Source organism: Coloeus monedula (assembly GCF_965178545.1).
Source record: "Coloeus monedula genome assembly, chromosome: 5".
NCBI lineage: Eukaryota > Metazoa > Chordata > Aves > Passeriformes > Corvidae > Coloeus > Coloeus monedula.
The window spans coordinates 34,577,010-34,721,188 of NC_138785.1; the positions used below are offsets into that span (position 1 = coordinate 34,577,010).

At 39.3% G+C, this 144,179-nt stretch overlaps 2 protein-coding genes across 10 annotated transcripts; both read right to left on the reverse strand.

Annotated features, from left to right (window-relative positions):
• Positions 1-595: 595 nt before the first annotated feature.
• Positions 596-91,350, reverse strand: RAP1GDS1 (Rap1 GTPase-GDP dissociation stimulator 1). Of its 6 annotated transcripts, XM_082282462.1 has the most exons (15): positions 91,125-91,350; positions 59,242-59,349; positions 44,541-44,663; positions 39,465-39,590; positions 26,621-26,767; positions 18,691-18,819; positions 16,208-16,333; positions 13,511-13,654; positions 13,120-13,251; positions 12,579-12,713; positions 10,894-11,019; positions 9,783-9,922; positions 6,772-6,898; positions 5,360-5,488; positions 596-1,247 (listed from the first exon to the last, which is right to left on the reverse strand). In XM_082282462.1, exons 1-15 carry the CDS (start codon positions 91,126-91,128, stop codon positions 1,120-1,122), a joined length of 1,824 nt encoding a protein of 607 aa, XP_082138588.1. In that variant the 5' UTR covers positions 91,129-91,350; the 3' UTR covers positions 596-1,119. The 6 variants fall into 6 exon arrangements, with proteins under 6 accessions (XP_082138588.1, XP_082138589.1, XP_082138590.1 ...); XM_082282463.1 differs by lacking the exon at positions 44,541-44,663; XM_082282464.1 differs by lacking the exon at positions 26,621-26,767.
• Positions 91,351-127,001: 35,651 nt separating this feature from the next.
• On the reverse strand, positions 127,002-135,103 carry LOC309573032 (COMM domain-containing protein 9-like). Of its 4 annotated transcripts, none has more exons than XM_082281662.1 (7): positions 134,988-135,103; positions 134,783-134,908; positions 134,291-134,345; positions 133,521-133,555; positions 131,210-131,313; positions 130,301-130,394; positions 127,002-127,677 (listed from the first exon to the last, which is right to left on the reverse strand). In XM_082281662.1, exons 1-7 carry the CDS (start codon positions 135,076-135,078, stop codon positions 127,613-127,615), a joined length of 570 nt encoding a protein of 189 aa, XP_082137788.1. In that variant the 5' UTR covers positions 135,079-135,103; the 3' UTR covers positions 127,002-127,612. The 4 variants fall into 4 exon arrangements, 3 of the variants coding, with proteins under 3 accessions (XP_082137788.1, XP_082137786.1, XP_082137787.1); XM_082281660.1 differs by having other exon boundaries at positions 134,291-134,430; XR_014226396.1 differs by having other exon boundaries at positions 127,603-127,677; positions 129,636-130,394; positions 134,291-134,430.
• Positions 135,104-144,179: the final 9,076 nt, after the last annotated feature.

Genomic DNA, 144,179 nt, shown 5'->3' on the forward strand with positions numbered 1-144,179 from the left:
GGCAATGGTATCACACAGTCCAAAATAACATCTGCTGGCTTGTTGGAAACTGCTATCCCAACTGGCTCCTTGTTTTGCCAAAGCTGCTGGTTTGCTCACTGGCATGTTACAGACCTACAAAAGAGCAGCTGTGAGATAAGATGCTCAGACCTGCAGTTTTCCATCTCCCTTACCTAGGAAAGGAGAAAAAAGGAAGACTCTTGCATCTTCTGTTTCTCACTCGATGGGCTTCTGTTGAACAGCTGCTGCAAGATATGCCTTTAAAAATCCATCTATAAAACCCCCCCAGTAAACAAAGAAGCAATCCCAAGCAAGCCCAGGAGCACTCATACATACATGGCTTTATAGGATAAGGATTGTATCATGCATTGCTGCTAAAATGCATGATTATTACGCCACACAGTGCCTCTGTGTGAGCACACACAGTGAAAGTGGTTGGAATAGTTCCTTTGTATCCACTCAGCCGAAAGGCAGTGATTGCATTGGGCCAGAGCCAGGAACAAAAACAACTCCTCACCAGTGCATGATGGTGCAGTCGCGGCTTCTGCGTGGGATTAGAAAAAAGGACAAACCACAGGGTAAAGTGAGAGCACTGAAATTTTTATTTATTACCTCTAGGTACCACGAGTTTGACATTAATAGGCAAGACCAGTGAATGAGCAGCAGTACATTGCATTCAAACCTGAATCTCCAAAGCACCAAAAACTGAGCTAGATTTACTTCTTAATCCTATAGTCAGCACACTAGTCTGGACTTGCTGCATCTCATATCGTCCCTAATTTAGTAGTACATTATTATGCAGTTAGGGGGCATGAGGAAAGAGTCAGTTGTGTAGTACCACTTCTACGTCATCATAGGACTACAACATGCACATTCTACTATGTGGCCCAAGCAACAAGAATACAAGTAGAACAGTTACGGGTGGAGACAGGTTCATGTTAACACCACCTATGAATTTGTAGAAACCTTTTTGGACGGGTACCTACAGCAGTTCATCAATTTGTGTGGGAACGTTACACGCATGCACAAGTGATACAGTGGAAAACATAGCAGGAGCGGCAGCAGGACGGAGGACAAAGGTGAAATCTGTGATGGGATGCACTGGAAACAAGACCTTCCTCAGCTTTCTACAGCAAGTCTCTGCTCTGTTAGCGAGGCCTGCTGGGCAACAGTTTTGTTCTCATGGCTGCGGAGTTTTGATATGACTTCTAGAAATGCCATGCTCTGCACTTCCTTTTGAAGAGGTTCTGGAAAAGGAAATATTAAAAGAAACAGTGCTTTGTATGAGACAGGCAGAAGAACAGAAAACTGGGAGAAACTTTTCTAGTAAACCCTGTACACACAAGCACGTAGCTGTGTGTCCACATAATCTGGTTATTTTTGAATTGCTTTTTGAGGATGGAGAGAAAGCTTTTCAGGGCCTCCAGCGCACACAAGACTCCATGGATTTCAGGTAATGATGAAGCTGCTGCATAGCAGTTAAGAATATCCACCTGGATTACCTTCCAAAACAGATGCTTAGGAAGTATTTTTAGTGAAAACATTTTTTTGGTTTATTCTTTAAACTAGCCTGCCCAAGTGAGCTGGCTGTGACAGGCTCACTGCATCATTTGTGTCAACTTTTACTGGTTGTATGGGAGTGTGAGATGGGTCCTTAATGGATGTGTCACCACCTGGTCACTGTCTGCTATCCCTTTACAGCTCAGCTCTGAAGTTAATACAAACACAACACGCAGAGCATTGCCCAGTGCTGTGCATGTAGATGCAGTGTTTATGTACTACGCAAAACTAGGAGACACTGTCTGATGGTTCGGATCCTGGACTGCCTGCTACTTTTTGTATTAATTAAGAGAGGTTGGCAGCAACTCATGAAATTGAGCAATTTTGTAAGAAATTTGACGGGTTTTCTCAAAGCCCTGTACTCTGAACATCTCTCAGTTTTGATCTAAAACAGTTGGTTTTGGTTTATGCCACTCTAGTGAAATCTCACTCGGCAACAAATACTTGCATATAATTTTGCTTTCCATGTGCTGCTGGGGGCTTAATCTCTTGAACTTCTCAGGAGAAAACCCAACCACCTGTTTCAGATAGCTACGTTTTATGCTGTGCCATTTACTTTTTTTTTAATAGCAAACTTGGCATTCGTTCCCATCCCTACCTACTTTCTGGTTCACATGTTTTCAGTTTCATGCAGTTTAACCCCTACCATGTAAGAGCTGGAACCTCTCATGCTGCTCTGCACCTGGGAATGTGTATGTACAGACTGATGTCAGTGAAGTTGTTGGGGTGGTCATGCTATGTAAGCACTTCCTGCTTTCTCCTGAGATACCAACATCTTTAAGCAGGCATTTCACTGTGCTTTACAGTGGCTGATAATATCCAGTTTCATGGAGACTTTTGCCTACAGAAGACTGTGCTAGCTATGAATGCTGTGCTTGGGTAATTCTTCCATTTTCCATTGTCCTCATTTTTCTTTCCCTACCCATTCACTCAGTTGCAAGAGGAACTTCCAGATGCAAAGAATCACATAAAAATAGGCATCTATTAACTGTTTAACACCATCTGAAGTTGAGCAAAGGCAAATGTGGAGTTCGGCACCTGGGGAAGAATAACCCCAGGCACCAGCACAGGCTGGGGGCTGATCTGGGGAAAGCAGCTTTGTGGAGAAGGACATGGTGGACAACAAGCTGTCCATGAGCTAATAGTGCCCTTGTAGCCAAGAAGGCCATCAGTATTCTGGGGTGCAGTAGGACGAACACGGACAGCAGGTCAAGGGATCCTCTGCTCAGTCCTGATAAAGCGACATCTGGAGTGCTTTGTCCAGTTCTGGGCTCCTCAGTACAAGAGAGACGTGGAGCTCCTGGAGTGGGTCCAGTGGAGGGCAGCAAAGATGATTAGATTAAGGGACTGAAACATCTCTCACAAGGAAAGGCTGAGGGAACTGAGCCTGTTCAGCCTTGAGAAGAGATGTCAGGGAAGGAAACTTATCAATGTCTATGAGTATCTGAAGGGAGGGTGCAAAGAGGACAGAACCAGGCTCTGCTCAGCGATGCCAAGCACTGGGACAAGAAGCAATGGGCAGAAACTGATGCACAGGAAGTTCCACCTGAACATGAGGAAGAACTGTACTGTGCAGGTGACTGAACACTGGAACAGATTGCCAGAGAGTTTCTGGAGTCTTCCCCACTGGAACTTTCTGGATCCAATCCTGTGCCATGTGCTCTAGAGTGGCTCTGCTTTAGCAGGGAGGTTGGACCACTGTGGTCCCTTCCAGCCTGACCCGTTCTGTAAACCTGTGAACACACAGGTGTTGGCAACATCAAGTTAAATGTGATGCCAGATACCCCATAACAAAGCATAGTAACAACAGCAGTCATGGGAAAATTAAACTAAACCAATAGGTAAACTACTGGAACTGGTTCTAGGCCTTATCAAACTATACTGGGGTCAGCTACTTTAAAAAGAACTGCACAGGTCTGTTCACAGTAGAATAAGGAAACATGCAAATGCTCACAGCATGGAGATGGTAAAGAAAAGAGTTTAGAGGCAACAGAGCTAGGAGAGTGTACTTTAGTATTTCCCCATGTAAAGAACAACCGGCTCCTTGATCCTCTTCTCCTTGGTTAAAGTAAAAATAATCTCCCCCAACTAAAAAGTCCTCCCTAAACTTAGAAGTTAATACCAGGGTTGCTTAGTTGTTAATCTCATGTCCTTACTGATTTTACACAGGTCTGTTCATAAGGAAGCAGGACAGAACACTGGGTCAGTCAAATGCTGGGCCTTACCTTCCCAGCTGCATAATGCAGTAACACGCTGCTGTCCGTTCTCTGAGAGCAGGGTAAGGAGCCTTATGCCTAGGCAAAGCTTACAGTGTGGTGGCAGACTAAACTCTGCCATTTGGATAGCCATAAAATACCCCCCTAAGATAAGACTGGTCTGTACCCTGGTGGACTAGAGAGACAGGTATTTGACTTTAAATAACTCTGTCAGTCTTGCAGGTGACAAGATTCAGGAAGGGAAGATGCAACTGTCAGGCAGATTTTCTGAAGATGATTATTTTAGCTGGAAACAGCGGAAATAAACATCAAGACAGTGAGGCTGACTGTGAAGCTTTGGCAAAAGGCTTCTGCTCTAAAATGAATGGATAATCCCAAGCATGAAATGGCTCAAGAAGGTTGTGAGTAACAACTAAGTTTACATGTCTTAACATTAAAGTGAGTGCTTACTGGGAGCTGAGGCTTGTTAGCACATTTTGAGCACAATCTTTGCACACTGAGATGCATATACTCTCTAAAACCGAGTATTTGTTCCTATAAAATGGCAGGAATACAATATTCACTTGCATGGATGTACAGGTCTTCAAAATTACGCTTGCAGTAGGCATGGTGAACTCTGTTTAAGGAAAAAAACATCTCTGTTTACAGAGATGGCACATGTTTAACTGTGGTAACTTTTAATCTATTAATTTAATTGCTGTAAACTCATCTGTGGAGTACCTTCATGTATTTCAAACTTGACAAGTTGTGCAGGTAGGCTCTGAGTTTCCACCTTTCTGTAATAATTCCAGTTCTTTGTCATCTTAGTTGTCTGTAACTACCTAAATCCTTTATGGAATGAAATTTGTTCTCCCTCCACAGATTCAATCTTTTTTAAAGAACTGAAGAAATGTAGCAACTTCTTGAAACCTTGAATGTAATTTCCCTGTGACACCTAGCTCTTTTTTGTTTTGTGGTTTGTTTCTGTTTGTTTGCCCACATGCATGTGGGAAGTTGGAATATCAAACCACAGCCTGCTCCAACAGCCTGTAAACAGCCTGACCTATAGCAGAGGGTGAGCTCAGAGAGATGAGAGTTTACAGTGTCCAGCACTGATGTGTGTTAGTGCATTAGTGCACACTGTGCCTGGTGGGCTGAGCATGTGAGGGCTGTTGAGGGAAGGAGTCTTTTCTAGCGACATAAATGTAAGGATCCTTCCTAAAGCACCATCACACATCAATTACAGGGAACTTGCAGCTAGAAATGAAAAGAAAGTTCTTGTTATCTGCATATTTGCAAAGACAACTTGATACTGTACAGTTTTAAATGCTTCTCCTTTCTTTCCTGTCAAAGTTTGAGCTAGCTACATCCTACAGAAGCCAGGGTCAAGTTTCTGCAGTTAATATCCAAAACTGAGTTAACAGCCTCATCCTTGACACTACAGATAGACACTATAGAGTCATAGTGAACAGAACCTTTCTGTCTACATCCATTGGTGACAGAGAACCAGTCGCACTGTGTTTGCACATGCTCTGTGTTCAGCTGTAGGAGAGAGCTATATTGCATACATAAATCTTGGGAAGCAGCCTCTCCTGAATACTCACCAGATCCTATAAGAGCACAGATCAGCACCATGGAGTTATATTTTATTTCTGGAGCGCTTCTGTCATCTGAGAGCAGTCTGTGTAGAATCTGAACAAGCTGAGCATTTTCAAGATCCTTTTCAGCAGTGACTGAAATACAAGTGAAAATGTTTAAGTCTGGAAGTGCCACTTGCTTTGACGCTACCATGTGTTATCCCTTTACTGAAACGTGATCTCTCACCACAGTGAGAGTGAGTCTGTGGTACATAACTCATGGGTCTAAAACTCGAGCACATATTTGATGGTATGAGGACAGGAATCACAGCTCTTGCTATAAAAATGTGAAGTCATCTAACTGCTTGAAAGGACAGTCACAGAGTTTAATGATGAAATCCAGTCTTAATGTGCAGTAAGCTGATGATGGACAAGCCATGAGGCTTTCTAGCCATTTAGGCCAACACCTGGAATACTTCAGCTTTCAAGACTTCCATTGCCTGAATTTGCTTTTGGAAATTCTGAGTAAATATAGATTGTGTAGTTCTTGATTCCATGGTAGAGGGAGCTCTGGGTCCACTATAAAGGCTGTGGAAAACTTTTCAAGATCTCCAATTGAGTTACTACATCTGTAGCTTTCCAAGATACATGTATTGAATTTGGGCTCAACCTTTAAAATCCTGAAGACAAGACAAAGAGATGATTCATGTGAATAGGAACATCTTTCCTTTTATTTAAAACAATTCCTTGATGTATTGGCAGTGATTCAAAAGTTGAGCAGAGCATTCCTGGAGTACACAGTGGCAAGAGAAGTCAAGAACAAAAATATGTAAGGTAGTTTGTTTAGTTCCTTAGTTAATAAGCAAGCAAATAGGATAAACAAAACCTCTGTTGAGCATTTACTCTCCTGTTTGAAAAGCTGAAGTGCTACAAATGCAGGTCAAGACACGTAATCATGTCTGCCTTCATGTGGCAGTTCTTGCACTTACTTTTGTGAAATTTAATGAAGACATGTTGAGGGCATTAACGACCTCTGTGTATTCTCTAGTTCTTCCTTACTAGGTAAGTGGATGCTTTACTTTGATAAGCGCTCTCAAAAGGCGATTAACATTCCAGTCTGGGAATGGGGTCAGGTCATATAATCTAAGGTACATTTGCCTTCTGGGTTTTACTCCAAATCTGAAAGTGAAGTTGGAGGGCCTTTCTAGATCATACCATCACCTACCAGAATGATGGAGCAGATCCCATATAACCAGCACTCTCCAGTTTCCTGCATAACATGATGGCCTGCCTGTACTGCATGAACCACCACATATTTCCGTGCTACTGAAAGGCAGGTGGAAGGAGGAGGCTATCCTCCATTGCATTCTCCCTCCTCTGGCTTCTCTTGGGCACGGACTAGAAAGGAAACAGATGGAGTGAGCTGCTGGGATACTCACCTAACTCTAGAGCCGCTATCAATGCCAGTGCAACAAGAGCTTCGTTTTGCATTATTACGTGTTCGCTGGTCGCCATGGTTACTAAATGCTTGATGCCACCACTCTGTACAATGGTCCTAATTACATCCTAAAATAAATAATGCAAAGATGAAAAAATTCTGCATTGCATACAAACTGTATTAAATAAGGGAACTGTCAGGGATGCTGTTATCTTTGGGTAAGGGTACTCGTTGGCTTTATGCACATAGAATCACTTTATACATCAGTGTACACACATGTAGGCCTACACATTACCTGTTACTGCTCTGCAGTTGTAAGGTACAGTGTGTTAAACCAAGGCAGGTAACCCCATGACTAAGTTAAGACACACACAATGAACTCTTTTCGAGGTTATACAGTGTAACTCAAGTTCTCATGCTGTGCCATCAATCACCAAATAATTAGGAGTTCAAAGTGTCCAACAAACTATATACTTAGGGTAAGGAAACTCAGTTGTAACAGTTATTAAATCCTTCATCTCTCTCCATGAATTTTCAGAGTTTCTTCAAAATGTTCAGAGAGGTGAGATCACAAATATTACACCTTACTATGCAGCAGAAATGGTGTACATGAAAAGCTGTTTAGACATGGACGAGAAAATGAGCAGTGGTCTCTTATTATGGAATTTTTCTTCAAATACAAAACAGGTAAGGAAAGGGTAGGTATGGGATACCAATGTCTTGTTTTCTGTTTTAAATCCAGTTGTTAAAATGAACTGTTGTGCAGTACTGCTGCCCAGTATCTAGGAACTTAAAATGTCATTTAACTGGGTTAAATGTGTCCAAAGCAGATAAAAAATACACAGCGGGGATTCTGTTTTCAAGTCTAAAATTTGATCTGACTTACGTGACAAGGGATAAATAAAGATTTCTGGTCTCTACAGGTATTTGTTAGTTATAATTTCAAAAGTGGTTGTGCACGTCATGTTTTCACCATCTTATGTCCCAAAAATACTTGCAAAATGTTTGCCTGAAAAATCATGTAACTTGGCAAGCTGAAAGGAAACTGTTCAAGGAAATGTGGATTGGGTTTTATTATTTTTTATTTGTCCTGTGAGTGCACAAAGGTTTGAAATAGCATTTATTTCTTGAAACAAGAATCTAATTTTTTTATCTGTATGTTAAAAAGAACCACCATTTGTTTAATACCATTTAAAACACATCCCCCTTTCTAACACCAGCCACAAGCCAAAATTGATAAACTGAAGTGTGTTGAGAATGAACTATTTTCTCAGTTCTTGCGCAGGCTTTGCAGTGGTGCTGTTTATGCAAGGAAACAGACACAATATAATCATAATCCTTGAAAACAAAAATATTTTTAGATAATCATACTGAAGATACTAGCGGCCCAAAGTATAGCCTAATGACCCAAGAATATCATATTTAAAACCTTTTTTTTTCCTAAATCACATAATGTATGCAAGCATTTAAGTATTTTTATTTTTCTGTACTTGAAATGATATATTTTATTATTTGTGATTTTCTGTTGGAACTCCAAAGTAGTTTTGGGAGTGAGACAATCTGGGAACTGCTAAGTTCTATTTGAATTGGTGTGGAATTTTGGCTATATAAGTCTTAAGAACCAATCAGTGTCTTTGACATCAAGATTTTTTAATTTGTAGGTGAACATCACCCTTTAAAAGGCAGTACCCAATAGATGACAGCCATCATGTTTGGTGCTAGTGTGGCTGAAATCACAGGTACCTACTCTGGTTTTTTTAAAATGACTAAAACTGACTGTTGCCTTTGTAAATATTACCCCAAAGCATTTAAAACTAAAAGCCAAAATCAAACCTGATCTTCTGTTAAGAGCCATACAGCCGTATTCATATTCAAACCTAGAGGGCAGCAAAAGCTTAAAAAACCCCACCCTTTCAGCTGTGTTATCCTCTTCCTGTCAAATTTCCTCTGAATACATGCACCACACAAAAATCAATTCACCTGTGATAATGCTGTTAATTTTTGCCTTAATATCTATTTGATGTCAACAGTAGTGTCTCCATATTTAGAATTGAATTCTGTTTTCCTATAGAGAATATTTATTAAATCTCACATCTGTGGTGGTGTTTGCCATCCGTTCATGCATGTTGGGGACTGTGGGGAGGGGGGCAGAAAAAGTGAGAACTCAGAATAGGTGAACCCTGATCAGTTGTAGAGGCTGAAATGGAGAATGGGTATAAGACAGACAGTGATATTAGAAATCAGCAAAGATTTAAATCCCTGTAAGGCCTGTTCATTTGTTCTTGGAGAGGCTCAATATAGATCAAGCCCCTATGATGTTTTTCACTTCATAAATGCCATGGATGAATGAAGACGTCACTGTTACAGTCTGAGTTCTCCAAATTACACTTGCTATTCAAGCTCAGTAATGCAGCCGGTGTTCGTATCACTGAACATGCTAAAGGAAGTCTGAGCCTGAAATAGCCTGTCTCCAGAGGAGATGTTTGTCCTTTATAAGGCTGCTTTGTGTAATACTCTGCTGAACAAGAGTGATGGACCTGGACTGCTTAGGTAAAGATATTGATTGATGTGAAGGTGATGGGACGGGCAGATTAATTTTTCTTAATGTCATACCTTTTGCCATATACAAGTAAGCTTTTGTTAGAATTTGGAATACATTATCATTTCTAATGATCCATCAGAATCTTAAAACTCTGAAATATGCTGTATGAAGAGTAGGGAGACAGACTATTTCTGGATCTCAATTTTATATAAATATATAGCAAGATCCTAACAACTGAGTTCACTGATTCTTCATATATAGCATCATTAAAACAGAGAATGCAGCATGCTGAGCTTCTGCAGGATACGTTAAAAATAAAAATGAGTCAAGCCTTGGGCAGAGGAGATGTAACACATGAATACCCAAGCTGGCTCGCTAGAAGGATTGTAAGCTGGAAGGTTGGCTACCAACAGCAAGTGCACAGGTAACTCTTACTTCTGACAAGCTGACCTTTTTCTCCACTAACTTACTTTTGATTTGCTGTGTCGTATAAGTGCAGAAAGTAGTCTGTTGGACTCTCCCATCACACCTGCGTGATCCTTGGCTTCACACCACTCCACCAATCGTTCCACCAGTTTTACATTTTTGCCCAGCTGTTCAGCTGCTTCTGCTACATGACGCCGGAGCCAACAACACAACAAAAAGGTTGTCACTTTTTTTAAGCAAGTGCTAGAAAAACAAGCTGAAAGTTACTAACTAGGAGGAGTTAGAAGAACTTCACTAGCTTGCACTACCAGTGGGAGAAGTCAAGGTTGCATTGAAGCAAGTAAAGCCAGTCAAAATGGAAAAAAAAAAATCCAGAAAAACATTCATCATCTAGTTTTTGAAGCAATTTATCAGCCCAGTTAATGAAGCTCATGCATTGATTAAGAGCAGGGAACATAAGATGATGTCACATCCCCAGCTGAGCTGTGAGCTAGGTCAAAAATTTAAAATCAGGCAGGACTGCTGCCAGAAGGGAGCACTGTGGTCAGTTAGATTGTTTGATAGACTGTAAGTCATGAAAGTTTCTTCAATAAATTTCTATTTCACATCTAATAGCTTTGCTAAAACTAGAATGGATCTTTTGAAAAAATCTGTAGGACTGAGTGAAAAACAAACACACAGCTAATTTAACTCATGAACTACTTCTGTTTTTTAGCAGACTTCTGATTTTATAAATCCTCATCCTGGAACAAAGTGTTAACTAAAAGGTGCTTTTTCTTTCTGAAATTGCAGTCTATCAATTAATAGAGTATTATCCTGTTCCAAGAACCAAGGTACAGACAGAGAATACAGTAAGTGAACAGCAAAATAGGAGTGGTAGCTTAAAACACGCCTCAACACATACTTGTAATGTGTAAAGAAGTTCAAAAGTAAATAAGCATTTGACACCTGTTTGGAGGGTTTCTGGTAGTCAGTTTAGGAGTTCTGAAAAAAAATCAACCCACATTCCTCTCCTTTTGTATATGTATTAGATTTATTCCATGACTTCAGGAATGAATTTAAAAAAACTCTGCTTCTCTCTTTTAAGAATCTTGGCAGCATATCACAGACTGAACCGAAGAGAATCACTTAACATAGAGAACAGTTTATTTTTACCTTGTGCATCTATTAACATTCTTAATGTTCCCAGCAGCTTGAACTGAACGGGGGGCATCTCCGATCTGAGAAATTTCAATACAGCTTCTGCAACACCAGCTGATAGCATCTTAGCCTTATTTACAACTGCATGAATAAAGAACAGGGATTGATCTCAAAAACATTTCTGGAAGATGCAGTTTATTTCTGAGCTGGTCTTGAAGCAAATTTTCAGACATGGTTTGAAAAAGAGGTTGTGAGCACAGATTTCAGGAACAGTGTGCGCTGGTGATACTGTGTTGTGGAAAAATGTCACGGTTCCTGTGAAATCAAGTGCTTTCTCCTAGCATGCACATCTAATTTTCAGTTCAGCTTGAGCACCAACTAAGGGCTAGACTCCTCCCCTTGGTCTAGGAAAGGCATCTTCCACAAAGTGCACAGGCAGAAGTCCAAGCTAATACTTGCACCCCCAAATATGAGGAAACTTCTCTGAGTCCCAATCACACTCTTCTATTTCTCACAGGCAAAGGAACTAAAGCTTCTAATTAGCAGAATAACCTCTTACCCAGTTCCAATACTTCATACAAACAACACTGTGGCCTGACATGTCTGGAGTTTGTAGTCTTTTGTTGCCTCCTTCCCCCCTCCAACCTCTCCTTCATCCCTTCCACTAGTCCATGTTCTCCACTTCCACAGAGCTCTGTGAAATACATTTAAGGTGCAAACCTTGCCCAATAGCGTACTTGGAAAAAAGTCTTATAAGGTATTTGAAATCGTGTTTTGACACGCAGCTCATCACTGAGGTCAGTTCTTACTTGCTCATTTCTTTCTAACGATGTACAGGGAAGGTTATGTAGGTCTCTGGCAGACACCCTTCAGCATAGGCTACAGGGAAGCTGACTGATGGAAGTGAAAAGAATGACTCACCTGAGAAAGGTAAGCAAATGGAATACTGCTAAAGCTGAGTGGGTTCAGTTATGTATGCATGACCATTTCTAAAAGTTACGATTTGTCAAAACTGAAAATAGTAAAATAAGGTTAAATGGATGAAAGACTTATTTTTGGCTCGGCACAAAAGAGCATACATAAGTGTTGCAGATTTGCTTTGTTGTTTTGTGCATGTGCTACCTTTACACTTGGTAATCAAAACTCATAAAAATTAAGTTATTAAAAATGAGAAAATTACATTCAGCTTACTGCCAACAAACAGTAACTAACTGCAGTAGGCTGGCTATTCTGACAGTCTACCTCCGGCTCTAATTTGGTAATTTTCAAAGTCTTAAGTAAGATACGGTGTTTTAACGAAGTGGGCACTGTTCTCTGGTGGGGACCCTCAGCTGTGAGACAGATTGCAAATGAAGGAACCAAAAAGAAAAGTAAATATGCAGTGCTCTGGACAAAAAGGGTTGAGAAATATTCAAGGCCTCCTCAGTTCCTTGCCAATTACAAGGCTGTCTGCCCTTTGGTGGGGGATGCTGTGGGATCAAAGTGATAAGGAACAGTCACTATACCTGTGATGTATTCAGAACTGCTTGTCACAACTGCTGTGCAACAGACACAAAAGCAGTGATGGGTCAGGATGAAAAGCAGCAGTCTGACCTGCCTCTAGGACTGTCAGTCAGTTCTCCCACCCACATTCCCTGGGGGTTACAGTGGGAGGACAGAATTTCACCTTTATGCAGTTAGCAATGCAAAGAGAGGCTTACCAGGAATAGCCAGGTTTCTGAGAGCACTCAGTGCAGCGTGCTGCACAGTCACATTTCCATCCTCCACATGTCTGTCTAGCAGATCCATCAGCTTTTGAACTATGCCATTATCCACCATATGGATGCAGTTTCCGTCTGTGCGAGATGTAACAAGTCACTTGTGAAGGGAAGATTATTACTAAGATTTTTACAATAGCTTCTTATGAATGGAAGGGTTATTTCCTTGGTCCTTTCTAGATTTCATTGTTGAGAATTTGATCACTATCATCTGTAAGAATTGCAATGCTCATGATAAACTTACAAGAGTGATAGAAGAAACACTGAAGAAGGCAGAGATCCCTTATACCTCTCTACAAATGCAAAATAAGATTTTTAAAGTAGGCTTAATACTTCTGAGGATTATAAAGTTTAAAACTACTCATGTTTCTGTGTAACTCAACAGCAGCTTTACTGCAACACAATTCTTGTTTGCAGCTGTACAGCTCGAGCATGATAGAGGGGTACACATAAAATTACATAAGCTATTATGGCATGTTCTTACCATTTCTGGCAAAATTTGCAATAGCCAGTGCTCCTGCAAGCTGTAGCTGATGACTGTTGGAAGGAATCCATGAAAGTACTCTTTGGAACACACTGCCTTTTCCTCCTTCAAATAACTTTTGCATGGATTCATCTGGGGTAAAAAGCACAGAGAGTCAGCAAGCCGAAGGGTTTGTTAGGGGAACTTCTATATTTGTGAAGCTCTGCTGGTTCCACTACAATTAATCCAGTCCTGCAATGAGGGACAAAATCTGACCTGTTAAATATTTGTCTGGTGGGTAGCAGGTCCTCTAGGTTATTTAGAAAATTAATAAATAGTGAAATTCAGCAGCCAAACAGCATTACAAGTATCTGCTGTTGCCTTGCAGAACATAGTGACAGCCCATACTTACCTCCAAGCAATAATAGAACCATAAGATCAGACGCTGTTTTAAGCTCTGCAATATCATCCTCTTTGTCACTGTCCACAGTCTTCTGGACGATCTCAAGTAAGCACTCCACCAAACCTGCTTCAACCAGCTGCAGTTTAATGACATCTGGAAAATAGCATGGATAACAGGAGTCAGAATCAGGATTTTACATGCATCTATCATACACACATGCAGGACAGACTGTAAGAAATAGTGATGTCAGTGTTTTCACTGACAACTTGTGTACATAAAACTGCAATTTCCTTATTTGAAATTCTTATGGCCAACTTCTGTTATTATTCATCTAACAGGCTTTCCCTGGCTCTGGACTGCCTTTAGAGCTGAAGGTATATGGAGCTCTTCACTTCTAAAAATGAGGATATTTCTCTGTAGCAAACTTCTGGCACCTCAGTTATGGCACAGCAGACTCATAAGGACTGTGCTGTGTTCACACTTTCCAAACAGAGACAGTATATCTGCCATTTGTTCAAAAGTCTGCAGCAGGAATGCAGAAAGGCCAAATCCAAAAGGTTCGGTTGGCAGAGAAATTTGTTCTGGAAACTGATGAGGCAAACTAATTTCTTAGTTGTTATTCAAAACAAGGCTTGAGAAGGTAATAAATTTTTTTTCCAGATGACATAGAATCTGGGAACAATATTTTTTCTTTTGTTTCTAAAATAACAAAATATTTAACAGATCTTTCCCTTGGAGTTTTCTTTACATGCCTAAACTCCCTTTCTGTGAAGAGGGAATGGCAGGCTGTCTTATGCTATGTTAGGTCTTTTCACACATGGAAGTGATTCCAGTAGATTTTGCATGCTGATTTTGAAAAACAGTAACAAAGCTCTGCAGAAGTGTGCAAAAGAAGTGGATCTCTCTCAGTTTTCTACATGAAATAGTGTTTTAACAAAAAGGTGTTTAACGCAGGTTAAAGTATTTTTTGGCCAGGGCTTTGGAAATATGTTTTTCACACAGTTTACAAGCCACATTTGGGAGAGGAAGTGTGTTCTACCTCGGGTGAAGGATGTGTCTGACTCTCAGGTTCCTGGTGTCAGTAGGCTTTTTGCCTGAGTGAAATCTATTGTTCCTCTAAGAGCAGCTGACCTTCTCATGAACTTTGTAAGGAAATGCAAAATCTCCAGTTGGGATTTTTTTTTAAATAGGCACTTTTTGCACTGAGGTGCTTTTAAAAATACAGAATTCCCTTAGCTACAGAATACTGGGTTGCAGATGTTCTGTGATTAGAAATTGAAATTGCTACACCAGCATGCTTAATCAACAACTGAATTACCAAAAAAGCTTAAAACACCCTAACCACCAAAATCTAGACTCTGCAAATACTTCATTTAGATGTTTTTCCCTTCTGACCTATTGCTAATTATCTACAATCAAAAGCACCTAAACAGTACCAGCAAAGTGAACTCATTTAAGTATGCCTTGAATCCACAGTGGAAATGTTCCTCTCAACATGGAAGCATCTGAGCCAGGGTCAGCCAGCAGCAGTGAATTTCTCAAATCTTACTGAAACTAAAAACATACTCTAAGAAAAATTAAGCATTTGAACTGACATATGTCAAACACAAAAATTTCAACCCTATTCCGTATCAGCCTCTGAGGATGGACCTACCTTAGAGGAAATAGCTAATTATTATATAATAAATTAAAATATTTTGGAAAAAGATGGGCATTTTTAGAACTGAAAAAGAGGAATTGATTTTCCATGCCACTTAAAAGTCAAAGTAGCTTTTTAAATGGAAGTGAAAGTTTATCCTGACCTATACTATGTAAAACAGACACACACACAGTGTGTATGTACAACAGAGTAGAATGAAACATAAATCTGAGTCTGCAGTCCTATCTCACAATTTATTCAATTAAAACAAGCTTTAATGCTTTGGTGGTTAAAACAAGGTTAGAGAGCCATCAAATATTGTGATGTCTTCCCTACACAGAACTGCTTCCCACATCAGTCCAACTCGACCTGTAAACTCATTTCTTTATTTCCATTAAGTGCAAATGATACATTGTACAAGCCACCTTTGTCTGATCCTTTGGGAGGAACATCCTGGAGGGGGTGATCAGGTGCACATCAATTCCTGCTCCGGCTTGAGCAGCGAGTCAAACTCCCAGGGGCTGCCGGGGGCTACGTAAGATATGCCACCAAACACCCAAATTAAATTCATAGAATCTCTCAATGAACAGTAAGGGCAGAGTGTTTAGCCCTTAGCTCTGCAATTGACATGCCCCTAGCAAAAATAATGTCCACAGGAAATGGAACAGCCACGGGCTCTGCAATTCCAGGAAATTCTGTCCTGGTGCTCCAATGGTCTACGAACACTTGAGCCAGTATTTGCAGACAAATGTTGTGAAGCCCTCTAAAAACCAGCTTTTTGATATTCCCGCTGTGGGCACAGGGCAATAAAATATAACATAATTGTATACAGAGTGAATCAGTGATGGAATTACCATCAACAATGTCCTGGCTCCTGTCATATGCTCAACAATTAAGATCGATTCACTTGCATGAAACCACAATCACAAGGATCAGCCATGGTGGCTTTGGAATGAGGCAGCTCGTTACTCTGCATGTAGTGCCTGAAAAAGATACTGATATACTGGAATACAGAATACACATAAGAGAATGAGTAAAAGATAGAGTAAGAAAAAAAGAATTCTCACCATTTTCTGCCAGGGGGGCCAAAACTTCAAAAATCATCTCTTTTTTATCATGCTCTATTTGCTTCTTGAACAGTTTCACAAGCTCTTCAGCAATGTTCGTGTAGGCAAACTGCTCCTTACTTGACTCTGTGAAGCAAAAGGAGAAAATCAGCATAAAGTAAACAAACCACATCAAAAGGTAGAACTACTTTTTCTCCTTGTTACCAGGTTTATTCAGTAAGATGACTAACTGCTATTTACAGACAAGACCAATAGACTCATGCTTGTCACAAAATGAAAAGATAAATGTCTAACACTTTAAATGTGCTGACCTGAATTAATTATGGTTAAGGCTGTTAAAAATATATTATTATATTATTCAAGACTGCTGCATCTGGTTTTGCCCAACAAAATGTAAGGTAGCTATAGAAACAGTAATAATACAAAAATAGTAAGTCTTTGACTTCCCTATCTTAACAGAAAGAAGGTTATATACCTGCCCCAGCAGGTTATATACTGCCTTTGCTATGGGAGAGATAAAGATTTGCACCAAATGCTTTAATATTTACAGGGTTTCATGATGGTGACATTTCTTTTGAAATCTGTGTGTGGCTGTTGCTGGGCCGTCTCATACTGTACAGATACAGCATAAAGCAGCTTTACAGATGGGTGAGATTCCTACCAGATTAGCCAGCAGATCTTCACATGTACATTCAACAAAAGCATCTTTTATTCCATTGCCTGTATCATAGTCCTCCTCACTGGCAGTATTACAGGGGATGCAGGTGGTAGGGCTGGTGTTCTGCGTTCTCCAGTTGCCACCTCCTGAGGGCCATCTGTAGTTAGAAAACCTTCCAGCACCTTTGCTATTGCTCTGATGGATGGGATTACTTTACTGTAGAATTGACCCCAAGGACTCGGGGAAAGTATGAACTGCAGTCCTAGACACTTTTGTGCACATTGTGTGTCATTATTGTTTTCTCTCACTATGCATGGTTGTATTGTATATTCTTTGGGGATTTTTGATCTTTCCAGTATTTTAGCAGATCCATCACTGGTTTGTGCCCTGCTTTGACACACAGTAACAGTCATATAATGCTTTTCAAATCTGTGCAATGTTGTTGTCTCATAAGTGATGAAAAATGACAACCTCACAAAAAAATTCCCTGAAGTTACAAGGCAAAAATAAAATAATATAGTTACAATGTGATGGACTAAACTATTGCTTAAGAGAGAATAAAGTATTACAAAGTAAATTAATTTTGTGCCAGTCTTAAAGAACGAGCACCTTTTCAGTGTATACAAACTGGAAGGGAAGCAGCTGCTCTTGTGTTTCTTTCCCACAGTTCTCATTACTCAACAAGACAGAGCTGGATCTTTCCAAAGAGGGAAAGGAAATTCTCAGTGAGGCTACCATTTATTACATTTCATATCATTATGGTTTGGTTGCATTTAAGCACTAGAACTTTCAGTGTATGACTCATATACTTTCTGCTGTGCAGACTCAGTATATAGTGCCCATCTTGAAGACCTCTGATCTGTTGATTTCTTTAGTGCTACCCTGATGGCTCTTTCTGTTGTTGATTTGTTAAGACTTGTCTGCTGTAAATAAATGTGTTACGTGTATGATCAGACTAAACTAGGTAACATAATACTTTCTCTGGCCTGGAAATCTATGAACTCAGGCCACCAAATACTACAAACTCAGAGATATATTCTTCATATTTTGAACTGCTGAATGTTCTTAGAAATACAAGATGATATCCTAAGTGCTATGTATTATTTCCTCCAGTGCAAAAAAACCCCAACTTGTAAGACTAGAATTTCACCAAATAGGTTGGCAAAAGAACAGCAATATAAACCACAAAAGTTAATAAAACACAGGCCATAACAACCTGTTGATTTACACATGGACAAATTCCAATGAAAACTGATCCACTTGCAAAGACATTGGATCAAAGCAGGGCCACAAACTTCAATTTAAATGAAGTTGTAACTAAAATTAACATCTATTCATGATTTGTACATGGAGGTATTTAAACTAGAACATGTTAAAATTCTACACCTAAAATAATACTGTATATGCAGATTAATGAACTGTGCATGCCTCAGTTTCATTCAGAGATTTTCATGAGCCAAATTTAATCCTGATAAAACTTTGTGGAGCTACACCAGGATACAACATTTATATTATTAATAAATAATTCACATTAAGTAGCAGTGCTATGGAAATACTGTTCAGATGATTTAAAATGTGCTTAGTTGCACCGAAGCACAGTAACATAAAACATAAGGCTGAATTAAGTACCCAAATAAATTTCACTTACTGAAGGGGAAAAAAAAAAAAAGAGACAACTATATATTCTAGAGAAAATAAGCAAAAATTTCTTGTCTGTTATTGTTGAATGTACCAAAAGGACTTGAATGAGCTTTTGTTAGGCTTTAACTAAGACTTAACATTATGAAAACTGGATGTAAATTTGAGAATAGTATCATGGACTTACCGAGTTCTGCTAAATTGCCAAATGCAACAAGGCACATTTCTGTCAGAGCTGCATTTTGGCAATGAATACCCAACAATTTCACTAACGTAGGAATAACACCCATATTGATAAGCTGTGACTGCAAGGTATCTACATAAAAAAAGAGTACAACAGTGAGTTAGCATTTCTCTTCATAGTTCTGTTCTTTTAACCAAAAAAACATTTTTCACACAAAGCAACTTCTAAGCTAAGCAACATTAAAATGTCTGTCTCCTCTACTCTTCAAACTAGGATTTGGTCCAGATTTGAGATATGGACTCATAATTCTCCTTGTCCCTGGCAATGGAATGTATTTCCAGAAATATTCCTTCCTGATCTGCTCATAGGGTATAGTGAATTATGCAGCTACTGACAATTTTGTGCTTATCAGGTTCCTAATACATGTCAGATTTGATTCTGGGCTCACTGAGACTAGCTGACTGAAATTGACCTGAACTAGGTCAGTGAAATAATGATTTATCTGAGATCTTTTTGTATATACTCTTTTTAAAATTAAAGATCAAAACTGGAAAATTAAAATCAGAATGAATATAAACTGGCACTGAAATAAACATGAAAAGTTTTATAAACACAGGAAGTCACAATGTAGATTATGAAGAGCTTGAGAAAAAAGAAAGTTTAATAAAGACAAAAAATGGAAGGTTTAAGAAAAGTCCTTAGAAGCCATTCTGATAATTTCTTGCATAGGATGAAAGCTTATAGTATTTACAAGTAAGAAAAGTATTGCTCCTAGGTGTCTGCAAATAGAAAGATGCTTTGATGGTTAGGCAGAAACATGACTGGTTTAAAAGATTATTTATAACAGTATTTCCTCTTACACATTTTACCTATAACATAGCAAAGAAGAAAAACATTGTTTCACAGTGAATAGAATGAAGCAGACATAAACACACCAGATGTTGTTTAGTAATTTTCCTAAGCATCTTTTTTCCTTTGTTTCTAAAGGAATTCAACTATGTTTAAATGTTACAGACTCAAAAGACAAGGAAGGATCCAAAGCCCAGTGAAGTCAAGAGAATTGTATTACTTCATTTAGCTTTTGGTCAAGCCCTATTGGGGAATTCTGAGGGGTTTTTTGTGGGTTTTTGTTTGTTTGTTTTTTGCTGTAGTTTTCTTGTTAAGGAATTTATTCTAGGCAACTGAAATCAGTTGGAGTTCTTATATCTGTGGCATCAGAGCCATAAAAAATTGCAGATTTTTACAGGGAGATAAAAACATATGACATCTGAAGTTTAGCAAATTTAGAATCATCTCATGCTCTTGAAAAACTCTGTGCCCTCAAAATTCTGCCAAGCATGTTTGAAATTTTCATATAATGAAAATTATTATATGATTCCAAAATATTTAGCTCATTTGTATTCAGTATAAAATAATTTGATAATAATTATGAATTTGGTATACTAAGTAAATAGCATAGTTATTACAGGTTATTGGGGATGAGCAGGAATCCTTATGGCTTGACATCTTTAATAAAACTGTATTACTTACCAGTAACTGAATTTCCTTTTTTGGGGGGAAGGGATTACCTCTTCCACAGATTCGTGGTCTTTAGTGAAATTTATGAGAACGCCATGTCAGACACCAAAGAGCTGTTGAAGTTGTCAAATTTCAGGTAAGCACAAATTGTACTAGCGCATGCATTGAATGCCATTTTACCTCTGGCAGATGTGTGAGTCACTACTACACCCTCCTACTTCATTCCAAACTGACTGTAAAAATCTGTCTTTCAGTAGGAAAACTGGGGAGAGGGGGAGATGGAATGGTTCTATAGAGAAAATTATTGTGTAGGAGAACTCAAGTTACTGGTAAATAATCTGGTTTTGTCCTTGGCTTGTAATTGTCCCCTGCAAACACTTAAAAATTCTGAAGGAAAACTGGTCGTCATGGAGAGTGGGAGAACAAAGACACAAACCACAAATGCCATAGAAAATTATGTGGAAAGAAATTGCTTTGTTACTAGACGATACCTTTAGTCACGCTAAAAGTCGCTTTATCCAACATTAACGGATAAAGAGACAATCTCTATGGACTTCATTCCAACATCAGAAGCCTAAACTCTCCATTTTGAGCAGGGTTTTTTTCTGCTGTCTCTTTCTTAATACAAAATATATAAAAAGCATGGAGGAGATGAGTGGAAAAAGGGAAACCACATAATCTTTGAAAGGAAATAGGAATCTTAAGAGCCAAATGGAAAGATACATTGTTGATCAAGAGAGCACAGAGTGCACTGACTAAAGGACCTCTAGAATTTCCAAATTAAAAAAAGAGGAAAGAACCCCATATTCTAAGAAAGAACACTTGTAGTGGGTCAAAAGTCAGATATTATGCCAGACTCCATACCAGTCTGATTTTCCCAGAGTAGAAGGATGGCACCTGAGTACAGGAATTATCTATCTACAGTGGTAAGAATGGCATTACAAGAATTGTCAATAAAGTAAACATTGCCTTAACAGCAGTAAGTGCTAATTTAAAATTTTTAAGTTTTCTCGTTTCACAAAGACAGGGCAACCCTGTGAGTCACAAAACTGCACAGGAAGCAAGACCCTTGAAAATAAAAGGCTGCCAGCAGCTATTTGCTGTGTTTATACTTAAGCCTGGGCTTGCCATAAAAATTCTGGACCTGACATTTACATATGTAATTATCACCAATAGGAGGCTCATTCTCTAGCAAAGTCTATTAAGCAATTTAAGATAAAGCATTAGGCATCTCACTGGTACGGAGACCTACAGCACTTTTTAGTTCAGATAAATTAAAAACATCTAAGTGGTTCAGTCTCACTCTCTCTAGTGCCCTAGGAAAGACCTCAGACTGGGTAGCTCGGGCTGTGTATCTTGGCCTTTCACTGCAGAAAGTGTTAATGCCCTACTATAGCAGGAGACAAATTTGGGGAAACATGCATCCACCCTACAATCAGTTGTCTGACACAGGACTAAAGTGAGCCATGACGCCAGGCAACGTCGTGTTTAAGGATGGAACAGCACTTCTATCCACTTCCTAAGCAGAACTTTATGCACAGCAAGCAGGAAGCATGAAAAACTGAATGCCTCTTCTGAATTTATGACTTAGAGCCACATTTTACACTGCTATCACATGTTGCACTATGCCTGTGTGTTCTTTTGGGGTGAAAAGCACTGACAGTGATGCTGTACAGATGCATATACAGGTAGATAAAAGGCAATCAATACATGCGCCAGCACAAAGAATTACCTACCTAAAACTTGAATTTCAATGGCTCCATGTCCTTCGGTGACACACATGGAAACTCCAAAGAGTAAGATCTGAGGAGAATATCCCAAATTGAGAACTTTATTGGGGGCATTTTAGTTAAAAACGCTAATTTAGGCTAATCCATTATTTTGAAAAGATTTTCAGAAAACAACTCATCATTTGTGTCCCATCAGTAATTGTGATTATAATGCTGAAGGAAAATTAGTTTTGCACAAATTGATAGCATAATTTCATACCCTAGAGAAACCTGCTTGCAATCCCCACAGCTATGTTAAATCATGACATCTCATAAAAGTGATTGTATAGATTATCTCACTATGGTAAGGAACATACTTTTGATCTGCTTTTACATACTTTAGGTTACTTTGCATTTAAGTATATTTAGGTCTTGAAAGCATGCTAGGCATCTCTAGCTGTGATGTAAATGAAACAAAAACCAAGACAAGCATGAAAATTAGCAAAGGTAAGTCTTAGGAGGAAGCATTACTGAAGTATTGCTGTCAGACCATAATAATGGTGCCATAAATCTCCCATTCATTTCTTGTGTATTTACATAGCTTCTGCAGATGGTCAACAGTGCACATCAGACCCCAACATTCATTCCAGTTGCTAAGTTTTGTGAGAATAAGAAAGCAGTTGTATGATTTAACATCAGGATGTCACATTTTACAAAGGTACTGAAAGCAAGACAATCTCAACAGACTGAATTTACTGTGAAATGAAATGAGGCAGCAATCTATAAACATAATTATTTTTATCTACGTATATATGCTCACATATATAAATGTATGTATACTTTCACACATGCACACTGTATCCAGTTAACTTCTGATCTCCTGTTTGACTACCTAATAAGCCAATTGGCCTAGTTCTTCCATAATTTCTCCGTTTCTTTAAAAAGCCTTCATGGTTTGTTTTAGAGATCTTAAGAGACAATTTGTTACCTTACAGACTGATCCCATTAACTTGCAAATAGTCTTGGCTCACAGGATTATGAGATCTGCAGAATAACCACTCATATTTCTAACTCTTTTACGTGAGTGTTTGCATATGATTGTTAATTTTATTAGATTAGTTATTAGTTTTCCCCTCTTTATCCAAGCCTGCTTTGCTTCTTGCTCTTAAGCAGATTAACGGCTACACAGAAGCTAATAACTGAAAGCAGGGATGAGCTATTTGTGTCTGATTGAATTTGGGTTGTAAAATACAATTATGACAAGAGGGTCAAGATAACCTGGCTGAAGGCAAAGGGAAATTTTGCATCAGAAAAACCCTCTCATTTCTAGCAATGGAATTAAATATCAACACTTTTTTTTAAAGTTTAAAAGAATTGCAAGAAATGCCAAAGTTTGAGTTTGTTGTCTTAACAATTGTAGTTACTAATGAAATGATAAGATACCAAGGAAGCAAAGAAAGAATTGAGACAGTAAGCAAAAATAATTCCTGAACACAAGCAGATGACACAAGAACCTTGTAAAAGGAATCCTAGTTTTAAAGCTTAGACAACAGTGTTATGACTGGAGTTAAAATTGCAAGCTGAGTATCCAGAATCAGGATGAGATACAAGAATGCTCCATTAATTTGCTCCGTTTAGGAAATCTTACTTGTAGCTGCTCCTTAGTTGCCTTTTTTGTAAAACTCATGTGTGATAAATCCCTTGAAGTACTCAAGATTGAGTCTCTCATGTTAAAAAAATAAGGCAGTTGATAGTTACTAATAACGAAGTAGTAGCTATTGGAAAAAGAGGGCAATGACAAATTAGCTGACCGGGAATGACAAATTGTTTAGAATCAAATAAAACAATTTATATACTCTTTTGATCATAAAATGCTAATGACTGGAAAATATTAGCGTGTTCACAGATAATTAGATGCAACTAAGAACCAACTGTGCTCTAATGGTCCTTAAGTGGATAGCTAGTACAAATTAGAAGAGTGCAAGTCATTAAGAGGAAGTAAAGAAATCTTCCAAGTCCCCACCTGTAACTTTTTAACATGGCATGCCAAGCTGGAAAAGATTATAGAAACATGCAAAGAGAAGGTAGAAGTACTATTCCAAAGACTGAAACACTTCCTCCTAACCTAATATTTTTTCTTTTATTTTTGTCTAATTGGTTTCCATAACTACGGACAAAGAAATCTGACTCTAGTCTGCAATCCCATACTCCTCATCCTTCAGCAAAACCAATGCAGTATTTACCTTCTTTGTAAGTAGCTGGGATCAAACCTTTGCAAGTAAATCCCGAAAATGGTAATCACTAAGCTGTGAGCACAATTAACTGTCAGGGCAGTCTAAGATTTCATGTTTAACAGGTCAGCAAAGAACTGTATTTAGTCAGAATATTATTCACCTGCTGGGGCAATGCATGGAAGTAAGTGGTTGTCTCGGGCTCCTAGTTGACATTGACTGCTGTCCTGAAAATTTATCATGGCCCACAGGTGATATTTTTAGATCAGCTCACAATTATGGTCCAATTGTACTCATGACCCTTAAAACAAAACTGGCAAGACAGGTGAACTACCTGTTTCTCCATTCACATGCTACAGTATGGTCACTGAGTTTTCTTCTGAAAATTTAGTCCTCTAAATCACTTTTCTTTTTTTTAAATACTGATTTGGCATACTATTTGGGGTTTAATTCAATTAATTGCCCCAGTCTGTGAACAAATTCACAATGGAACTAGAGGACACAAATCTTACACAGACTACCCATGAATGCTGGGCCAAACACGAGCTGGGTTCCTACAAACAGGACCCTTCCTCATGGAGACAACCAAGCGTGTGGGGTAAGGTGGAGGTTTGGTAAAGCCCCAGCACTCCTCCCTGATGTGATGGTAGAACACGGGGCTGGTAAGCACCCAGATCCAAGAGCTGGGAATATTCCGGCATTTCTCACTTCTGACATTGCTTCAGTGGCTCCTGTGAATAGTGTATGTCTGAGATGAAAGATGTCCTCTAGCAGAGAAGAGAGCAGCTAGTGAATCCTCCTGGCTGTCACTGAACCACACAACTGCTTTATTGATTGCATCAGAATAAGCTATCTTACTAGATGGAATGAGTCATTTATTCAACGTCCATAACAGTTAAGTTGTTCTGAAGCTGCTTGTTTGGGAGATTTATCTTGTAATTAGTTTTCCTAGAGAAGATCTGCTGGGAGCTTGGTCACTGAAGCAAAACTGAAAACAGTATCTCTACACATCACTTTTGGACTTGCCTGTCTTGAGCTACCAAGTATACTGTATGCTTATTAGTCTTAATTAATACAGAGGGTAGCTTAGAGGTGAGAATATCTAATTTCCTCCAAATACTGCAACAAAGAAAGTACTAAATTAACACTATGAAATGTAATAAATCCGATACTCATGCAATGTGGTCAAGCAAAACAGTTCTTGGAAACTATATGAAATAAAAGAACTAGAAAGTTGCTATTTAAAGATGGGAGAAGTACTGTAAACAAGAATTCTTAGATAATGAAAAGAGGAGGAAAATAACCCAATGTAAGAACAAGAGAAAGAGATGAGACACATACAACAGTTATATTTGGAGCTGGATGAGTAACACAAAGAGCTGAGATCTCCAGAGAGATGGCACAGAAAACACACATAGTAACTATGCTAGAAGAGATAAAGCAGATCAAAAATGTATACAGTGAAGCCTATGGACCATCCTGAAAAGTAGGAAAGTTTTGGGGACATAGGAATGGAAAGTGAGTTACAGCAAATGCTATCTTTCAGGAAATGGTAAGTAACTAATAAAAAAGATATTTCTTCCTAAGATAAAACACTGCAATTCAGGAAATGGGCATGATTGAAGACAATGTAATTACTAACTATTTGTAATCTGTGCCATTGCAAGTCAGGAGAACAGCCTCTCTGTAGCCTTCCTAACATAGTCCAATTTTCTTCACATTTTGAAAACTTGAAGATATGCAAATGTTGTAAATACACTTTGGCACATTAAAGCACTTGTGTGCAGAAGCAAGCTAGGTACTAGGTTGTACAACTAATGTAGAATGGTATTGTGTTACTCTCAGTGGTCAAGGGTTTCTCATTTTATATACTCTCATGTTTTTATCCCAGTCCCTAAACATTTCCAATTAATGGGACAATGAACATAAACTTATAATTTGTAGACACAGAACAGTGTTGAACATACCTACAAATGATTCCCTATTTATCTTAGAACAATGTAATATATGGTTTTATACACATTTCACAAGGAGAAAAATTATTAACTGTTTGGCATACATACCCTTAAATAATTAACAACACTGCATGTCTGCAACAAATTAGTCTTATGATGTTATTTGATACCAATGAGAAAGAGAGGACTTAATGTAGCCTTCTAATTAACTTTTATAAATCTGTATGATACACCTTTATGCTTTGCTTTTAGACAAAGAAGTAAATTCCAGATGCTGATCTTAAAACTTTATACAATTTATGTTATATGGAATTGTGTCAGGAATATATCTAGTATTTTTTGGAATATAATTTTACTGAAACAGAAAATTGTATACATGAATTGAGGTCCCTGATCTCTTCAAGAATAACTTAGTGTTAAGCATCCACAATGTAAACCTACAGACGACTTTAACTTTTTATCTTTTTTTGTTGGGGTTGTTCTCCTGGTAGACATAAAGCAAATTTTCGGTGTTGTTTACCATTCTCATTGCTATAGTTCATCAGCATGCCACAAAAGACAGTCAAGAGCTTCTCACTGGCTGGATCTGTTTTACTGCACAGTGACCTTAAATGGTCTACTACAATATGTGCACCACCTGCATGGTCAACTGCGTTCCTGCCCTCATCTGTAAAACAAAGAATTACATTAAAAAAAATGAAACCAAACCCCACCGTCGAATCCCGAACGTAACAGTAATCATACAAAATGAAGCTTTTAAACAGAGTGAAGTTATTCCTCCAGTGTTGTCAAATTCGCCTAGAGAGATGATCGAGGGCCAGCTTTTAGTGCAACAGAGCTAGGAAAGTGAAAACACCTACAAAAAACCAGATTAACCACCTAGCACTAATACCTTTGTAAAGAAGCTCAGTGTTTGAGGCAGAGCTGCTGGAGCTGATAAATAATATTCTGAAGATACACTGAGTTTTGCCAGAGGGAGGTACTGAGCACTTGACATAGCCTAGCTCATATGCAGGTAAATCACTCTTGCTGTTATGCAGATCAAGAAATTGAAATACAGAAAATAAATTGCTTGGGTTACTTAAAAAGGGGAATAAAACAGACAAAGCAGACAGAGGTTCTAGTTCCGAGTGGCAACTGTTCATGCATGCATTCTGCCACACAGCATGTTCTCTGTACTTCTATAGCTGAAATTTAATACCACTATCAGATTCTTTCTGTATGCCTAAAAGAAAAATTTGCTCTGCATCTATAATAGACTACAACTTTCTGAAGGGTTGTAAATAATAGATCATAATCTTTGTATGGAACTCCTTCCATATAACAAATCAGATTTGACGCAACAGTGTAGGAATAAAGGAAAAATAAGCCTTCTATTACAGTAATCATCAATACTGCTTCCTTCCCCAGCAGGCAGTAAGCAATAGACAACAGTCAATAAACTAAATTCTGGGGCTTCCAAAAGGAGAGATTTCCATGTGAGCTACCACTGGACTCAGCTGGAAAATCTGGATGAAAACAAAAGCTTGGGGGGCAAGGAGGAGGCAATCACTAAAGTTTTGCAATATAAAGAACTCCAAACCCTCTCCTCCATTTTAAAAATTCTTTCCTCAAAGCAAATCTCCTCTTTTCTTTGTTATTCACCATTCCATCATCACTCCTCTCTCTCCCCATTGTATGTGGAGGTCAAGCTACCAAAGTTTTCGTCATTCTGCAACGTATTCAGCATGAAACCCAAGGCTGTACACATTTATAATACGATCTTCCACTGTAAAGTGTTTCAGAGCTCTGCAAAAAGAAGCTTATAAATCTTCCAATTCTTGTTAATACTATTTATGAACTATATATACCCCTTATACTATATATAAAAAACCAGGATTCTAATATTGCATATAGGGACTTTAGAAAATTTGTCGAATGGAGCTGAAGGAAGGGTAATTCTTGCCAGGTCTTAACTTAAAATTATTACCAAAGCAGCAAGAGTTTTGCAGAATAAATTCACTGCCATGACTGTTTCCACCTTGGACAGGATCAGGATATCAGAAAACTGTGTTTCGCTGCAGGCATGTCTATCTCATTTTGAAAAAGGAGAAACTGTAATCTAGTTCATAGTTAAATTCAAGGTAGGACTCTGTGCCAAGGAACAACTGTTAAAAAAAGGACAAATAGAAAAGAAATCATTCACATCCTTGATGTCATAACAAACATAGCTATAATGCTGAAACAAAAGGAAGTCCTACATCAAAATATAGTAAAACAATATAATCAGGTGTTTAGACTCAGTGCTTACATCTACCAAATCAGCAGAGAATAGAAAGTAATTTGGGTTGGAATATTCAAGCATTCTGCTTTATGTATCCTTTTCTGGTATTTTTTAATTAGAAAATTTATGCAAATACATGATTTTGTATTTGACTCACCTGTTCTTTGAGTCAAAACAGGTGTGCAAAATGAAACAATCACTGATTCTGGATCAGATGGACTGAATGTGCTTCTCAAATTTCTATAATGCAACCGAAATCAACAAACTAAGATGATAAATTCAGGTAAGAATCACATGTCAAGCTCAACCCTGTGTCCTGATGTTGATGAACAACATGTAAAATATGTAAGCAAAGAATAATATAGAGTTGGGTGATGGTTTGGAAGCAAGTGTTAAAACACTAAAAAAAAAAGTTACAAGCCAACTTCCTTACCTGGACAGAATTTGGCAGAACTCTACTGAAAATTACTGTGGGATGGTATTTTACAACAAATCTAAGTCATATATCCTTTAAATTCCTTTATCTCTAGTTTGTCAAAGAAGTTATATATTAAAAACTGCTGTATAGTCTCTCACTTCAAATACATGACAAACTCTTATCCACACCATGTTTTTGTTAGGTAAACAGATAACCAGCTTCTGCTGTACAGACAGAAAAAGTAAAAGCAGGAAGATTCAGAGACAAATCTCACTCCAAGAAATGTCTGTCTTTATGGTATACTCAAAAAGTTAGGTACAAAGGAACCTCAGGATCCCTCCCAAGAACGCAGCAGGCTGTAAGTGCCAGCCTTTGACAGGACTACATAGGATGGCAGACTTGTAAAGGAGATGCCATAACTGAGTTTGTTACTCTCCCTCTTTCTCATGCTGGAGCTCACCCTGCATGGCTGCTTCTCTGCCCTAGGCAGCTGAGTGAAGAACAGACCTGGGTGAATGTTGTAATTAGGATCTGCTACTGCCTTCTTCACCCAAGAGGATTAACTCAGCTCATTAGTGCAGGGCCACAAAGAATCCTGTGCCAGATGTAGGAGGAAAACCCTGAAGGTCCTGCCTACCCACTGCCAGCACTGCTGTGACACTCCACTGCATCCCCAAGCAGAAAGTGTAGTCCTGACTCAGAATGCTTGATGTGCGTTTCACCAACTCGCTTCTCACTACTCCTCTGTCACTAAGGAACAGATTTTGCACACAAGAATACTCATCAAACTCCAAATCATTTACAGTCAAAACAAGCCCACAGCATGTTGCTGCGTCTTGTTCTCAATCCAACTATTACCTTGCAGTTCAGCAGCTCTATGAACTCCCACATTTAGCATGCTTCCAAGCCTCCCAGAAGCTGTGTTCAATTATTTTTCCTGTGACCTTTTTAAATACACATTTGCTATTCCTAAGAGAACAGTGATTGAACAGTTTAATGAGAGCATTCACATTTCTGCTTCAAAATGCTTCACTGCAGCTCACAAAGGGCAATGCTGTTGTATAGCTTTTTTAAAGTACATGTCATACTGTCTAAAGATGCCAGAATGATAACCCAAGAAACCAGGAGGACTTTTTCCCCATAAAATGTACAGTAAGATTTACTACAGAGTGAGTTATTACTTCCACAGTGTTCTTTAGCCCAATTCAACACAACTGTCTCTAAGAATTAGGACAGTCCCTTTTTCTACACTGAGTTGCTCAAAGGAGTTTTATGCAAAAAAAGGGTTTTAAGTGGATTGTCAAATTACTGTGACTATTCACATTCCCTCTATGAATAGGTTTGTCAAATCTTCCTGTTGCTCAATCATGCCCAAAGTCAACAACCAAACTTTTTTTAGTGTGCGTGATTGTTAGATGTTTACAATGTAGCACTTAGAGTAGTTTCAGTTTGCTTTTCCCAAGCCATTTGCATCAGTTTCCCTTGAGTTTTTGTCCCTAATTCTCCAAGTCCTAAAACAAATCACTAAGTCACAAAATGCTAACAAGAAAAAATCTAAATTGGGAAAAAAGGGCTGTGCCATAGTAGAAGGAGATATTGGAAAATATGTAGGCTTTAAAAATACACCAATTTCTCAGTAATTTCAGATAATCTGCTAGAAAACAATTTGATGGCATTTCTTAAAAATAATCTTTTGGGCTTTAAGTATCAGATTTATACTTTGAAATGTTCTGGTTTTGTCTTGCAACTGGAAACCTGAATTATCCTTTCCTCAATTCATGTCCTGCCAAAGTTTATTGGTGTAAATAGTTGCATTGATATAAATGGTGCAAGTCAGGGAGGGAAAGGAAGATCTGCATGATCAAGGTCCCTCATTTGCATAAACCAAATTGCCAAGACAGCAAATTTGGGTGACATAGGAAAAATATAGTATTTATTTAAAAATTCTTTTTACTTGTGTAATGATCAAATCATTTAAGTGACATACTGCCATTTTACTTTAATTACTTCATCTTCATTGCATTTGGCTACAATACTGCATTTTTTGACCAAATATTGCTTAGATTAGACCAGTGCTTTACAGATAACTCTTTCTTGTTTATCTTAATTAAAAAAGATGAACTCATTTACATTAGCCCAAGTTGGGGGGTGAGGCTTTTCTGTCTACATGTTCTATTTCTATTTTCCCCTGTTTTTTTAATTAGGTCTTCTTTGGAAGACTTTTGTGGTGAGGCACTCATTTGCTCCTGCTGCTTATTTTTTCACCTGAAACCATAATCATCTGTGATAGCAAACCGGCTTCTGCAACGAAATTATGATGTGACAGAATATTACCAACATGTGTAAGGAAAAAACTGCAGGAGTAGAACTCCAAAGGAAAAAACATCCTGGTCACATGTGGAAAAAATAGAGAAAATATTCAAAAACAATGGCAAACCCTGAGCTAGTGTAAATGACATTATCTATGTAGACACTAGGAAAAACACTGCCACTTACATAAACTGGGAGTTTACCTTTTTTTTTCCCCTGTCTGAACACTGTAAGATTAAAACTTTTCATTAAATGCTGTCATTCAGTTTTAACACTTGACTCTACTTTTTATCCTCAGTCTGGTTTGTGTAGGCTTTTTAGTCACTGCCCCGTCAGCTCTCTGACTGAATGACTACAGACTACAACCCTGTTACACAACATATAGTAGTATTTAATTTATTTTATTTTTCAAGGAAAGTAAGCTTCATGTGATTATACTGCACTACTGTCATTTGCTGCTTTTTCCATGTCTTCTGTGCACTTGTCTAAAAGGGACATTACATAGCAATACTGTATTTTGAGATTCATGTTTTAATAATTTGAAAGAATTTTTGGGATTGCTCTATCTTGTACTGAAACTTCCCTTTCCTTTATTAATTCCTTCAGGAATTATAAGACTGATTACCACAAGTACAGTTTTGTTTTATTTGCTTACTGATTAAAATCAATCAATATAACCTTAAAAGTTTTGCTTCATGAAGAAAAAAACAATCTTGAATTAGTTATGCTTGCTTCAGAGATAAACAGAATTGTCCTGTAGCCAGTTCATCTTAAAATGCTGGCAGCTATCCTTAGCCCAAAGGGTAAGCATTGAGGATACTGTTTCATAAGTTATTCCTTTAGAATAATTGCTAGAATGATAAACATGTAAACAGTAAAGTAGAAACACTAGCACAACATTGTCTCTTAATACAGCCCCTTCAAGGACTGAAAATAGGTAGAGTTGATCTTTTTGGATAAAATGGTTGCCAGCAATTTTTTTGGCTAATGACAACTGCTGCAGCAGTGTACTGGCCCTCTTATGCAACTAGTTTATTCTAACAAACAAATACAATTCTTAAATGTATCCAAATAAAGATCTAGGGACGTTTTTGGTAGACTCTTCATAACATGTTCAATGTGTGGACCACAGGATATCAATGCCAACAAGCCCTAATCTCTTTCATGATTTCTTTTGTCTACAGAGTCAGGAGCTTGGCAGAACATTTGAAGGGGAAGGTAAAGTGTGCCAGTATTGTAATCTCCCTAATGCTATGCTGAGGCAGCAGTCAAATGTAAGCTGGATTCAAGACCACCATTTAATTTCAATAAAATTTGCTTATTTGTCATATTCCTCTTATGTCAGATAAATACAAGAAAAAACATGTGTTTCTGATTTCAGACAAAAGAACAGTGATGAATTTACTGCTCAAGACTTCAATAATTCACTTCCAGTCAAATGCTACTAGTGGATCTGAGATTCCAATAGAGCAGCAATAATGTTTTTATCAGCAACAAGACATACAATACTACCAGACTCAGTATTGGCAAGTCATTTGTTCTGGATTCCAAGGATACTTCAGTGTGTAATTAAAATGTAGTAATTACTGTTACTGAATTCTATTTGAAATTAAAGAAGCCAACTAGAAAGAGAATGTTCTACTTAGATATACTAAAGTCAGGTAAAGGTCCTCAAAGCTGAATGTAGCACTTCCCTTTGCCTTCCTTTTCATATGCAATATGCTTACAGCAGTCTCTTCACTTGATTTTGTAACTCTATGAAACTCCTTAGCAATTCCATTGCAGTCAAACAAATTACTCTAGTAATGAGAGCGTAAGTCAGAGCTGAAGCCAGCTTAGTATTTCATACAGCATGAAATAAATCATGGAAGCCAATTATACGGTAAAACAGCAGCCAGTTTTTCTACACTGGTAAATAGGCATTTATAGCATCTCATGCTATTAACAGAACAGACCTGCACACCACAATTAATTTAGAATTCCTACTCCCAGGCCTGCAGTGCAATGTTGTCTCAGCTTCAAACTCTCCAAAAAGAAGAAGGGTGCGAAGTGAGCATGGCATGGTCACAGTCTGGTGCAGAACAGGGGTGTGCTGCTGGCTGCTGCTCAAAGGAGTTTGGCAAGAGGCTGAGCCTGGTACTGTGTGACAGTGATGCTGCTATCTGAAGGAGCCCGAATGAGCTGTGGGTCTCCACCAAAGCAGCCAGAGGAGCAGTCTCAGAAAATGTGAAACTCATGGGGATTTGGAGTAGGCTGGGAAAAGCCCAAGAAGGAAAAAGTAAAACAGAACCAAAAGAATTCACCATAAAGTGTATTTCTGGATTCTACTAGGGTACTTTTCTTTCTCTACTAGAAAAAGAAAGAAAATTATTCCAAGAATTGAAAAAGTAGTAAGTGGACCTGGGATCTAGGAACAGCTGAGGCAAGTCCTGGGTTTGGAGTCAGTGCTACTTATCCCTAATAATGAAGCCTAGGAGGAGCCTAGCCTGAGAATGAGAATTCGTGGGTTTTGCATCACCTCTCAAACGGCTTTTTTCTGATGCTCTAGAAAGATTTCCTCATCATTCTGATTCCATTTAGGCCAGCTGTAAAATAAGGAATTAGAATAATATTGTTTAACAGCTTCCTAAGAACATTGATGATTAATTGCTAGTAAGAACTCAATATTACTGAGGAACTATATGTTGGAATACATACACTCTAGTTTCTAGCTGATGCAATACTTGTGTGCAGAGCCTTGGAAAAAAACCTGCACTATTCAAGGACTTCTAAACTAAAAATGCTATGGTTTTCTAAGACTCTGACATGCCTCAGAGAGGACAGATCTAAAGGTAAAACACTATTACTGTACAATCAAAACCTTGAATTTGAATTCTCTGCAAGCAAAACACTCAGCTTTCAAGCAACAATTTAAGGACTCTGGTCTTAATTCCATGGTACTTCTTGGGAAACAGCTTAGTAGGTGGCATTTGCATTTGGTAGGATCTAGTACAATGCTAAGTGAAAAATTGTGGTAAGATGCTGCCTAGCTGCATGAATCAGGGTGACCTTCATAAAAAGGATTAGCCAGTAGTGTGCCATTATCAACAGCAGTTGTGTTCTAGGATTCTGCTGGTTTTCCATATGGTAATGAAAAAGGTTATGCCATTTTTTGAAGAAAACTGAATTTGACTTCTTTCCAGTATGGTTTAAGTGTCTGATTTTCTCCTGTAGATCCTGAAAATAATCCTGTCTCCTGAGAGAACGTAACTGTACAATTGAGCAGTTTCTTTCTTTTTACTTAGCCTTTCTTAGAAGATCCCTGAAAGAGATCTGTACATTCTTATAAGACAGGCAGCTGAGTTTACAGAATTTATAGCATGTATAAGATCTTTTTAACAAAAAGTGATAAAATGTACATGTTCTGAAGTGGAGGCTGAGATGAAGAGGGATCTGGTTTTACGTGAAAGGCCACATAGCTGAAATTCAGCTAGGAGTCTTGCCATCAATACAAGTAAGTGTGCATAGATAACAAAGAATGTACAGCTTGGGAAATGAGAAAAGGACCCAATAAATCTCCTGCTGAGAACAGTAGATAAGCAGCTGTCAGAGGAGAGCCATTATAGAATGAGCTGGCATTTCTAGCTTCTTTCCAACTCTGTAAGATATTTATATACCAAGTATGGTTGCTAAGAACGTGTACCCAAGCTGGTGGTTTCATGAAGAAACAGGGCTGTGGTACAAAAAGAAGTAACTTCTGGATTCCCCAAGGAGGTCTCTAAGCACTACCATTAATATGTATATTATGGAGGGGCAGAATGGGAAATTTTTAACTTCCATTACAAGATATACGGAGAGTTTACCTCCCTTTGCTAGCTTTCAGAATATGTGAATGCTCTAAACAGCAAGAAGGAATTATTTTCTAATGGATAAGAGCCTAATCTAATCCCAACTGAAGTCAATCAGAATGACTCCCTCTAGTTTGTACGGCTACTGAATCAGGCTCTAAATATCCCAGCCTTTTACTTCCTCTTAGAATTATCACTTTCATAGCATAACTATGGCAGCCTCCATCATGTGCACAATGCTTTATAAAAACACAGGAAAGTACTTTTGCCACCAGAACTGAAGTATCTAACAAGTCACCTGTGGAAAGATCAGAGATTAATATAGCGTGTGCATCACAAACTTCAAGATAAAAAATATTGTGAGGCTATTATTAGCTAAGAAAATAATACTAATTTAATATAGCATCATCTTCCATTGAAATACTTGATAAAATTTATTTGGTTGGTGTGATCTTTCATCTAGACAAACTGCACTGGTATGGGGGGGTGTCAAGAGTAGGACAGAGACCTGGCTACAGACAGGTTTTGTCTTTCTCCCACATTGTCTTGTTGGTCTTGCAAGAAAGTAGGCCTCAGTTGAAAACTGTAGCCTCAGTCTCCCTGTCCCCCATGCACTTGATCAGCCACATGAGTCAAGTCATCAGACTCTTCCCAGTGTACTGTGAAAAAAGCCACCATACAGAGCCGAGGGGTGTACTAATCACCAGGGTGTTCATTATGTGATCACGAGGTGCAATTTGGATAATGCTTTTCTTTAACTTAATACCCCAATGGCCAGAGCTGATGGCAGCAAACAATTCTTAGGCTTTATCTACAGCAGAATTAGCCATTCTGCACTGAAGTAAGACACTGCTTTTTGCCACAAAAACCATATTAAACATAACCTTTTCCAAACAACAGAGATGAGATCTTTATGCTGCCTGTGGAGCCAAGGTGTAGGGAGAACTCAGAAGTATCCTTTATTTGTAATGTCTGTACCTCTGTAATATCCCTTAATGAACAAACTTATTAAAGAAACAGCACTGGGGAGAACAACAGGAGGGGATGGACAGACAGACAGTAGAAAGGTACCTTGAGTTTGACTCATGGCTAAAGAGTGGTGAAGCAGCTGGGATAGCTGTTATGCCCTGACTGGAAAATGCCCAAGTATTTAGCTTTGATTATAAGCAAAACCACATAACTGGTGGTTAAAAGGAAAGAACGGGCCAGGAGCTTTGCATCTAATAATATAGTTCTGATAAAATTCTGCCATGAGTGAGGCTGAGGACTCTGTTGTCTGGGGATTCGGAAGTACAAGCAGCTGTACTTGGTACAGGCTGTAGATACAGTGGGGGAGAAAGCAGGAGGGAGAAGAGGAGATACCATGTCTCCATTTCTTTACTTTGCACTTTCTGCTTTGATGAAAATTTGGGGGCTGAGGTGCATGTGCATGGATAAAGCATGTAGAACAATTACAGGCTGTACAGGAACACGCAGTAATATATCTGTTCTTAAATTGTAGGGCTGCACTGAACAGTCTGCATACAGTTGCTTCTGACAGTCTACAATTCATTACTTCTGGCTTAAAAATCTTTTTATCAGCCTCAATTGTTTCTTTCATCTCTACATACAAGAGGAAGGCTGTGAGACCAAAAGCCTCATCAGTAGTAACAAAGCTTCCTTCAAGTCTGCTCTGCAATTATATTTGCCTGTATTCTTGATGTTCAGAGATTCACATAACACAAATTTCTTCAAAACAAATACTTCAAAAAGGATGCTCTCAAGGCTGCTTGGTATAAGTTTGACCTAGTTTTTCCCCTTTTATGGTTTATGTAATGCATTTAATTCTCTGTATTTTCTTCCATGCTCAAATAGGTGATTAAGTAGTGTTTTAGAGGGCTAGCACTGATGAGCACCCAGACAATAACATGTCTACCTCAAACTTAACAGACAAGAAAAACTGTCAGTACGTCAACAGGTTTTCATCTCTTGTTTTCTGTGAGGAAATGAACCTGTTCAGTGAGGTCTTTGGCCAGGTGCAATTCCTCTTTTATCTCATGGAAGGTACTAAACCTCTTTCAGCACAGGGACTTAGTAATGAATCACCTTTCCATAGCAGCTGTGTTCCAGGAGTAGCCACTCCTGAACTTAGGTGGAAATGGTCTTGCCTTCATGTAGCAACTCTGGGATCTGTGAACACTGAGGAACCACTGCCATCTTCCTTTAATTTGGAAAAACAATTCAGGCAATCCTTCTCTTCAAGGACAGTTTTAAGGGGCTTTCCCTGCAGAAGCAGCTGTTTGTCCCACAACTTTCATCCTGCACCATGCCAACTTCTCTCAGAAATAGAGACCCGATTAACTCATTTTGGCACAAGCTGTCACTAAACGAAGTGATGCATGCTTGCTGGGATGAAATATAGGACAATTGGGGCCTTCAATAAATAGAAATGTTGCTATGAGCCATCCAATATGGGCTTTAATGCATGGTCTCAGCCTAACACTGATTTAGAATTTAAAGATATTCCTCATTGCTGCATGTTATAGTTACATGGGCAGTAGAAGTACAAAAAAAGCTCACGTATATGGAAAAATATAGTTACTGATGTAATACTGATGTATTATACAAATCACAATTACCAGAAGGGTAACAGCTGCTTTTTTTTCAATTGAAAAGAAAAACTACTATCGATATGAAACATTTTTAATTAGAACTACTGGCCTCCACATCTTGTCTTTGCTATACTTTATATCTCCTTGTTAGGGAAAACCAATAGAAAAAAATTGAAATATATCAAATTTTCTAGTAATAATCATAGTGAAAGTATTTGTCCTAAATAAGAATTTAGGATAGAGTACATAACTATTTAATAATTACACATTAACATAGAAAAATGTCAGATAGGGTGGATGTGACAACTAAGCACTGTAAATAGCCTCTTCTACTCAAATCCAATATGCTAACCTTGATTTTTGCCACATTTTATTACACTTTACTTATTAATTTTATTGTGAGTGACTCTCCTCCCACAGGAGGACATGACACACAGAACACATCACTGCCTACTGTAGATTTTATCAGTGCCAGCTTTGCTCCACAGAAGGACAACACAAGGTGAGTAATACCGTTTTCTGTACAGGATAAATCCTGCACTGTAAAAGCCAGCAGTAGTCCACAAAACCTCACACTACAAAACCATTTCTGTGTGTCCTTACTGTATTTCATAAAAAAAAGTGGGATGAACAGCGACATGAACACTTACAGAGATTTTACTTATATGAAATAAACCAGTGCACCTGAGTGCGACCTTGATCTCATACATAATCCTGAAACAGAATATAGTAAATAAATTATGTTATAGGAAGCTTAACAGCTGCTATTTGAAGTTTCCATGGGGAAGCAGCTGTTCAGTTGATTGGTCACCTTAAAGAAAATCCTAAATGAAAGAATTATACATTAACATCCTCAAGCAGTAGTTGTTTGTAACTGGAAATGCCAATATACGATTAACTTCCCTGAGGTCAAAGGCAAGGTAATTTAAAACAACATAAAACGTAAATTTCTTAACTCAGATGAGAAAAAGTAGCAAGGAGACAGGCTACAGTCAGTATTCATACAGCAGAACTTTTGGTAAATGCAACATAGTATGCAGAAAAATTCTCGCCACATAAAATAAGGCATTAACTCTCAGGACAACAAAATGATTTTACAATTTCATCTCACTTCCCATCTGCAGGCATCCATAGGCTTCTAATTCCTTCATGTGCATAAAAACATGTTCCTGATGTCTCTGCTTCTGCACCATATTTATTGTGCACTGACTTTTTTTCAAAATTTTAAAGTAAGAGATAATGAGGCTGCATTTTCAAAACACTGCAACCGCTGGTTTGGTTTTGCAGATGACACAGGCATGCATGTAATCAGCACATGGAGTCACAACTGCATTTCAAAACTCAATTGCTTCTCAGTGTAAAAATTCATTGTGCCCATAAAAAGCTAAAAAACCTCACCAACCTCCCCCTGCCTCCACCCTTGACTACCAAAAATAATAATAATAGGTAATCCTGGAGCAATTGATTGGCCACATAAGAATTTTGAGAATCAGCAACATAACTCAGGCATCATTCCAGCCACATATGCAGCTCTGCACAGATTTTAGACTGGTTAGAATATGAATATTCCCTTCTGACTCTGTTCCCTTCTGACACATTCTGTTTAAGGAAAAATTAACTGTTCAGTGCCTCTGCATATGTAGGATCTGCTCCTTGAAAACCTAGTTCATTATGTTTGAGAAAACCCCTCAAAAAAACCAAGCCCAGGATCAGAAAGCCTTCCAATTCTTATATCCAACTGTATCACAATATTGAAGAGGTGTTTTATTCTTTCTGTCACAAAAGCATTATGCAAGTGTGATGTTCAATTTTCCCATACAATCAGAAGAATCGTGGGGTAAATAAAAACCGAGAAAAGAGGAAAATGACCCCCCAGGACACAACAGACAGAACACCAAAACATTGCCTCCCTTCCACAGGAGCATGTACAAAATACAGCAGATTTCAACACTCACGGCTATCGTAGCATATATTGCCCAGGGCACGGCCTGTTTGAAGCAATACTTCCTGGTCTTTGCAGTTTAACAGCTGCACCAAGGGAGGGATCAACCCAGCATCCACACAGGGGTTCCGCATGAATTCTGCCAATAAAGCAAAGCCTGTTAATGCAAGGCCAGCTATTTCCAGTTTCATCAATTCCAGTTACACTGGCCTGGCAACTGGGCCTTTTGTGTGCCTAAACACGTGCACAGACAAACAGTGTAAATTCTCATGCAAGTTTCTAGAGAAAAAGCCCAAGTCAGGATTTGGGCTTAATTCTTTCCATTATTTTCTAATTTAGAAGGAATTAAGGGTATTTAATTGACTTCCATGGAAACTAATTTAACACAGTTCAGACTAACCATATTTTTAGCATCACAAAGAAGTGCTGAAAAGAACAGTGAATTCACAACAAATTCAACATAAACTAGAATTACTAAATAACACAAAAGATGACTTAAAACTAGTATTCTAGGGCAGCATTTTTTTTCTCTCTATTCCCTTAATTAGAATTCTGGAAAAGCTTTTGCTTTAAAAGAATTTTTAAAAAATTAATTAAAGCTCAGTAACAGGCTTTTATTTGGAAGGTGAAGAAAGGAATGGAAAAAGAGAATGAGAAATACAAGAGTTTATGTGAACCCAAAGGCCTGTAGTGTTCCACAATCTAACACTGCCTACCATGGGAGGAAAGGTAGAGGATCCATCCACTGCAAGTTCTCTGCCCTTCCCTCCTGCTATGCCACAGAGAACCAAGGAATTATTTCACATCTGTGTAAGTCATAGAGAACTATCCTGGTGTTAGAGACATAAAGGGATGTTCTCCACAAGGAGATATAGCTAGGCAGGCATTGTGCTGTACATTTTAAAAAGCAGTTTTATAGAGTGTTACTTTACTACAGAGCACCCTTTAGAGATGTAGTATTGTAAGGCAAATGGTCAGCATGTTTTTGATTTGTTCTGAACTACAAATTATCACAGACTCAGAGAGTGGGTAAGATTGGAAGGGACCGCAATGGCTCATCTGGTCCAACCTTCCTGCTTAAGCAATGTCATCCTAGAACACATGGCACAGGATTGCATCCAGATAGTTCTTGGATATCTGCAGTGAAAGAGACTCCACAACCCCTCTGGGTAATCTGTTGCAGTGCTCGGTCACCTGCACAGTAAAGAAGTTCTTCATACACTGGTAAGGTTCCCTCTTTGTTGTCTGCTCTCGAGGCTGAACAGGCCCGGCTCCCTCAGCCTTTCCTCATAAGAGATGCTCCAGTCCCCTCATCACTCTTGTGGCCTCTGCTGAACCTGCCCCAGGGGCTCCATGTCTCTCTTGTGCTGAGGAGCCCAGAACTGGACACAGCATTCCAGATGTGCCCCACCAGGGCTGAGTAGAGGGGCAAGTTATGTCACTTTCTGAACCTAAACAATATTGGATCTTTCAGAGTGAGTTTACCTTTGTGTTACTTAGTCATTTACGAGACAGAATGAACCAGTGTGTACAATCCCCCTAAAAACAGACAAGAAAATTTCTCTGATTCTGGATCAACAGAACTCCTCATGGCAATAACTCAAAGACTTCATACAATGCTTGAAGTACAAATACATCTTCTTAAGTACTCCTGTTGTTGCACCTATTACAATGTTCTTTGATGTTTCAGTAGCTACAAAATCTAGCCTCTTTTGTATTTAATCCTGCAGTGTTGTTTTAGCCAAAGAATTGTCAGAGGTAAGCAATTCTCATGTGATGATAAACTCTGATACATCAACAAGCAGATTACGAAGAATCAGCAATATCTATACACTTGCACAGGTCCAAGAGAAGACAGTTGTGAGCACAATTAACCCAACTTCCTGAAGTACTGGAACATTTTAGAACTGTGGCCAGATGCTACAGTGTGATAGATGGTGACACTATCCGCTGTAATGAATGTAACAAATATCAGATACATCTGGTCTTTAAAACTGGTCTTGCCATGTCCTTGTAATGTTCAGTCTATTTCTTTATTACCCACTTTCAACTTCATTGCAATATTTATTTACTAGACGTATTTAGTTTCTTCCTCTGTATTCTCTGTCCCCTCAGCCTCTTCCTCCCAATTGCCTGTAAAAACTCTTCTCTGTTCCTCAGCTACCCCTGCATCACTTTCCTTTACACCCACTAATTTACCAGTCTCTACATCAAAGTCAGATTTTTTTTTCTCCTAGTCTGTATCAGGAAATGAGACTTGTTCTCTCCTAAAAGACTGAGAGATTTCAGTCTGTTCTGCTGTTTGTTTAGGTTCTTCCTCACATGGTAAAAAGGAGTAAGAAACCCTTCCTCCACTCTCCCTCCATTTGGAGTGAGCAGAAGCTTTTCTGCAACAAAATCGTTGGTCAATATGCTGAGCAAACCTGTATTTATCAAGGTCATGTAAGAGCAAGAAGTAAAAGAAATGGTGCCATATGTATCAAAATAGATCTGTGAAACAGGAACAAAAATGTGGTAACTGCAACTACTTTTGCAGCTGATACTACACAGAGGTAATAGAAGAATGAGAAAATGATTGACAACATGGTCTTTAAAATGTTTACACTAGCCTGGGAGAGAAATGAAGCAGATCCTTTGAAGGAAACAGTGAAGAATCACTTAAGAAGTTAGAAGGAGAACCACTGAGGACAGAGTAACATAAACCAAGAGAACAAGATTTTGAAAGAGAAATGTAACTGTGTTGTAGTACTACAGACTGTGAAGACGATGTTCTCTCATTCCTGCACGTGGTAAAGACTAAAAACCTTGGAAGAAGGTTTAAAAGGTCTACAGTGGAGAGAGAAACTCCACATAGCAAGTGCATCTGAGCCTTCATGATGCTCACATGATGGCTGTAGCTGGAGAGACATATGTGACTAAGGGGAGTTCTGTATGTTTGGATGTTTAAAATAGGAGAGACAAATTTGAGCTCAAGCTGGGAGGAGGAAGAGTCATGTGAGCAGAAGAGGTGAAACAGCAAGAGCATGAAGAGGTGAAAAGGAAGAGATGAAACAAGACAAAACCACTAAGGCAAGTAGAGAGATTCGATGTGGTCAGATGTGTTTGTGTGTAAGATCATATGAGGGGAACGTGAGAGGAAAACAAGAAGTGGGGAAGGAAAAGATGCTCTTTTATCAGTAACACCCAAAATCAGAGGCTCTGCTCCCAGCTCTGGCAGTAGTGCATGGCATGACCACTCAGAGAATGGGTTTAATGCCTACTATCCACAGAATGTTGATAATACAAATTTCTCAAACTGCCCTGAAGTTTGTTGAAAACAGGTACAATATAAGCATTAAACTCTTGCATTTTTATGCAATAAAACAAAGAAAACAATAGAATTCAAATGAAGTATTCCCCACTATCCTGCTTAAGTAACTATTTCAACAGAGTTAGAAACCAATGAGAAATACCCAGATGATCTCAGTCTTGAAAGCACTGGGCACCTTAAATAATTTCTGAATATCTCCACTTTAACCTTGGCTGACAGAGGTCCCAGTTATACCTGCAAATGACCCTAAGAAAAAGACAAAAACTATTTTGTATGATGAACCAGGTAAAATGGCAGCTTTTCTGAGAGTGTACATAAAGCATCTGTTTAAAACCTGTCAGGAAAAAGGACACATTAGAAACTATTCAGACATTTCATGTGTTATTTCACATTTGATATATACTGGCTAAAATGCGCCATAAGAGAGTCTTTGAGGAAACAATACATAGTAATCAGTTTAGCTACTGTGAACATTGATTTAATTCATAACTTTTCCCCCCTTGGGTAGGAGCTAAAAGGACCAACTGTGAGGACACATGGTTGACAGTGATGTTCTAAATGTACTTGTTATGAATTCATTAGGTACAGAAAAAAAAAAGCCTGTGATACATTTGCCTAAATCTCTATCATTCTGAAACATTTCTAAATTTAAATTTCTATGTACATATTTTTTACTGGCTCTTAATCTAAATAATTTTAACACTTAGAAACTAAATATATATCTTTTCTCATTAATGTTGTTTCTGAATAACCATATATAGCTCTGTCTCAAAACCAGCAAACTGGGTGGAAGTCACCATGGGGGTATCAGTAAGAAGCTGTAGTTTTGTGATTCCACAGAAAAGGTGGAAAAGGAATGTGAAAGTAGTCAGCAAGAATGTAGCCCTTTCCCTGAAGGGGCATCAGCAGGAGCTGGAGGGGGATAAGGCTGCCAGGACAGCAGTTAAGGGACATCATACTCTTCTCTGTCTGGCCTGCAGGGAAGGAAAGTCCAAAATGGAATCTGTGCCTCTTAAGCTGGGACAGCAGCACGTCCAGGAATGAGAAAAGTCAGTCACATACATCCTCTACCCTCATCACAGGGTCTGCCAATAATGTCTGCCTGCAAGGATGAGGCCATTCTTCTGAGCTCAAGATATGCAGGTATTTGGTGAGGTTAATGATAATCCTGTCTAAAGAAAAATTTAAATAGTTTGTTTATTATCTCCTATGTTATATTACATACTGTATGTATACAATCCATACCAAAATGGACCTGATTCTTATTTGGGACTTAATCTAACACAGATAGTGCTCTTTAGGTAGGACTAATTGGTTTCAGTGTGGTATCAAAGGCCTCATAATGGTAATAATCTTACGAAAAATCTCAGACCAAAGAAATTATCTACTATCCTTTAACCACTGTATAGATCCTATTGCTATAACTATGGGCACTATGCATAACTGGCTGCACACATTGTGCATGTCTCTTTTTACATGCTGTTCATATAGAAATGCATTTCACCAGTGGTGGGCTATTTCTGCCCAGTAAATTACGTTACTGTCTTAAAAACTAAACAGCATGAAAGTAAGAGTAAAAAAAATTCCAGCAGCCAAATGCTGTTTTGATTGTATTAAAAAGTAGAGAAAAAAAATTAGGCAAAACAAAAAGAGTGAAAGGGAGGGACATGAAAGGTGTCTAAGCTATAAAATGAAAACATAAATGAAGTAAAACATACTGACAAGTGAGGTGAAAAACTGAAGATGTTCCAGCAGAAAAGTTCTTGTAGAAAACCTCACCATTTCTGGCTACTTCTGCTATGATGTTAGCTACTTTTGCTGTGCAGGAAGATTGTGGCATCAACAGACTCGCGAACACCTGAAGAACTCCACTTTTCTGGATTTTTTCACTTGTCTCCGTATCTGAAAAACACATCACACAAAAATGACTAGTGCATCAAATTATTTTGGGGAAGAACAGAATAAAAAGCAGAAGGGAAGTCTTCTCAAAAGTAATTATGAAAGTCATTATTTCCCATATAAGAAGACAGGTGTTATTTCAGTAACCATACTTATTTTATCTGATGTACTCATAGAATACTTTGCCATTTTGAATCAATTGATCTTTATAAGGTGACTGCTATATAAGTATATACAGATAAATACTCATGCTTACATGGGGAAAATACTGGAGAGACTGGTAGAAAGACTAAAGGTCATAAACTGATATGCAGCAGATGAAGGTATTATATAAAAGTCAAGGAATGACACTGCAAAGAGATGTATTACTGGAAATGTTCAAGGAATGATGGGGGAAGTCCTTACAGTTTAGGGTACAGCTTAATGCAGTGTAGGAATCAGAAACTGGAGAAGAGGAAGAGCTAAGATGATCCTAGTTCTAGACTTCTCTTGCACTCACTTAAATATCTTCTATGTTACTCTGTTACTCAGTAGTTTCAGTATAGCCTCAGTAGAAGTGAAAGGGAAAAACACTGAGTTTCCTGTAGCAGGTATCAAAGACTCGTGACAAAAGCCCTCCCACTTCTGTACGTAATAAGAGGAATTGTGCAGCTGCTCCCTGACAGGGCCCCACCTAACATTGCTGGCCAACAGCTCTGTAACAAACTGAAAACCAACATTGGTTCAATTGCAGTTAAAGACAAGGTACTAGATGCCATGACATATTTTCTAATGCTTTAAAAATGGCTTATTTGAGATGAATATTAGTGTGACATACTAATAGTACGACTAGATGGCAGCTATCATTTTAGAAAGCAGCATGACTCCTTAAGCCGTTTATAAGGGAAGTTATTTGCCTTCTTCAGAGTTTACTGTGAGATGCTCCAATTGATGACTTTTGCAAAGCAAAACAAATCCATCTGAACGCACTTTGCAACCACTCTTTGGCTGTGCTTCACCCGTGAATTGATAACGACATACCACACCCTCTCTCCTCTTCCTCCTCCCTTTCCTCACTCTCAGGGCTGCAACTGAATTTGATTTGTGGCAGCCCCAGGACCACTAAGCTGCCTCTAGGAGTGGGAGAGATCCACTCAAGCTGCCCCTGAACAGAAGCCAGCACAAGCCCGGCAGATGTGACTCACATTGGTTTTGTGGCTCACACACAGTATGTACATGCTTCAGTGTCTCAGAGTTTGTTATGTCTACGTGACAGAAAACAGACTAAAAAGTGAGAACTTCAAGTCTGGATTGCAGTTATGGCTCCCATTTCTGTATATAATTCCAATTTGGGATGTTTGGGTAGGACCACTCAGCTGCAATATGTCGGTGATGACATCTGATTACAAACAGATTTGGTATCAATAAAGATTAACCTCAACATCTCATGCATAATATAAATGCTAATTATTATTAACTGTTTGCAATCTAGTTAACTGGAATTTTTAAAATACACTGAAAAAACCTCTCAAAAGATATAATGCAAAGGAGCTTATGGATCATTTGGAAGCTTTTATAAACTGACATATAGCATGTATTTAGCAGCAATATTTTCCAATGGATATAGACACGCAAAATGAAAGTTTGAATTTAGAGAAAATCATAGTAGGACTAAAGACTGGTCCAGACATCTTAGATGTCTATTAAGGAAGAGCCTCTCTCACCTTTAAGTTCAAAACTCAAAGTACAGAATTCAAAATGCAAAATATGGGTATATGTGAACCTGTATTAGTAGGCAGGAGACATAAATGCATTTTCTCCTGTCACACTGCTGAGATATACAGTATCCAGTTATATTTTTTCGGTCTGTAGTTTGATGGACTCATTACTGCGCAAAGCATAAATTACATAAGTACAACTAAATATATCCTGCAAGAAGTGGGAAAATAAAATTAAGTGCTTCTCTGGGCAAGTTGTGTGCAGCAGATACACCCTGATTTATTTTATTAAGAAAAGCAACTCAGCGCCAATAAAAGCATAGCCCTAACAGACCTCTCAGAAATTGGGAAATCAGCTGGGATCACGCAGATGGAAACTGACCAACGACTTGTTCTTACTCTGAAGCAGTAGAGGAGGCACACCTGCATATATTCATCCTTTGAAACCAACATCCTAATGTTTCTTGTTAGCCAGCTGGGTATCAATGTTAAACTTTTGCTAGTCATAAAAGAGGGAAGAGTAATTCATTTAACCAGCAGTGAGTGCAGAACACCCCTGCTTCTACTCTACTCTGGGTGAGCACTCAAGCATCATTATTTGGGGAAAAGCACATTACTCTGGCATGAGGCAGAAGAATTACTACTATCAGCCCACAGCGCTCTCTGAGGCATTTTTGCCAGGAATTGCCTTAGGTGTAAAAAATGCCACAGGGCGCTTCAGCTTGTCTACTCCAAGTCTAAGTAAGCACTGCTCTTCCTCTGCAGAACACATACAATTTACACTTGGTGTAATACACAAATTAATTCAGTTTCAAAATAGATGACAGCATGACACAAAATCTTTGCAAGTAGTTTATAGTAGATCCTCCATATAAGGCATCCTAAGAGAATGTGCCAGGAAAATTACTCTTCCATCCTCATGCACATTACTCTATCTTGTATCTGCAAAATAAATACATTTTTTTTCCAGGGATTCTGTGTTCATCATATTAAAGTTCTAATAAAGAAGGTGGAAAAAAAAAATGTACTGTAATATACAAATTAATTTCTTAAGTCACATATAATTAGCAGATATTTTTGTTATAGGAAACCAATCTTTCTGGAGTTTTGAAATGCTTAAACAGGGAAGGGTATTGTTAAATATAGCATTTTTGCTCAGTATTTTTTATATTCTTTCAAAGGAGGAAGGCAAATGATGCACAGGGCTGCCCTGCCAAGTCCAGAGGAAGATCTTTAACCACCCTTCACCTGTCTGCAGAGTCAACTGTACGCTCAGTTCAGGTACTAAGTGTTAAAATGCATGTCTGTAGATGAGAATACCAAGGTGGAGGTCTTGAGGATGATTTCAGCACAGCTATAGGTATATAAGCATTGCTTATAGTGCCTAAATGGGACAATTGTTTCACTTGCAAGACACAAGCAGTCCAGTGTGTGACTCTCCTTTGTGCTCAGCTTCATATAATATGTGTCCTGTATAAATACCTAAAACATACAGGGACATAGGAACAGAAATGCAGGGAAGTGTGTGTCATGTTATTCTTTGGAGTGGGCAATAGATTGTCATGTTTATGTAGCAGGACTTTCACTGTGATTATAAAAATCATCAGTTGTTTTTGATTCTGCAGAACCTGAGAGACTGGGAGACCACACACATCAATGCTGCCAAAGTGCTGGTACCCCTACCACTGCCTGGCTCTAGGAGAAATAATGTAGAGTTTGCTGAGAGTTAGAAACTGCTAGTGGCTTTAGCATAGGCAACTCTCAACTCTTGCCTTTATTTGTTCTCTTCAGAGGCTGGAAAAAGCCCACCTGGCTTCCTGTCTCTCTGTGTGTATGCACTAAAGAGGTATTATTTATTAAGGATATTAATCTTCTGCATGCTGGTTTCATTCTGGGCTTCCTCATAAATTATTAAGAGGCTAAATTATTTTGAAAACTTATTTCAGTTGTTATCTTTTAAATTGCTATTTCAATTGTAGTTGGAGCATGTAAACCCAAAAAATTTCTCCAGGAACAAGAAAGACCTAGGCAAATCTCTACCACATATTCTCCTCCTGTGCTTTCTATACTGGCCAAAAAGGAAATCACAGACAATATTCCTTTAGCAGAATGGCACCCCCTTTAAATCTATTAAATTTGTGTCTGAAAGAAACCTAGACATCTAGATAGCCTGACATTAGGGTGCCATATCTCAAAATCCTTTTGCTATCTGTGATGTATCTGTGATTTCAAATACTTTCTTTCAAAGCCTGATTTTCAGTCTGCTTACACCAGCCCACCCCTAGAGCTGTCCCCTGTCTTAAAGCAAAGAAGCTATAGGACTGTAACAATGCTGCATTAAAAACAGCCCTTTTGCACACAGTCTAATACAGCATCACTGGAGGGGAAAACCCTCTAAGGTTAAGCCTGCTGCTTTAGATGTCTCCTTGTATCACTAGATATCAAGACAAAGGTATGTCAGATCACATAGTGTCAAAATCTTATTAATGTCATAGCTGAGTGATTAAAATGTCAATATGCTTGCTTTTTGTGGTTTTTGCAGTGACTGAAGTCAGAATAGTTAAGGGTGTGGGCAGGAAAATCTTTAATGCCACAGCTCAGAGCTGGTGAGCTGAGCACCATGGCTATCAGACTGGTTAAGTAGCAGAAATCATCGGAAAAAAAATCTAATGTGTTTAGAATTAAATTCTACACTCTCTTCCCTCTCAGCTCTATTTCCTCTGAAATTTCACTTCCCTTTATTCACTCTTTTCTCCTCTCTGTATTATTTTGTCCACCTTCGAATGAAAGAAAAGGCAGAAAGGGGGAAGGGAAAGGCAAGGCATATCTATCAGCAGTGCCTTGCTAGCAGAAGAAAGCTAGAGGCTCACCATTCCTACTCCCTATGAACAATGAGTTTAAGTTACACTATTAGGAGTAACCCGACAGTAGTAGGGGCTAGCACTGCAATAATTCCCATGTTGTGGAGCTTCACATCGCAGAATTATAAATAAACAGCTTTGTGAGGGTCCCCTTTATTAAGCAAACCATGTTTGCCATGTACTCTTTTGAAAAATGCATGTCTTTCCAGCTGCAAAGATGTTTTATAAACCTACTGAAACTACTGCAGAAAATTACCTTGCTTGATAATGTTCCTCCTACATGTACTCTCATCAGAAAGAGAAAGATGAACACATGAATAAATAATGATGAACCACATATATCATGAAAGGAAACTTCCATCTGCTCTTTCAGGAGGCAGAAGGGAAGAGAAGGAAGAGAACGAGGATATCTTTCGAACTGGCACATGCTCCTAACCACCACAATAAGAGGGTTCATGTGACCAAGCATAAGCACTGATGCTCTCTCCATATACAGCCTCCCTCAAGAAACATTGTCCCTCTCTCCACAGCCTCCTACTGTATTTTCCAAACCACAAAATGAAGATTTTAGTCTGGCTACAAAAGCACAAAAAGTGAGTTGTAAAAAACCTCAGAGAAACAAATTATATGCTCTCATGAAACAAAGAATGCACCACTGATAAAGACGTTTTGCTTAACAAACCTTAACCAAAGAGTCTGTTCTAATTATTAAGAGTTATTTTTACGGGGGAGGGGGGGAGAGGGGGGATGTCCTTTAATAATAATAATTTCTGGATAAAAATAACTGTATACATTTGATTTCTTTTTGGCATGCTCCTCCTCACACAAGGAAATCCCCAAAATCTGCTTGCTCACTTATCCTTCAAATTAGACACCTATGAGGCAAGGAGGGAGGATTCTTCCTTAGCTGTACAAATGTTTCCATCATGGTGTTTGCTCTGTTTTGTCTCTGTCAGCAGCTACAGGGCAACTTCAATTCCTATTTTTAATGGAGACACTACACAGATGTTTGTAATTAAAATCTCAGCTCTAACAAGGAAGGAAGGACAGATGGAGAAACAGATTTATCAACCAACTAGCTGCATGAGTCTCGATGATTAAATTCTCCAAAAGCTACATCCAAACTATAAAAGTGAATTTCAGGATGAGATTCTACGCATTGAATAGCCTGTTGCAGGTACCAATAGAAGTAAAAAATACGTGACATCTTTGCCTTCAATGAAGAAAAATGCACACCAATACTTCCACGAATAGGTCACAGCACAAGGCAGCATATTAAAGTTAGGCAGCTTGGAACCCCTGAGTTCCTGAACTGGATCCGGTTCCGAGCCCTGGCACATTGCTGGTGGATTTATCTGAGCTGTTCCCCTGCTCCCCCTTTCTGACTCACCCTCTCCAGGATGTAACCACTTCAGTAGCAAGGTTGCTGAAAGAGTTTGATGTCAGTGCCTGAGCTGCCAAGTTCGTTGTTTGGCATCTTAGTACAAATGTCATACACTCACACCTTTGTGTTTTGTATTCAGCCATTCCGACATTTTCCCCTGCCTCCTCTCTTACTTGTACTGACTGAACTTAGAACAGGTCCCAGGGTGAAGGGTATTCTCATGCTTTCGTTTTTCAAAATGTATAACAAATGCTAGTCCCATGGAGTAGAATCCTTTTTCCAAATTTGGTTTAGTTTATTAACATCAAATCAAATTTGAAAGCTGATAATTTTATACGCAGGAAATGGAAATGTTTCATGTTTCTTTTAAGCAATCTCTTAAGAGTGCTCTTAAGTGAGCTGAAATGCCTGCTGTGAAATTCCACCCTTTGCTTATTGAAAGAGTACATCTACACATAGAGGAATTCTTTAATCTACTGGTATTTTTAGTGAGCTTTGCTATCAGAGTAGCTTCAAGAAAACCTGATCTAAAAAAGATCACATTTTTAAGTTATAAGGGACTGGGGCAAAGCTAAGAATGAAACTGCAGACCTGAAATTGTGAATTACATGATCTCTAAATATAATCTTTTTGGTAAAAAGTAGGCGTTTTCCTTTGCATTTTTGAAATGCAATACAGAAGCAAAAGAAAAGGCCTGCCTTTTGAAAATGCAATACAGAGGCAATCTAAAAAAAAGATGTGTCAATTCTATTATCTGGAATTGCTATTCACTGATGCCTTCTGCAAAGAAAAAAAATGTAATAGTTAATCTTTATTTGGCACATTGTGTATTCAGTGAATAGCACTTGGAATTTAACACTTGGATAAACATTTAACTATCTGGCACTAACTAAATACATCACTATTAAGAGGAATTTATGTAAAATATAATCCCACTAAGCAGCAGTGATTACCATTCAGTATCATTAGGGTAACCCAGTTTACTGGGAAAAAGTCCAACAAAAAGCAGTCACCTTGATTTAGTATAGTTATACTATAATAATATATTATATACAGCACTTAATGAAGAAACATTTCTGGATTATGTGTGTACAATATCATGACAAGGCAACAGCCCATGAGCCAAGATGCAAAAAACATCCTTCTTCAGCAAAAAGAAGGAACACTTTACAACACAGTATTTGAGCCAAAACTCCCTCTTAAAAAATATTCATCAGGATCCCCAAAGTTTAGCAGGGCATTTGACTAGAAATCTTTGCAGGTAAGCTTAATGGCCTGCAATGAGCTTGACTGACTGAACTGGCCCAACTCAGTTTGAACCCCTGGCTCTTTTACAAGAGATGATCTGTGTCAGAAGCAGACTAGAGATTCTTGCTGGTCTGAGATGGGGGGTTTTGGTTTGACTGCTTCCTAGCAGCCACTCAGATACCTGCATTTAACTTTTCTTTTTTCTGTCAAAAATTTTATCTTTATATCTGTTTCTCCCTTCTGCTATTTCTCTCCTTCCTCTAAAATAAAAATCTTACATTCCACTGTGTTCCTTGTTACTCATCTGCTTAGTTTCATTTCTTCCTTTTTCATATCTACTCCCTCTCCCTCCCTCGGTTCGAATAGATATTAAATGCATTATGCCCACTCCACTGAAGTCCAAAGATGCTGAATCAAGATTTAGTAGTAGCTAAACAGACACTAGTTCATATTTCCAATATGTAAAGAAAACAAGTCCTACAAGGTACTGCAGGTAGCTTAGTGCTACTCTTAATATTTTTGTAGTTTCCAAGCCAATCAGGAATAATAATAAAGTCCTAAAATCTTTGTCATAGGCTAAGGACACCATCTTCCTAAAGAATACTTTAATCTCAGCAGAGAGCCATAAATTTCAGTAGACAGTTAGCAATGATACTGTTTCGTTTTCATCTTATTGGAGGAGGATGTTCTAGCTTTCATCTGCATATTACCTTTTCATGGATAATGCCATAAATATCTGTTGCTTGTTTGAATGTCCAGGCTGAGACACTTACATGTCAGGAGTAACATGCAGGCCCATGTCTGCTGGGTCTGAGTATACATCCATGGGTGGCCCCCTTCTCCTTCCAAGATCACAGGTGGGAGACATCTAACAGGGTACGCTGGAGAGCACACCTGAGGAGGATCAAAAATCCTCCTGGAAGAAAGACTGCTGCTAAGAAGAAAGGGTGATGCTAAAGATCAAAGAGGAATAAGAAAGCAAGGAAATGCTATTTGTCAGTGAACTTAATTCTACTAGTTACCAGTTGTTTTAATAGGCCACTAATCCAATTAGTACCATTGCCTACTCCATTGGTTGTGCTAAGCTCTCTTGATGTGCTTATGCACTGCCTTGTGTTGTCACAGCTTATGTTTGTAAAGTGTGTTAAAGCTGCAGGGATGCTGAAAGCTCTTTTTTTATTTATATGAAACAAGTGTGGCTAGAAGTTAGAGGGTCAGAATAGGGCCTGTAGACAGTTATTGTTTTAAGCTTTAATACTATGCAAGCATTCACATTCAAGAAAGCATTGTTTGTTGGCCACAATCTGCATGAAATGACAGTCGCATCATTTTACTCTTATTCTGCTCAAAGAGTTTCTCCAAAACAGAGAAAGGTTAGTGTGCTGATGTTTAGGAATATTTTTGCTTGAGCAAGCTCTGAAATGTGGAGCTTTTTCTCTGTGCTCCATTCCATGAAAGGGAATGGAGAAAGCTTAAGATGTCTAGCCAATGGGAAAAAATGAAGTGATTTCAGTTGTTTGTGCCTTAGAATAACTCTGCTATGACAAAAGGTTCTACAACTTAATTTTTTCTATGTTTGGGGCAGGAGGATAGATATTTTCATGCAAAATGTGAGAGGGCTGTGGAAACAAAAGACGAAATGAACGCTTCTTAATCCTCTGTGTACTAAAGAGGTACAAGGCTTCACTGAAATCAGATGGCACTTAGTGTTACCAGTTAAGCAGACAGCTGCCTACCTGATGCTGCAATCAATAAATAGGAGTACAAACACTATCAAGAATGTCAAAAACTAAATAGATAAAAATAGGCAAAGCTCGATTTTTCCGCTACAAATCAAAGGCACTAATAGGTTCAATAATACATTTTAAAATTTCAGGGTTTTTTTTAGTTGAGCTCTGAATTAAAGCATTATAAATGTCTAAATTCTCCACGATTTTTCTGCTCCAGTAGAGGAACTGTTCCATCTTCTATGGCCAGTAAAGATCAGGAAAAGGAACATCAAGTATAGGAAGTATGAGTACTAACTAAATTCAACAACATATGGAAGCCACGGCTATGAAGAACAGAATAAAATTAATTTCCAACTCAAATATAACCTCTGTGTAAACATATGGTTGTGAGAACTGGAAACCCACCAAAATAATTAAAGAGAGAAACTAGATGCCTGTGAAAACAGGTGCCCACCAAAGATTCAGGGCATTCGATGAAAAGTTTCACCACTGAGGAAGGAATGTGAGAAATCTGCTGTCCCTGCAGATATCCAAGATTTTCTTAAGCACTCCAGATGCTATTACATGCTCCTCTAGGGTGCCATCAGATACATTTCAGAAAACCCGCTGGTGACTTTCAAGAGAAAAACTGAACAAGAAGCTTTAGGTAGGGGGGATGAGCCCATGGTCCTTACACCGTAACACTGGAAGAGCAGGAAGTGATGGCAAAGCCTTACTACAAGTTGCTCAAGGAATTTGTAACAATGTTATTTTCTCTGATACAACACAGCCAGTATATATATTCTAAACAAAGAATGGCTTCAGCATACAGCCAAAATACCTTCTGGGGAAAAGCAAAATACTATTAAGAAACTGTGTGCATTATGGGAAGAAAAACGACATGCTAAAGTAGCCTTTGAATAATGCTGAGATCTCCAGTTTCAAGCATGAATTTAAGATTTTCATGTGTCATGTGATGGTTCTTTGAGTAACCAGGTATCAGCAATGCTCAACAAGTAGGAAACAGGGCATCTTAGCCAGCCACATCTTTAAGGTAAGGTGCATTATTTCGAATCTTTCCAATGTTTCTAAATCCTTTTCAAAACTGGGACCTTGCCCTCTTGCTTAAGCTTTTCTTTATTGCTGTGTTTTGCTTAACCATTTTTACACACAAACATGTAAACTCATATTCTTAGTTTCCTAAAAAGTATATGTAAAAAAATACTTCAAATGCATGTGCCAGCCTTTGCACTTCAACTACATGTCAGACATTTTCAGAGCCAGGTGCTGAAAGCTGGGATTAATGGGCATTTTCAGCCTCTTACACTGAGTACAGCAGAGCCAAAAATACCATTCAGATTTTTCAGATTTCTCATTTATCAAAACTGGGTTATTTATGTCTGCTATAACTTCTTGTATCTGAAACACAGCATGTCTGCACTAGCAGTAACTTTTTGTTGTTGTTAGTGCAATAATTATGTCCCAGAGAGCCTGCTGTTTAGAAGAAAACCTCTATTTCCTTTTTGCTTTCTTTCTCTCTGGCAGTCCTTTCTTGTGGACCTCTGCTTGGGGATCCTAGGATACGTGCACTTTTTTGATAAGCATAGTATTTATGAAATGGCTCTTAACAGGTATAAATTCATGTACGCTGATTGAAAATGGTGGCCAATGTTTTCTCTTGTAATTCCTTATACAAGACAATTAACCAATTATTCCCAATATCAAATAGTAGTACATACCCATATTTTTCTTTGGGTGCAAGATACAAAATAAAGCAATTATACTTCAGAATATGCTTCATTCCAGAAATGTAAGCATAAGATCTTTCAAATTACTTCTCTTCAGTACATGTCTTACTCATTCTTTTGAGCAGGTTTGTGCCTTTTCTGACTGTTATGATCATTCTACACTCCTTCCAGTCTGCTTCCAGATCAGCAAAATTCTTTCTAGACAATAACACAGCAATCCATGTCTGTACAGAATTAATCCAGATTCTATGGAGCAGACAATGGAGTAACTTGTTTTAATGCATAGTTGTTAAAAGAAAACGCATGCAATACATGACTTTCACCTCTTCATTGAATCTGGCTTTTGCTGCTAATAATGCTTATGGATCATGTACCCCAGCCTTTCCTTAAAAATCTGAATTATGCAAAGTTTAGCAGATGGTAAGCGCTTGCAGGTGGAGAGAGATCACGTATTTGTGTTTTTCTTTCAGAAGCAAGGTGGACAGCATCTCAGCTTACGTGAATGAGGTAGATCCACAGAGGTGAAAGGAGATCTTACACTACCTGTGAATCACAACTGATGTTACTGCAACCTTACGGCTTCAAAGTCCCCAGATATTCCAGTCAACTTCACTGGGAATGCTGAGGGAACTCCACACAAGATGAGGTATGTCATTATTCTAAAGCATTTCTAATGCATGTTTATGTCTTATTCTTCTGTCGTTGTCTCTTTCATCTTAACCTCCTCAGTTTTCTCTAGTGCCACAAGCTAGACCATATATGACTGGCCTCAGACAGAAGTGCTGGTGACAGACAAGAACTAAAATATCTGCATAAATAGGAATATTTATTGGAAATAAATAGGAATATATATTGGAAATATACATTTCCAAACAATGCCTCCTAAGGAAACCATCTGTGCAGGATTTTCAGATGATTTTTCAGACCCAGATCTCAGATGTGGAGAACTATGCAATTTTCTCCTAGACAAACTGTAGTTAAAACAATTTGAATTTGGCTTGCCAAATATTTGCCAGCAGTTATCACACTCAGCTGAATATTTGCCTCACCCTCCTGTAGTATAGCATACATGTGTGCATGCACCTTAATTTGACTGGTGTGAAAAATGGCAGAATAGCTCCTAAAGTCAGGCAGGAGGTATCACGTTCCAGGGTATTACACCTGTCTAGGATTATCAACAGATCAGCTTTGAGAAGGAGAGTGAAAACCAAAAGAAAACACAGCAGGTTGCATAGAAAGAAACAAAAAGTTACAATATTCATCATAACTTTGTCATCTCTTTCTATACCGCAGAAAATATGAGAAGAAAGTAATGTTTTAACATAATGAAGATTTAAAGGATTGTATGCAGAGTAAATGGAACTATAATTTTCACTGTATTCTTAGAGACTAGAGAATTTAACTGACATTTCTGCAGCAGCCACAAGCCTATGTTGCATGCAGATAGCAATTAAAAACAGTGTAATGGTCACTGAAACATTCATGTGTACATGCAGTATGCAAAACTGAAGCTGTCCTTTGCTGAAAATCTCAGTTTGTTGTAGTAACATGGGGTTTAACTACTGATTTTGGCTGGCAGTAGATGGGAGTGGGTTGCATTAGCATATTAGTAATGTACTAAATTTTATATAAGATAAAATAATATTTTTATCTTAATGCAGTGAATAAAACTTTAATTTCTGTGATTTACAATACTACCATGAACTCCCAACAAAATCATAGCGCTATAAAATTCTCTTAAAATATTCCTTGCATGGCTTTTTTTCTCTCACACTAATATGATGATTTACTGAGCTATAATCTAAATGTATACTTCCTTAATTTAATCATACACATGGAAATATGCTAAAAGAGAGCACAAAAATTATTTGCAAAATATTATTTAAATTATCTCTACATTACAATTAACAGGTACTTTAATATAAACAATTTTTTCATTTCTAATTATTCTTGTATAATTATTTATACACAGACACAAAGGTACAGTGTATCTCATAACGAGGTATCATGAATATGGTAATATACCCTGTAACTAAAAATCAATCAGTCAAATCCATATTAAGATGTTAACTGGATGGATGAGAGCTATGAAAAGGTGTTTAGAAAGCTGCTTCTGTATCTATTTGTTGAATCAATCTATTATATGCAATTTACCTCAGTTTCTGAAGTCTTTTGAATGTACTGCTGTTCTCATAAAATTATCTCAAGCCAGAAGTCTGTTCCCCAGATCATCAGACAACCTTGAGAACTAAATCCTGTTGTCCAAAGAAACGTGGCAAAACTTAGGTATGGAAGCGTCCAGTTCCCTTGAAACAGAATTGATATTCTAGTTCCTAAATTACCAGCAAACTGTTTAAAAAACCTGTCCTATCTGATCCATCTAATTTTCAGTGCATTATTTTAGTTGCCCTCAATCTTGGGCAAATGTAAGTATGTGCAGATATATATCATGCAGCAGCTCAGCTGCATATCCATGTTACTAACTTAGACACAAAAATCATGGGAAACTGTGGAGAGAATAAATTTTCTAGAACTACCCCAAAGACAGAGGTCAAAATCCTAATAATCTGTTTATCTGATATGGCAGCTATAAATCTACAAAAGAAAATATTTTGGAAGGAAGAGCAAAGCCCTAGACTGAGACAGAAGAGAGTCATCTGGTTGTACAGAAGCATCAGTACGTTTGATGTTGTGCTGGTTTGTTACATCAGTAAAATTATTTTGCATCTGCCAGACTTCTTCTGTGACACAGCTGTGTCACCTTCATAGGCAAAAATAGCAAAGTCTGCTATTTACACAAGTAAGTTGCCACTTTTCATACGATCTTTTTAGTACTTATTGTTTAAGCATTAGACTTAAAAGTAGTGGAAATAAATCCAATTGGAGGTTGGATTAAAGTATTGGATATACCTTATAAATAAATCCATAATAAAAATGATTTAGCATCTTCAAGAAATGGTTTATCTAAACCCCAAAGATTTTATTACGTTCTGGCTGATATAGCCTTCTAAAATAATGAGAATTAAAACCAGACTACTATTAAAGTAGACACTGTTATAATTCATTTTTGACTTGATCTGGATGGTGCTTGTACTCAGTTGTGAAAAACCTCATTAAGTATTTTACACCAACTAATCCAAAAGGCTTTGATTTGTAAAGTACCATCATGTGAAAAAAACCCAAGACCTAGTAATAGTATGTACTAGTGTATTGCTATTTCCAAAGAACTAACTCTTTTTTAAATAAATAATTTTCAATCATGGCTTGTACCTATCCTGAGAAGTTTTTCAACCTGAAACTGTACACATTTTTCTTCTGGCATGATCTGAAGCACTAAGAAAGTTAAACTCAGAAAAGTCTTATAAACTGTCATCTTCATTTACCTTATCTTTCTGTCTACTGGGAGTGGGGACAAGCATTCTAAAGTTTGTGGTGAAAATGGCATCTTGTTCCATTCTGATATTATTTTCACCATAATATATATCAAACTTGGACCATCTTTGGATATCCAGCCTAGTTCTGCTAACTGAAACTCCTGGAATGAAGAAATCTGTGATCAGAAGTGTGAGGAGAAATACATTACAAAAGGGAAACTATGCTCTTTCAACCAGAATTAGCAAGCAGCTCCCTTATCGTTCCCCCCATCTTGTCAAGCTTTTCTCCATCTGTGTTCCTTTTTTCTTGAATAATCAATTCAAAAAATAATTGTGCTACTTCATCTTGGAAAAAGGAACGGACCACAGCTGTTCCAAATATTCAGATATTTACCTGTCATTGTGTTTGTTGCTACTAGAATGTTACAGACATATGGGTTAAAAACCCACAAAACTCAAGAGAGCCAATCTAGCAGCCTACTGCTTGAGTCAGTCTTTCTACCACATTTTAATTCGCTGATCTCATATGATTTAAAATTTGAAAGGTCCATACAACTTACTGTTTTGTGCCAGAGCTTGAAGCAGACAGTCCAAGCATCCCTCTAAGCTATCTGCTGTGCTGTCAGTGGATGTTATCTTCAGCTTTTTCAGGGCTTCACTTAAATTATCTGCTTGACAAAAGAAAAAAGAAAAAAAGAAATCAGTGTCCTCATCAATTGGGTAACAACACTATAGTCTTGAATGTAAATAGTTAGTATACAGTAAACAGTTCCTGTATCAATGAAGCAGACATGTATGGTCTGTGTTCTGAGGATACAAAAAGCCAGGAGTAAAAGGTTATTATTTTAATTATTATATTAAATTTCAAATTTATATATACATTTATCATTTTGCATCTGAGAACAGGATATCACAGCAGTTGCTTTATGAAATGCCACTGAACAGCAATTTATCCATCAGTATTTTCTCAGCCTTGCTGGTACAGAAAACCAGCAGCCATTTCTTTGCTTCTCCCCCTGTGCGTGGGAAAAAAATAGAACGGAAATAAGCATATCTTAATCTTCTTCATCAACAGAGGCAAAGTGATTGAAAATGCCAATTTCTGCATGCTGTGTAGGCTTCCATCTTGACTATTCACAGATGCCTAGTGCTAAGCTTACAGCCTTTTAAGAATTATGCCATTTTCCACCACAATGTTGCAAGCATCATTCTTAATATAAATTGTGTTAACTCTTTAAATTCAACTGAACCATAAAAACAGATGGCTTCCATTGTGGAAAGTTCCGTTGTGGATTTCAGGTAATTAACTCTTCCCTCTTTAAAAAAAACCCACCACCACCCAAATGCAAATGACACTACATCATTCTGAAAAGACACCTATCTTCCCAGTAAAGGCTGGGGTAGTATGATCGTGACCATTTTGAGGATTCTATCTACTCAAGTGCTGGCAGCTGCCGCCTGAGCCTCTGGTAAGCCCACTGATGACTAACCTCACTCTGAATGGACTATTCTTCTAAAAATGAGTGCTGATTCAGTTTCCATGCCAACTCTGACAGTAAGGAGAAAGTGTTACTCAAAACAAATAATGTTAAGTAGTGTCTCACTGTCTTTTATTCCCAGTGGCTGATCGAAGAGCCTTGACGCAAGCCCAACACAGCCATAGGTGGAGTTTCTTTTCAGTGCATCACTGGTATCTTCTGAGCCTGACTGGCAGCCAGTGCTGCCTTAGAGCTTCACACCAGCGTAGGAAGCCTCCTTCATAGGTGAGCTGGCACCTGCTGTGCTTTGCCTCCTCCTCACTTGCCTACATATGGGATGGTGCAAAGGAAAGGAGTGGAGACACAACAGGCATCTCATGAAGAGGGCAGAATCTCACTCCTGGAGCTGCTTTGCTTCTCAGCCAAAGCTGTGGCTTTTGTTCCACCTCCACTTTTTATTAGCATATGCTTTTGTAGTTCAATATCCCATAGAGATAAAGGTAAGATACTTAATTTTGAAGTGCTCAGTATTTATATATGAAATTGATTATATGTCTCTATGACGAGGCAGTTATTTTGTCTATTCAGTGATTAACATGTTCTTAGCAAAACTACTATAGCCAGGAGTGTCAGTAGTCCTAAATGCAGACAGCCAGCAGCATGCTGGCAACTCTGCAAAAGCCTTTTGGGCAACCACACTTGGTTGTGGCTCCTCGAGATCTTAAAAAGCTTCCTCCCTACTACCTCCTCACTATGCTGAACTGCCACCTTCTGGAACAAGCTATCAGGGAAAAAAAGCCTAAATTTTATTCCCCCTCATACATTACTCTCTAGTAGGGTTACTGCAGCACTTTTTTTGAATCACATTTAGCCTACATAAAGTTGAACATGCACTGCAAAGTCTCATTGCTTAAAAACATTATTCAGGAGGTACCAGTGTCAATTGTCACAGGTGTAGGGTACTCAATGACCAGCCCCAGTACTACAATTAACATTGTGCATTCCACCTCCTCTTATCCCTTCTTCACCTGCCTCCTTCTCATATTCTTCTCTTCAGTTTTCTGCTAATACAGCACTAATTATCTTCCCTCCTTACAGGCATCTCATCTCCTTGTATATTCACACACTTAACTTTGAAGCTATAGCAACACTTACAGTAAGAAGACTCAATCTACTATATATATAAAAAGCAAGGGTTCCTATAATCTGGGGAAAAAGAAAATGCAAAGATAAGAAATTCACTGTCACACCAGATTTTGCAGACTGTGAACTGAGGCTATTGTCAGAGAGCACACCCAGACTTTATTTCTCTCTTACATCCATCTTCTACTTCACTTGTGCTCAATAAACCCCAAGATCCCACTTATTATTTCATTCTTCTGAGCAGAGATGAGTGCTTTATATCAAATACTTGCTACTTCTTTCACCCCATGCCACATCAGAACCTGCAATAGTGTTAGGAAAGTCTCCCCAGTCTATTTTCCTACCTCTTCTTTCTGTTCAGTGCCATGGGAAGTTTTCCTTGGGAAACTCCACTATTCTAATACTACACAATTACAGATGATATGCAAAATTATGCATGTTGGGCAAAATTGTTCAAATGTGACTATCCAAATATTTCATTCCCTAGGACAAACAGCTCAATTTTTCATGGTACCAAGCATGTGCACATCCCACTGACATACACGGACATTTAACTGCAACTTTAGACACACTTCAACTATCAGTGGGCACTTGTGGTAATGGTACATATGTGGCCATACTACTTTTAAAATATCTTATGAAACTATGTTGCACCGTGTGCCAAATTGCCATTCCACTAGGTATACTTGGGTGCTGTGAGTATTTTTAAAATAACATAACAGTAGAGATTAATTTAGAAACCATATGCATAAAATGTGCTTTGAAAATAAATTACAATAATCCTTGATTTTCTAATAAGCCTACAACTCTAAACTTCTTGCAGCTTGATACTTAATCAAACTGTGCTAAAGAAGAAAACAAAATAGGAATACTGTAGAAACAACAGATCTCTTGACACAATGTCAGAAGGCCAAGAGCACAGAGGGAAGAAACCATCCTTCAAGAAAGAACTTATTTGCTCACTTTGGTTTTTTCTGTCCTAGTCCATCTCCTTTCTAAACTGACTTAATACCTTGAAAGAGACAGTTACTTCTGAAACCCAAGAATCTTGGACATGTGCAAACACATCTTCAGCAGATTCACAGGTTTGGTTATCTTTTTTTCTTTCTCGTCCTGAAAAGAACAAACCCTTATAGCCCGAGATGACATTGACAGGGATATTCAGAGAGAAGTGCTGTAGTGTTTCACCATATAATCACACAAGGCTTCCCGACTCCTGCTGTTTCACAGTTGTCCTAAACCCATCATTTAGGGAAGAAGCTGCAAACACTTCTCTTCCAACTACAAAACCCCCTGTTGTTTTCTTGTGATCATCTCCTGCTTACTTTTGTGTGTCTTCCTCTCCATCTACAGAGGCTGTTTCCAGGCTTGCTGCTGCACAGGCTAATCAGATTCTCGGCAATAAAACCCCATCGAATAAAAGCAATATAAGGAATTTTTTTGGCTGAGTATCCGAGAAACATGAATAGGTACATTTTGTCAACATGCAAGTCATGTGAAAGCTCACATTACTTAGGAAGATCTAAGGGGGCAAGATTACAATGGTAGAGGTAAAAATTGGCTAGTAATGTCCCTGTGGTACAGCTGATCAACAACGTGGTATCATGTTGTGTGTTTGTGAGGCATCAAGTCTGAAGTTCAACAAAAGTATCAACTATTTTGTTGATGACCCTAAGCAGGGAGTCTCTCATACTTACATCTGGCTTACCATATTGCTTTCAGAAAAATTAGTTATTTTATCCGGACAAAAAGCTCTGAATCCCACAGACCTTGATCCTATAGATCCTAATGTTACAAACTGGTAAGTTAGGAAGTAGAGTCTGCCAAGAGCTGTCACACCTGTCTGGCCCCTTCCACCTACGGTTGCATTTTGTTTTTACCAATAACTACTCCTGCACAAACACTCATAAAAATGAGGCAGTTTAAATACTTTGATTACCCACATTGCTTTTTGGTAGCACAGTATTACTACTATCTCTTGCAGCCTTTTGCTATCTCTCGTGCAGGCATTTTTATGGAGAAAATTAGTCAGAAACTAACATTAGTGAATGTTTTAATACCCCATTTCATTTCACTGTACTCTTTTTCTGAGAGCTTTTCTGTGACTCATTCCTATTTGCAGTCACTGATTTGTTTTATACAGAAGAACTGTTCTTTCATCTAGTAAAAATTTGGTAGTTGATCAGGGCCACAGAAGTGGTGGTTAAACTGCAAAAAGTTTGACAAGGAACCCAACAGTCTTTCTAGTAATGCAGCTTCTGAGGGTAAGAACCAACTCGCCAATTTTGCTCTAAGTCCACAGCATCTTCACCCAAATCACAGGAAAAGCCCTATTTCCAAGAGTGATGTTAATAAAATATTTAGAATGTCTTAGCTGAGTACTTAGACGGTCAGCTTTTGTCTAGACTGTTTTTCATGTAACATTTTTTCCAGTATAGATATTTTCTCTACAAAATTAAGACTTTGAACGTATCATTAACATTGACTGTATCTTTTGACTGACACTTTGTAGACTGTTGTTATTAAAGAGTCCATTACATTATACATGCAACTTAACAGATAAGGAATTCAAAATTAATAGATAATGGAATGAGACATACTGAAACATGCTGATCAGATAAAAAAAGAAGTTTGAGCAGTCCTGCTATTGCAGGGATGGTGGCTGTATTAACATCTGACCATTTGGAGTCTGTTCTACTGCCTTTCAGGAAACAATGAGATGTCAAACTGAGCAGAAGGAATGGTGCCATTTTATGGGTCTCCTTGTATTATAATAGCATAAATGTCTTGAAAATATAAGTGCATACATGCACATGGGCTAGACTGCAGAAACCACTTAATTTTCTTGTACAGACTTGAACTTACTAGAATTTCAGTCCAAACTAACCCATAGGGGCAACCCACCCCAGGTTCACCACTGTTGTTTTTGACAAAAAGTGTATTCTGAGGTGATATTTGAGAATCTGACACAAAGATCAGACACATAACCCATTTGGGTGAGATTTATATATTTGGCCTGAATTACTTTTTGCAGCAGAAAGCCCAGCAGCTGGTGACATCTGTAGCACAACTTTGGTCTTTAATGACCCCAGACGCTACTTCCCCAAAGAAAACAGAACACTGGCACAAAGTTATGAGAGCCCTTTAGCTTCCAGGATATTGAACAAGCTGGCAAAAATGTACAGGTCCCTTTTGAACCTATATAAACTGAGACACTTCCTCTTGGATAATTTTTCAGAAGATACCTACTCCCATACAAATGTTCACATTGACATGCAAAATACTCCAAATACAGAGTTTGAGGACAGAAGAATCTTGTTCTCACGTTTAGCCCATTGCAAAGAAATACTCCATCCCCTCCTGTCTTTGTAGCAGCTGCCCTCAAGTGCTCCCAAGTGTACAGTGTTTTCTGTCAAACCACCCAAACCCATCATTAGAGACAACTATTTGCTCCTAGCCCATCCAGGAAATTTTTAAACCTGGCATCTAATCAGGAGGTACCTATATGCTGTCAGAGGGCAGCAATGAAGAATTAGTTTTTGATTAGTAATGTCAGAAGACCTGGTACAGGCAGACAAGATCAACATTGTAATCAGGAAATAACTTTTTTGAAAAAAAAAAGAGGCCTGTTTCAGTCCTACCATGTTCATTGAGGTGGGTTAATGCTTTTTTACCAACAAATTTTCTAGTTCCAGGGATATAATGATGGATCATTAACTGCAGGGCTCCTTCTGCAACCTGTTTTTTACGTAGGTACATTTGCTCTACATTTCTAGCATAGTAACTAATTTTAATGAGAGTGTCTATTTTTGACAGCAGTTCAGCTGCTTCATTCTTAAACACTTTCTGAATCTTAGATATAGGCCATCTGGTCTTAGAGACTTGTTACTCTTTCATTTATCCACTTGCTTCTGCATCTGTTCTTCTGACATGGGGCTTCATTTTTATTACCTGAAAGTACTGACACACAATGACTCACTGCCACCTGAGCACTAAACTACCTAATTAGTTTTGGTAATTATCAGGTCAGCCTATACACACAAACAGCTACTTAGTCAATCTGTATTGAAAATCAGGATAAAAACCTAAACACAGGGGCATCAGCCAGCAGTTGGTACACTTGGAATCTCTTGCCAATGCAGAATTTTCTGTTTGCTTTTTATTCCCCCCCGGAGGACATTTGATATCTTTGAAACTAATTTCATGTATTATTTTTACTGTAGTCTCAGACAAACAGCAGATTCTAATATAAAAAATATATTTACACTATGGCAAGGTACATGGATCTGTAGCTGTTACTATTGGCTTCTGCTCGTTAATGATCCTCTATTACTTAAATCATGACTTGCAAAGGCTGGACTGTAAGAATGACATTTCAGAAGATTTTGCAGAACCTTGGAAGATTTTTTTCTCTTTCCTAGGAAAACGTGGTACAGATTTAGGTATCTTTATATTTCATAATTAAACACTGCAGATCTGGAATTATCTTAAGTTCTAAAGAAACCAACCAAAATTCAGTGAAATCAACATAACTTTACTGCTTTAAAAAAAGTCCTAGAAGATTTTGCTTAAAATCAGTCCTAGAAGAATTAAACAGATTTTTTTCATTTAATAGAAAATGCTTGATAAAGGGAATCTGTAGTGGATCAATTTCATTTAAAAAATCACCTAATGATAGAAAAAGGAATAATTTCAAATAATTAGGCTCTCAGTTTATGGAAAGACCTTTTCTGGTACTCCATTACTAGCAGTAGTTGGAAAAACCATCAAGATGGCTACCAATTTGTAAAGAATTACAAATTAACTGACAAGACTGTATTTGCACATTGTATTTTTGTATAGCTTTTTTCCTCCAGGTGCCTGATCTTCACTGAGTCATATTACCAAAATGGTTTTAAACAACACACAGAGTTCCAGAATTAAATCAACCCACATATATTTCACCATGTAAAATATTTACCATACAATACAGTGCATGCCAGGATGTACACATGAAGAACACTGTTTTATCCAAGGGACACCTCTCTCTTTCAGGACAAATGTTCTGTCAAAGAACAGCTGAATGTCTTCTCATATCCTCCTTCTTGGCAAGTGGTTCTCCTTTTATTTACCAGATACTACGAAAAAATGCAGGATTGCTTCCTTTCTCACTGGCAATTATAAAGTTACTATCATTACATTATGTCATCATGCTTCAAAGATATGAATGTGCTTGCTTTCAGAAGGCATTTATAAAGTACAAGGGAAGGAATGCACTGTGTAAGTGAATGGGAGAACTGAAAATTTAGGGTTAAAAGTATCTGCGTGGGAAGTGGGGTTTCCAACATGAGATTTTCAGGTTCCAGAATTACTGCACACTCTGGATTCTCTAGGAGTCCTCAGATGCAGGTAGAGATTACACTCAGCACTTCTATAAAGCAGACCACAACACACCATGGGCAGGTATTGGGAAAGCGTCAGGTATCACATGGGGCAGAAGGGAATCCAGTTCTTCGTGGGAACACTCATCCATAAATGCTTCTCTATACATGCCCACCCCACTTAGTTTATGACACGGGTTCAAAGTACTGCAACATAAAAGGCAAGAGAAGGTCTCCTCTACCAGATTATTCTGGATTACTGCCCGCCCTATGCACAGAATGAAAAAAATTTAGTGGAGGAAAAACAACAGGACCAAAATGACTACTGTTACTTCAGATAATAGCTCAAACCTGTTTCTTGTTCATGCTAAAACAAAAACTCTTCAAGCAAATTAAAATGGACAGCCTAAAGTAGACACTTGGAATAGAATATAGCTCTTTCTGAAGAGTCAGTAAATGACTGAAACAGGATCTTGGAAAAAAAGGAGTAACCTTAATACAAATCAAATCTATCATTCCCTACAATGCTCTATTACATATAACCACCATATGGAGCAGTACAGAAGAGACAAGCTGCATGTCTGCATGTGTCTAAGCATGCACACACACACACGCAGCTAGCGGGACTTGCATCTCTCTACCGGCTCTTTTTTGATTTATTTTAGGTGGTTTATTATGTTCTTTTGTCTTCTTTTCCTTTTTTGCTCTTCCAGATAATTTCTGCCTGAAGCACTTTTAATCTAGTAAGAGTCACTTTGTCAAGCCAACACAGCAAGAACAGAGAACAGGTGCTAGAAAACAAACAGAAGAAAATCAAACTACACAAAACAGTACAGTCTCGAAACAGCACATTTAAAACTAAATGTATCAAGCTTTTTCAGCTTTATCTTTTCTTTGAGATCATCTTTGCTTACACTACTGTGTCTAACCTTTTCTGACTGTATCTACTCTAAAAGTCTTGATCCTAATGTGACTCAAGTTAGCTGACTAAAAATGCCAATCTAGACATTACACAAACAAATAAGAGGAAAACACCTTCCTAAAGAGCTTTTTAATTTTTAAAAAAATTTTTTCCCTTACTATATTAGAACACTGATTTCTTTTGTTGCATAATTTAACAAGGCTGCCATTTCTCTGCACTTTTTCCAAGTTCTATACAAAATATGGCTTATTAAGCAATAAAATAACCCATAGGTAATGCTAGTAGTTAGTCTGAGCGGACATTTGTAGGATATTACAATGTGGGACAACAATTTATACTTGAAGTATACATTCCGAATCAATCTAACAAGCTTACTTACTCTACTGTTAGCTTTTTGGATAAACAAGTTAAAATTACTTTTTCTTTTTACTGAGCCTAAAAATAAAAACAAATACATAAATAAATAAAAATCAGGCAATACAAAGGTAAGAATACAAAGTTCCAGGACTGAGAAAAATTCTCTTTGAGTTCAACAAGCTCTGGTTCTAGTCTTTGGCCTACCCTCTGCAAGAGAGTGCGTATCAACTGTACAATACGAGTACACAGTGCACTATCTGTCATAACTATACCTATGATACTAGCTTGAGTTACTGAACAAATACAGGATTTGATTCTGTATAAAGCCCTCAGGCACATCTTTCACCAGCAACAGTGAGAATTTTGTCTGGGTAAGATACCCAGGCTCAAAATTGGTACTGCTAGCTCTAATTGTAGGTCACATCAGTGTTCTTCTGTCAGATGTTATGAAATATTGATCTCTGACTACACAGCACTCTTCTAGCTATCATGAGTTCCCTGAAAACCTTAAATATGGAAACACACACCTGAAAGGAATAGGGTGAACCATGAGACCACAGAACGTTACAGATTTTGTTTCTTTTCTTTTAAGCTGTCTGGTTTGAAGGTCACAGAATCATGGGCTCATTAAAGCTGAAGAAGACCTCCAAGATCATCAGCTCCACCCTCTGACTGAACACCACCATGCCCACTAAAACATATTGAAAAGTGCCACATCCACTCATTTTCTTCCAGGGATGGTGACTTTACCACTTCTCTGGGGAGCCTTTTCTTGCTTCCAGTGAAGAAATTTTTCCTAATATCCAACCTGAGCCTCCTCAGGACAACTTGAGGCCACTTCCTCTTGTCCCAGTTACCTAGCAGAGGCCAACCCCCACCTTGCTACAACCTCCTTTCAGGGAGTTGTAGAGAGTGATATGGTCTCCTCATTCTTTTCTCCAGACTGAACAACCTCAGGTCCTTCAGCTGCTCCCTGTAGGACTAACGGTCATCCTGTGATTTACTGGAGACAATTGAGATTCTCGGTTTTCAGGTATTTCTTACTGACAATAAATAAATCCATGATGATGCCAGAAAAGGAGGAGTCACACAAATTCACATGGTCTTAATACATTTACCAGGATTCTTAAATGGAAATTTGACATCACTACTGTCAGTGGTTACTGATATCAGTAATTTTTTAATACTTTGTTATTTTTTGTTCTTTTTTATAAAATACACTCTTTAAGTCTATTTTTCAGAAAGCCTGCTTCTAAGTTCTGCTTTTAATATGACCACAAATTGTATATAAATTTGTGTATAAATTGTATATAAAAACGCCTTTCTGAAATTCATTAAAAAGTGTGATACCTAAATTACCATACATCTCATAACTCTTCTTATCTACCTTACAGAAATGACAACCTCTGAAGCAGTCTTCATCTTTGCATTAAGGGAAGGTATATGTGTAATTTTGTGTAGTAGGAAAGTACATCAAGCTTTCTGACACATCCTCTACAGGCGTTTCAAAAATAGTAAGTTAAGAAACAAAATCTCAGCCCTTGTCCTGCCGGCTGTTAATAAAATTCCATCTGGTCACTTAGGAGCTGTGCCAACATTACCACACAAAGAGCTTTTAAGCTGTTTGAATGTTCAAGAGTCATTTAACAGCTTTTTTATTTACCTTTTTTTTTTTGTCAAATATGCACCTAATAGTATACAGATGGCTAGGTTCTAACAAGTTTACTTGTATGCAATCTTGAAACTAACCTTGAAAATAAACTGCTGAGGTTTTGTTTTGGGGTGTTGCTTGGGTTGTACGTTTTTTCTAACATTTAGGATTGTTCAGTCTACTGCTGCTCCAAGTTCCTTATTAGGCAAATACAAAGTGAAAGTGAAAACTTGGTGCCTGGTTTTTCTAAAACAGCAAACATAGTAAGAATCTGCTCAGCCTGGTCAGAGCCAACAGAACGGGAGTAGGGAACAGGGAGCTGAAGTCTCAGTAGACAGCAAGCTAAAGAAATGTTCACTGACAAAAGTCTTCACAGGGAAAGAAATCCCAAGAACCACTGTGGGCAATGAGAGAGACTTCAGCAGCAGATGGAGACTATTCTCAGTGTATATTATCTGTGTATCTTTCAGTGCCAAAATCAGTTCTAGATTTATTCTCTCGACATTGTGATAAATGGTGTGTACTTAATACAGAAAAATAAATTTCACACTGTAATTTTTATTCAAATTTGTATTGGAAAACCAAAATTGGTTTGCAAAATAACCCCACCCCCATTAAAAAAAACCTTCTGAGTGACCTGATCTAGCTTCAAAGTTACCCAGCTTGTCACAGGAGGCTCTATTAGGTGATGTCCCCAGTGACTTCATTTTTTGTGTGAAGCTATTAGTCCATGTGATGAGCTTGTGAAAATCATAAACACATAACACTGAATTTGCTTGGCCTGGTCTATTGCCTTCAACTATCATTGTAATAGCCAAATTATCAGGGAGGATTCAAAATGTTGCAAGACTTGCTGGGGTAATGTTGGTCATTCACTTCTGCGTAATACTGACCCCAAAGGGACAGGTGAAACAACACTGAATGGTCCACCAGACTGTCAGCTCGAGGATCAATCATCTGGGATGTGAGAAATGCACAGTCAGACAAGAATGCTATTTCAGTTACAAGAAGTGGTTTAGCAATGCTCTCTCCTCATCCCTATCCCTCGACATCTTTTAACTGAATCAAGTATAAAATCTGTAAGTTAAGTGAATCAATTTGTATCTTAAATCTCTGTAGGATAAGCACTCAGTATACATGTAAGGGTCTAATTCTGTCACTATTTAATGATGGGTAACTGAGTAGTCTTACACATCTGCTTATGTGCAGATGACATGCAATGAGATAATAAAGGGAATAAACCAGTAAAAATATAGAGTATTTTTACTATTGTTTTAATGAATTTGTGGGCAATTCAACCAAATGAAGTTTTGGAAAGGATCTGACTAGAAAGATCTTAGCTTTGACTTTCTCTTTCAATTCTTTACTCTGGACTTAATTAAAACAAGCTACTCCAATCTTCAAAGCTATAACATATATAATTAGAACCCAAAGAGCAATCTACTACAGAAAATAAAATGGGTCTGAGCAGTGGAAAATAGAGATTAATCCAGGAAAAGCTGTGAAGATTTGAGGAAAGACTAGTATAGATCTAAGAACATAACGATGTTTCTACTTATATTCTGTGTGATGTATTTTTGTTTTCTTTAATGCTATATTTTTAAAGGTATCTTGGCACCTTAAATAAAGATGTAATTGAAATACATAATTTATGGAATCTCCTTTGTACTCCTGGTCTGAAATCTTAGATTTTGATCAGTTAATAACTTGAATTTCCTGGTCCTTTTCCAGGCAAAGAAATTGTCTTGTTTGTTGGACCTTCAAGCAGCTCATTTTAAATTCAAGGTTGATCAGAACACTCTAGCAACCCATTTTCTCCTAGTCCAGCTATCAACTTGAGTTTCTTTGTGGCAGCTGCTACCACAGCGTCTGGTGCTGAAAGAGCCCCCTTTGCATGTCAGCTCTGAGAGAAACCTTTCTGACGTCTGACACAGAACAGATATCAGATATTGAAAAGCTTGAGGGCTCACACAACACAGTTCAGTGAAACCTCAGCAAGGAAAGTAAGTATTTACCCTGATAGAATTATAAAGGTCATTTGTTTAACACAGAAATATAAATATAAAATAAATTTTAAAAGGTAGCAATTAAATTAGCTCAGTGGTTCCTAATTAAAAAGACATAAGGCATTCTCTTATGCAACAACACTCATGCAAGTTCCATTTTCCTTCTTGACAAGACACATATCCTAAACCAGATGATCTACTACACTCATCCCCGCAGCTATCTTTTTATGGAAACATACAGTTTCCCCCAGTTCTCTATCCCAGCAGAAGGCTGAATTGCAGCCTCTGCATCTTGTCAGACTGGGGGACTTCACAATGATGTTTCAAAGGGTACATATGCCTTAGATATGAAGTCATAATAGTTGTTTATGTTGGTCACAGAGGACTTCAAAATTTGTGTTTAATTTGGTTTTATTTATTTTTCCCCAAATTACCCAGAAAGTCCCTACTTTTAATTACAAACTACATGATAATTACAAGCCTATTTTTAATTACAAACATGCATGAAAGTTTTAGCCCTGAAAATACACTGAATTTGATGAGTATGTACAAATAAGTTCCTAATGGAAGTGACCTGCCATTTGTATTATTGTTAGGTTTTTAGTGAAAGTTTCTTAGAAACCGGTTGCCTGCAAATCTAATAAGTGCCTCTCAACCCTTTTATTTACAAACGTCTTACAATTAAACACTCATATGGTTGTAAGTACTTGTTTGCCTGCATTATCCTGCCTAACGCTACTTTCATCAAAGCATTTTTGTCCCAAGGAGGAAAGAGAGGAAAGACTATCAAATAAAAATGCACTTTTCCACCTGAACACACAACTGTTAAAACCTGTAATTGAAAAATTCCCTTTGACCACTGAAGGGCCAATAGACGTGTGACAGCCTCCTCATGCCTTGGAGAAAAAGGCTTTTAATGTTCTCTAATGTTGATGAAGGATACAAAGGAAATTAAGTCCGTTTTGGAAAGCCTTGCTTCTTGGCTGGTGAAATGCCACTAAATCCTGCAATTTAGCAGTTTAGCAAAAATTACTAAAATGACGCCAAATCAACAATATGCACTTTGTAGGCAGATTGCAGTGCCCACACATCACAAACTGAAGGCTACATTATCAGCATCATTTGTCTATAAGCTTTTAGGACCAAAATGTACTCTAGAGTTTTTAGTCTGCTTTTATAGATATCATGTATGGTTTTAAACCTGGTATTACTAAGATTAACAGACATCTGTGGTTAATCCTTCTAGAGATAAATAGCTGCCTATTAATGCAGTTATTTATTTTTACCTAGGAATCCATAGGGTATAGAGCATCAATAAAAACACTACAGTGATAGGATCAGCTCAGATCCTCTCTAAAGGAGAAGGATTCAACTGAGTTTTCATGTAAGACTGACATAAAAGCAGAATCAGATAGCAAAATTAAAATGGTGCACAAACTGCTCAATATAACCCTATTCTAAATAAAGATTTCCACAAAACCCACCAGTATTCTGCATGACTGCTGTAGTTACATTAACCTCTGCACAGCCTTTAAGAGCTTTATTTAGTAAAATTCATAGAAGAGTGACAATGCAGTAAACATGACACTGATGTTCTGAGGCAGCACATTACAGTACATGGGCACAGCTGGGTAAATCACAGTCTGAATGTTACAGCCCTCAAGTATTACTTCAAATCACTATGAAGAACATTGGAATGAGTGAGACAATGCAATAGGTATCCACTGAAAATATGGTTTTGAAAAGAGAAAATCTGACAGCGCAAATCAGGGCTAAAAATCTCCAAAAGAAAAGGCTACTTTCTATGTCTTAAATCTCAGAACTCTTAATTAAACTATTAATCCCCCATTCAATCAACTGTGTTTGGGCAACATCCCAAAAACAAGTGAAATGCTCCCAAGAGACACATATTTACAGGAAGCTCAATAAAAAAGGCAAGTAAGACTTTTTTTCTTTTCAAAAAGAACTATATCTTTTAAAGACAAAAGATTTCTGCAAAATGCCACTTGCTACATTAAATTGCAAGTCATTTGCTTCCCCCACAAGCAGGATCTGACTGTGTGCAAAGCGAAGGAGTGCTTTGCTTTCACCGCTTAATAACCATCCCTCAGACTAGGTAAAGAGTCATATTGACAGAAACTGAAAGGACTCGGGTTCTGCACACAATGTGCAGGTCTGAAGGATGAAGGGCAGATGGGAAGTACAAAGTCCTTGGGATACATTTCACAAGGGATGCAAGGATCTGCGTCAATTTGTTACAGCTGCATGTGCTATGTCCCCAAATCAAGAATGCCCACTGTACTCTCAGAGACATTTATCCCTCTGATGACCACGAACATCTTGACTGATCCTTAAATCACAGGGGAGGAAACAAATCAGCTTTATATGCAGAGATGACTGCAGGAAGCCTACCTCCCATGGACTCATTCACCAGACATCAGATTCTGGAGAAATATAACCTTTTTTCCTTTTAAGTTTCACATGCATTTTGCTTAAGCCCAAATCCAAAACTCTTAGTTCTCTCAGGCAGCTTAATAACCAAATTCATACATTAGTCTTATTGGTATCTCTGAGAGTATGGCTCTTCTAGGCCCTGTTTCAAATGTGCCCTGTACACACAGGCAACAAAGAAATATTTGGGAGAAAGATTCTAACACAAAGCACATGGCAAAAATGTGAAAGTGCCTTTTGCACATTAGTGTGAACATAAAAACAAACCAAGTGCTATTCTCTACCTGAAAGGATTTACACAAAATTTCTCCAAAACATACTCAAATCAGATTTTTGTATTTTTCATGTAAGCACTGAAACACCTCTTACTTCTTCTGTTGAGATATATTTCATATTGGATGGGGCTTGAGTAACCTGTTCTAGTGAAAAGTGTCCCTGCCCATGGCAGAGGGCTTGGAACTAGATGACCTTTGGTGTCCCTTCCAACCCAGCCAATTCTATAATTCTATATTAAACAGTCATTGCATAAAACAAATTAATAGTCACAGGAAAAAGTGCTGGAACTAAAACCCTTCACCTTTTAAAAAATATGCCTTAACTAACAGGCTATGAACACATACCACTATTAGGTCTTATATCCTGGTTGATTTGAGGGTACAGCTTCAATTTCAGGCAGAGGAAAAGCTCGGACTTTTGGAGCTCTTTGCTGCATAAACACGTGCCTGTCCCAAGGAAGGCAAAGGTGGTAACCCAGTTGTGTCTCTTCCTCCACTCTCATTTGAAAAGAAAAAAGGTTTCAAACTTTCTTAGAAAACAGGCAGGCATCCAGCTCTAAGAAATAATTTCAAGCACTGGGCTTAAGGCAGAAATCATGCTGATCAGAAAATGGCATGCATATTAATTACGGGTGATTTCCCACTGAGCTTGGTGGTTCATCCTATTCTGAATTCTCCAAGCACTTTTTATTTACACAGCCAGAACTCTTGGCTCAGGTTTCTGAATGCCACACTGGAAACCACCCCGAACACATGCATAATGCAGTCTGCCCCTAACCAGGCATCTCTACAGAAACTGCCACTGCAGTATTTCAGGATATTCATAGTATTTATTTTATACAGACTCTTAGGAGGACTGAGCTACTGATCAGCTGCCAGTCCTTTTGCCAATAGGAATGAAAGAAGCAGTGATACTTCAGAAGGAAGACAGAGAACAGCAGTCAAAACACAGCATGATTTTTTTGACCAGCTCCTGCATGTAGCGAGGATGTTGCAGCCTTTGGCATAACTGAGTGCACTTAGGAGTTATTTATGGACTGCTAAATAGTCAAGAGGTACTAAGAATCTTTGCAATGGTCTGTCAATAGTCTGAAAAACTTCAACAATGTGCCCTAGCCCATCCTCCACTTGGCATCTTGCACCAAACATTAAGGAACAGCACAATCCTTTCTATATCGTATGTTTAGTGTTTACACCAAGGAAATTTGTCTCGTTCAGCATATAAAACTCCCACAGATGCCAGCCACAAAGGGACCACAGTGGAGGTAAGAATCCCTCTCCTACTAAGTTTCATGGTTGTTTTCTTTTTCCTGAAACTTTATGTTCGCCATTATAATTGGTCCTTTGAAAGTGGAAGAAAGAGGAAGAAGAGAAAACAATAGTTCAGAAGTTGTCACACTTCTTTTACACAAGGGGTAAAAACTTAGAGATGTTTCATGGAGTAAATGTGCACATTATGCATTAGCCAAAAGCTGTTGTCAATTTTAATTACCGTAGATATGCTGATATTTTAATGAATAAAAGAAAAGGATGTTTCTGTATCAGCAAGCATAGAGCAAAGCAGCTTTGTTGCTGACCATATCCTATTTACTCCCAGAAGCTGCATATAAGAATAAAAATTTAAAAGAGTATTACCACGTGTAATATTCTTCCTTTCCATTTTATTAACACATAAAAGCATCACATGAAATGTTATTGAGATAATATTAATTAATGCAGTAATCAATTGATCCTTAAAGCAATATTTATCAGGAAAATTGATAATTCAGCAATACGAACAAGATTAAAAAAAAGAAGTCTTTCTCCTTCCTCATGTTGCTTTGAGCCAAGCAGCTAGGCACAATGAATAGTAGTTTGGTTACTGGTGATAATTTCAAATCTGAGATAAATCCAGCAGAAAGGACATGCTTAGTTCCTTCTATATCTCATCTAGGTATCAGAACTTCTCAGACTAAGCACTCCCGCAGTCTAAATCAGCACTTTCATGTGTAACCAGAGCCAGACTCCTCTATAGAAAAGAGTACAGGAAAGCCCAGAGAGAGGGAACTAAAAACTACTAGAGCTGAAAAATCTAAAATATCCTAGGAAACACATCTGGTCACCACCACCCTTTTCTACTGAAGTTTGTCTTGCCTGTGAATAGCATCCACTGTGATAATCTCTTGAAAAACAGTGCAGTTATGTCCCACTAGAGAAGTATTAAATGCCTCTATCAGAAGGAATTATTCTCTGATCTAGTTGAGCGGAACTTTTGATTGTCCTACAGGTCTACACCATAGGTGCTCTAGAAGGATAAAAACCAGAAGACACTACCAAGTAACTTTGCAAGGATAGATTCATCTGTCTTGTAAAAGCTTCATTTTGCTCCAGGTTGATAAAAATTTACTACCTAAGCTAAAAAAATAAATTAGTAATAATACACAAGTAAAACCACAATGTGTTGGGATAAATGAACCTAGTTTAGGTAGAGGCTTTTACCTCTCTAGTTAATAGAGATGTGGCCCATGACAGACAGACTATGGATATGACTGAACTGTGGGATTCAAGAGAGCTTGTAAGTGCATGTTCTGGCTCATCGTATTTCATGCCAGAGAAGGCTCAAGGTATGCACTCTCCTCTGCTTAGCTGGAAAGGAATACGGTCATGTCATAGAATCATAGAAACAGCACTGAAAGCTGTACTAAAATCCAAAAAGATTACATCAATGACATGTAGACAGAGCAGGAGATCAGTAGGGCTTTCATGAGAAAAGCTGGGAGATCTGGACCCATCCGTTTCTCGTTAATTGCTGCTGCAAGTCAATCTCAATGCATTTCTCATCAGCTAAATAAGTAATGTAGCACAGAAAGAGCTGAAATCCTATTTAGGCTACACCTGATAATCCATCTTTCATCCCCAGTGTGATTCGGCAGAATTAAGTCTGTCGGGTGTGTACAAACAAAGGTCTGCCATCCTCTAACCACTTGCATTAACTTGTAGTAACTTGTGTTCACTTGTAACTGTGGTCAGTATAGTGCACTAGCAGTAACTAAGCAACACTTCTATGGAATTTTTCAAGTATACAGACTTTAACTTTCCTGTATAAATAAATAGTTTTTGTATTTTACATATAATAAATAAATAAACTTTATTTTTCCTGGAGTTATCAAGAAGTCAAACATAAATCTACCAGCCTTATTCACACTGGCCAAACAGCAGATCTTGAGTATGCACTTTGTGCTTGAAACCAGTATAGCCTGAAGGCAGATATGCATTTGTAATCTTTGCAGACAACACTGAATCTGGAGGAACAGCTGGCATACCAAAGAGGAGTCCAGAGGCACTGTCCAGAAGCCTGGGGACTGGATCAACAAAACTCTCCTCAAGTTCAACAGGGGTAAGTGTCAAATTCTGCAGCTACAGCAGAATAACCCCAAGCACCAGTGCAGGCTGGGAACAGACTGCTGTGAAGATCTAGGGGTTACAGGGAATGCCAAGTAAAACATGAGGCAGCAGCATGTTCCCAAAGTAAATAAAGCAAACTATACTTTGGTTACATTAGGAGCGTGACCAGCAGATCGAGGCTCTGCTTGATGCCTGCAAGGATTTGTGTCTCCCCCAATTCCATGTCTGGTTCTGTGTGTACCAGAACAAGGACACTGAAAAACCGGGCAGAGCTATCAAGGTTGTCATGCTCTCACAACTCATGATGGGTAAGAGGTTGGGGGCCTCTTTAGTCTGGCAAAGAGGAGGCTAAGGGGGAAGCCTGAAACTACCTGAAGGGATGCTACAGAAACTAGAGAGGCTTCAAGTAGTAGCTAGACTAAGTCATAGCTGACCTGGTTCAACTGCCTCAAAATCCTTCCAAATGATGGTTCTGTATTTCTTCTACGATTCCATGAACCTGTTTCAAATTTCAGCTCAAAACACTTTCACTGTTTCTACCACAGTGTCTCCAAGTAGGATGTGCAGGTATGTCTAAGTCTTGCTGTGTCACAAATGTAACTGCTTGGTCCTTCTAAAAATTAGCAGAGCACAGACTGGAAAATTCCTCATCTGACTATTCCTGCTCTCTAACTTTCATTTAGCACATCTTTTCCTTTTCTTTCCGAACAGATTAAGTACCCTTTTGCCCTACGAAACAGGTAGCAGTTTGGAGCTCATGAAGAAAAGGTCTCAAACACAAGTAAAAATTCTCATTTTACATCTAAAATTATTTCACTTCACTTGCTAACAGACTGTTAATTTTTATTATGAGATTCTTCTATGGTACTTACTCAACAGTGTATGCAGTTTTGATACTGCCTGAACTCCCATGGATACAAAGGTGGACTGTGATTGTCAAGTACCAGGCAAGCTAAGTTGTACTACTGGGAAAAAGCAACTTGGTGACTATGATGTAAAATTATCTTGGCTTGGTAAGTCCCTCATATTACTCCAGAAGGATCTGAGCACAACTTTGAAGAACAGGGAAGAGGGACTCCCTTTCACTGTGGTCTTCAGTTGTAAAGGTAAAATAAAAGGAGCTTGAATGAGGCTTGATTTCTGTTACAATGTTTTAATATTGAGGGAAGATTACCTATTATTTACATATTTGAAGAGAAAAAGAATGCATTAAAAATGTGAATTCAGGTTTTAAAAAAAATCCTCAGAATTTGTGAGATGACAGTGTACATGAGACAAATGGAACATAAGTACCACAGAGGCTATTTTGTGAACTGTTTACTAGTAGAGTTGCAAAAGTATATTAACTCTCCACATTCCTATTAAAGCAAGCACTTAGGAACTTCACAGCTTATTAATTCTTAGGAGGTGATGCATATATAATGAAATAATACCTAGAAACTTTATATTTTGAGGTGAGTAAGGAGTTTTGGTCTGAACACAGGCCTTTGAAAATGCTGAATTAAACTCTAGCTGTCGTTATGAAACATTTTGCACCTTGATATCTTTTTAATGACACAATGTCACACTAGAAAACAACATTTTAGGAGAAAATGCTTTCATATGTATCAAACCAGTATTTCTTTTGCATGGCCTGCCTTTCATTTGTTATGTTGCTTGTTTACTTTCACATTTCAAAGTTCAAGGTAAAAATCTAGTTTTCACTTAATTTCTATTTCCTTATCTGGGTCAATCATGACCTTTTCCAATGTGCTAGCTTTAAATCCTGCACGAGAATGGGAGTAGAAAGAAAGACCACTTTTTACAATCCACTGTCTTGGTCTTGTTGTTTTCCCTTTTTTAAAGAAACAGATGGGAGGGGGCTAAATTTAAGCTTGGTTTTATTTACTTGCTCCACTTTTTATGGAATTAAACACTATCTTCACTCTTACAATTAAAAGGTTATTTAGATGAATTAATATTTATAGATACCTCTTCAGAGGACATTTTTTTTTAACAACAGCTGACTGCTCTTATCTTTTCAGCAGCTGTTTGTCACCCATTGCTGGCATGTCTACATTTTCTCTCTAATACACAAGAAGTCAGATTTTCTCATCTTTATCTGACAACATGATACACTGAAAGGACTTGTCATTTGAGAATACAAGTAATTCCCCTGTGCCACAAATTCTACAGTGTGCTAAACATCTGCAACTTTTTCTGACTCCCACAGATGTGAGTCACCGCAAAAAAAAAACCCCTGCGTCTGTAGATCACAAAGCCATTAATTCTACTAAACCATGATGGGTATTTAAACATGAAACTTCACCAAGTCATTTCAAATATGAAGGCACCACGTGCCATTTTATTATGCATCACTTTATTACCTATTATCCTATGGCCATATATGCTCAGACAGAATATAAAAGCTACAATTTGGCCCAAATATCATCTTAAATCAAATATGCAGTCTCTTTACGCATAATACAAACAATGGGGAACTGAGGCTGTAATCTGACTACACTGACGTTTCAGCAGCAAAGCTGGTTTCAACAGATTACCTTTTCTAAATGCTCTGCAACCAGGTCATTTAAGGCATTGCAATACAGCATCATTTAAGTCTACAACACACATGTAAACCTGTCATTTGATAGAGTTTGCTGTATTCAATTTGAAGAGGTCGTGTCTCAGCACTGAATATAAGTTTTACTTTCATTAAATTAATGCCTCAGTGCCTCTTTATAAGCTCTGTTTAGCATGCAGATCTTTCATGTCAAAGCAACTGCACTTTTTTGTCTGATGATTTTACACTACCCTTGGATTACATTAGATGAAGCAGCAGAAACATCTAGAATGAAAAGATTGAGATGATATGCTGAATTCTGGGAACAAATTATTTCCTCAACTACAGAGCAGAATAGTATGCTCACCTATCTAACAAGCAGAACCGGGCTTCTAAACTTGAACAGAGCCTTGGAAAGTTAGAACATAACACCAAAGTCCAACACCAACACATGCTACATGATCAAAGCTCGAGTGGTACAGAATCTGTTACATAAACACAGCACCAGAGTGGACATCAAAGACCCATTCTGGTTGTTCTTTGAGATGCTGACAAGAGAGTGTTAAAACATAAATATTTTCATTCCAAATTGTGACCAAACTCAGAAGAGGCCTTTTTGTAATAAAGCTGCTTTTGCAAGAAGTCAGGGAGCTAAAAGATATTAAAAAATCAGGGGCTTGCAAGAATTTCTGAGTTTTCAAGTTTAATATCTACTCCTTGAACTCAGATTTACATCTCTGCCCAAAGAGCGTCTAATCTTAATCTGGCAGCAGGCTCCTCAGCATATTTCTGATTGTAAGAAATAGACTTCTGGTGATGGGGGAAAAAACAAACAGGCTCATCTACATATTTTTTAAGAAATAAAAAGGGTCAAGCAGAAAAGCCTTGTGTTTCAAAAAATCTGCCAAAACGAAGTCATTTTTAAAATGTGCCTATTGACCAGCCTTCAAAAATCCAGCAAGTTCTTTATGTACAGCCAAAGATGCTGTTTTGTTGATGACAACTTCTGATTTTAGAAATAAAGCAGTTTAAATAGTTGCTAGAGTATGTTCACTTCCAAGAGATACCTCACTGCTGTGATCACTGAAGTACAGAAAACTGTTCAGAAGTGGCAGAGCTAAAAGTGGGCTAAAAACAATCCAGTAGCCCACAGCTGTTGCTTTTTATCAGAAAACCTATATGGTATCAATTTAAAGAAAAAAAGGAAAACATCAAACAGGCCACCCCTTGCTAAACTGAAGTGCTGCATTATCTAGGGCATTTCTCTCTCCAGCCATCTGTTTTGAGCTGGGTGCATGCACTGAACTCAAATTTTATGTTCACAAGAGAACTCTAACACTTTCCTCCTGAGACTGCATGAGAACACTTAAATTCTACCTTGTTCTCAACAGCAGAAAAAAAAAACCATGATACCTTGTAAAGGGAGAAGTTATGGCCTCCATAGCTAAGCAAGCACTTCAGATCATTTCTGGGATGATGCTGCATTCCGAAGAAATCTACTGAATTGCTTTTTGCTAGTTTCCATCATTCCTGCCTTTAGAGAAGTGTCCACACTAATATATGTGTGATTAGAAGCATAATGTGTAAAAGTCTTGCAAAGAGAAATTCCTAACATTTTCTGGGACTATCAGGAAGCATCAAAAGTCATCACCTAATGTTTATAAAGTGAATTTTATTCTGAAAATGCAGTATTTCCTTTTTCCCTATGCTGCTATAAGATACAACAAAGGTCACTGTATGTCAATTAGTAGCTTATGGCACTGTGCTCACAGTTCCTTTTACAGGAGGATGTTCTAACATGATGATCTCCATGTTAAATTGGTTTCTTCTTTGATGTAACAAATCATGTAAACTACATAATTCCATCAATTTGAAAGAAAAATCAAGTTTACCAAATAGTTTTATCTGTCATCAAATACAGCTCTTTCTTCATTTAGCAAGTTCCTTCAGAGGCTATGTATTAGTATAGCACCATATCTAGGAATAAAAGACATGTTAAAAGTGCTTCTGATGGTCAAAATCAGTCCAACGTCTGCATTCCTCCCCCAGCTGTTAAACTGGGGAGCCAATATTACTATTCCATGGAAGGATGGAGTGACACATGCCATTTTACATGCTTTCACCAAAAAAGGACAGTTTAAGCTGTACTACAGCCAAGTCAAAAAGCAGGAGCCCAATGACTTCAGTGGTACTCAGTGTGGGCTTTGTGGGGGTACAAGAATGCTGTATAAATAGCATTTACACAAATAGGGCTCAATTCTGTACAGTTTCTTTCCTACAAGATACATTCTTTTCATATAGTCTCACTTCTTGTACATTAGGCAAAACTGAAGCATGATTTTAAGCTGGTTGTAAATAACTAGCTATTTAACTAAAGAGAAGAACATTAAAAAAAACCAAAACACTTCAGCTCTTGAAATTACAAAGCTGAGCACCAGTTTTTCAATTCCTTCCTTAATAAAGACGGTGAAAAGGGTATATGGTAAAAGAAGCTGTCATGTATTTAACTAATAAAGACAGAACCCAATGAGGAGAGAATGTGAGATAGGAGGGAAGATGGAAAAGAGTACGTAACTGGAAGATGATGTAGAAAACTGGGCAATGAAATAAAGAAGTCTGAAGGAATAGGAAAGCTGTGAAAAGAGAGTACAAAGAGTAAAAAAGAGTATTAGGCAAAACAGAAAAGAATTGAATAAATACATGTAAGTCAGATACAGGTATGTGGGCTTTGCCTGGAAAGTGCACACTGTATTTTGGGCACTACTGCACATAAATGTATTGCTTACTATCTTTGATTCAACTGAAGCACTATCTTGCTGTAAAAATGGATGATGGGATTTTCATTGCAAAAGCTTAAAAAAAACCAAAACAGAGCCAACCCTCCTGCCTCCCAAACCTGCTTGGTTCCTGTCAGCAACTCCTTACATACATGTTCCTCCTCTTTCTCTCAATCACCAATGCTTTCCTGCTTTTCCTGTAATTCCATATGGCAGGAGCCAGGATGTCTATATATTCTCCCTGAGCTTCGCAAAGAAACGGATAAGAAAGCCTGGCAGGCTTTGCAGGATGAGAGCAAATTTGTATTTGTATAAAGTGTATTAACGGATTTCTAAATTAATTTGATTGTACCAGACATTTTTACAACAAATGTGTTCACAGACTGGTTTTCTGTTCTCATTGTCCTTTTTTTCCTCCCACAGAACAACACCCTGATCCTAAAATCAGTTCAACACATAAGCAAGGAAGAGGAAGGAGGAAAAATTGTGGCTCTCAGTCACTTAAGGGAGAAGGAAAAAAAGAGAGAACAGTAAGTGTGAAAATGCCTCATAACTGTTACACTGCTACTGCCACTCCTCTTGATGGTCAGGTTCACTCGCTGCATTTCCTCGTAACTGGCTCACTGAAGTTCAAGGCAGGGTGTCTTAGATATAACAGGGCTCTACCATGACCAGCGCTCCAGTGATGTCCATTGTGCACACTGAAGGACTGCTGAAGGAAGTGGTAAGATATAGAAGATGCTATCACCAAGTACAGCAGACTCAGAAGACTGACTTCAGTCAGTTCCACCAAAGGCCCTGGAGGGGTAAGTTAAATGTTCTGTGGACAGGGAAGATTTAGGTAAGAAAGATGTGTACAATCCTGCTTTGGTTTAAAAACCCTTTTCTCTTCCCATGCTTTGTTCCTGCTGTCAAGATAAAACAGCATTTTGATTTAAGGAATAGTTCCAAAGCCTTCATGTAGCAAAAGTTGCTATTTGGCAGTACTGAACTCAAGCTTTGCCTGCAGGGTACTGGGTGCTGTTGACAGTGAACACAACGGGATTTCTCCACAGAAAAGGGATACTGGAATGAACTTAGCAAGGCTAAAGGAAGGAGAAGGTATGCTACTGGTCCTGTAAATAGTGGCATGTACTTGTAAGGTTGTATTTAAGGCTAGAAAAGTTAAAATAGTCTAATTAAAGTCACTGGACTGTCATACTCAACATCAAAGACAGGAAGCATTTCTAAATATGCTCCCAAGAGGAGTTCCCAGCTGCTGGAGAGCAAGGCACCCTCAGCAACAGGCAGAGCTCCCCAGCCAAACACTTCACTCACCCTAGAGATTATAAAGGCTTGCAGATGTTTATGTTGTCTGATTTTGATATTTATGTAAAAGATCTAGGCTAGCAGCATTTTCAGCTTCCATTCACAGAATTAATTCATATGGTACAATTTTAGTCGCCAGGCTGTGTATAATTAAGGCCAAAAGGGGTAGAACAGAGTTTGCAAAGTGCTGAGTATAAGAGCTCTCTTCCAAGTGTGGACCTCAAATGTACAGAAGACAGGACGAGAGAGAGAGGAGTACTCCGTTGTACATGGTGTTCTTTCTGGACTGACATATTCTAGAGGTAGAGGCAATTACTGAAAGGTAAAGAAGGCAATAAGAACAGGGTTTTCAACTGCAGGTTTTGTACCCTGATGCTCCATGCATTAGTACATCAAGAAGGCCATAAATGTACAGGCAGCCGACAGTGAAAATGAGAACTCAAGACTACCACAAGATGCTGTCACCTCCCCAGATCTCCCAAGCACAACCCTGTTCCCCACAGGCTCATTGGCAGCCCTGACAAATTTCTAAAAGGTTTTGTTCAATTCTCATCACATCATCCATCCTATAATGCTTAGCTGCTCTCCTCCATCAATCCCAGTCTTTTCAGTCTCCATCTCTCTGTTCAGTCTTACTCCCAAACACATTTGCAGAGCATAGGCAGGAAGCCTGAAAGAAAAGCTGCTATTCACCAGGTGAGTTTAAAGTACCTGATTAACTGGATTTAATCAGATACTGAAAAGACTTGTCAAACCTGAGACAACTGATAGGAAGGGTCAACAAAAAATTTGAATTATACACAAGTTTTGCATACGTCTTCAAAATCATTGTGTCTGTCCAGCTGGTAAGTATCAGTGTACAGAACCAACTAATGAATTCAAACACTGATTAACTTTCATGAACCTCCCTGAGTTATCACTAACACAATGGGCAGCTCAGTGTTTTGATAAAACCTCAGAACTGACAAATGCCTCAGATGTTCCTATAATACACAACTAGGAGGCAGTAAGCTTGTAAGAGCTGTTAAGTATGAAGGAAATGGGACCTACTGTTGAAATGGATCACTAAAAATTTTCCTTTATGAGAGTGTGATTTTTAATTTTATTTTCCCTGATTTTTTGAACGTGCAAATATGATTTTTATAATAGGTTTCTGTCTGACCTAGAAAGAGAAATCATGAAAGCACTTCATTTATTTTAAACTGCAGAGTTTAATACAACTTTATACATGCATCCACACTGTCAATTTATGCATATTGTTAATTTCAGCTACTTCAGACATACATACATTTATTCACTGACATTTCTTATCATAACTTGCGAAGATGTATCTGAAAGTGCTTCATGTCAGGGATATTTCTAAGACCCATGCCTTGCCCGTGCCCACTTAAACTTGTACAGTTAAGGCATGCTTTATTTATTTGCAAGTCCCAAAGCATCATGTACTAAATTCTGTCCTCTACCTGGAGATAAAATGAGCAGCAGTTATCTGGTTTATAGATTTGACAAATTCTTCTGGGCATCTGCCAACTTTGTAATCTACTTGAACTAGAGCTTAAGAACCATATGAGATCACCAGGGTTTCTGCACAACTTCAAAGCTCCCTAAGCCAGAGCCATGCAGTTCTCAGGCTGAATAAACGTCGCCAGGCTCTGTGCACAGCTTTGAGGCTCCTTGAACCACAGCCACTTGTTCCAGAGGGTTTACAAATTCTATTAGGCATATCTGGAGCACACAAATTCTAATTCACATCAGCTATGTTTCTGCACTAAAAGGAGCTTCAACATTCAGAAATACATGGCTTTTAACTACCATTTTACTCTACCAAAACAAATTTCATTTGGTTGCCATTATAAAAAAAAAAATCTGTAAACAGAAACAATTTTTTATACCATATTTAACAAAAAGAGGCCCTGGGAGATTCTCCTTGCAGTGAAAGTTGCTACTTATACAATCCCTTAGTAGGAAAAGCTCCTTGTCTAATTAAAATTCAAACGGTCATTAAAAAAATTCTCCATTAGCTGGAGAACACATATTAACATTTTAAGACACCTAATTTCCAGAATCTTAGATGTAGTTCCTAATCTATTTTAATCTGGCAACACGTTAGAATCTGAAACTTAATGCCTTCAACAGTATCAAGACAGCAGGAATGCTCATTTTCTCAAGAACAGCATGTGAACAGACCCAGGTGGACTAGTCAACAGTGAAAAGTGGGTTTTCTCTTACATAAGTAACTAGGTCAGTCTAATGCCCCTTTGTTATCCTAAATCATGAACTTCATCCTGTGACAGAGTTAAGAAAGGATAACAACCAACCTCCTTTATAGATGCCACAGAAGAATCTCCATAGCCTTCTCTCCCGTCAAACAGTAATGACATTATTTTCCCTTTTGTTGAACAAATACTTATTTATGCTAATCTCTTCTTTTTGTTTTATGTATTTGCATATAATTAAATTCTGAGAACTCCGAGAAATAATTCAGCTTTACTTGAGAAAGATGGAAAACCATTACAAGTCTTCTCAAGGACTGTCAGCAGCATACAACTGGTACTATTAAAAATAAAAACCAAATAGAAAGTAATAATTATCTGATTTTATTTACATTATCCCAGCTATTTTCTTTATATTTTGGGGAGGGACATGGAGTAGAACTCCTTTCTTCCTCCTATTTCTGTCCTCTGTTGTTCTATTCATCCATCTTTAGTTCTAGTATTTCTCTCCCTTCATGCATTTCCCTTAAGGGATTTTTGTTCCCTTCTATTCTTGTCTTGGTAGCTTTCTCATTTCCATTATTACTGTTTTTGTTTCCTTCAGGTTTCAGCTGTTCTTCTGCCCTTTCCTCTTTCCACTTTTAGTTTGATGCCACAGAAATCCAGACATTCCTCACAGACTTCTGAAACTAACTCTGAATCTTCTGTTCTCAGGAAACATACTTGTGAATTAAGCCTTTAACCTAAACACAAAATTGATTGGTTTCAGCCTCACACAGCAACAGAAGATCACAAATACTGGCCTGATCACAGGAACAGTTATTCATTGAGGAAGGTCAGTCAGAAGCAACCTAACCTTTCTGGCTGCTTTAGAAGCACACTTCAAGGAACATTACTGAAGCAAGAGATGCAGTCTAAAAGCAGTTTCCTCTCTGTTTATGTTTTAAAGACAAGACTTTTGCCAAAAGCAGCCTCATTTTTTCAAAAATGCTAACACAACCCTTTATACTGGCTTAAACTGGTGTATTCTGATTGGCTAGAACTAATATGCTGCTGGTGTTAAAAGTCTCATTGTTTTAGCAAAAACTTTAAAAGAATTACAAATTATCTTCTTGTGCAATTGACGTAACTCTTCTCCAAGCAGTTTGTCAGACTTGCATTTCATGTAAGAAAACTTGCAAAAGAGTTCAAGATGGAAGACTTTTTCTCTATTAATTTTCATTTGTGTCATCTGAAGCTACTGATTACACTTTTTTTGATCAAAAGTATGTTGACCTACTCTATCTTCCCAAAAGCAATATTGGACACAGCCATGCCTGAAGCTTTACATCCTCCTGCCTTCTCTATTTCATGAACCATCATCCTGAAGACAGGCACTGGTTTGTTACACCCTGCTCTGTGGTTCAGTTTGAATTCAGTGTTTTACAACCAGCAGGCTGGTTGCATATGCCAATTCTTCAGGAAAAGTGGGAGAGAAAATTGAGTATATCTGGGAGGAGAGCAGTAATAGAAGTCTTTGTTCTGACAAGTGAACGGACAGTACTAAAACAAATCCATGTACATTACAGACTGGGAATCTTACATATTTTTGTCACTGAGCCTTTAATGTTAGGTATTGTAAGGAGAGCCTAGCAGGCTGATTTTGCAGTTTGTTGCCCAACTAAACACTTAAGTTAGAGCAGAGGCTGCCTTCCATTTCCTGCTAACAAAACCAGGACTCTCAAAATAGAAGAATATTTTTATGAGCTTTCACTATTACAGACTGTAACTAACACTTCAAACAAAGTGATAAGTACCATAAAACAAATGTATGCTGTATTTGTATTCTGCATACAAACTCCCATACGTGGTGTTTTTCCATCTTTTAGGCTCAATGGATTACTGCTGAGTGTTTAAATTGTTACAGAGCTCCTCATTTTTATTTTATTAATTTACATCCAAGGAATAATTGTACCCTGCTTACAATAACTTCCATAGGCCACTGCTCTAAAACGGAAAGATTTTCTTGGATACAGTGTGATTGCATGAGTTTACCGGTTGTGTTTTTTGAGGTTAAAAACAAGAATCAACTGAGAAAAGGGACCATTCCTTGTGAAACTGAAGCATTACATTAGTAACTGAAAAGTAGAAGCCTGTAAGTGTTTTTATAACAACAGAAATAAAACGGTGGTGGTGCACACACCAACTAAAGTATTGAAAGTTCTCTACTGCCAAAACTGCTTAAGGCAACCTACCTCTCAAAGCCAGACGTTGATTAGTGTTCAAACTCTACTCAGACACAGCTTTACAAACTACAAATGCAAGCAACAGAAGTTACAATTTTGGAAAGAACCTGTGTCAGTGAGAGGAAACAGCTATCCTTCAGGAGGAGACAACTGCCATGATAATGTCTTCAGAGGAACACACACATGGAAACAGTGTAGCAGAAGAGATATTTCTATACTATAAAGATAATGCAGACCCATGTGTACGTAAGTATTTTTAACTACAGAAATCTTTTGATTGGACTTAGAATATATCTGCTTGGGCTTCCATGTTATATCTTTAGTATACAAAACCAGTTAATACTACGCCAACCTTCATAAATACAGAACAGACCATATGTTTAGCCGTAAGATATCACTGCACTCTCTGCCACAAACACTTGTTTGTTGAGCACGATTTCTGGGAAGATATAAAAGTCATTGGAAGAACAAATTCATCCTTGATTTAATTCTAAGGATTTTCAGCTTTTATGCTATGTGTTACCAAAAAGAAAGCTAAAACCTGAATGAGGGCATCTACTGCATTAACCGTATAAGCTTAAACATAGATCTTAGACATGAAAAATCATTACAGCTGTCAGCCAAGGTGGAACTGATTTCAATCCTTGTCACTCACAAGAGCTGCTGCAGAGACTACTTAGAGACTACTACTACTTGCTCCGATTTTAGAGACAGTGGAATCAGACCCTGATACATGAAGAACAAAAAAAGCCCAAAAACACCCCTCCTTGGTATTTTCACAAGTAATCTCGCTGGGCAATTACAGACAGGTGCTGACAGATTCTACAGGAAAATTATTTCAGTCTTCCTGAAAGTATAATTATAACTACTCTTTTGCAGCAAGACGTAGCAGATTCCCAAGCTATTTACAAACTTGCCTGGAACTGAAGTGTAGTTTCCTCTAAAAAGGAGTGATGTGCTCATTCTGCACCAGCTTTTCTGAGCAGGTTTCAGCTGATGCCCTGAAGTTATTATTTCTGGAAGCCAAAATAGCTACAACTAGACTTTGACCAGAATGATGAGATTAATAGTCTTACTCTGTGAATGGAGACAGGAAGCACAAGCAAACTGTATTTTGTTATTTTGCCTTTTCAACCCTCATTAAGAAGAGACTTTCACTACATCGTTAAGAGTTTTAACTAATTCTGATGAAATCTAATAGTTATTCCTCGTGTCTGACCCTGGAAGCTTCTAGCTTGAACCATTCTCCAAAGGTTTCCCAGTGCTTTAAAGGAGTTAAATAAGCACTTAACCTCATTTGACAACCAGAAAAACTGAGGTATGGCAACTGCTTCCTTCCATAGAAACTTCTAGTTAGAAGTGAAAGATGCATGTGATCGTCAAAGAAACTACTGATATACCTAAGGCCACAGGAAATGCTGATGTCAAATCCCCGCGCCGAATTCAGGAGCTGCCACCTCCTTAGCCTGGTTGTAAACCACAGTTCCTTGCCCTCTGGACCCGCAACCTTGATCCCACCATCACGTTTGGCAGACTGGCTGGGTCTTTGGCAGCTCAACGTGGGCACCTCCTACCCATCCCTAGGATCTACATTACAGCCAGATTTCTGGAAAATCTGTTGTATGGTGGCTTTTCATACCGGGAGAGCTGTAGCTTTGTGCAAGAGGATGAGGTGGAGCAGGCAAGAGAAATTCACCAGCAGCTCTGTTAAGAAAACCCAAATACCATGCTTCCTGGTCTCGTGCGGTATTTGATGGGCACTCCATACAAGCGCCAATCAGAGTGAAACTACTAATTTATAATCTTAAGACAAAAAAGGCAGAGGTAACATGGCTGCATTTCTAGGCACGATTAATGCTCTGAAAGACGGAGAAATACGAGGACCCTTGTCTTCCTCAAACAATGAGCGGAGATTATAAAACAATCTAAACATACTACCCCAACCTGTCTCCATTATGCAAACAGTAACTGGGAAAGCGTTCTGGGGGTGCCTTACATAACTCCTTACTCTGAGTCCCCCTTGGCACCCGGGGAGTTGATCTTCCCCCTAACCCCAAACGCAGCCCCAGCTCCGTGAGTGCCGTGCGGCAGCTCCCCGGGCTGGGCGCGGGCGGCAGCAGCGCAGCGGCAGCCGCGGAAACTTTGCGCCGCAGGGGCCGCGGCAGCGCCGGGGGAACCAGGGGGGGCTCGGCAGAGCCCCGAGCCTCCTCCCCGGTACTGGGAGGGAGGCAACCGATGGGAAAGTTGCACCAGCCACCTCTTCCCGCCCCGCCGGAGACGAGGGGGCGGCGGCCTCCGGGGACAGAGGGGTGGCGGCAGGAGCTGCACAGCGCGGGGCTGGGGCGACTTACCCATGGTGCCGCCGCGGCGGCCTCCTCCTCCTGCTGCTGCTGCTGCTGCTCCTGCAGCCGCCGCCTCTCCGCCGGCGCGGAGGAAGGCACCGGAGGCGTGTGCGCGGAGCGGGGCGCGGCGCGGAGCCTGCGTGCGGCGGGCTATGAGTCAGGGCAGCACATCCGGGCACGGCCGGGAGACACCCCGCCCGACAGCCCGGCAGCACCGAGCCGCCGCCGCCGGGGAAGGGCGGGAGCCGCGCAGGGAGAAAGGAGGCGGCGCGGGGCCGGCGGCAGCGCCCCCGGCTGGGGAGGAGGCGGCGGCGGGGCGGGTCCCGCTGGCAGCGGCGGCTGCCGCCCCTCGGGCCTCCTTTGTTACAGGGGCTGGGGTGGGGCCGCCCGCCGGGTACTGGGGGCGGCTGCGGGGGACGGAGGGGGAGCGGGTGCGGCGTGGTGCGCCTTGCGCATCCCAGCACATCCCCGCACATCCCCGCACCACCGTCACTGTGCGCCGTTCCTCGGTCCGCGAGGAACGTGGGGTGGTTTAAACACGGCGAGCGCCGTGTTTAAGTTCATATTAATTATATGGACTCAAAGGAGGAGCGTTTTGCAAGAAGGAGGGGATTATGCTGGATGGATAAGGGGGCTTTTTTTTAGGTGGTCTGTGTGAGGAAAAGGATCGGTGGTGGAAGCGGCAGGTGATGTCCAAGTGCTGCACGTTTTGCTGAACCAACATGACAGATTTTACACCCGAAACTGAAAGGCACAAGGTAGTTCGGTGTGGAAAGCATTTTTAACAAGAAAACGGATGTCTGTGCTCAGTGGTCCCGATTCCTTTCTGCCCTCGGGTGTTCAGTATCCGTAAAGTAAGGAACAATACGGAACTGTTTGCTGTTACACTTCTCATAGCACATTCACCGGGAAACATTTGAGGGGGAAGGAGATGTTGAATTGAGTAGCTTTTGTGGCATTTTCCAGATCTTCCCATGGTCATGTATTCATGGTTTTACCGGAGCAAATCCTAAAGTACGGTTACATAGAGTAGGATCACAGAGCGTTTTAAGAAGAGTTTGCTTGCTGTATAGAAGTGGATGGGCCAGGGACAATTCTGATTAGTGATGCAAAAAAAAAAAAGTTTCAGTTGAATCATCCCCCACAGTGGCTTCACAAGTGACACCAGTAGTCCCTCTCACCAGCAGTCAGCAGCTGCCAGGGATTTCCTCTCTGGAACAGGTCCCAGGAGCTTTCATGCCTGTAAAAGGGCAGTGTGATGTGACAAGCAAAGAATAATTCATCAGTCTTTCTGCAGAGCACGGACTGAACATGTTGGGGTTTATCCATTTACCTTGGTGTAGCTGTATGATTCACCACCTCTTTCCTTAGGACATAGCAGAATTTTGTAGTTAACTTCAGCAGGGTTAGCCACTGTCCCAGTATGCAGAACTTGGCACTGAAGATATGTAATTTTATGATCAACTGATACTGCAAATTAGTATGTTTTTATAATGGCTAGACAACTCCACCAGTCTCGTTACTGTTTTCATTACACTGAGGCTGCAGAAAATTCAAGCCAGAACATGTTGGGTTTTTAACTGCAGGGTTTGTCTAATTCAGTACTTTTAAAAACACAGGGTTACTTAAATGAGTCTAAGAGGTGAAAAGCTGTATTTTTTTCTGCTTTCATCTATTTTTAAATCTTGTCTGAAATTCGTCTTTGTCCTATGTTTTTACCTCCTTATTTCTTTCACTCAACAATAAATTTTGCTTTGGCTTTTTAACTGTGTCCCAAATGTTTCCTCTAATTGTCCGGGGAAAAAGTCAATGAAATTCTCTCCTTACTGCTCTGTCTTTGAGGGATCATGGAAGAGATATTCCACATATTATTTCATGTGGGATCAGTCCCACCTAGGATAGACTGGAGAAACCTGTAAAATGCTGAGGTTTCTGTAGTTTACTTACATCTCCTAGCTGAAATGCACATGTATACCTTTGCAAGACCCAGAAAGGCAGGACCATTACCTGCTCCAAGAAAGGATTTGGAGGACAGTCACTTCTAAAGAGTTCTGCTTTCAAAAACACTGCCAGAAAGAGACTACAGAATGTCTTTGATTATAATTTATTTCAGTGGATTGAAAAGAACTGTACAAAACTAGGGAGACCTTTTTTTCTTTTGACTTATTAATTCTCGAACAGAAGGAGAAAGCTCCAAAGAAGCTGATGACTTGATTTTTGTCAATCCCTTAATTAGGTACAAGTTTACAGCAGAACAAAGGGGTGTTGTTAAAAAAAATCCAAATCAAGTCCTGCCATTCTTACAGTTGAATGCAAGGTCATCTATGTATGGCTACACATGGAATAGTTCAAAAGGGAGTGGTATTCTCACGAGAGGAATGTTCATCTCCAAGAGACTATATAGAAGAATTTTGGGCCCTTAGGCTTAGATAACATATGTGTAGAAGATAATACACAAAATCAGTGTGCTGGTTTTTTTAAAGTGGTCAGCACCTGTGAAGTGTGGTCCAGTGATACCTGTGAGAATATCTCATTAAAAACAATGAAATTAGGATGCTCCTGATGTATTCATGAAGGAAAAAATTAATTAAAATCCAAGTTTTTGAGAAAAACTGGCAACTAGAAGTAATGTATGGAATTACTGGTGAGATTTGCAGTAGAAATTGGGAAGAAACCTCTACAAGTGTGTTCTGTGGATTTCAGAAGATGTTGAATTTTGACAGTGGTGGAAAGACTGAAAGATTCCTTCATAAAAATATCCTTTAGAACAGCTTATCACTGCTTTTTTTCTGCACTTCTAATGCGGCTGTGAAAGTTGAGTTGTAGACTGTGGATGCTAAAAAGCAGGAGCAGAAGAATTTTCCAGCTGCTAAAGCATTTTGTGAAGTTTTCCTTTCTCATGCTTTAGCTGCGAAACAGTGAAAGACAGTTTTGTAAACTATTTGCAGGTGCAGGCTGTTGTGAGAATGCAGTGGGTATTGTTTTGGTTCACTGAAGAAAATATTATGAAATAGGCGTAGTAGCATTCAGCCAATTACTCTGGGAGGGGTATGGTCAAGCAGCCAATAATGTCATTTCTCTATTGTGAACCAAGTTATATAAACGAGGTGATAATTAATTAAATAATCCTCTTCATCCTGGACCTGAATTCAGGTCATGATTATCACTGTCCCTGGGGACAACAGCAACAGTAGACTACAGAAGTTAGGAAGCTATTAATAAGTGCTTTCTCTGCACTCCCAAACATTGACTGTGTCTGCTGTCCTGCAAGGAAATGGAACATTTTCTTTGACCAAGTGACCTTCCAATGCTTACTACTTCATGAATTTTCTTTCTCAGATCTTATACCAATTTCAAATTCTCAGCACATCTCCTTGAAAATCTTCTCGCATACGTTATATCATTTAATTTGGCACAAAGGCGTGTGTAAGGAATATATTTTAAATTGCCTCTGTACTGATGCTAGAAGGCAACAGGAGCATGCTGGGAAACTCAAATACATAAGGAAATATGATATGCTACTGTAATTTAGTGGAGTTCCCCCCATCTGATGGGAATGGGCTGTCAGAACTTGTTCCGTCAGTAATGAAGGGCAAAGAAAGCAAAAGTGTGGGGAGCGCTTTACCCCGTTAGAGGCACAGACAACCTTTTGAACCTGGCACCCTGAGAAATCTCCGTTCGTGTAAAACTAGAGGTGGAAATAGTGCAGGGCTATCTGGGAGCTTGCACATGGAAAATAGGACAAGCTACTTCTTGAGACCTTCCTGTGGTATGTGAATGGGGAGATGATAAAAGTGTGCAGAGGGAAGAGTATTGCCAAGGGATGAGTGGCAAGTGGCTGGTAGACTTCTCTCTGAAGGTATGGTGCCTCACATGTTCCATGGGATAAGAAAAGTTATTGTTTCAGAAGCGAACACCTTACCTTCTTCTGTGATAACTCGTTCATGCTCCCTTATCTGCTGTGTAAGTGTTCATTATAAAGCCTTTCTTGTAAATTGAAATTAGAAAAAGCCAACCTAAGGTACTCTTTCTATCTGTGAGTGCAATTTAAATACAAGAATGGCTGACCTGGGAAAGTGAAATCTGAGAAACTAACTAGTTTTTTAATCCCAAACTTTAAAAAAACAAAGCTTTAATCTATCTGAAGAAAAAAAAACTGCATCTGAGTTTGTATGCATTGTGTATCATGCTGCAAGACTGCAGCAACCCTTTCTGGCCTAAAAATTTGGGGCTTTTTCAGTGAGCAGTCTCCATGTGTATTGGGGACAGTAAAAATGGCATATGATGTCTGGTACATTCATAACACATGAAGTTATAGTAGTTGTAGGTTTGATTCACACTTCAGAGCTGAGAGAGATTTCCTGTATAGTCAAGAAAGAATTTCTTCCTCCTTCCCCTCAAATTCAACTAGACAGTTGTATTATTTTTTATTTGCTTGCTAGGGTTTTGTATTTGTTATGTCTTTTTCTACAAACCTCAAGAAGATACAGGAGAGCAACTGGAGGGTAAAATTTTTCTAAGATTATTTAGTCTGTTTGAAATCTGTCTGCATGACCTAATCATAAGATCTGGACTCGGGAAGGACTTTGCTTTCAGGTGAGATTGGTAGGGGTCTCACCAGTATTTGCTTTTCCCTTCACTATGGAGGTGGTTTGCCAGCTGGACTCCTGTCTGTAAATCTCACCTAACCAGCAGCCAGTCATGCAGCTGTCTTGTGTAGGAGAACTTGGTGGTTGCTGTTCCTCAGTGATGGCACACAGCTGAATTTGGCTAAATCCTGATGGGGTTCAGGTGAGTAAAGTCAGACTAATTATGAAACATCTAGGTTAAATTGTTGGCCCAATGGCCTCTTCTGGCATTGTGCTTAAGGAAGAAATTCAAGATAGCTGTGAGACAAAAAGTTGAAAAGGGTGAAGGGGATTTCTGGTTTGTATTCCTGCTCAAGGTGGGTGAGAATTCAACTTTCCTCAGCAAATTTAAATACCGTAAAATGAGAAGAGTTAAAATATTCACCAAAAAGGGGGATGGTCTACAGACATCTCCAGCTTATCTCTAAGTATGTTCTTCCCCTGACTGACTATCTCATGATTTTAATAATATTCCTACTTAAATCAGAGGTGTGCAAGATAAACTGGAGAAAAAAAAAGTTTTATTGATTCACATTGCTATTTCTGAGTAAGTGCTATCCTGTTCTTGTGTAAAGGCTTATTTGGGGGTTGTTAGATGTACAAAGCCATTATACAGTGCTCTTTATTTTTAACTGTATACCTTTAGTACTTCTTCATTTGTGTAAATTACATGGACTTAACCTAGCGAAGGGACTATATCTGCAGCAGAGTTTGCTATAGTGAGTTTTATTTTAGTAGTATGAAGCGTTTTATACTTAAATATTATTTAGTATTACATAAACAATACTCCTCCGTTAGGATAATTATGCCCTATTTATTTCTCTGCTTCCCTTAATTTCTCTAAAGTAATTAAAAGTAAGCTCTGTAAGTAATTTCTAAATTGTGAAAACTACTTTAGATGTGATAATACCAATGGAAACAACTTGAATTCTACCTGAGCAATAATAATTGCAATAGCAAAGCTGTAGCTGAGTAATGCTACTGTGTTTGAACATTATTAATGTCTCAACTGCAAGATTACAATACAAGGAAAAGAACATTTTAAGGCAGAGTCACAAAAAAATCTACTTTGAAATATCACCTTTATACTTCCTAGGTAGTATGGGCAAGTTGCTTTGGTCTGTGATTGTATGGTTTTGAGCATGCCCATTCAACAATTGAATGGACAGTGATCTGTTGTTTAATGCCTGTATTTTGCCAGAATCAAATATCCAAAAACCCCAAAAGTCCAAGAAAAATCCTACTATCCCTCAGGTCTAGACAAAATGCTGCAGAGCTTTAACAACATCAGTAAGCTTTCAGAATGTAAATAAGACATTACAGCAATTTGTACGCCAGCCTTTCTTATTTAAGTCTTTCTGCCATTTTTCATCGCTGCAGTTCAGTAAGCTTGGGCTTCCCTGGTGCTCTTTCTTTATTTTGGCTCTGTTTGCTTTGTCCCTGTCAGGAAAAAATTTTGCCACACCTGATGACTGAACTAATTCTGATTGAAGTTAGGGAATGAATAATGTATTTGCCAGATAACTCTCTTCAGAGGAATTTGCAGCTCTGAGGCAGTAACTTGCCTCATTATTGCCCACAACATGCTAGTGTTACTCTGGAGAAAGGAATATCCAACTGCCTGGACTGTGTCCTTTTAAAGCCTGTCTTCAGTTGAGGCAGATAAAGTATGAACTCTGTAGTTTATTTCATTTTTGGTTCCTTAGTATAGAAATTCAGGTTATATCTTAAGGTAGCAAAAATTGTTTAGTATGTTTATACATGAAGGACCCTGTATGTTTTGTGGTTCCTTAACTGTTAAACTGGCTATAGTTTTCCTTGAATTTCATAAAAATAGCTTCTACTCAATATATCATCTATCCATCCTCACATATGTTTAATGTATATGTCTATATATTTAATGTATATGTCTATATACGTGCACAAAAATATGCATACATACATAGCTATTTCTGGGATATCTTAAAAGTATGAGTTGCATATGAACTGTAAAAAAGGGGTTTTTTGCATTTGTAGGAGCCTGAAATAATAACTTTGAATACCACAGACAAAATCCTTAGGCTTGCGTTTTTCTATGCTACAGAATCATTTTCCCAAATAAGTTACAGTCTTCACATTCCTGTTGAAGACAGCATTTTGCTGCAGCTGCATGCTTTCCTCCTTTCTGTTTTTTTGTGGGATTTTTTTTTTCTTTCTATGCCTTGAGCTACTGCAAGTCATATTTCTCTGACTGAATTCCAGAATGTAAATAATTAGTTGCATCTTGTTTGCTCTGGGTCTTGGAGGTAGAGCCCCCTCTACAACTAGACAACTCTGGATACAACCTGGTGATTGAAGTAACTTTCCAAGTTGTCATTTTTTCCCAGGCAAGTTCTCAAAATTCATGATGTATTTGAGATACTGCAAGAAACTTAGCCTGCAATAACATCTGTCATTTCTATAGCTCCAATCACGCAGTTGGGCAAATCTGAGAAGACTGAATTTTCAGATAGATGTTGAGTTCTGGTCTGAGCTGCTCGCTCTCATGTTTCTTTTTTTATTTTTTTTATTATTTTTAATTTCCTTAGACCATACAGCTGAAGAAAGTTGGAGTGGGAAAGCACCTTATGCTGTGAAAGTGATTACTGTGTACCAGCAAAAGCAGGGGATGTGTCTGTGTGTGTGTGTAAAACGTGCATGATGGAGCTATAACTGTAAGTGCTGCTTTAGGCAGTGAAGATGCTGGTCTTCATGAAGGGATGAGTAAGTGTCTCAGATTGTGAATTTTGAATTTATTTTTTAGTGTTGAAGTCTAGGTACAATGATATTAACAGTAAAACCCATGACCATTATAGCATTAAGAATAAACTGTGGCAATTCTATGGAAAGATATTGTCTTCCAAAACTAGAATTAGGGAAAATCTGCACCTAGGTAGCAGCAGTGGGGCCCTTATCTCCTCTGAATATTTTAGCAAGTGCTTAGCAAGCTTGCCTGTTCACTGAGGCTGAGACACTGAAATGCCCACAAGAGCTACTTTCAAGATGTTGAAGCATTTCACCCTGTCTGGCGCTGCTTGAAAAGTTAAATCTAGATGTTTGATTCTCCAGGTTTCTTGGGATTTGCATCCACAGAGAGCTTTATATCTCAAAATGTTGGTATCAGTTTCTCCTTCCTTAATGACCTCTGCTTTTTCTCAAAAAGGGCATTAATCTACATATACAGCAGTAGGACATCTCAAAAGTTGTCAAATGTGCTAAACTAGCTTCACTGAGCCAGGTTTACCACTTCTTATTTTTTGCCTTCCTAAGGTTTGGTCCATGTTAAAAACTAAACATAAGGATATTCCAGGCTCAAAAAATGTTTTTACTTTCCTCAGTGGGACTAGAAATACAAAAAAAGTATTGTTAAAAATCATGCCTATGGGAGCGCGTTCAGTTGCCTTTAGGTTGTGTATAAGGCTTGTGTATTATGTCTTGTTTTCCTTGGGAAAGATGGAAATTTCAATACAACAAGCAGAAGAATAATACAGGGCATCAAGATTGCTGATGAATGTGAAAGAGGTGTTGCTTAGTCTGGAATCTTTGAAATGATATTTGAAAGGGCTGTGAGGATGATTTGGCTTGGTGGATGATGGTTCTGAGATACAGCAGTGGCTTGGTAGCTGATGCAGCAGTTGGACTAGGAAGTAACTAAGGAGTAAGACAGACTATGAAGAGTTAACAATTGTAGTGCAAAATCACACTTGAGATCAAGAAAAAAAGATTATTATCTGTTATACTCCAGGTTATGGGAGAAAGCTAATCTGATACATCAGGAGAAAAGAATGCAATAGAGAGACTAAAAAAATCTGACACTTAGAAAGCACGATAGACAAGGATTTGTGGTCAGCAGTAGTGTTCTGACATGTAGGGAAAGCTGCTAATCTAAGAGGTATCCAGGCTATAGCAGCATTAAGAGAGGATCAGATCACAGGCAGAATTGAATGCCAGTGCAATTAGAAATTCAGACACCCTTTAATATTTCCATGCCTTCATTATCTCCTGAACAAGCTACTAAAACAAAATAGAAAAAAGAAGTAAATTAAAATAATTCAAAGCCATACTGTCAAATCATTTAAAGATTATTTTAATCAGTATTGTAGGCTAAAGTCTGTGTAACTCCTTGTATGAAAGCCTCAAAATTGGTATAACATAAGGAGGTTCAAGAACAGAAAGTTTCATTGTTCTTGTCCTTACTGAGAAGACTATTGTGGGACAGATGGGAGACTGTGACAGATTTGCATTCTGATTCCATGTGAAAGAACTTGGACCTTGTTTTCCAGGAACTGTACAGGTGTGCTCCCAATATTTGGGACAACTCCTAGGCATGCTGTGTATGAGCATTTAACAGTGTAGATGTAGACTATGTATTGTACGGGTGCACTTGTCTTTACAGTCACAGCTTTATTTCTAAAAACTGCTAGATATGTGCTTTTCCTAATAACAGGTATTAATGTACTGGTTTTACTCATCAGCCTTTCTAATTTTAAGAGCTGATTCGAAGCTGCCCTATTTCAGTGCTGTGTATCTCTGATAGCATGTTTTTCCCTCCACCTGTGTTAATTTAGCCTGTCAGGCATTGTGACACACTGCAAGACTGTGCGGGTACTTGTCATGGCAGTAAACTTTATCCCAGACGCTGCAAGTGGGGGTGGAAGTCACAACAAAGGTAATTACCACATATCTTGATCTTCGGGCAATGGAGATTGTGGTTAGGAGTGATTTCCCTCGGGGGAGAAGTGGGAGGTAGGAGTCAGCAGTGCTGACTCGGTGCACTCTGAATGGTTTTTGGCATGGTGAGGAGAGCTGCAGCAGCACAGGACCTGCAATCGGTAAGAGGAAATACAGCCCATCAGCAAGAGCGGGGACACACTGAAGCTGGAGGGGAGTTGATGGGAGGGAGAGCAAATAAAGACGATTTTAAAGGGAAAGTTTTATAAGAGGTGTGTTACATTTTAGCCTTACAAAGATAATTTTTATTTAAATGGCACTTTTCCAGTACTATCTACTAGTGCCTCTGTGTTAGAGCCCTGAGCTCTCCATCACCTCAAATGATACTGTGGTTTGCCTGTTGATAGTTACTGTATAAAACAGCCTTTTATTTGATCTTAGTCTGAATTCAAGGATACCCATATATGTACCCATATCTTAGTATTTTTAGTTACAAGGACCTCTGGAGTTGAAACAAAAACACTGTTGTCAACAACAAACTGAGAGGCCTTTGAAAAATTAGCTTTGAAGTCTTAAACTTCTTGCTGCAGGGCTGACTACAGCTGCACCACTTGCACTTCTTGATGGCAAGAACTGCAGGAATGTTTAAGTGAAAGGAAGGGTTTCAAGTAATCTTATTGCTGCTTTGTATTGCTGAATTTTGAATTTTTTGATGCTACATTTGAGGTTGTGTCCTTTTTCTTTGTATATGAAACTGCTAACTCCCCAAGCTTTAAAATTTAAATTGGCTTAAGATCTCTTAATTAACAGCCCCCAAGCCTATTTTTTTTTCACAAACCTAATTATTAAATCAAAAATTAGCAGCAAAAAATTTTTAAAAATAATAATAAGTCATGAACCAGTGTAGTTAAAATGGCTATTTGCTTCTCTGTTTCCTTTGATGCGTTTGTCCTGTATGAGTCTTTACTGACTGTTTTATTAGAGGAAGTTTTCTAAGCACCTGTGAATGTTATCGTAAGTGGTGGCCCCAGTGAGACTGCTGCTTAGTGAAAGCATATTTCCCTCCTTTCTCGGGTTTGCATTAGTGATGATGAGTTTCTGGAGCTTTCAGAGCTCTTGCCAGAAAGATAGGGCTATCGTGTCTTTGCTGTTGTTGTTCATTATAGTCACCACTGCTTGGTGATGTGCCAGGAATAGTTCTGGGATTAGCTGGAGCTGGGCCTGTGGGTACACCTGTGTATTATGCTAACTTTGTGAAAAGAGTGGACTTGGAAGTGTAATTCACAAGTACATTGAAGTGAAGTATGTGGAAATAAAAGCTGCAAATCTCACCTGCAAATTACATGGAGATGTAGGTCTGAAAAAACTGAAAACTCCTCTGTTGCAAAACACTTGCTTAAAATTGTGTTGTTGGAGAGCTGTGCCTACCTCACTGTGTAGAGAGACAACCTCACCTTTTTGTTCCCTTTTCTTCTCCTGTCCCTGCCTGCCTGGCCCCTTGTACTGGCTTGTATACATTGTAGTTTTCCTAGTTCACCTCTGCAGAGGCTGTGTGTTTTGCAGGGAAGCCTCTTCTCCTCTTTGTGCTTGTCTGACTCCAGGTGACCTCTGTGTTTCCTCTAGGACTAACAATGAGACCCGAGCCTTAATCGAAGCAGCTGTGTGTTCTGACAACATCAATGCTCACCCAAGTCTAAGCTGAGCCTCCTAGAGGCTCATACACAGACTCCTGTGGGATCCAAGGCCATCAAAATTCAGCATTACAAACAGCTTATTACATAAAGTATCTGGAATTGAGAGCAAACAATAACCAGTGAATGGTATAGTGATAGCTTGTTCCCTGACAAATTGGAAGGCTTGCAAGTCAAAAGTCCTTGGGTGATTTTACAGGAGGGAACAAACATAAATAACTGGAGCCTTCAATAACTGTAACTTCTGCCTCAGAGTTTCAATGGAATATTTAATCCATTTTCCCTTGATACCTTACTCTACCAAAGTAGAAGCATTATTTATTAAGATGGTTGTCAGAGTGTATAAAATAAGGGAATAATGTACTGCGGTTCCTTGTAGGCTCTTGGATCCCATGGTCTTTATTCTGACTGAAAAATTCTGCTGTTCCTTAGGTTGCTTATTTTAGTGGATTTTTTTTGTTATTGTTCTTGTTCTGCAGGGCAGGTAGGATGTAATCACTTCAAAATGAACAACAACAAAAAAATCTTAGATAATATTTTAGCGGAAGTTGAGCATTTCCAAAGCTTCAAACTTTGGGGAGCTGAAACTGCCTCTCCAAGAGCACAGCTCTTTTCCTCTGGGTCAGGCTTTTGTTCTCAAAGAAGATGAGTCAAACCCTGCTAACTGGCTTTATAGGACTCTGAGCTCTAGGAATACTGCTGTCGTGGACTTTTTTGCAGAGCTTTTTATTTCCCAGGCAAAAACTCATTTGCATTATGGTATTGTTATGTGTTTTCCTTTGATCTCCTACTTTGGATTTCTAACATCGAGTACTATTTTTTTTACTTGCAAATTTGCATTGCCCCAGGATATGAGAGGTTTGTTTGAACTCATTTAATTGGCCAGTGATGTGAAAAATGATCCTTTTCTATATTGAAAACGAGCTCAAATAACCCCTTCATGGAGTTCTTATAACCTACCGTAACTTTTCATGCATTTTTACTGACTCAGATTTATCTTGTGTGGAAGGAGCATGAACTGTTCTAATCTTTTCCATGTTTGCTGCCATGATCTTTGGGTTTACAAGACATCACCATAAAAATATAGAAAAATCAAAAGATAATTAGCCATGCTTTCCAGGGTTCTTATTTCAGCAAAAAAAGATACAATTCTAATTAAATCAAAGGAGATAATCTGAGTAGATATGATGTGCCTAAGAATAAAATGGTGTTTGCTTTTAAAGTTTGCTTTCAAGCTGATTTATATTGTAATTTTGGAGAGGTTGCCTTTTATTTACACTGAGGCTTTTGGACAAGAAATAAAAAATACCTTTTTATTCTTTGTGAAGCCTGAATTCAAGAGTCTAACCTGAAGTGTATGAAACCTGCATGACTGGTCTTAAAAAAGAAGATGCTTTATTACGATATTTTTATCAGCATTCATGACGTCTTAAAATTGCTTGTTGATATTTAGACTGTTAGGAGGAAACTAGAAGTATATAAATTAAACTTGACATTTTATACTGAAATTATAAATACATTGAATTAGACTGTTTCTTCTATCAACTTTATCAACACTTGTAGGTTTCCTACCATCTCCTTTGTCTTGCCCCACTGCAGAATCCTTGCCTGTGACACTTTACTCTGTTCACAATTGCTAAGCACTGCAACCAGAGGTTGCACATGTCCTTTTAGTCCTATTTAAGAGGAACTTGTCTCTGCCTTGTCGGTGGGAGGGTGTTATCTTGAGATTATGAGGAAAAGATGGCAATTTACTTGGCTTCCATGCTGTTCAGAATCTTTAGCTCCTGCTTTTTTTTCTTCCCACTCTTTCTCTACTCCAACTTAAACCATACACAAGAAATAAACCTAGTTATATATATTTTATTTTTTGAAAATAATCTTCAGGTATAGCTGGCCTGTATGATCCTAAGTGGTTTAACCAATGTGCTCAGGGAAGACTGAATGCATAGATTTGCTGTTGGATCTTCTTGTAGCAGTTGTTTAGACTGAGTTACTGCAGGTTGAAACTTGAGAGGAACTTTATAATGACACAGGTGGCTACATGCATTGTGGTATGCCTGCTATCTTGTTCTTTTTGTGACTACTATGCCTCTGAGGTTGTGTTTTGTTGTTGAAAATAATAGTTAATCTTACTTCCTACTCTTCAGTGCAGTTGCTGAGTTATAGTAGTTTCATTCTGTTGGGTAAGAACTGTGATAATTTTTCATCATGTAGGCTTAAATATCTTTAAGGCATGTTCAATGAGCAAAATCGTGATGAACAAGTCTGAGGAAAAAACTTTTTCTTAACTCCTGAAATATGTAGGGAACTTATGCTATTTCACTGTGTAGTTTAGAGCTAAATTAAGATAAGAGGGATGGCCAATGTTTATTCTAATTTTTGCCTTCTGAAACTCATCAGAGTTTATATGTTTGGTCAGTTGCAGGGCTCTTGGTGATCTTGACTGTATTGCCCTTGCCTTGCTGCCTGGCTGCCCTGTCAAGGCACACATAAAAGAGATTATTTTTGAGGGGTTTGCAAAGCATTCAACAGAGGTTCTGTATAGCAGAATTAACTTGTCATGCTTGGGATTTCTAAAGTGACATTCCAGATTGAAACTGAGACTGTCACTTGCATCTCATCACAGATAGTGCAAGAAAATAATTACAGAGGAAAAAGAGCCGACAGACAGCGTTCCAGGCATTTTATGCTGTCTGCCTCTATTTTAGGGTGAGTGTGCACCATAGATAGGAGTATCCAGACTGGGAGGGATGTATGCAATGCCCTGTCTCCTTTTAATTTTCTTTGGAGGAAGAAAATCCAGGCCTATAGATTCAGGTTATTAAATTACCATCTTTCATGTTCTAGTTCTCAGAGTTTATTGAATAAGAAATACTCCCGAAAACAAGCACAAGAATTGTTGTGGTTTTGCTGGTTTTTCTGCACATGATTTATATTTGGAGCAATCTAAAATAAATGGTTGCCAGAGATTTACAGGAGGTTAGTCTTCAAGCTGTTCTAAGGATGGCCTCCTCACAAGTACTTGCAGCCTGAGAGCTATCCAGAAACAGATTCAGCAAACGTTTTGCATGTAATCCCCAGTAAAACTTCTCAGTCTTTTATTTCAATGTGTTTTCTGTACTGCTGCAAATGTCTTTAACACCATAGGTGATATGTTTCAATTAAATATATCTGTTCATGTTCTCACTTCTATTATTGTTCTAAATCTATTGAGTCTTAATCAATCTGAACATATTATTTTAATTTTTTTCTTTTTATCTAAGTGCTGTATTTTCCCCAATGTACCACATAAAGTATCCTATTAAAATCTAGAGCTGGACATAAATAAGACATCAAATATGACTTCAAGTTGATAAAAACCAGCAAAATACCAATTGCTTTCATATTTGTTCTTGGTTAAAGGGGAAAAAGGATAAAAGAGCTACCACAGGATACCAGTTCAATGCAAGCTCCTGGTGTGGACAGGTTACATTCACACCCTTGTTGAGTTCTGGAATAGCTCCTCTTTGCAGGCGAACCCTCAGATCAGTTGACAGGAATGATGTCTCATCAATGTATGTGTGCATATCTTGATTAAGGGTACACGTTGTTGGAGCTGACAGGAATGTCAGGCTCTTTAGATTCCCAGAAATTCTCTAAGCCTGACAGATATGAGGCTGGTGTTGGCTGAATACATTGAGATAATTTTTCACAAAAGATGAGTCATTCCTCTTCCTATATGAATTAGTACCTCTTCCAGCATCTGAATTTACAATTCCTCTGTGAGATGGTTTTTTTAAAATGATTTATAATTCAGAGACAGAGCTGTATTTTACTACCTAACAAACCCTTAAATGCAAGAGTATGCCATACTTTTGAGACATACAGAGAATTTTTCATTTAGAAAAACCCACTAAAGTCTTACCAAGTGTTACCAAAGACATATATTGAGATGCAAATATATCTATTGGAAGAAATTCTGTTATTCTTCTGGGCAGAGACAGAATACCTATCAAAGCATGGCTAAACCTTGGACAGTGTTGTGTTCTGTAGCTGAGGGAAAGGATGTTTGTCCTGGTCTAATTGCTTCATTTAAGTTGGATCTTACCCAAAACATTAAAGAGCAGATCCTAATATTGTGTCATACTATGGGTTTAGTAAATAAAGATATAATTTTTTATTTCTTTAAAGATAAAACTGGCATACTGATAAAATCCTGAGTGTGGAAGGAATTTTATAAGGAATACTTTAAACATATATAACTAGCAGTAGCTGTCACCTTTATGCAGACATCAGTGTGTCAGTAAAATAGGTATTGTTTAATTATATCAATTGCATGTTAGTATGTATACCCACTTTTCTTTCTCAAATTTGGTTCAAGTAGTCATTTAGGCCAGATTTGCACTACAAAATTTTGCTGGCATAGCTGTTGGTACTTCTATTGAATGGTCGATAGCCACTGATTTCCTTTAATCTTTTATTCATAATAATCCTTCTCTTTGTATACAGTTGCCAATAAAATATTCTTTCAAGTAAAAGACCCTGGAAGTCTGAGATCTACCTGCTGGAGCAGAAATAGATACTAATGAGCTTGGTGAGGGAAACAGACTTGTGCCTCATGAGAGATTGTCAGGGAAATTAAATGGACTGGGCATGAGATTTTAGGCACAGGCAGAGCATAATTACAGCCCTCAGACAGTACTGAGGAATGTTTGACTACTGCATCTAGGATTGAGAAGGAAAGGGATCTAGAAGATATCAAGCACCCTGGTACTGATGATAACGGAGACAATTTTCATTGAATACTTAGGCAGTAATTGCTGAAATTGAGTGTTTTGGTAGAAGCAATAGTTGTAAGCTAACGGGTTGTGTAACAGTTCTGTTGTGTCAGTACTAAGTACAGTTTAATATTTACTAGTTGAGTGTAAATTTTCTGCCAACATTAGTTTTGATTACAGGCATTGGAACTGGATGTTGCCCTGGCATAGATACAATCCTTCTGTATGTGTGTTTTTGTATCTCTTTTGCTGCATCTGGTCCTTAGTTAAAGCAGCACAAAAATCTGCATGGACAAGATGGAAATGAAAAATAAGTATAAACAAACATCAACAAAAAATTATTTCAAAATGCAGCTTGCTGTTCTTCCTGAGCCTACTTACATTAACCTGATCCATTAGCAGCAAAGGGTTAAAGAAGCAGAAAGTGACAAAACCCAACTATTTTAGTCTTTTCAGTCTTTCTACTTTAGTGAAACAAGGGAATAAATATGGGCTGGGTTTTCCACTTCTTTCTGTCTAGCCTCTAATCAAGTATCTGCTTTTTTCTTTTGCAATGGATAAAATGGGGCTTAAGAGACTTCAGTTAAGAGGGACATGTGCATTAGTCCAGGGCTTTATCTACTCTTAGGTTGTCAAATATACAGATCCTTGATAATACCTCCTCTTTAGCATCTCACTGATGTCTTGATGTGTTTCCAGCATGAAAATTCAAGCTGTCAGATGTCTCTTAGTGGTTAGATCTTATTTAGGATCTCTACATAGCTATGGTTGCCCATGTTCAGGAAAGGCAAATTGAAATTTGCTTTACAGGAAAATGGGGTCTCTATATTAAAAGTGGAGTATGACCTGCACTGTTGCAAATAGATGGCAATTGGCCAACACATCTCCTAATTTATCAATATCAGAAAGGTGAGGTACTCAGTTTTTGAGTGCTTTGTAGTTTGTGGTGTTATAGGAATCATAGGCAATTAGAATTCAATTAGTTCCTTCCAACATCTAATACCTTGTGGCACTGATCCAGACAAGAGCTAGTCCTTAGACTACTGCAATAGTTCTTTGTTTGGGAATGCTTAGTTTGGTGTTGTGTGGTTGTGGTGTGTGGGGTTTTGTTACTGTTTGTTTGAAGATTTATCTGACACCAAACAGAAAGGCTGCCCTGCAGATGAGCAGCCTCTGCATTGTGCCAGACAGGAGGCAGCCTTACAGGTGCCTTAGCAGCAGCATCGCAGCCAAGGCATGATGCAGAGTTTATGGAATGACTTCTACATTCTCCAGCTACCAGCAGAGAGGGAATTGGCAGGTAAAGAAGGTGTGGATGTATCCTAGTAACTTTGGGCTGTGGCTTTGTGTGCTGATGCCCTCCACAGCCACCCTGCTGCTCAGGCACTATGTTAGTGACAGGCAGGAGGCAGGTATTTGGACAGGTAGATGTCCACTTGGGCAATAGTGGACCTTGCTAACCCCATCCATGTTCTTCAGTAACCTCTAAAGGCCATAACATATGGAACAATGAAAGTGCTACCTGAGGCACTCAACCTACACAGACAGCCTATGATTTTCTCCATTAGATGAAGGCTAAATTTTGGTGTGCTGGTGTCAGAGTAAGAGAGCTTCCAGGAAGAAGGATACTGAGGTGATATTCCCAGTAAGCCCAAACAGAACTGCTACAGAGATGCTGAGAGGACTGAAAGGAGGAGGGGGGAAAAAAAAAAAAAAAAAAAAAGGCGCTATAAGAAGTCTAAGAAATGAGACAGAAAATTAGAGAGTTTGAAAAATGAATTAATAATATTCTTTCCCAGTCTCTTCTGGGAGACCTCCAATGTTTTGTCAGGGGAGATAAAAACTCTGTTGAGCCCACAATTTGAAGTGTCTGAGTGGATGTGGAAGCCAAATCACAGAGCTCTGTCTGTAAGAGCAAGACAGATTGATGAGGTGCTCAGTGACCTGGCTGTCATGACCCAGAAAGTTTTCCAGGAAATAAAGGAGACATGGAAGCTGCTGATCAACTTGGAAAATGCTGAGATAAGATGCTGTAAGTAGTGCAGGACCTAAATAACTAGCTTGTAAACAAAGAAAAAGTTTTAGCACTGCCTTCTGCATAACATGTGCTGAACATCCAAAGGGCTTAGGTAAGCAAGGGTGTAAAATAAGAGCAGTCTGGGAAAATATCCTATGTGCAGAAGGCAGAGCCAAGAAATTGGATTGCCTCAGTTTAAATGACATTATCTTTGAAGAGAGAACTCCTTGTGATGATTATTTTACTATGATGGACGAAAAGAGGAATTTGGGTAGACAGCTTAAGTAACCCACCTCTGAGGATGCTGCAGAGTTTACTTGCAGGAAAAGAAATCTCATCATCCAAAGCTCAGACAAGTCTGTAATCAGCGCCTTAGAACTACTCATCCATCTCAGTTGGCCAAGAGACACTTGAGAACTGGAAAGAAAGAAAAAAGAAATTTCATTTGGACTGTTAGAGGTATGAGATGATATTTGTTCCTTACCTAGACAAAACCCCATGAGGCATTCTAGAGTAAATTGGTAGCATGCCAGTTTCTTGTTCATTGGAATTTAAGGCTAAAGATGAAAAGCCCCAGCATAAGACAAAGCAACTGCTAGTGAGCATACTAAAGAAGAATGTTTTGTCTGTGTGAATACTGATGTGATATGGCCTTGCTTGAGAGAGTCTGAAAGCTAGTGTGCTCTAATACCTGGGCTAGAGGGCTGTTTTACAAAATAGTTAGAAGTTCTGCCATAAGGAGTCAAAAATATTGTAACAGTACCTAGGATGTTCTGTTGTTTGAATTCTTCATTGCACTTGGGATTCTGATTTACAAATATTTGATTCTAAGTAGGTAAAAAAAAAAGATTAAAATATTAGCCATTCTAGCTCTTTCCTCAAGTCAGCAGAGAAATAAAAGGATGGGAATATGTTAACTGCTGTTTCTATTGATGACATGCTCAACTGTCAACAGTGTGCCAGACTATAATCTCTTACACCTTCTGCTCTCAGCTTCTGAGAGTAGCAAAGCAATAGTGTAACTTTGCAAACAAAAAAAAGCCCTAGCTAATTCAGGTATTGAGTGTTGAAACATAGAGACCAAAGAATGTTGCAGATTTGGCCAAGAGCCAAAGCTTGAAACCTTGTCCAGGTTTCCTCTGGTCTCTCACCAGGCAGCTGAGATGCATGAATATGACTTCCCTATTAATCAGATTTTTATAAAGACCTGATTATCTTGGTTGCAGTGATGGATCTAAGGTGACTACAGGCTTTTGCACTGCACTGCACCTGATATGTAAAGCCTTTGATACAGCATAGAGCCCGAAGGAACGTGCCACTTAGGCACATGGTAAGAAATTAGCTTGAAAGAGAGACATATGAGCTTTCATTCCATAATTGTTCTGCTGAATGCATGCCAGCCCAGCAAAACACCTTCCCTAGAGTTCAGTTTCTTTTTGGGAGCAGGCTGAAGACTGCTTTCAGTTCTCTGATGAGATGGTAGTGTTAGCTTGCACAAGGAGGTGCTGGAAGCTTGGTCTGCTCTGGTGGTTTGGAGAAGGAAGGAGCCATGTGGGGGAGGAAGTTTGAAGGTGTTACAGAGTATGAGGACTCCCTGATTCATTGTGTGTAATGTCAAAGCCAAAATAGCCTTTGGGTACTTGAGGGAAATTCAGCAGCTAAAACTGCCCGTGCAAGTTCTGGGTTGAGATCATTAACACAGACCTTGTACAGTGCTGATAGGATGCCTGTCAGCTTCTGGGGCTTTAGGGCAAGCAGTAAGTAACATCTGATGAATTGTGACACAATATGCATGGTTCATACACTAACCTTTCCATTTCCAGAGGCCTTGCAAAAGGCCCAGTGAATCTAAGCTGTATATACTTCGCTAACTGAGCTAGTTGTGAGCTAGAATTGCAAAGCTGGGATGAAACTGCATTATGTGGGAGCAGGCACTAGGAAGCAATTGTGGGCTTCATTCAAGATGAATTCAAGTGCATGGACGTCCTTCCTAAAAGCTAAATGGAAGAGACAGATTACATTATTGAATAAGATGGCTAAAAACTCAAAAGTCTTTGCCTGGGATCCTCTGTCATGAATGCTTATGTGGGAGGAATGGAAACAGTTTGAAAAGAAGAAAACAGACTCCTGGACAGGCTAGTTGCAGCTGTTGTCCATGGTAAGTTAGGCACAGAAGGTAACCAAAAATCAGAAAAAGTAAACAAGAAGTAGAGAAGAACTGAACATCAAGGCATATTTAATCACTGGGACAGTCATCTCCTTCCCAAGTTTAAAATTGCTTTCTTTTTATGCTTGAATTTGAAAAGGTTTTGTAGGTTTGGTTTTTTTATTTGTAAAATATGAAGTGGAACTAAGTTGGATATGTTTCTGAAGATGTCTGAGAAATCCATACATTTTGCTGAAAACTAAATAACTGAAACAAATCCAACAGCTGAGAGTATGATTTGAGGTCAAAATCTAAAGTATCCAGAAAAGCTTTTATCATATGAAGTCAGCCACCTGGCAAAATGTTTTTATTTTGCAAAAAAACATCAATAATTCAGAAAATATTTGTAAAAGTTTGATCTTGTGTCAGGGGAAACATTTACACAATATATTTTTCCAAGCATAACAGTAGAAGTGTGCAGTGTTGTTTAGCATTTTGGGAACAATCTTTACTTCTGTAAGTGCGGATTGGACTTATCAGTCACTACTCCAATTTGACACTTGAACTGCCTTTATAAGTGTTTAAAACAAAATAAATATTCCTTTCCCACTCATCAGTAACCTTCAGGTGTGTAGGCTGTATCTTAAATTCTGTGCCTTTATCCTTGTTTACAAAGCAGGTATTTTAGCAGCATATGTAGACCTTAGCCTAAGGGTCTTTCATTCCCTGAAGAATTTACATTTCTGGAGGTGTTATGATGGTGTGCCTGCCTTTCCACGTATTTTTTGTACATATATTAGTGGAATGTCAGTGTATATTATTTAGCAAGTGTTCTGTCATATCCACAGTGCATTAACAGTTTTATTTCTGTATTTATTAATATTGAAGTGAGATTTGCTTGGGGGAGATCTGACTTAAATTGAAAGACAAAAGGAGGATTTAATGTTATTTTCCAGAGGAAGGAAAGGGATGGAAGTAAATAAATGTGGGCAGGGCAAAACCTAGGCGCTCAGAAGGATAATGTCAGCCTTTTGCCATTCTGGATTCACCCTAATTCTGTTTCCACTTTTCTTCCAGACTCTTTTGCCATTAGATGTGCATGTGGCTGCTAGCTGGAACACACTGAAAGATTTTTGAGCCTCACCAGCCCTCATCCACAGGGATCAGGCAAGTTATGCTGACTTGCTGTTTCTTTCCTGTTGCTTTTCCAGAAAAGTAATGTCTAACGTGACTTTTGCCTGTAGTTAAGGGCTGAATTACCAAATGGTGCTATACATTCACAAATGGGAATGAGAAGTTCATTTAAAATGAGGTGGAGGGGGGGCTCATGCACATGAAAAGGAGTCTCCTAAAGTGCTGTTCATGTATTAGGGGGGAAAGGGGGAAAGTTATGGAATGCAGCTGTAGAGCCTATAGAGCCTGCACTGTAAAATGCCTACATTGCTTTCCTCTGAGTTCACAATACAGCTGGCATGCTATCAAATATCCCAAAGGGGATTAGCAGTGGGATTTCTGTAAAAGCCTCTCTGTATAATAACTAGTGCTTTTTAAAAAATACAAATGTGTCTGACACTAAGTGGAGGGGAAGAACCTAACAAAGCCCCAATTGTGCAAGTCCTATTTCAGTTATGTACGTGTCTTTGCAGGACAAAGAAGAAATACTGGGTTTTGCTGATGCAAATGTTGCTTCTAGAGATGGGTCACAGCTTTCTACCTTATACTCCAATTAGTTTTTCACTTTTGTGGTCTTAGTTTCCAATTTTTTTTGTGTTCTTTTTCCTCTTGTAATCACTTTTTGGACTCTCTCTTTTCCCTTCACCCCTGACATGCTGATCTAATTTCTAAAAGCTTTGAGAAATATGTACCTGTGAAGTCCTTTCACCTTGACCTCTTGCTGCCTGCTGCTGGAAGTGCAGTTCCACATGGCATCTGTACATTCCACCTGGCTTTATGGTTACCATGGAAACCAGCCACGGGCTGCATAAAGCCACGGATGAGACAAGGAAGAAGGGATAAGCCTTTTAGTTCCTAAAATAGAATAGTAAGTGTAGGACTGAGAACAAATCTCACTCTAATTGTCCAGGACACACACAGAGCCAGGTATGAATTCTGGTGGTGCTATAGAGTTTGATGGTATTTTAATAGGGGAGAGTCTTGGTCTCTTTTGCATTTGTGCAGGCTTGTGCAAGGGTCTTTTTTGGCTTGGTGAATAGGATTGAATTCAGCTTGCTTCAGTTCTGAGAAAAAAATCCAATCTTTCCTTTGAAAGCAGGTGATCCTAAGTCTCCTGCATCTTTAGAGTGTGGGTGATTGTTTTCAGCTGGGTGATGTGCATGTTGAGCACAGGTGTTCTGTGCTGGTGGCAATTTATAGAGGTGGTGTGAATGATCACATAACCTGTGAATTGAAGATACAGGCTGAGGAAAGCTGTACCCTGGCAAACCTGCAGCTGGTGAATGTAACAGCAACTCAGACATCCAAGCTCAGGCTCAGCAATACGTGCTGACCGTGGGTGGGATCTTGGGTGCCACTGAAGCGATACCTCTGCGTGCCCAGAACACTGAGGAGCTGCAAGCTTGAGTCATTTTCCTTCTGTCTCTTGTCTTGCTCTTGGGTTCGTGTTTCTCCAGTGGTAAGCAGTTATTAGTAAAAGGCCTGCTTTGGATTTACTAAAGGCTCAGTTTGGTAACTTCAAGATTTAGCAGGAGACAGATTTAATTATTTAGTTATTTAATTTATTTAGTCGAGGATTTGTGGATGCCCATTTAGCAGAAGGTTTAATGAGCAAAAGGCTCTACTTCCTTCACTGATTTCTTGATGGAAGGTGATAAAGGGCAAGCATGGCCCAGGTACCATATACACCCACAAAGGGTGTTACAGGCAGACACAAGCAACCACAATTGCTCTTAAAGCCAACCAAAAGTTATGGGACTGTACCACTGTGGGCCTGAGCTAAGGCTGTTGCTGGAACTTCAGGAGGGCTTGTTATTTCAGGGCTGTTGTGAGGCTTACTGCAGCCACATGGCTTTGGCCACTGCAAAATAAGGATGGAACTGCTGAGTCTGCTGATTTGTCTCACTGGCAGTGTGTGATGCTGCTTTTTTTCCAAGCCAGGCAGCTGTTCAGTGGCAACTGGAGTAAGAACACTGTGCTCTCAGTTCCCACAGACTGCTGAACAGTTGTCAAGGGGAAGCTGACTTCTGTTAAGACTTTTGACTGTATTTGAATCAGGAATGGCTTTGGATCCCATTACCTGTTCTTTGTAACTGCTGGTGCTAGATTCTGATCTCATTCATAGTTATGAATATGGAATTGTGCATTGATTTTTATCATGCTTGCTTTTCACCTCATGACATTATGAATGAGACAAGACTGACTTTCCCATCCTCCCTATACTATTCAACCTTGCTAAAATCTTCCATATTATACTTGTGTAGCCTCCATGATATGCTTCAGTGGGTCTTATTCAACCTAATAAAACTCAGTAGTAGTTGTATTTTCCAGAATAGATTTATTTTTCTTTTAGAATTACTATGGTTTTAACATAATAAAGAAAAATTCCAGCATCCTGAATACAGTAACTATTAAAACCCACCATTTTAATATATTTTATCTGTTTTGTAAGACTGTAGAACTTAATTTGAAAGAGAAGTTTCTCAGCTGTCAGGTGAAAAAAGTGCCACCAGTTTATTAACAAAGGAGAGTTTACAAGTGAGATGAGGTTTCTCTGGTGACACTTTTATATTGTCAGTATTGTCAGTGTTTGCTTTTCTGGTTCCTAATGAAAACAGCAGACAGAACGTACTAAACTCAGCTACCTGTGTAGATTATGCTGTTTAGGCAGCTTCATTTGAGAAGGTTGGGCTTGGTGCAGTCTTGGATGCCAATAAGCATATTTTTTTTCTTATTAAATATGAATCCATTTTCAGTACTGCTTATGAGAGACTCCATGGTATATAGTTGCCAAGCATTATTTTTAGCAATGCTCATGTGATATGAAAATAGCAAAAACCCCTGCAATTCTTTTTCACATGCATGGTTGAATACAAAGGGCATAATTAGGAACTTTGAACTAATAAAAATGTATCCATGGCTGATAGTGTTTAATGTTCTGCTTCTTGAGATAGCTGTTGGAATTTGTTTCCAAAGGACAAGCCTTCTGTAATGATGTTCTGTAGCAGAAGACGGCTGTTGTTCACAAAGCCACCTTTTAACCAGCTCCCCTTGAGGAAGGCTTCAGCTGATAGCAAAGATACATAAATGCACACACTATATGTGTTAATGGAAAATACTAAGCAGTCAAAGGCAACCTCCAAAGCATTTCATATGTAATAATCACCCCTTTGGAGAGAATTACAATATGTAATGTGTTTATATTACATGGTGTGAAAGCTGAGAACATCTCCTGAACCACAGCTGTAATATAATGCTTTTTGTTTATAACATCTTTTTCTTTCATAGACTCATTGATTGGGAAAACAACCTTTGAAACAAGCAAACAATGAAAACTCAAACCCTGCTTCTTTAGCTTTTTCCCCCACTCTAGGAATTTAACATTCAGCTTCAGCGAGTAACACAACATGCTACCTTTCACAACCTCCACAGAGTATCTTAGATGTTGTGCAATTGTTACTAGCATGTTGTGGCAGCATGAAGTGCAAATCTGGGACCACACTCATCAAAACAACATGCTTATTTTAAAACTTATTCTGGTGATGTCATTGACCTTTTTCCACCTGCGGAAGTCTTTGTATTTTTCGTGTGTATGAACTCAACTGCATGGCGAATTTAATCCTGAGTTTGTTGACTTGGATGCAACTGAAATACATAGAAATAATGATAAATAGAAAACTTGCGTGAGAAATTGGAGGACAGTATTAGAACTAGGGAAAACAATTGGAACAAGTATGTCTTTATACCAGACCTGTCCTCAGCCAGACCAGAATTTCCTTTTCTGCAGACAAACACTATACATGCAATTTATCCATTCAGTAACCTAATTGGTAACATTAGTTTCAGCTGCAATGGGAAAAGAAAATTAATCAAAAGATCTCACAGCAGATTGGAAGAAGATAATGTGAGCAGAGTGAGGTCTGAGCTGCAGAAAGAATTCTGGTGGAGAGCTATGGCTAGATATTTTCACATGACAGGCTTGAAAAATGAAACAGATGCTGAATTTGTAGCAGGATCTAGAAAGAAATGCTAGGGTAAGGAGAATCATCTCTTGGGAATACTCCAAACAAAAAAACATCTGGCCCAGGATTAGAAATCTGGACTATTTCATCTGCATTATCTTAAAACATTTATAATTTATTCTCTTGGTGATTTGATGATCTTCAGCTTCCCTGATCAGGGTTTCTTTTGTAATAAGCCATTTTTCCTGTCTCATTCCTCCCCTGCTTTATTATTATTATTTTTTTAAATTTTAAATGTGCTTATCTCTCTCTGCTACGTTGTCTTTAACCAGCATCTTTGTGTAGTGCAATTCAGAGTAGATTAAATTCAGAGTCTACATGATCCTAGGTGCATCAGAATCAGTAATACAGCTTTATTAAAGCACCTTTTCACACTGCTTGGGCACCTCTTTTAAATATATTTAGTGCTTTTTATTTTAAATTTTTATTATAAAAGTTTCTATTTACATGCTTTTATTTCTACAAGTTTTATACAACACTCTTAACTGGGAAACTTTCCTTCATGTCTAATAACTCTGTCTCTGATACTGAATTTGAAGCCTGGGACTTCACCCAAAATACAACTACTTTTTATTTCTTTATTCTGGTATTTGGCAAACTTTATATCTGTTAGTTTCATGCTGTGAAATCAGTTTTCTATGGGAATGTCTGTGTGAATCTTCTAAATTTTCCCTGGAGACAAGAAATGCTTCTGTTTTTATTGGCTTACTCTCCTTATGAGATTTTTATATCACAGCAGTTTCTTTCCAGCCTCAGGTACATGCCTATATATGACTACATCCAGTTCAAAGGATGATACCACAAAAAGAGAGGAGCAGAAGTCTGCAGTTCTTGTTGCACAAAGGCTTCTCCAGAAATGATTGAAGAAGCAGAGGCTTCCATATGCTGAATGCCTGACTGAGCATGTTTGACCAGGGGCGTCACTTGATATATCCATCACATAGGTATTGAGGGACTCTCTCCAAGTTAACCCTTTCGCTGCCAAGTACTTACAACTGAGCAATTCAGAGGAGGGACAGACGTGCTGTTTGGACTATCAGATCCTATTTATCCATCTGACTGGTGGGAACTCCTGCAGGCAGAGCTGAAAACCCCAGCACCAGCCCATCCTGCTGATCGTGCCCTAAGCAGGTGTGAGTCTTCTGCTTCCTTGCTAATGTTGGCTGTGGTCAGTCTTATTCTCTGCAGCTGTGAATCCAAGATCATGACTGAGCATGACTTTGCTCAGTAATGTATAACTCATTTATACACAAAGCCGGAAATAGTTGTTTCAAATGCTTACTTAGAACGAGCTCCCCTGTGCTGCTCAGTTTGGATGCTGTCCCTGTCAGCAGGACTTGCATAAGGGGACTGACTTCCCTCCCCCAGCCTCCCCATCAGGGCTCCTAAGCAATGGGGACTGCACCGTGTTTGGGTGAAGGAGCAGATGGGAAAATAGACTGCTGAGAAAAAGAGGAGAGTTGGAATTAATTAGAGGCCTTTGGCAACCCATGAGAGCTTATCTTGAAATTGGTAGCTTCATTATCTAAATACCAAACACCAACCTTCCCATTCCAGATTCCTGAAAACTCTTCTGTGTTTCCTGCCCTAAATGCTGATGCCATCACATCTGATTTTCTCTGACTCCTAATAATGCTGGAGGCACAACAGCCAGGGGATCTGCTTGCTGAGGCTGTGATCCCCAATTATCATTCCAGGCTGCTGCCTGTCTGCAAGACAAGAGCTGTGGATGAGGCTCACAGAGCTGCAAATCTTCAGAGTGGGACAGAGTGTGCACGAGGAAGTGCTGGCATGTGAGGCATATCTCTGACTCATCACTGAAGAGATTGCCCAGGGAGCCTCAGTTACAACAGGGAGATTGGTGGCTCATACTGCAGAATTACACTCCATTTCTTCTCTTGAGCACTGCAGGACTCTGAGCAAAGTTGGCCATTGGAGCAGATATGGGTTGCAAAGGTAAATTCAGGGGTTGTGTTCAGAAAACTTGCAAAGCAGGTGAATGGATGCTTGAGTGGGTCCATCTCCTGTGAATCCTCTTCTAGCTGTTGTTTAAGAGTACAGAAATCTGGCAGAAAATGACCCCCCCCTTGCTTTCCAGATGGTCCTCCGAGATCAGAGGGGCTGGTGTGGCTGGTCTTAATTTCTGGTAAATCTGGTCGCATTCAGTAAGATCCCAGATGCACAAATCTTGTGGGCAACACTGTAAGTCTGGTCACATTTGCTATCACAGATGCACAGATAGTGCAGGTTTTTGGAGCAGCAGGTTATGGATTACTGTGAGATTGATGGAGATAAATTAACCAGACCTGCAAAATATAAATGGGTAGCGCTATGTATAAGTGTTCCTGGGTATACTCCAATGCAGTCAGAGACAAAATCTTGTCAAAGAGGCTCCCTGCTTTGGGGAGGAGAGAGGAGCAAGTCGATGTCTGCGAGGTGAGGTTGTATTGTCATCTTCTGCCACTGGGGATTTCAAATGCCCATTTATACTTCTGGCAGAAGTGGAGGTGAAACTTTAGTCGAAATCCCCTGTTATTGGCATCGTAAATGGGAGGGGGGAGGCAGCCATTTTATGTGTAAATGAGGGATATGGGGAGTTACAAAGAGAGGGATTACACAGTCTGGGGTTTGTGCACGGGTAGGACAGAACCCTGATGTGTTAGTGTGTCACTCCCTCTTCCACCAGTTCCAGAGATAAGGGTCCTCCCACCTGATAACCTATCAATCAGCAGACCATCATGCCCACTGTCGTGCCAACATAATCTGTTCACCACATAATCTCTCAGCATATCTGATGGAAAGCCCTTCACTACTTATCTCATGGCATATCTCATGGTTTTAGGCTTTCTTCCTACACTGCAAAATACATTTAAACCTTTAAGCTACATTTAAAGCACAGGATGAGACAGATTAGTCCCATCCATTTGGAAGGGGATACAGTATGGCCTTAACTTGGCATTCCAACCTGACCTGTCCTAGGCAGAGGGTGCTGACCTGCCTATGGCTGCAGCTGAGGTCAGTGCAGCTGTGTGCGCTCTCAGGCACTGGGAGCAGAAGGCACCGTGAGTTAGCACTGCTCAGCTGATGTGCAATAACATTAAAAGGTGGTGGGCTGAGTGTGTGGCTGAACCCTGAGATTTGCATGAGCTTAAAACCATAAAATGCAATTACTCTCTGGGGATTCATTTACAACCAGTTTCAGTTTGTGATCAGATGAGGCCATGTGACAATGTCCTTACTGTACCTTGTCATCTTCTTTTCCTTCTGGAAGACTGCCTTTCCTGAAGTATTTCTACTTTAGTTGTCTCCTTGAATGTCAGGATATGTCATTTTAGGGCAATCTGTCATTTAACTTCAGCAGTGTTGCACAGAGTCTCTTAACAGCACTTCTGGGCCTGCTTCAGTGGATTGTGATAATGTGGTAGATATCAAATAGAAAAGGATCCAGTGGATGAAGGGTATTGTGGCCATTGGTTAATGAGATATTTGGGATTATGTTTTCAAGTAAAGTGTTGGGAATTAAAGAGAGAGTGAGTATTCAAGGGCATTTTATCTACTGGGAGTGTTTAAACCTGGAAATACACAGTATTGATAACACAGCAGGATTAAAGTTTGCTGCATCAGATTCAGCACAAATTTGGTTGTCAGCTAGCGGCTAGAGCACAAAGTCCTTAAGCAGCAGTTAATTCTCTTATTTGGAGGCTCTCTGCTTGCTGACTGCTAAATTCAAAATACTGGCTGGCAATTGTCTGTTTAGAGTACTGTCTATTCTTAAATCTCCCTTCTGAACCGCTGCCTGGCTCCCTGCTGCAGTACTGGGTCTGGCTCACTGAACAGCTGACTGAACTCAGCACTGGAATCAGCAGGACCAGGTGCATTCACTACATACTCCAAACATGGTGTGGCTTGGGGATCTGGTCTTTTGGGCCAGAATTAGTAGACATATTTTTAACGCAAATTGTTTTTTCAGCTGAATATAGGTATTGTTCTTCTAAATCCAAGGGTCTGCTAAGTCTAACTGGAGTTAGGTTAGTTAGTAGTCAGGTCATGTGTGTTAAAATAGGACTATGCTGTGGGTTGCTCTCAGCCTGCCATTTCTCATCACTAGGCTGACTGGGGAATGTTTTCAGTCTGGTTGCTCGCAAAGAGCAGAGCACTATTGATCCTTCCCCTCCCTGCATCAGTCTCTCTCACTTTCTTTTCTTTTTTTTCCTGTAATGCACCTAGCACCAAATAAAAAAAGGGAAGTTGTAGTCACTGGAGCAGTATTGATGCTGTCATTGCCTTCCTAACAGCACCTGCCTGGATACAGGGTCCTGTGCTGCCTGCAGTCATGTCACAGATTAATTAACACCAGACAGCCCAGTCCTGTGTCCTCACAGCAGAGCTGCCCTCCACACTGTGCTCCAAACTGGACAGGAAGGTGCTACCACGGCATGAAAAACAGCTGGGGGTTTTCAAGGCAAAACAGTAGGACTGCGTGGCCATGCAAAGGCAGTACCCAATGACAGGGACTCTGGGGACAAGTGATCTTTTTGGTGATGCATTCAGAAGACTCCTGGTGGAGGGCTCCTGAGGGGTGTGAGGGGAGGAAGAGAGGCAGAAACACTGGTTAAGGGGCTGGTTTATAATTATACAACAGCTTGTGACATTTTCTGTGTAAGTTGACATACAGTAGATCTCAAGGGGAAACTAACAGACCCGTAAAGTTCTTTGTAGGCCAGCCCAAATAAAGGACAATGCCTGAATAGAACTAGCTCATTGCAGGCATTTCTCTGTCAGGTGTGGAACGTCCAACTATCATGAATGCTATAATAAAAGTGAGTTAATAAGGCAATAAATGGCAATGATGAAGTCCCTGTTTGATTTCAGAAAAAACAACAAAACCCTATTTCTATTTCACTTAGGATGGCTGAAGGCCCCTTCACTGTTCCCTCCATCTGCTTCATCTCAGGTTTATTTGAGCAATACGTCATCACTCCCCCCATGAGACATCCCCGGTATCTGCAAGCTCTGCAGACCTCCTAAAGGCCTGCTGAGGCTGTACTGCCTCCCAGGGCATATTTATTCTGTACCATATCTAACAGTAAATGCCTGGAAACCAGCATTTTAAACAAAAATAAAAACCAAAACACCCTAGGCAAAAGGGACCTTAGCTGTGAAAATGAAATTAATGTCAGTTAATCGAACAGAATCATCCAGGCTTGGTTCATTCGGAAGTGCCATAATCCCTTCCTCACTTCTGCATGCACATGTGCTTCATACAGCAGGGACTTCAGATACATGGAATTTATTTCTTGTGCCTGTTCGTCTGCCCAGTCACAGCTACATGGGATAAGCTGCTACTGGAGAGGTGGAGAAAGGAAGCAGGGGTATGCAGGGAAATCCTCTGGATAGTTGCTGATTTACATGGAAGGTCTGAAATTGAGACAAAGCAAAGGGGGTTCTTCCTAAACAAACAGATGGGCTGGTCTTTCACTGTGGCCTTTATTCACAGTTTCCTTCTGCAGCCTTTTGTATGAATGAGGTAGAAGGACACACTGTTAAAGTGGGTCAGGGAGAGGTGAAGAGTTGCAATCAGCTGTAAAGCCCAGCAGATGCAATTCCTTTGAAGAGCATTGTGATAGTGATTTAGGTTCAGCAGTTGAACCCCCGTTGTATTTTCAAAGCTGTGTGGTACTGTGCTCCTGAGGAACTTGGGAGAGAGAAATTCTGCAAAACACTCTTTTCTTTGAAGGCAGCAGAAAATAATTTCAGCCTTTGCTGTCATAGGGAACACAGTACTCCAGTATTGACGTCTTTGTCTTGGCAAAAGGCTCAGTACACTTGTAGGTTCCTTTGCCTGCACGTTGCAAGAGGCTTAATACCAAGTGGATCAGTTAATTATTCTATCACACCCAAAATAGGTGTAATGTAGCTTTTTACCTGCTAGGCAGAAGTCAGAGGTAAAGTGAGGTGCTCAGAGTCACTGCAGAGACAAGCACTCAGCTCAGAAGTCTGTGGTTCCAGGCCCCACTCTCACCCCCACCCAGGCTGCCTGTTCAAGTTTTACTGGGGTTCCAGAGGTGACATCAAGGCCTCCAGGTCTGCTGTAAACCCAAACTCAGTCTCACTACCCAGGGCTGGACATGCTGTTGAGCCTGGAGAGCTGCAGCTGCTCCTTAGCCCTGTTTGTTTCTGCAGCCAAGGAGCTGTGAAAAGTTCGATTTCTTGTAGGGTATGCAGAGCTCTCAGCAAAACCAGGCTGTGGTCCAGAGTTGCACCAGTGCCTGCTGTTAGAACAGCCCTATGCTAGAGGGTACTCCTTCCCCAGAATCCTGCTAATGTGAGTAAGCTGCCTTTATTTAAGAATAAATATCATTAATGACCAGAATGTTGATTTTGTATGTAGTGATCATCCCCAAAGATTTTTTTCCCCCTCTCTAGACAAATTCTAATTAGTTGAATTTCATCACCTCAAAGTCAAGTTCATTTTCAGTTACCAGAAGGCTTCATAGCTCTCTTCACCATTTCAACAGAGGACCATCTCTCTAATTGATTTTGGTTTTTAATTTTGGTGCTTTTCATTTATTATTGAATTTTTGAAATAGGATGGTGTTCTTTCACTGCCAGAATGTAGTCTGCTCTGGAATGGAGAATGACAGTGTGTGTGATACAGAATGATACAAGAAAATGGAATTGTAGAGGAAGAAGAAATTTTAACCAAAAATGCCACAACAATCACTTCTCTTGGGGGAAATTGTACCGAGACACGGCAGATTAGATGGGCTCAGAGGGAGGGTTATCAGAAGTATATCAGAAGTATCTGAAGTTCCAAAGTAAGTATTCCACACCTCTGAAAATTGGACCATTTCTCTGTGAGCTGTCAGTGGTGACACGATCCACCCATTAAACTGCATAGATCAGCCTCATTTATCTAGGAAAAGATAAGACTGCTGCTGTGTCAGGCAATTGGAAATCTGATCCTGAAATAACTACAGTATTTTGGTGATGCATGAACACCAGGAGACAGGCTCCTTGGTGTTACTGATGGGAGTACTGGTGGCAGCCAGTCTCCTGTATGGGGCTGTGAAGACAGGGTCTCTGCCTCAGAGAATGTGCAGTCTGGAGAGGTGCTGTGCAAGCCAGAAGACGGAATGAAGGTTCACCTTGACTAGATTTCTTGCTTAGCTGTTTTATTTTACTGTTTTGAAAGCATAGGGAAGGGGTTTTTTGTATTTTACTTGCCTAAGGACAAGGCAACGATGTGGCCAGCTTTCGTTTTATTTAAAGGGTCTTTGCTTTATTGAGAAGTATGTTACCACACCCACAAGGGAGCTTTGAATGTGTCTATTTCAGTGCCTTTGTATGAGGCAGAACTTCCAAGACAGCACCAAAGGGAAAAATGAGGTCACTGTAAAGCAATGGCTAGAAATTGTAAATAGGATTGCATACAGGGCTTATGTGGTAGATAGTGATGTTTGAAGTTTACCATCTGTGCCCAAGAAAAGGAAAACATCCTGAGACACAGATGGCCAAGTACACTCATGCTGTTCTTTTCAGAGAGGAAAAAAAAGTAGTTTCTAAATGCAGTTCTCTTAACTTTGTTATGCAGTACACTAAAGACATGCCTTTGTGTTTCTTTGATTTCACTCTGATCTTCTGATTACTTATTTGTCATCAGACACAAAAGTATATCAATTGTCTGTTGACATCCAGTTCAAACTTTCTGGATTTTTACCTTTCTGGCTTAATAGTGCATGGAATAATACTGGCTGACACTAGAGGATTGAAAAAAAAAAATTGTTCTAAAGTAGGGGTCATGTCTCTGTGTAGGCATAAAATAAGATAAATGCAGAATCGGGCTTGGGAATGAGGCCCCAATGCCTAAATGCCACCAAGCACTGAGGAACCAGAATACTTCAGACAGTGGGTATCTTACTGATTCTGGTCATAAATCTTCAGTGAGTTTTCGGTGGGTTGAGGCCTGCCACTGTGTGGAGTAGAGATGCAGGTTAGGGAGCCTTGCTGACCTGTACAGTGATTTGTTTGGAAGTGAAGATTCCATTTGCCTCAAGACTTACTGATACAGGTTGTGTGTTTGACACCCTGGACCTACAGTCAGTGACAGAGTTGTAAAAAAATCAGCATTTCCAGTTATCCCTATCAGTGCAAAGGTATTGATACACTGCAGTCATCTCATCCAGGTTTCTTATCACTTCTTTTCAGCACAATGCAGAATGTCAAAGCAAATTTGATTTTTTTTTTTTTTTTGCAAGAAACTAAAGGGCCCACTGCAAGGTCCAGATTTCGGTGTAGAGTTCCTCCTGCATCTTATTTGTAAAGCTGAGTTATAGCCCTCTAAATTACAAACAAAAGCACTGGCCAACTCTAGCTAACAGCTCTGATGGATGCTATTATATTTCTGCTGCTAGTTGGCACTCAACCCTCACTATCTCATCAGCATAAAGGGATGCTGTCAACTTGACAAACTGTATCTTTCTGGGGGGGGGGAAGCCATACCTACTATTGTACCAAAGCAGCCTTTACAAGAACAGTGACTAGAAGAGAGTGAGGATGAAAGCAGGGTGCTATTTCACTGCCTCTGTTCTGTGTGTTTACTCTGCATATTTGACAGCCCTGTGTGGTGTGTCAGTGTTGCTAGTGTGCATTAGCACTTCCCCTCCCAGAGTGGCAGGATGATGCCTCCTGGGCGGAGGGGGTGCAGGAAGGTCATCAAGGGGAGGGAATGCTTTCATCCCAGGCCTTGTATTAACAGCAGCAGCAAAAGTGAGTGGAAATGCAACAAGAGAATTTGTATATACATTGCACAGGATGCCATTGTGCTTCGAGCACTGTTTTAAATTGGTTTCTGACATGCTTGGGAAAGAAGGAACTCTTTCCCCCCCAGCCCCCCCATCTTACTTCCTTCTCCAGACATGATTTTTACAGTGTCCTGCTCACCACTATTTAAAGATAAATCTGTGCAAAACTTGCATTGTCTGCGAGAGGCCAGTTTGGAAACATTCAAAGTTGTCAGCATCCCTTTAAATACAACATCGTTCTTTCCCTTGCGAGTGCCAAAGCTCTCCCTGGAGGACTATGCATCTAACCTGGCACAAAGAAGGGAGACTTCTTCTTCTTTGTGTTTAAAATGACTGGCACAGTGTGAGAACCGTCTGCTACTTCCATCTCTGCCGGCTTCTCCTAAAATGTGCTCAGCTGCCTCAACCCGCAGCTATGGGAGCAGTTGGGAGACCTTTTGCTGAGCAGTGAATAATATCCCCCTTCTGGTTTGGTGCTCTTCGGACTCCGGCAGTCATCGATTTGCTTCCAGATTATAAGGAAGACAGCCCAGACTGCTCTGTCCTGCCGAGAAACTGAGGAGGGAAGAGAAACGGGAGACCGAGCTCGCCATCTCCTGGGGAAAAAGAATTTACGCTTTCAGGAGTGTTTCTTTTGTGTGGCATCCTTTCGTTCTCAGTCTCCTTTATTCTCAAGTCCCCAGCGTGTTGCCGAGAGATGGTGAGGTGCTTTTCCGAGCCCAGCCGGGCCGGACTGGTCAAGGTCTAGCGGGGCAGGGCTGAGCCCAGCCGGATCAGGCGGTCCCAGCTTAGCAGGCTGGAAATACTCACCTGCGGTTATGTCAAATTCTCTCAAAGACAGTGACATTTAGGCTTGAGTGTTCTACCGAACTAGGAGGACTGTAAATCTCGGCTCATTTTCCTGTTCTCTATTGAGGTTTGGGCCGGTTATTCGGGAAAGGTTCTTCCCCCAGGGTGGCTGGGCACTGGAACAGGCTCCCCAGGGAAGTGGTCACAGCACCAGCCTGGCAGAGCTGAAGGGGTGTTTGGACAACGCTGTCAGGCACAGGGTGGGATTGTTGGAGCTGTCCTGTGCAGGGTCAGAAGTTGGACTCCATGACCTTTGTGAGTCCCTTCCAACTTGGGATATTCCATGATTCTTTCTTTCTTAAAGGCCAATGTTGCAGAAAGCTTAGGAAGCTTGTGAGCCTGCAGTGCCAGCTCTGACCCTGCCATGGTCCCTCTTCTTGTTGTGATAGTAAAATACACCAGTGAATTATGTCACAGGGTGTTGGTATTTTTGTTATGTATTTCATAGGCACTTCAGCAGCAGCAATGTCAGTGGCAAGACTCATAGGCACTAATAACTCCAGAAAAGAGGTTTATAAAGCATTGAGCAGCAACACTCAGGTTCTTATGTGCTTAAAAGGGCAAGGACTGTTTGGCCACTGATCCTTACAGTGAGGCTTCAAAAGGATACTTACAATTTTTTGAGTGTAACTGAAAAGTTCTGGGGAGGTGGGATTCTTCAAGTGCTGCCACTCTACAGCTTACTGAGATGAATCTTTTAAGGGTGTATAAAAAAGAGTGGTGAATGTATTAAACTGCTACTTTTGTAGGGGTTATGATGACTCAGAATAACGGCAGTTACAAAGCAGCTGAGGAAATTACACCACTAGGTATGTTGCTCCTGATACCAAAAACCGAGATTAAGCTGGACTGTTGTGATTTTTAAGAGAGATGTTCATTTAACAAGAGACCTATCCCAGATTGGTCTCTTGATCCCAAAATGCCTTTTCAATCCTGATCTGGGCAGGATCTATAACACCTATACTGTTAAAGAAACTTTATTATATCCAGTGAAAATTAGATACCAAAAAAAATAGAAACTAACATTTTAAACTTAGGTCAAAACAATTCTAAACCAGATTACTAGTAACAAAATAACTTGTTTGAAGTGAAATAGTAAGACCTCAGTTAAAAACAAAGCAAAAAATTTTGTACAGATGGTAGCTTTGGAAGAGCTTGAATATATAAATATCACATATTAAACTCAAAACTTTAAATTTGGAGTAATTATTATACCTTTACCAAGCCATTATGAGTTTTACAAAGTTTTCTACTGTTTTAAACCAGTGTTTGAAGATCAGTAATTGAAGTAGAAGCTAGGAATCTTAGAGGGATTTTCTTTCTAAGCTTTTCTTGCTCTCAATCACATCTATGCCATTTTTAGTCTGAACACCCTAAAGTGCACATTTTCTTGCAGTAAAAGGAAGCATTGTTTGTATTGTTTTGAATAATACAGAGTAGGCTTTAACGTTTTTAATGCTTTTTCAACACTTTTGACAGAGATTCAACACGTATGATTGTGAAATTACAATTTGAATTTAACTCGCATACTTGAGTTTTACAAATAAATTTATCACTGTTTTGCTTACAGTAACTGAATTAGCACCATTATCAAGTGTACATGTAGAAAATGAATTTTCTATTTCTCAAACACTGGAACGAGGATGGAGCTTTTAAGCTCCACTTCACCATGAAGGCTTGTGGTTTCCTGGCAGGCGTTCATTCAGGTGATGCACATACTATGACAGTTCATTCTTTAGTAATGTCCTTGGACAATCCTCCAGAAACACTTGTGGTGATGACCCTGTTCAAAGGAGATGCAAACTGTTAAGTGAAGAATGGCCACGGCAATTCTGAAAGGCACAGAACACAGAGCTTACAAGGCTTAGCCATCAAAAGTGGGATTTTACTGCTTCCTAAATAGGGAAAAATGGAAAGGTAAAAAACAAGCAAAAGAGGACAGCATTGGCACAGTAACAAACTGGTAACAGGGATGAATACATCATCTCTTAGGCTAGCCCTACCAAACAGCAGCAATATGTGGAGAGAGGATGAAAATCTAACTCATTTTAAGAGAGCAATAATTTTATGAAAAAGATCACATATGATTGCCTGCAATAGCAGGCAATTTACTCTTTCCATGTAGCAGTCTCCACAAAAAGGACTTTAATGTGAAGTTCTCCTGCTGTCTGGATGACAGTCCTACTCAGCCTCCCTTGTTTTATGTACCTTTTTCTGAGCAGTCTCAGCTCTTATGGCTAAGGAGATTAGAGCCAGCAATCAAATACCTAGCAATTTAGGCAAAGATTTGAAGGCAAGCTCTCACAGCATCCTAAATGGTGGCTAGAAAATACCAGTGTCTTCTTGCAGAATGACTTGAAATCTACCCCTTGAAGTCACCAGATGTTTGGCATGTGCCATCTGATCCAGTGGGCACACTCCTTTTCATTATGACTCCACAAGCAACTTTTAGCTACCTGCAGAAAGCTCCACTCTGCCACTGGAAAAGCCTTTTCATTTTCAAGTCTTTCTTTTCTTTACAACTAGTCTAGTTGTGTAATTGTTTTACATGCCAACATGCATCAGTTCTTCATTGCATTAGACCCTACATTTTGACTGTAACTTCAGTATTTACCTCAAGGATTTCCACTGTATTTTGACTTCCTCAGCTCCTCTAACACTGCAGTACTTCATCCTGCATTATTTGCCTCCTCTGTGATTCTCACCTTCTAAAACAGTACTATATAAACTATGTGAGACTTTTTTTTAAGGCTAGGCTGCAAAGGCAACAAAACTTCCTTGAACTGAAGTAGTCTGTTAGAGATGTTTTTCACAGCTTGACTCTTACAGAACATACTCTTAAATATCCATCTTCTCTATTCAGATGTCCCTATTATACATGAAATGTACCAGTTTGCCTTGATACCATATTAAGCATTATAATCTTTGCTCAAAGTAGACTTTGACAAGGGACTCATCACACAGTTGATCTGGATGCACAAGCTGCATTTCACCAGTATCTTTTAAAGGCACAGCCTTCACTTATACTCTAGCCTGCACTTTGGGGGATGTATAAAATTAATTAACAAAGTTCTTGTAGTTTATGCACCCTTCTGGAATGATTCTGTGTTTCCACACACAACAAACAATGTTTTATGTCTTGAAGGAGAGCCCAGTGTTGTAGGAAAGATTGGATTTTTCCATAAATACTTTTGGATACAGACTTCTATAGAAGCTCACCAGAAAGAAGAATCTGAATTTTGTTGATTTTCTGCATTTAACTCCTCCACATTCTCAATGCACGTATTTTTATAAACTTCTAGGTCAGGGTCATCACCTCTAATATTGTACAGAGGTGGTGCCCATGGAAAAAGGTGTCCTGAAATTGTATTATAATGAAGAGAAGGAAGTTTAAATCATGAATCAATTTGAACAGGAAACAAAAGATCCTTCTTCAGCAACAAACATGAACATCCATTAAACTAGCCTAGAAACTTGGGACCATCACAAAGAGACTGAGGTAACCCAGGAAAACATCTCCTCCACACTGAAAAGGATTCACAAAATCAATTAGCAGTTCATTCTTTAATTAAATGAAGATTTACACAACCAACAGAACACTTTGGAGAAGTATAGGCATGTATTGCCACAGAGGGGTTTCCTACAGCACAGACAACAGCCTTCAATTCTTTATTCTCCCAGTATGGTTTTTGTGCAGCAAAGGCAAAGCCCAGAGTCCAATAAACCCCAAACATGAATCACCTGAACTCCTTTTTTCCCTTTTCAAACAGGAGGAGGAAATGAGTTCCTGCTAAAGATGTTCAGAACAGTCATTTTGCGAACGGTGCTATGAAGCTGATCAGAAGGGAACGCGTTGCAGCGTCATTGCTCTATTTCCAAGCAATAACAACCATCTACAGCATGGCTGTGCTTCACTGAGAGGGAGAGTGCTACATGCAGCAGGCACCTCAGTCCATGCATGTTTCAGAGAAGCACCCTCCTTTTCTCATGTCAGAAAGCAGCCCATTACCCAGCTTGAGCCTTTTAGATTCTCATTTCAGGACACAGATAGAACTTGCTTCATTGGCTGCAGCTATTTGCTGTTTCCAGTTATGACCCTTGTGATTAAGCCAGAAATCCTCTTCTGAAATGGTGAATAACTTTTGTTCAACAACATAATAGGAAAGCACTTTTTAGCATCCAACCAAATGAATATTTGAGTGTTAGCTTTTCAAGAGCTATCTCATTCATCCAAAAAAGAAACCTCTTTAGTTTTGTTTTGCTGAAATAGATAACATGCTACACTAGGCTGCAACTTCAGACAGCTGTAGGTAGAGAATACTTCCCGTCCTTGCTGCTGGAATCCATGCCCTTAAGCATTCATTTGTTTGCAACGGCAGAAAGTTGGTCCCGAATCCTTCCCAGACCTTCTAACATAGTGTCCAGGGTTTCTTTGCTCAGTTCCACAGTCAGTGAAGAAACAACAGGATTATTTCCACATAAGGCAGCATCTTCCTGAATCTTAAAATAGGAATGCAGATGTTAGTTGTAAAAAAATTCATTCATGTGTTTTTCCAGGGCCACTACAAAAGTCAGTGTTTAATATACAGATTAAACAAAACAGTTTGAATTTGGAATCCAACTCCATCCTGAAGAACCACAGCACATTTCCTAAGCTGTGTGCTCCACTAGTGAAATGCACTCCCATTGACAGAGTGCAAGTGAGCATCTACTGCCATGAGTATTGGGAAATTTTGAAGATACTCATGGCAGGAAGCCACATCTGTATCAAAAGCATCTCAGCAGATACCACACAGGATACTTAACCCCACCCCAAACACAGAAATTAGATTTTAACTCCTCCTCTGAATCCCACCCATCTGATTTTTATTGGTTTGGGGAGATCCACAACTCTGCAGAACACAAGCAGTAAGTTAGGTATACTCCCCAAATCATAGATGTGCCAGTGAAGGAAGTTATTAGTACTCTAAAGTCATTTCCCAACTAATGAAGCCAGCTAAACATGCTGATGGAGTGCTTAGACTTAAAGGATGATGGCTTCAGGATTTATCTTCTTTTTTTCTGTAGAAAACAATCGTGACTAGGAACAAACATGGTGACTTCTCACCTCCTCATGCACAGAAAACTTCTGTGCAAGAGAGCTTTCATCAGAGACATCATTCCCAGGCTCTGTGGCATTTCAGGTATCATCTCTGAAAAAGTCTAACTGCCCACCAGGCAAGAGGCAAGCTCCACATGCCTGTCTGAGCTGGTTTGCCCTGGCAAGTCAGGTGCTGGACTTCATTATTTCAGTCCTTCCCAGCCACTGCCATTACCTTTAACTGCAGCAGGCAGGTAGGGACTGCCATTCTTACGATGCTGTCTGAAGACGTCTTGATGTCCACCCTCCAGTCCATGTCCACGAGCCGAGGCAGGGAGACTGGGGGATCAAAAAATGGCTCTGTTAGGTCCAGCAGCACAGGATGATACCAGACCCTGGAACCTGTGCCTACCACCATGCACATGCCTCTCCACTTCTGGCTCTGGGAAGCGTACAAATTTAGTGCTACTACGTGGTTTCACATCATTTTACTCTGGAATAAGCCAGTCTCTGAAGGCCTCCTCATGACACTCGAAGGGTAAAAAGGGGTTCTCCCATCATTACATGCAATGATAGTTCAGTGAAAGAAGCAGAGGTGAATTCCCAAAGCAGCTGGGAGCAGAGAGCAGTCATGTCTTCTCCACACCTTCATCCCCTGCCTTGCTGCCTGCTACACTCAACTAGTGTTTCATCATGTGTTGCTCTGGCACCTGCATGCTTATTGCTCTGCTCTGAAACTGGTAAGAAAGCACACAGGAAAGCTCCTAAAATCCAGCAATATAAAACATGTTATTTCACATTCCCCAGCCTAGGAACCAAAGCAGCCTGCAGTACAGCAAACATACTGGCAAACTGCAATCTTCACATTCCTTAAAAATACTTCAAGTATCATCCTAATTACATGCAACCTAACAGAAACCATTTAACAGTCTGGTGCAATACTGACATCAATAGCCCAGAGCTGGAGACTTCTTGAGCCCTCCCAAGGAAAGAAGGACAGGTCTAACTTGGCTGCTAAGGGAAGAGCTGTCTCAGCAGGCAGTTGCAGACTGTCTGGATTCTGCCTATCCTAAGATGCTTAGTGTCCTCCCCAGGGGTTGATTGCCAGCCTTCCTACTGACTACAGACACTCAAGTTGCTTCCTCTCTGTGCTTTATTGCCTAACTGATTTTCTTTCTGTCTGGGGAAAGGCGCTCTCTCCCTGCTCCTGCTGCTTCCTTGAGCAGAGCTCCAGGGGGCAATGCACAACTGGCTGCCTTGCTCCTGCTTTTGGAACAAATTCCAGTTCACAGTCAGTTAGGGCCGGCACTTGGCAGCATTTGCAAGAACACAAAATGCATCTGTTTAGCCTCGTATGTTAATTTGCAAAGATTGATTGCTGGTGGCTTGGGAGGGGCAGGAAACCATTCACTTTTTTTATGTTAACACAGATCGATCTGTTGGAACGTCTGCCTTGGACCAGTGCCCTGGTCCCTATGTAATGCATGTCAGATACTTCATGAATACAATACTAAGAGAATCCATTATTTCCTAGGAGACAGTCTCATTCCAACAGGGTTAAATATTCATCTAACACATACAAAGACATAAGGGTCTGAGCAGAGGTCCTGGGTGGTGCTCCAAGAGCCAAACAGCCAGCCTTGCTTCAGGGCTGTGAAGACTTAGCCAGTGTGTTCTGCTGCTCTCATCTCTAACACATGACAGCACTAAGGACACAGGAAAAAGCATTCTGTAACACTAGAACACTGTTTAGTGTAAGCAAAGCATTAGCATTTGGCAATAGCTTCTTTCCTGTCCCTATTCATATTCCATTAAAACTTTGAGGGACAGTGTATTTCCAGGTCTTGCCATACTGTTTAGCTGTTGGACACTACCTCCTCTGCTGGCAAAGCAAAGGGTAAAGAGGATCCATGCAGACCTCGGGGTACTCTGTTATATGTCAGCTCTCAGTGGCAAGCCTTTAAATGAACAGTTGCAAAGAAAATTGCCTGGGGAGAAAACCAAGTGTTGTAGCTGCAGGAACACCTAACTAGCCTAGTTAAAGCTGGCCCTCCTTAATTACGTCAGTATTTAGAAAGGCAAGGGAAAAGCAAGTTACAAATATATGCAGTGTGCTTGCTGATGCATGGAAATGAAAGAATGCACAGGACTGACAAGAAATGCAGGGATGAGGTATTCCACAATATATACACGTCCTTTACAGTGCAGTTATTGCATATGAACATCCCTTAAAGACCTGAATGGGGAAGTCAGAGTGCTTAAGTTTCAAAAGTTTTGCAAGTAATTGCTATATACTGCACTCTGCCTTGCAGCCACAGACTGAGCTTTGAATAGGATTCCTTGAGCTAGAAACAATTTAGCACAGGAGCATGGATCTGAATACAAGTGTGTTGGCTTCTGCTAAGCTCTGCCATGCCACAATCATACAGCTCCATCTAAGCCCAGCAGGAATAACCCTGTGCCATGCTGGGATGCACTGCTCTAAACTCCAAGCTCAAATGACTTCAGGAAACATCAACTGCATCAAGATGGGAACAACTACTTACTCTGACTTGCTTGTGCTTCATTCCTCCAAGCAGAGCTGTGAAAAAGTGGAGAAAAACAGCATCAACAATGCTCTGAGAAAAAAAAAAAAAAAGAGGCAAACATTTAGCATGGCTTATCCCTGACTGAAGGGTCACCAGCAGTAAGCAGGGGACAGAGACTGCCTATGCTACTGAGTGCCATGGAAAGGCTGGGACTGGTGAGTAATGGCAGGCAAACTGCTGACCAACTATGGGTTCTTCTGGAAGGGCAGCTCATTTAAAACCTGGACCTTTCTGCCTGGTTTTATCAAAGCAATAGGCTCCCAACCACTGAGATGTACAAGCAGAACTGCCCTCTGCCACTACCTCATGTATGCTCTATCCCCTACAATGCCTTTGCACCTGAGCCACAGTGACAAATGGATGGGCATCTGGATACTACCTGGATTTTTTATTGGGGAAATCCAGCCCTCTATGTTTTATTGTCATCAGTACCATTCTTCCACCACACAGTTGTTAAGATAAGAGGGGCTTTGCATATTGGGAATGTGGCCCACATCCATTTCAAAAGTCATGGGAAAACTCTGTGTGCCCATGGCTGTGTTCTGTTGACCATTTCACTCAGATGACATAATCTGTTCTTCTCATCCCAACCTGTGTGGCTGTGCCGAAGGCACACACAAAATTCACCGAAACAAGACTCTGCATGTCGCTAACTATCCATGTATCAAACCACATACGCAGGCTTTAACTCTCCAGCTGAAAGCAAATGGCAGGTCGGTAGCACTCACATATTCTCCAAGATTATCTTAGTCAAGAGGGTTTTCAGATTTTGGTGGAAGTTTTCTGGGAAAAGACAGAGGATGTCTTCCGCCCTGGTAAAGCCGCGGTACACCACGTGCCGGGTGAGGTTGTGCAAAGCAGACACCAGCTGTCAGGAAGGAAGAGGAGAGGGGCTCCGCTGGGTTGAAAAGCACCACATACAGCACGGGACGGGCCTTCACAGCCAGCAGACACACACCACCAGAGCCTCGGGCATCCAAGTACGGCCCGACAGCCATAGCAGGAAGGGGCTGAGCTCTTCGGTGCCCTCCGGCCCGCAGCCTCAGCCCGTTCCCTTCTGCCCCGGGCGAGTGTCGCCGTTACCGCGCACACCCCGTTCCAGCAGCGGCCGCAGAGCCCCGCACCTTCCGAAGGGCCTGGGCCACCCCCCCGTGCTGGCGCCCGCACAGCCCCGCTCCCTCCCTCCCGCCGGAGCCCGCGGCTGCCCCGCCCGGCCCTACCTGCTCCGCTTCCTCGGCGCTGACGGCGAGCCCGGGGCAGGCGCGCTGCGCCAGCGGGCCGAGCGCGGCGGGCGGGCTGGAGAAGCACTCCTGGCACAGCTGCCGCACGGCGTCCTTGGACGGCGCCTGGCGGGGAGCAAGGCGGGGGCGCTCAGCCGCGGCCCGGCACGGCGGCCCCGTCCCCCCGCGGCCCGGCCCCGCTCACCTTCAGCAGGATCTGCAGCGCCGCGAAGTCCCCGTCCCGCAGCGCCGCCATCTTGGCGCCGTCCGCGCCGCCGCGCTCCGCCCGCCGCCATCGCGCCGCCGTCACCGGGGCGGGCGGGCCGGGGGCCGGCGCTGGCAGCGGGACAGCCCCCGGTGCGCGGCACTGCCCCTGCCCGGCCGCTCCGAGCCTTCTGTGCCGCCAGCGCAGGGCTCTGCCCTGGAGTCTTGCTGGGAACCCGCTGCTTTCGGCCAGCGGGAACGGAAGGCAAAGGATTTATCGTGGCACTACCGCAGCGATATGGACCATTATCTTTGCAAGCGGCGTCTTTCACTTTGTGTTATAAATAGTATTGTGATGTTGGCTTTTCGCATGTTCCATAATTGTTATGAATGTATTGCGATGTTGGTTTTTTTATGTTCCTTAATGTTAGAAAAGCTTTGCCTGGGTTCTGTAATGTAATGCTGTAGAATGTCTGTAGTTTGTGGTGGGGCCAGTTTGAGAAGGATGGGGGGGGGGGGAAGGGGTCTTCACATTCCTGGAAAATCTTAATCAGAAGAAAAGAACCCGAAACCAGACGGAATGGAGCCAAGGAGGAAGATAGGGCTGATGGGATGATACTCAGCAACTCCAGAGAAGCAATGAATGATGCATGATGGTGATGAATATGAAATAAGCAATGTACTTTTAAAGACGATCTTTTGGATGTAAAGGTGTGCCTTTGGATCTCTGCCGAAGCACCCGGCCGTAACACCCTTGTTGCTGTTGTCTCCTAATTGTCCCTTTTATTAAACTTTCCTTAAAATTTTACAAAGAGTGGACCTCGTTTTTCACAACAGAGAAAAGAAAATTCTGTGTTTCTGAGATTCACAATTTACAAGCACCTACATCTTTATGCTTAGTCAGTCACAGCTTTCGTAATGTGAAAACATTTGGCAGGTAGCCCTATTATTCTGAATTCATTTCTTTTTCCCTCTCTGGTAGCACAATAATGAAATCCATTATTATGTGATTCTGGACGTTGTGACAGAAAGTCATGCTTCTATTGGAGTCCACCTAGGCCAACCTGTCTGACTTACACTCTTACAAACAATGCATGATTGGATGAACTTTGAAATACGTTTTGTATTCCTGCTATGTGAGAAATGAATAGCTTGTAAACATCATAGATATAACAATTCTATGGAGATGAGAAACAGACTACCACAACTCTAAAAATTAAAAAGTGATGTGTAACAAAGTAGGATGCTTACGGATTTGTTTGAAAGAAGACTAGCTTCAAAATGAGCTGATGATCTGGAGATGAGTCAAATAATCTGTTCATAGAGAAGAGGAAACATTCAAGCTTAATAAAAATTACTATTTCTCTGTACAAAGCTCCATTTTAAAACTGCCCATTTATACGTTTAAGTTGCAATCAAATTCAATTTCTTTTTTAAGTAGAATATTTCTGAGGGATCAAAATAAAAACTGCAAAACAAAATTCAGATCACATTAATGTGAACAGTTATCATGGACAAACCACAAACCCCTGATCATTCAATAGTTCCTGAGAATAAAGGCAATTTTAAATATACAGAACACAAAGATCCCTTCAAGAACCCGTGAGCAGGTTTTTCGCAGCGATCTTTGTTTCTATGAAAGGGGCACAAATCTGGGAGGAGGTGTCAGTGCTCATCAGTTCCAGTTCAAGAAGAAAAGTCAGTCAGTTGCCAAAATTCTCCCCAAAAAATCTTGTGTGAGATACCAGGACTGTGCAAAAGGAGGGTGCATCTACCACTACATATATTCCTACAGCAGACCCTGTTCACTTCCTTTTCACAAATATCATTTAAATTTTGATCAAAAGGTCATCCGAAGTAAACCATCATTCTGAAAACAAAATTTTAGACTAAATTGATACAAATGGACTCGTGGGTATATCAAAGGCACTTCAAATAAATCTAGTACTTCTGCCACTACACAGAAGATCTAAAATATTTTCATATTTTCAGTTATTGAGTCCAGAATTCCAACATTTTGTGCTTGGATATAAAATACTCCTATATCTGTGCAATGTAACAAAACTAGAACAAAAAGTTTTTTAGTATTAAAAAAACCCCAAGCCCCCAGTTATATCTAAATTCTTCTTGTGCACATTAGGGCCTTCTCCTCATTATTAAGTCAACCTTTTTTGAACTACTTGACATAGTCTCATATATTCTTCTTTAAACCCAAAGGGAGGAAACACCGTATTTCACGATCTTTTATTAGTTTGTATACTCATCAGGCAAATCCAATCTCTGAATAATAGTGGGTCTTATGTTGCCTTCAAGTGAGCAACATGCCAAAGCTACTAATATCTAAAGATTAAAACCAAAGTAAAATAGTTGTAAGTTATCTATAAGGTATTGCTAAGGGCCTAGAATAGTTTTTTACGATGTTCCCCCATACATGGTATGCCAATCCTGAAAAGAATTCTATGCATAAGAGGTAAACTTTAGAGTAATCGCTAATAAAATTAGCAACGGCTCAGTATGAAAAAGAGTATAAGAAACTGATCTAAAATGAGAAGTAACTGAAAAGGTGAGGAAGAATCTAGTGTATTATTTAAAAAGGCCCAAGCATGTCTTTAGTAGTAAAGGTAAATATTTCATTAGGAAAAGTTAACCTGTCACGTAAAGAATATTCTGCTGTACTGCAGTTGTCCTCATGCTGTGTTTGCTAGGATTCCTATGAATCTGGTCTATGTAATATATGACAAGTGATTTCACAAAATCAAAACTGAACTTGTTATGAAGACATATACTGCACTTAGCAGCACGAAGGAATAACCGAACTCTGTCCAAAAATCAACTCTTTCTTCTTGTAGGCATTCTGATAAAGAACATTGCAAAAATCATTATGTTGTTTTATGTTTTTGTCAAGTATTTTATAAAATCAAAGGAAATGAACTAAAATATTAAGGAATAAAGAATCCTGGTGAACAGATAAGAATAAATACACTTTTCTGCTAGAGAGAACTTACCCTTCAGATTTTCAAGTCACACTGCAAGTTTTCCTGCATGTGGTAAGACCACAAAATACAGCAAAAGTCATCTCAGTTGCTTTCTTTACCATTCAGTACACTTCAGGGTCACAGAAGAATTTAAAATGCACTAGTAAGCATTTTGATGCTAAGGATGCTGAGAGAATAATGATCATATGGAATGAAGCTGACTGGAAACACTGTTCTAGCAAGAATCAGATAATGTAACATAGATTTTTATTAGAAAATATAAATTTGTTGGAAAAAATTCTCCATGGGAAGATATTAACTTGAAAAAAAATGACCAGGTAAAGTAGTTGAGACTCCAATAGACAGTAGCCTGATTTTTGCTGAGGGTACAGGATCCTAAAACAGCTCACATTTAAAATACTTAAAGGCAATAAAATTTACCAAGGGTAAAAAGCCCCTTGGCTCCGAACAAATTGCAATTCTGAGAAGTCTCAATTTGCTGTCACTATAAAATTTTGATTCACTTCTGAAACAGAAGAGCACTTCAACTTCAGTCAAAAATTTGTCCAAGCTTGAGTATACTTTTGATTTTCCCCATATTGGGAAAGTCTTTGCCATATGTCTCTGATATAGTGCAGCACAGTACTGGAAAACAAAAGAGTTCCCTTCACAGCTTGCTTTTCATCAATACTACTCACAGTAATGGTACTCAGTAGTATAAAGCTTCTTAACCCAGCTAGAGTTAAGATTTAACCAAATAAAAATCTGACAACATAACAGAGTACAGAAGTCTTATAATCTGTTCAGAGAGCTCCTCTCTTCCATCCTCATGAAGTGAAATGAGTATTCTTTCTGGTGTCATTTCAGAAAAGCAAAATGATGAATACTACTCATTCTGCACTAATACTCATGCACATCTCTCTTCTCTACTGTCATTTGCAACACTTTAGAACAGAATTTTGTCTCGTTACTCCTAAAGTACAGAACCTAGGACTTCTTTCTTTTCAATTTTTTCCATTTCTACTATTCCAGCTTTAAATAATCGTATCTTCTGAATGCCTCCTGCTATTTCTTCTGACATAAAAGTTTTTAAAAAGTGCAAAATGTTCTCACTTACCCAAAGATAATGTTCTTATTTATTTGCTGAATTCTAGTAAAGCTAAGAAGGAATTATAATAGTTTTGTTCCCTGGAGAATACCATATGACTGGAGCTGTTTTTACACAGCAATGCTCCTATAAACATACTAACACCACAGAATAATAGTGATGCTTCATAAACAATGCAGTGTTATTACAAATGCATCGTTTGCAAATGTATACGGGATGGCTTTCTATAAAATTTATTTAATATAGCCAAGCTTCATTTAATATAAGCCAGTCAGAAGGCAAATTTAAGCCACGTTAACGTGGACTTATTTCTCTAAACTCTAGGCACTCTCCTGGTCACCGCAGTGAAACAAAGCAATTCACACCACTTTGTGCATCAACAGAAAACCATCCATGCAGGGTCACCTGTCGGGGTCCCTCCCCTGCCGTGTAGCCCTGGCAGAGGGGCCCTGAGGGCACAGACACGGGGTTTCCCTGCCCCTGCTCAGCCCCGTTCCCATGGGTTGGTTTGTGTTCCCTGCGCGGGCAGAAGGACCCTCGGGTGCCGTGACTGGAACAGTTCCTGGGCAGAGCCCCGGCCATGCGGCTGGAGAAATAAACATCTCTGAAACAGCTACCAAGAATCTGTCCATAGATATTTTTTTCCCACGGGCCTCCTGGTTTGATATAGGCGTGTTACAGTATCCCTGCTGTAACAGTCACCCACTGCTCCAAGGAAGAGGTGGAAGCCTAAGGGGAAAAACCAGCATATTACCCCCTGTTGGCTAATGACTAATTTGAATCAGGTGTTCAAAGCCCACAAGATTCAGTCCTGAGATAGTTGAACAAAAATGGGTGTTAAGGTCCACATATCTACTTGCATAAGGGTTAAGATTCGATGTCTCAGACACTTTCCTGTTAAAATCCTGAGCACTCTTTACACCACATCTGAGGTGTTCTCTGTGGAAGACACACAGTCTTCCCTCTGCAGAAAAATGTTTATGATACACTTTGCTTTCTTCCATCTCTTTTATGAACTTACATAATTTTCTTATTGAGGAAATGACCATCATTTGGCTATATCTAATAAGAATTAAAAATAAAGGCTATAGATTGCTCTTTGAGCCATCAGCCTAATGGAACTGGTTTTCTCACAGATTTCTATCTTCTGTCTCTTAGCTTTGCCTTTGCTTTTTACTTTTCCTTGCCCCAAAATGTTCTCATTTTTTGCAGTAAATCCATGTCTCCTAGAACATGCTACCAGATAATAGTCAGAGTACATGGTGAACAGACCAAACAGACAAACTAACCAACATTCTGGCACGTATACAGAGGTTAGCCTGACATTACTTATGTGCAGCCAAGAAATACTGGAACTGCAATAGAGAAACTCTGAAGGTGCAGCTGCTCGGCCAAGACCCAGAAGGGATACAGACTTTCAAAGCCTGCAGAAACCTTCTACTGCCCAGAAGACTTCCATGCTCCTATACCAACATCTTAACCTATATCAACATTTTAACCTATACCAGTCCCATACCATTGCATTAGCAGTATCTCTGGCCCATGCTCCCTTCTGCACTCCTATACTTTGCCTTCCCTAGGATTGTACAGTTATCATCGGGACCATCGACACAAGTATGGGACCAACTTCCCTTTTGTTTTAAATACATTTGGTGCTTCTGGATTTTGCATTCCAAATACTTCATTCTGTATTTCATTTTGTTTGTTTCTTTCCTATCTTTACATTAATATCTTGCTATAAATCACATCTCCCCTTGGGTATAGCATTTTTAGTCTAAGATACTGTAACCAAGAATTTGCACATGACAATATCTTTCTACAATATTATTTGGGACAAGTAAGTTATTCAGGTAAAGGAGTCTTTAACTTAGATGGCACTAGAACAAAAAAAAAAAAAAAAAAAAAAAAAAGAAGACCAAAGCCCGATAATCCTATAGCACTGACTTAGCTACTTGTTAGAAGAGAGGAATTTTGATTTAGCACACTTGTAAAATTTGTTCCACATACTTGGAAATACAGGGAGGAATTACATCATTGCCTGTATACTAGCAGTATGTTTATGTTCCAGTTGACAGATTGTTTGTAGTGGTGAGTTAGACAGGACTCATTCAAACAACAAACTTGGAGACAACCTCTTCTACTGTCTAGGTGATGATGTTCATCAGATACACCTTGGAGAATCCTCCCTTATGGGACATCTACACCCAAGCACATTCTGTTTCAGGGAGGTACTGTTCACTCAGACACTGACCTCCCCCCAGGAATGTTAATTATATGCATTATAGAAAATGACATGTCCCACTGAATATAACTAATAATTTCATGGTTTGTCAAAGTAGAAGCAATCAAATAGCCTAGAAGTAGTTTCCTGAAAGAGCTTCAGAAAAATAACTGTGGAAAACAACAAGCAAAAAGGAGGTCAGAAACCTTTGTAGAATTGATCCATTTCACTTAAAGAGAAATCTTGATGTGTGGTGATGTAACCTGATATGACAAATTCGCTATTTGGAATAATCTTTCCTGCTACAAGTACAAAGAAAATATTTTTCAGATGATACAATGTGACCCATGCCCAGATGGTGGCTTTATCTGACATCATCTACCAGAAAATTTTGCTAGCTGAACTACCCTACTGCTAATATAACTCTTTTATATCTTGCTTGAAAAAAGTTATCATCATTATTGTAAAAAAAATTATATTTGTATTTGAAAACTTTTTATGTACATCCTCTCATGCATCTTCTTTTCATTTATATACGTATGTATTCTCACTGTTTTATACCTTGGGTTTATGTTTCATAGTCTCTCCCAAGTATTTTTCAGTCATTGGACAGCTTCTTCTATAAATTTGACAAATTTCTGTGCACACAAGAAAAAACATCAGATGTACCATTTCTTTGACCAATACTATATATACACTGGACGTCAGAATTTTTTCCTTCAGTTTCCAGCAGTTTGGTTTTACTGTTTGCATGACTTCCTTCCTCTGTGTACATTATAACATTGTCTTTTACTTTCTAAACCATTTCCAAGACTGGTTTAAATTGTGCTATTCCACTACTCCCCATCCCCCCATCACCATTCCTTTTGTTGACAATTCTTTTTACAGGACATTTGGGCGTATCAAATGCATTTTTCATTCCCATTGAGACAGGAGTGGATGCCCATATAGATCATCTTGCTCCAAACTGTAATGAGAAGAGCTGGGACCAAAGGCTGCAGTGACCTATGGGAACTTCCTGAGGGTTAGTGGCAGGGTTCCCAATAATTTCTCTGTGCCTAGAGAAGGCTCTCACCAAGCCCAGGAGAACTGTACGGAGGGAGTACAGTTATTCTTCCTTTGGTTCACACTGAAGATTTGGGGCATATTGGCCAACATTTCAAGGGGCCTGAAGGGGAAGGAAGAGTAAGTCATACACATTCTGGATCGTCTGACTCATTGCAATAACAACATTAGGCTGGTTGCAATGCATGGGCACCTTTCCTCCTGTATTAAGCAGGCCAAGAAAATGACCAAAGTCAGTATAATAGCAACAAAAGCAATATCTGTTGCATAAATTGCTAGTACTGGCAGGCAAGGAGCAGCAAACTTCAGCAGAGGCATCTTACAACTGTTAATGGATGTTCCCACCACTTTAAGCAGCCCAAGCTACTTTTTAGGAAAAGGACAGTAGAACTGACATGTAACACAGCAGGTGTATTGAAAGAAGTAAAGATGGTCACTAATATTTTAAGAGTTTGGTCTGAACCATGCACATTCAGGAGGCAAATTAATAATTTTAATAGACTAAGTTTACACACGCAAAGGAGAACAGACCTAAAGACTTTTGACCTATTACTGATATCAGTGAGTATTGTAATCATGCACTGGTTTAAAAAAATAGCAAATTTAACTATTAATCATTGCTGAACAAAATAGCATATAATTTACTCAGTACCTTATTAGAACTGCATGGGTTTTTCACATATTGAGTACATTAACCTTTCTGCTAAATGACTTAGTTTTACACAAAAATAGTCATGTTAAAACAACTGTTTGACTAAATTTACACTTGGCTCATCTCTCTATATGGTTAAGGGTTTTGAATCTCTATTATTAGTGGATTTTTTGGCCAGTGATTTTAATACTTCTTTTCAAATAGTTAGCGATAAATGCTTAGAAAAAATGGACATGAAAGCTCACCACTGCGTTCTGCATTTCTAAACCCACATGAGCTCTCAATTAAACTTAGTTCATGGTGACCAGCCTTGACTGAAACAGCAAATTCTAGAAAGTACTCATATGAAGCCAAAATTAATGCAGAAACAGTAATATCACTGGAGCTAATGGAAATACATAGTTTTGTGGACACATCTAACTAGTGTGTAAAAAGAAAATAAAAATAATCACTATTTTAATTTCTGCATTATTTAGTGTCAATTAAGAATCTGAAAGATCTACCAAAACCTTGAGGCTTCACATGAAAGCTACCAGTCATCTTATTTTTTTCTAGTGTCAATAAATCTTACCTGGTCAGGGCATTAGGTAGGGACAAGAGGAGGAAAGGGAGGAAAAAGGCTGATGGGGACATGTTTAGGCTACTGGTTTTGGTTTCCTAATTTTTATAGGAAGGTCTTTACTACAAACCAGAATAAGGAAGCAGTTTCAGAGAAACCAGTCAAATGTAATAAGTGTTGTATGGATTTGTAGAACTTACAGCAATCATCTTTGATGTAGTAAATTCATTTAACAGTCTCATATAAACACACAGCTTCAAAAACCAAGAAAGAAGAGGAAACTCAGAAAACAGAAAAGAGAAACTTGGATTGCATATAAAAGATATGGGAAATGAAGAGCAGAAGGGCAAATATTACATTGTTTTTGTTGATTACTAAAGCTGAAGAGCTAGATAAATTCGATATAGACCAAAGAGAAAGGAATGGAAACTCAATAGTAGAACTCTCTGAATGGGTAGAAATGGTAGAAATAGGAAAATTTCGGCACTTATCACTAAAAATGGCAACAATGAAAGAAAAGTCTGCATTTGTTGTTTATTTCTGGATTATACTCTGCAAATCTGTTTTTTTTTTAAGAAAATATACAGTGGGAAAAAGTGGATTCTAGAAAAGT

Coding starts and splice junctions, on each gene's coding strand:
- RAP1GDS1 (XM_082282462.1), bottom strand. Junction 26,768..39,464: donor CAATATATGCTACGATAGCC/GTGAGTGTTGAA, acceptor TTTGTTTTACAG/ATGAGGGCAGGAACGCAGTT. Junction 16,334..18,690: donor TGGCAATTTAGCAGAACTCG/GTAAGTCCATGA, acceptor TTTGCTTCACAG/AGTCAAGTAAGGAGCAGTTT.
- LOC309573032 (XM_082281660.1), bottom strand. CDS start 135,038: ATGGCGGCGCTGCGGGACGGGGACTTCGCGGCGCTGCAGATCCTGCTG. Junction 134,909..134,987: donor CGCTGCAGATCCTGCTGAAG/GTGAGCGGGGCC, acceptor GCTCCCCGCCAG/GCGCCGTCCAAGGACGCCGT. Junction 131,314..133,520: donor TGAAGCACAAGCAAGTCAGA/GTAAGTAGTTGT, acceptor TTGATCCCCCAG/TCTCCCTGCCTCGGCTCGTG.